Source organism: Saccopteryx bilineata, chromosome 2, assembly GCF_036850765.1.
Source record: "Saccopteryx bilineata isolate mSacBil1 chromosome 2, mSacBil1_pri_phased_curated, whole genome shotgun sequence".
Taxonomy (NCBI): Eukaryota; Metazoa; Chordata; class Mammalia; order Chiroptera; family Emballonuridae; genus Saccopteryx; species Saccopteryx bilineata.
Genome location: NC_089491.1, coordinates 313,035,022 through 313,143,573, shown reverse-complemented (window position 1 = coordinate 313,143,573; position 108,552 = coordinate 313,035,022). Strand labels below are relative to the sequence as shown.

Below are 108,552 nucleotides of genomic sequence, written 5' to 3'. Positions count from 1 at the left end.
TTTGAGGGATGTGATCCAACCCATAATACACTTTATTTACCACCAAAAATGTTTAAAATGCTGCCAATAAAACTATGACTCAATTCCAAAAGTTATTAAAAAATTCTTCTTACAGAAATGTTAAAATATGACAAAATCTGTTTTTTAGAATTAATGATACATGTTAATTCTTATTGACATTTTCTCTTGCTTATTCTATCAATTCAGAAAGGTGTATTCAAATCTGTGGTTGAGGGTTTTTCTAATTCTCTTTGTTGTACTTTGGATTTTTTCTTTTTATATATTCAAGCCATGCTATTAGATGCATAAATATTGAGGATTATTATATTTTCCTGGTGAATGTTACCTTTTATCATTATGAATGAGCCTTCTTTATTTTTTAATTTTTTTTTTTTTTTAGAGAGAGAGAAAGAGTAATTGGGGGGGGCGAGGCAGGAAGCATCAACTCGTCATAGTTGCTTCTCGTATGTGCCTTGACTGGGCAAGCCTAGGGTTTCAAACTGACAACCTCAGCGTTCCAGGATGACACTTTATCCACTGCGCCACCACAGGTCAGTCTATTTCTTAGTGTTACTTTCTGTCTGAAATTCTATCTGGTCTATTATTTATGTAACTATCCTAGTTTTCTTCTGGTTTGTGTTTGTATCTTTTATTCTAGATTTTACTTTAATCGTTCTGTTTTCTTATGTTCTATAAATGTCTTCTGGTCAGCATATAGTTAGATTACTGCTCTCACCCCCAGCCCAACCTATGAGAAATTCAGAATGTTTCATTTAAAAGAGAGTGATTGGCCCTGGCTGGGTAGCTCAGTGGGTAGAGTGTTGTCCTGGCACACCAAGGTCACAGGTTCAATCCCTGGTTAGGGCACATATGAAAAGCAACCAATGAATACATTAAAACAAACAAACAAATAAATAAATGGGAGTGATTAAAACCAGCCCTTTGAGAGGATTTCCTAAAATTTCTCAAAGGTTCACAAACCCCAAACAAGCAGCATCAGGCTTCAGTGTGCCTCATACTTCTTGTTAAGTGACCCTAGTTCTGAAACTAGTAGCTATGTCACTAGGCCCCATAGGACATCTACTACATTAGGCCACTCTGTCAAGATGGAAGATATAGCGGCTCTACATAATACATAGAAACAAACAGAGGGAGGCAGTCAAAATGAGAAGACAAAGAAACACATCCCAAATGTAAGAACAGCCTGACTGGTGGTGGCACAGTGGACAGAGCATCAATATAGAATGCTAAAGACCCAGGTTCAAAACCCCAAAGTCTTTGGCATGAGTGCAGGCTCATCCGGCTTAAGCATGGGCTCATCTGGCTTGAGCACAGGCTCAACAGTTTAAGTATGGGGCTGCTGGCTTGAGCTGGGATCATCAACATGATCCCAAGGTCACTGGCTAGAGCAAGGGGTTACTGGCTCGGCTGGAGACCTCGAGTCCAGGAACATATGAGAAGCAATCAATGAACCACTAAAAAGCAATGCAATTATGAGTTGATGCTTCTCATCTCTCTCTCTTTCTGTCTGTCTGTCTCTGTCTCTGTCTCTTTCTCTCAAGCTAAAAAAAAAAAAATCCAGCCTGAACTGTGGTGGTGCAGTGGATAAAGCATCGACCTGGAATGCTGAGGTCGCCGGTTCAAAACCCTGAGATTATCCAGTGAAGGCATATATGGAAGTTAATGCTTCGTGCTCCTCCCCTCTTCTCTCTCTCTCTCTCTCTCTCTCTCTCTCTCTCTCTCTCCTCTTTCTCTCCTCTCTAAAATGAATACATAAAGTCTTTAAAAAATTTTAAAAAAAACCTTAAAAAAATCAATCCAAATGAAAGAACAGAAGAAATCTCCATAAAAAGAACTAAATGAAATGGAGCCAAGCAAAGTACCAGATACAGACTTCAAAACAATGGCTATAAGGATGATCAAGAAACTTAGTGAGAACTTCAACAACATAAAAAAGAAACAAAAAACATGAAATAGAAACAGTCAACCTGACCAGGTGGTTGTGCAGTGGGTAGAGCCTCAGACTGGGACGTAGAGGACCCAGGTTCGAAACCCCAAGGTTGCCGGTTTGAGCATGGGCTCACCAGCTTGAGTGAGGAGATGCTGGCTTGAGCGTGGGATCATAGACATGACCCCATGGTCGCTGGCTTGAGCCCAAAGGTCACTGGTTTGAAGCCCAAGGTTACTGGCTTAATCCCTTGGTCGCTGGCTTGAGCAAGGGGTCACTGGCTCAGCTGGAGCCCCCCAGTCAAGGCATGTATGAGAAGCAATTAATGAACAACTAAAGTGCCTCAACAAGTTGATGCTTCTCATCTCTCTCCCTTCCTGTCTTTCTGTCTGTCTTTCTCTCTCTCTCTCATTTAAAACAAACAATCATTTAGAATCAAAGGTCAGATAAAGACCTTTCCAGAGAAGAAAAACTAAGGGAGATCATCATCACCAAACCAGTATTACAAAAAATGCTAAAAGGCCTTCTTTGAGAAGATAAAAAATTTTATGAACACCAAAATAGCAATAAATACATATCTATCAACAATTACTTTAGGCCCGACCAGGCGGCGGCGCAGTGGATAGAGCATCAGACTGGGATGCAAAGGATTCAGGTTCAAGACCCTGAGGTTGCCAGCTTGAGCGCGGACTCATCTGGTTTGAGCAAAGCTCACCAGCTTGGACCCAAGATCGCTGGCTTGAGCAAGGGGTTACGCAGTCTGCTGAAGGCCCTCGGTCAAGGCACATATGAGAAAGCAATCAATGAACAACTAACTAAGGTGTTGCAATGAAAAAAACTAATGATTGATGCTTCTCATCTCTCTCTATTCCTGTCTGTCCCTATCTATCCCTCTCTCTCTGTCTCTGTAAAAAAAAAAAAAAGTGTTGCATATATATTAGCCATAAAAATGAAATATTAAGATAAACTCACTAAATAAATAATCCTTTTAAAAGTTTTTATTGTGGGAGGTGGGGAGGCAGAGAGACAGACTTCCACTAGCACACCAACTGTGATCATCCCGGCGAGCCCTCTATGGCAGTGGTCCCCAAACCCCGGGCCATGGACCAGTACTGGTCCCTGGGCCATTTGGTACTGGTCTGCAGAGAAAGAATAAATAACTTACATTATTTTCGTTTTATTTATATTTAAGTCTGAACGATATTTTATTTTTTAAAAATTACCAGATTCCCTCTGTTACATCCGTCTAAGACAAGCTCTTGACGCTTGTCTCGGTCACGTGATATATTTATCCATCCCACCCTAAAGGCTGGTTCGTGAAAATATTTTCTGACATTAAACCGGTCCGTGGCCCAAAAAAGGTTGGGGACCACTGCTCTATGGGACAATGCTCTGCCCATTTGGAGCATGCTCTGTTGCTCAGCAACTGAGCTATTTTAGTACCTGAGATGAGGCCATGGAGCCATCCTCAGCACCCAGAGCCAACTTGCTCCAACTGAGCCATGACTGCAGGAGGAGAAGAGAGAGAGCAGGAGAGAGAGATAGAAGGGAGAGGGGAAGGGTGGAGAAGCAGATGGTCACTTCTCTTGTGTGCCCTGAGCAGGAAGTGAACTCAGGACTTCCACACACCAGGCCAACACTCTACCACTGAGCAAACTGGCCAGGGCCATAATGTAAAATTTTTTAAATGAAATATTGCCACCTGCAACAACATGGCTGGACCTAGAGGGTATTGTGCTGAATGAAATAAGTCAGAGAAAGACAAATGCCATATGATTTCACTTATGTGGACTCTAAGAAACAAAATAAACAAGCAGAACAGAAACAGATTCACAGATGCAGAGAACATTTTGACGGTTTCTTCTAGATGGCAGTGGAGCTGGGGAGACTGGGTGAAAATATGAAAAGGTTAAGAAGTACAAATTGGGGCCCTGGACAGTTAGCTCAGTTGGTTAAGTGTTGTTCCAAAACACCAAGGTTGTGGGTTTGATCCCTGCTCAGGGCATGTGTGGGAAGAGACCAATGGATGCACCACTAAGTGGAACAACAAATGAATGCTTCTCTCTCTCCCTCCTTTCCTCTGTCTCTCTAAAATCAATCAATAAAAATTAAAAAAAAAAAGAAATACAAATTGGTAGTTACAGAATAGTCATGAGGATGTAAAATGCAGCATAGAGAATGTAGTCAATAATATTATAGTAACTAACTATATAGGTTATCGAATGGGTACTAGATTTATTGGAGTATTCACTTCATAAGTTATATAAATGTCTAATCACCATATTGTACACCTGACACTAATATAATATTGGACATTTAATGTAATTAAAAATTTTAAAGTTGACCCTGGCCGGTTTGCTCAGTGGTAGAGCATTGGCCCGGTGTGTGGAAGTCTCGGGTTTGATTCTGGGTCAGGGCACACAGGAGAAGCAACCATCTGCCTCTTCACCCCTCGCCCTTCTCTCTTTTTCTCTCTCTCTCCTGCAGCCATGGTTCAGTTGGAGCAAGTTGGCCCCAGGAACTGAGGGTGGCTCCATGGCCTCATCTCAGGTGCTTAAATAGCTTAGTTGCCAAGCAACAGAGCAATAGCCTCAGATGGGTAGAGCATCAGCTGGTAGGGAGCTTGCTGAGTGGATCCCAGTCAGGGCACATGTGGGAGTCTGTCTCTCTGCCTCCCTGCTTCTCAGTTAATAAAAAATTTTTAAATAGCCTGACTGGTGGTGGTGCAGTAGATAGAGCATCAATCTGGGACACTGAGGTCCCAGGTTCAAACCCCTGAGGTCACCGGCTTCAGTGTGAGATCATCGACATAATCCCAAGGTCACTGACTTGAGCCCAAAGGTCACTGGCTGGAGCCCAAGAACGCTGGCTTGAGCAATGGGTCACTGGCTCAGCTGGAGCCCCCCCCCCCCCCCGTCAAGGCACATACGAGAAGCAACCAATGAACAACTAAAAGTGACGCAACTACGAATGGATGCTTCTCATCTCTCTCCCTTCCTGTCTGTCTGTCTCAAAAATAAAAAATAAAATTAGCCTGACCTGTGGTGGTGCAGTGGATAAAGCATCGACATGGAAATGCTGAGGTCACCGGTTCGAAACCCTGGGCTTGCCTGGTCAAGGCACATATGGGAGTTGATGCTTCCAGCTCCTCCCCCCCTTCTCTCTCTCTGTCTCTCCTCTCTCTCTCTCTCTCTCTCTCTCTCTCTCTCTCCCTCCCTCCCCTCTCTAAAATGAATAAATAAATAAAAAAAATAAAATAAAATAAAATTAGCCCCTTGGAATGCCTCTCTGGGACATCAGCTTCTTTTCTAGGCAGGTACATATCCCTACACCCCTATCGCTGTGCTGAGACTTGGGTTGTGGTAATGTCTCTTCTCCATCTGACACAGGCCTTGTGAGTGCTGCTCCCAGCCTTTGGAGGTTCCTGGCCTCTGCGTAGCTTCAGGGCAGGCTCAATGCCCTCACGTCCTCTCAGAGGAGACAGCTAGTGGACCCCAGGCCTCCTGGGCTTGGCTTTGAGGTCCCCATTTGATGTGCTGAGGGACCCAAGGCTGGAATACAGATTGGGCTGTCCTGTGGGCCCACATCACAACCTGCACATCCAGGATCCTCAGGTCCTTGTAGTAGATTTTCATTTTATTGATCTAGCTTGGCATTGTTTGACTTTTAATTGAAGCATTTACATTTGCATTTAATAAAATTACTTATACCCTGGCCAGGTAGCTCAGTTGGTTACCGTTAGAGCATCGCCACAATATGCCAAGATTGTAAGTTCGATCCCTGGTCAGTGCACATACAAGAATAAAAAAATGAATGCATAAGTGAGTGGAACAACAAATAGATGTTCCTCTCTCTCTTTCGCTCTCTTCCTTCTTTCTTTCTCGAAAATCAATAAATCTTTAAAAATTAATTATATTTGGGTTTAAATATGCCATATTATGTGCAATTTGTATTTGTTTTATCTATTCAATTTTCTCTCATTTTGTCTGAACTAAAAACTTTATTCTGAACAATTTTAGATTTATAGAAAATTGTGGAGATAGTAGAGTTCCCATTTATTCCATATCCAGTTAACCTCTTACGTTAGTACATTTGTTGCAACTAATGAACCACTACTGATACATTATTATTCTCTAAGGTCCATACTTTATTCAGATTTCTTTAGTTTTTACTTAATATCCATATTTTGTAACCTTTATCCTATCTAGGATGCTACATTACATTTGATTGTAATGTTTCCTTAGGCTCCTCTTGACTGTGACGGTTTTCAGACTTTCCTTGTTTTTGATGACCTTGACAATTTTGAGGAATACTGACAAAAAAGAATTTTGTAGAATTTGCCCCTCAGTTGGGATTTGTCTGGTGCTTTCTCATGATTAGACGGGGGTTAAGGATTTTGGAAAGGAAGAGAACAGAGTTAAAATGCCATTTTCATCACTTCATCTAAAGAGTACATATTATCAACATGATTTAACTTTGACCTTGATCACCTGGCTGAGGTAGTGTCCACTCTCAAGTCACTCCTGCCCTGCCCACTTGTCACACTGTACTCTTTGGAAGGAAGACATGTGCAGCCCACATTTGAGAAATGGGGTGTTATTATCCACCCTCTGGAGGGCAGAATATTTACATAGGTCGTTTGGAAATTTCTGCACAAATTTGTCTTGTCATTTATTTATTTATTTTATTTTATTTATTTATTTTTTCACAGAGACAGAGAGAGGGATAGACAGGGACAGACAGACAGGAACAGAGTGATGAGAAGCATCAATCATTGGTTTTTTGTTGTGCGTTGCGACACCTTAGTTGTTCATTGATTGCTTCCTCATATGTGCCTTGACTGCAGGCCTTCAGCAGACTGAGTAACCCCTTGCTCGAGCCAGCGACCTTGGGTCCAAGCTGGTGAGCTTTTGCTAAAACCAGATGAGCCCGCGCTCAAGCTGGCGACCTCAGGGTCTCGAACCTGGGTCCTCGGCATCCCAGTCCGAAACTCTATCCACTGCGCCACCGCCTGGTCAGGCCATTTACTTATTTAATGAATATTTTATACTTTGTGTTATAATCATATATTACTCTATTTTGCTGCTCAACTTGTCCCAGCTTTGGCCATTGTGAGCCTTGGTGACTCATGGTCCCTCTGAGATGCCCCCATCATTATAATTTTTTAAATCACTTCCTTTCTGGCACTACAAGATGCTCCAACCACATCTTGTACATGTCCTTCCCCAGTCCTAGAATCAGCCATTTCTCTCAGGAGCCCTGATTCTTTTTATAGAAGAATGGTATTAGAAACCAAGATTTGGATAGTGGGTTTGCATGCTTCCATTACATGTTGTTACTCCTGGGCTGTATCAGCTGACAGAACAAGAAAATATATGTGTACTAACACCTATCTATTAATAGTTCTATTTGTAAATATCTGTATCTGTATTAAGCTAAACGTGAATTCATATGCTTGTTTCCACCTCTAACCCATTATGGCATAAATCACTCTAGCCTCACCCCCTTGCTTCTCTGTAAACTCCCACTCCAGTGAGAAACCTAGCACCCACCATCTACTTAATTGTTTAATTCTAATATACATGTACAGTGGTATCACAGTCCACCCATGGGACATGCATAAACTAGATACATGAGCAACTGTATGAAGTCGAGTAGTGTTTATGTACAGCTTTTTTTGTCTTTAGTCTTACAGTTTCCACTAATTTGCAAGTTACTTAGGTCAGCATCATCTACCCCACCCATTTTCAGTGATGTTTTTTCATACATTTGTAATAGATTCTCTGGTTAACTTTTTTCTTTCTTTCTTTTTTTTTTTTTAATTTATTTTTTATTCATTTTAGAGAGGAGAGGGAGAGAGAAAGGAGAGACAGAGAGAGAGAAGGAGGGAGGAGCTGGAAGCATCAACTCCCATATGTGCCTTGACCAGGCAAGCCCAGGGTTTCGAACTGGCGACCTCAGCATTTCCAGGTAGACGCTTTTATCCACTGCGCCACCACAGGTCAGGCAATCTTTCTTTCTTTTTTTAAGAGAGAGAGAAAGGGTTGGGGGAAAGGAGCAGGAAGCATCAACTTGTAGTAGTTGCTTCTCATATGTGCCTTGAAGAGAAGCAAGCCTGGGGTTTCAAACTGGCAACCTCAGCATTCCAGGTAGACGCTTTTATCTACTGCGCCACCACTGGTCAGTCTCTGGTAACATTCTTTTTTTTTTTTGTATTTTTCTGAAGCTGGAAACGGGGAGAGACAGTCAGACAGACTCCCGCATGCGCTCGACCAGGATCCACCCGGCACGCCCACCAGGGGGCGACGCTCTGCCCACCAGGGGGCGATGCTCTGCCCCTCCGGGGCGTCGCTCTGCCGCGACCAGAGCCACTCTAGCGCCTGAGGCAGAGGCCAAGGAGCCATCCCCAGTGCCCGGGCCATCTTTGCTCCAATGGAGCCTTGGCTGCGGGAGGGGAAGAGAGAGACAGAGAGGAAGGAGGCGGGGGTGGAGAAGCAGATGGGCGCTTCTCCTTATGTGCCCTGGCCAGGAATTGAACCCAGGTCCCCCACACGCCAGGCCAACGCTCTACCGCTGAGACAACCAGCCAGGGCCTCTGGTAACATTCTTAATTATATCCTGGGATCTCCTGACTTCCTAAATGATACCTATTTTTTGTTTGCATATATTAGGGTTTTACTGTATGCTGTAAAATTCTATGGGTTTTGACAAGCACATACAGAAGTTTCACTACTCTAAAAAATACCTTGTACTTCTTAATTTTTTGTCCTTTTTTTTAATAGTTTTATTTTATTAACCTCCTTGATTAGTTTAGAGTTATACATTGTTTTTATTTTTTTAATTTTTAAATTTTATTGCTTTCACTGTTTAACAAAAAATGAACAACATAAAAATTCCTTGCATACCTTGTTTATAAAATCAAAAAATAAAATCATAAAAATAAGTAATTTTTAATTTTTATTTAGAAAATTAACTTTAACAGGGTGACGTTGATCAATGAGTGCAGAGGTTTCAGGTGAGCATCTTTATAGCATTTGAACTGTTGATTATGTTGTATTCCCATCACCCAAAGTCAAATTATTTTGTCACCTTATGTTTGTCCCTCTTCGCACCCTTCCCCTCATTCTCTCCCCCTCTCCATTCCCCACATCCCTTTCCCCTATGTTCTTCTAAGTAGTGGTTTAGCAAAACCTTCATTCTTGCCTTGCCAATGTCTAACATTAAGTGACATTTTGCTTTCTACCAGCATAATAGACTTTGGCACTTTAACTCCATTTCCCAGTCTGACTCCTGTATTGTGTCACAAATTTTATTTCCCTATGTATTTTAAATGTCATGAGAAATTGTCATTTTTGTTTTAGAGTCAAAGTTCATTTAGATTTACATACATATTTATCACTTTCATTGTTCTTCCTTGCTCTCCCCCCTCCTTTTTTTTTTTTTTTTTTTTTTTGTATTTTTCTGAAGTTGGAAACAGGGAGGCAGTCAGACAGACTCCCGCATGCGCCCGACCGGGATCCACCCAGCATGCCCACCAGGGGGTGATGCTCTGCCCATCCAGGGCGTCGCTCTGTTGTGACCAGGGCCATTCTAGCGCCTGAGGCAGAGGCCACAGAGCCATCCTCAGTGCCCGGGCCAACTTTGCTCTAATGGAGCCTCGGCTGCGGGAGAGGAAGAGAGAGACAGAGAGGAAGGAGAGGGGGAGGGGTGGAGAAGCAGATGGGCGCTTCTCCTGTGTGCCCTGGCCGGGAATCAAACCGGGGACTCCTGCACGCCAGGCCGACGCTCTACCACTGAGCCAACCGGCCAGGGCCCCCCTCCTTTTTTTTGACTGAAGATTCTCTTTAGAATTTCCTTTGAGTACGTTGGTGGTAGACTCAATTTTTATCTGAAAATATCTTTATTTTACCTTCATTTTTGGCAAATATTTTCACTGGGCTTTGTATTCTAGATTGCATTTATCTTCTTTACCTTTTATTCTTTTTCTGCTTCTTCTTTAAGCACAGGGAGGATAGAGTTCCATTCTTCTGGCTTTCCATATTGCTGTTGAGTTGTAAGCAGTGGTCTGTCGCTCCTCTGAACATAAGCTGTCTTTATTCTCTAATTGCTTTAAAACATTGTCTCTTTGCTTTTTGCCTTTTTGCAGAGTGCAAGTTTAATTTATTGGCTTTTTTTTTTCTTTTCTTTTTTTTTCAGAGAGAGACAGATAGGGACAGACAGACAGGAACGGAGAGAGATGAGAAGCATCAATCATCAGTTTTTCGTTGCGACACCTTAGTTGTTCACTGATTGCTTTCTCATATGTGCCTTGACCGTGGGGCTACAGCAGACCGAGTAACCCCTTGCTCGAGCCAGAGAGCTTGGGTCCAAGTTGGTGAGCTTTTTGCTCAAACCAGATGAGCCCGCGCTCAAGCTGGCAACCTCGGGGTCTCGAACCTGAGTCCTCTGCATCCCAGTCCGACGCTCTATTCACTGCACCACCACCTGGTCAGGCTGGATTTCTTGAATCTGTGAATCAATGATTTTCATCAAGTCTAGATAATCCTGACATTATTTCTTCACATTGCTTCTTCCCCTTTCTCCTCTCTAATTAAACATGTTAGCTCAACTTACTTTGTTTCTTCCGGATTTTCCATCCTCTTATTTTTAATTATTTATTATTATTTTTTTTTTAGTGAGAAAGAGAGACAGACAATGAGAGGGATAGATAGGGAGGGACAGACAGGGAGGGAGAGAGGTGAGAGCATCAGTTCTTCATCACGGCACCTCAGCTGTTCATTGATTGCTTTCTCATCTGTGCCATGACCAGAGGGCTCCAGCAGAGTAAGTGACCCCTTGCTCAAGCCAGCGACCTTGGGCTTCAAGCCAGCAATCATGGGGTCATGTCTATGATCCCACGCTCAAGCCAGCGACCCCACGCCCAAGCTAGTGAGCCTATGCTCAAGCCGGATGAGCCTGTGCTCAAGCTGGCAACCTCGGGGATTTGAACCTGGGTCCTCTGCATCCCAGTCCAAAACTCTATCACTGTGCCACTGCCTGGTCAGGCTGTATAGTTCTTTTAATCTGTTTCTTAATCCACCAGTTCTTTCCTTAGCTATGTCTAACCTGCCATTAAACTCATCTAGTGAGACCTTACTTCATTTATTATATATTTCTAGCCAAAATTGTTTTTTTTTAACAGAGACAGAGAGAGAGTCAGAGAGGGATAGGTATGGACAGACAGACAGGAACGGAGATGAGAAGCATCAATCATCAGTTTTTTGTTGCGACACCTTAGTTGTTCATTTATTGCTTTCTCATATGTGCCTTGACTGTGGGCCTTCAGCAGACCAAGTAACCCCTTGCTCAAGCCAGTGACCTTGGGTTCAAGCTGGTGAGCTTTGCTCAAACCAGATGAGCCCGTGCTCAAGCTGGCGACCTCAGGGTCTTCAACCTGGGTCCTCTGCATCCCAGTCCAACGCTCTATTATCCACTGCGCTACCGCCTGGTCAGGCTCTAGACAAAATTTCTCTTTGGTCCTTTTCCAATTGTGCTATGTCCTTTTTTGTAGTTTCAGGTCTCTGTTTAAATTTCCAAGCTTGGCTTTTATATTCTTGAAATACTAACTAAGCACAGTTGTTTTCATTTGTATATACAGGCAGCACCCTGGTTACAAATGAGATAGGTTCTGTAAGTTTGAAAATGTTTAAGTATTTATATGCACAGAAAGATAAAAATAAATACTATGTTAAACAAACATCTAAGTTGCATTTAATAGGCAAATGTACCTGTTTGAATTTACATACAAATTCAACTTAAGAACAAACCTACAGAACCTATCTTTTATAACTAGGGGACTGCCTGTAATTTCAGTACATGGAACTGCTGTGGGTCTGTTTATTGTCTGTCATTTGTTTGGTTTTACTTATATTACCTTGTCTTTTTTAGCGACCCCAGTGTTCCAGGTCGATGCTTTATCCACTGCGCCACCGCAAGTCAGGCACCTTATGTCTTCAACTGCTTAATTTTTACTGTGGTTGGTGGTATATTTGAAACATAATTTATTATAATGCTTTTGGAGTCTAGGTTGATGTTATATTCCTCAAGATTTCTGCTTGATTCTACCAAGCATCTAGATATGCTAGCAATCTGGGGTCATCTAATTCCTCAATTTGAGGCTTGAGAATTTCTGGACTACTCACACGGCAGGAGGCTAGGCTGCAGAATATGAGGACTGGCTTACTTCCTACTTATCCTTAAGGTTCTAGACCAAGTGATGGATCTTTACCAGCATGCTTATCTTTAGCTGTCCCCAGATTCCAAGTTTTTGTTCCTCTAGCTTCCTATCTTTCAAGGTCCTCAAATCTTCTTAGCAACCTTTCCCCAAGTAGCAAAAATCCCACAGGTCAAAGGCAGCCTTTAGGGCCTTTTTTCCTCTGGTTTCCCAGCCAATTTTGTTGGCCCTTTGATTTTTTACATTTTAAAAATAAATATTGCCTTCAACTTTTAAAATGTCTAGTGAGAATGTCAGTCTGAAACATCCAGACTACCGTTATCAGAAGATAAAACTACCCACAAAAAACCTCCCACCATGGTTTAGTTATATATCACAGAATTGCAGGCTGTAACCTCACTATACAAGATAAAACCTCACAGACATGAAAGACTTAAGTTTACACAATTAGTGGTAGAGCTGGGTCTAGTCTTGGGGCTCAAGATAAGAAATACAAAACTCCACCTGCATATTTTGTTTTGACCTTTTTACCTGAGGTAAGGAGAGCAGTCTTGCCAAAAGATCAAATGATGGAAGTAATGACCTAGCAACTTCCCAATACCTTCATACATTCCTCTCCCAGGCTGAACAATGGGGGTGGGGGTGAGGTGAGGAATCTGATATCTTATGGTCTGGCGAATGGAAAAACGTAATCCTTCCCATTCCTAAATCATGGACTATAGTTATCACTATGACCAGCTATCCCTTAACCTTCAATGTTTCTTAACATCTGTGGTAACTGAACCTAAATTCAGTTTAAATTCAGAACTTTAAATTCCTCTAGAGCTACTTTATAAAAACCCTCTAAAACCAAGAAGTTGTCTTCAGTCAGCCTCCTCTCCCCCAAAACAAACACCAAGGCACACTCACAACCAAGACCACACCATTTATTTACAAAGGCCAGTGTGGGAGTTGAGGGAAGGGTGGAGGGAAGCCACACAGACATCCTCTCTGGGTTGCTTGGGACCCTCTCCCACTTGGAGAAAATTCCGTTTCTCATGTCTCCCTATTCTCAGCCATGGACCCTTCAAGCAGGAAGGCTAAATAGCAGAGAGGAGGTGATCTGAGCCTCTTCTGTGCTCCAATAATCAATTCCAGATCAAAGGCAGAATTGCTACCCTCTGCTTTCCTTCCTCAGATAAGACTTTCTGGCCTGGAAGGAAATAGTGAAGAACTCAAAGGGCAGGGACTAGGGTGCCAAAGGCCCGAGGCGCTGGAGGAAAAGGCCCTCTACCATTCATTCCCTCAAAGCAATGAGGGGAGGGGTGTGAGGGTGCTGGTCATAGCCCTGGCAGCTCAGAAGGGGTATCCACAATACCCTTGGGTTACTCAGCATCCAGAGGCCTAAGACCTCACTCCCTGGGCTGTGTGTATTCCTGCCCAAGACTAGCCCTTTTGCCCACTTTTCTGGTGGGAAGAGCTCTGAACCAGAAATCAGCAAAGAATCCACGCTTCCACTCAACCCACATGCACCCACCCGCACACACACCCACTGCTGAGACAGACCCCAATTCACTTCATGTCTTCTGAGGGGTGCTCAAACCACTGATACCTGGGGACAGAGGCAGGTCCTGGTTCATGGAAATGTGTGAGTGTGTACATAAGCATGTGTATTTGAGGAAATGAAGCCAAGATGGCCCTTCGTGAGCCATATCACTTAGCTTCATCAAGGCCCTTTCAACTCACGTTCCATTGGTATCTCTCAAGTCTCTTCTGCCATGTCTGAGCCTGGATTGCCTGCCTAAAAGAGCAATTAGTGCTTCCATTCCCTAACTGTCCATTCCAGCATCCGAGCCTTTTTACTCAGGCTGTTTTCCCCTTTCCCTTCCTCCAGAAATCCCATGCCCCCTTCCTCTGCACCAATCTCTATTGGGCTAGTCCAGGGTTTGATAATTCCTTGTTCCGAGAGCTGTGTCTTATCCCCTCCTTCACACAGGGAGAACAGGCATCTTCCTCCCTAAGGAAATCCCAAGAGACCCCATTAAAAAGTGCTGGATGAAGTGCCCAGACTAGGGAGTGAGGAGCAAAGTCCCAGCCTGCTTCCTTCACCTTCCTCTTCTTCAGAGTATGAAGTTCTAGAATTGGTTAGGCTGGAGGTGACAGAGGATGCGGAAAAAAAGAAGGAAGAGAGTTACCAAAGGCAAATATATATGATAAGCAAAACCCTAGTGGTACAGATGAAAGACCCTGTTCCAGTAAACCAGAGAGCTGGTTTCTCCTTCCCTCTGCACTGCCGCTGAGCGGTCTGAAGATTGCGAAGGTGGTTGTAGGGCTAATCAACAAAACAGTGAAAACCGTTTAAATAGTTCTGCTCAAGCAGGACCAGGAGAGAAGAGTCGGTAAGAGAAGATTCGGTAAGAGATGGAGAAGTAGAACCAAAATTCTCAGAGCTGTACGGTTAGGGTCCACACCCCTAAAGCCACCTTGCAGTCTTGAGAGGACAGGGAGAAGACAGAAGGGACGACAAACTGCAGAGGGAAGGAGCTGGCAGGAACCAAAGGCTGGCATCCAGGGAAGGAGAAGCAGGAGGCATGGGCCACAGGATTAGGAGAGCTGAGAGCCCAGGAGTCTCTCAATAGCCGCATTGATGTCCCCTCCTGTGGCAATCAGGGCCTGCAGGTTAGCCTCGCGGTTGATGAAGCCCATGGCGTTGAGCTGCTCGAGCTGCTGCTGGAACCTCACTTCTGGCGTCTGCACCTACAGGGGACAGGCCTTGTGAAGTGGGCACAGGACCAGTGTCAGAAGCTGGGGTTTATAATGGAGAGGAGACAACTTGTAGGTCTTCTCAACCATCCTCCGAGTTCATCAGTGGAACATGGTGAGGTGAACTTCAAATGGGGACCAAGGAGCCTGAGCCCCAAGTCACTAAAAAACTGTATACTAGAAGGTGAGGGTGTCTTTCTTAAAATGTGAAAGTAACAGATAGGCTTTGGTCAGCCTATATTCCTGTTTTCCATCAACAGTCTGGAGACATTAACAGGTACAACAAACGACAAATGCTCTGTGGTCGATAAGATGCACGTTAAACACCACCTGTAAACTCCCTCCCAGCCTTCATCACACATACAGCCATATTATTAAAGGCCACAGAATGGCCCAGGAGAGAAATAATTTGTTTCATTTTAACCAATTATTTCCTAAAATGGAAATAATTTGTTTCCATTTTAATCAACAAACACAGTTATTTACAAAAGAGAAGGCGTTTCATATCTGACACTTCTATGAACATATCCTGGAAGTGTTTTCCCAGGGAATGTTTAAGAAGCACTAGCCTAGATCATGAACAAAAGACTCTCAGAGCTGGAAGGAGCCCGGCAGTCACAGGCCACCTGGCTGTGACAGGAGGACAGTATGATCCAGAGATGGAAAGGACCTGCCCAAGGGCCACAGAGGCCCCTTGCCATGCAGTACAAAAGCCCCACCTAGTGCTCCACACCATCTACAGAATTTCAGCTGGACTGAACCTTGGCGATCACTCATTCCGCTCTTGCACAGAGCTGGGCATACATACACTTCTGTTGAAAAGCTTTTACCAGATGAATCACAGAGGCTGGAGAAAAGTTAAGGGGCTCACCTGAGGTCATCCCCACGCCCCAAGGCCACTCTTACTCCTCCAAACCCCTAGCCTTGACTTTGTAGCCCAGGGCTTTAGTTACCTCACTTCCCATAATCCTCCTCTCAGGTCTCAGAGATGGAGGCTGCTTTGATTATCAAAAGAATCCCATGATATAAGCAGAAATGGTATAACATAGCAGTTAAAGTATAACTTTTAAAGTGGAGCCAGTATGGCTCAGTTTGAATCTTTGGGCTTCAGCTTTCTCCTTTTGTAACACAGAAATTATAGTAATAGCTTCTTCACAAGATTGTTGTAAGGAATAAAGTAAACGAAGCACTTAGAACAGTACCTAGCACATGGTGTTATTACTATTCTCATCTCCATTTTACAGCTGAAGAAACTGAACTTAGGGAAGATCAGCAACTTGCCCAAGGCTAGAAAGTGGCAGACCAGGGTCTAAACCAGTGGTAGTCAACCTGGTCCCTACCGCCCACTAGTGGGCGTTCCAGCTGTCATGGTGGGCGGTAGCGAAGCAACCAAAGTATAAATAAAAAGATAGATTTAACTATAGTAAGTTGTTTTATAAAGATTTATTCTGCCAAACTTAGCAAAAATCCAACATAAAGTACTTGGTAAGTAAGTAATTATTATTATATGCTTTAACTTGCTGTAACTCTGCTTTATAAATTTTATAAAGTAAAGTTACTTCCCTACCTTATAAATCACCATTACTGTGGAACCGGTGGGTGGTTAGAAAATTTTACTACTAACAGAGATACAAAAGTGAGCGGTAGGTATAAAAAGGTTGACTGCCCCTGCGCCTGGTTGGGCTGACTGCAAAGCCTGCTCTGCTGTCTCCATTCTACTGCGACCACTGACACCACCAGGATGGAAGTGGTGGTCCCAGTACCAGCCCTGCTGCCCATGTACCTGTGAGTTTCCACCTGCCAGAAGCTGGATCATCTGCTGCATGAGCTGCTGCTGAGCACTGGAAGCCCCAGTTGGAGAAGTGGCTGGTGGGGCTGGCGAGGAGGTGGGGACCTCAGGCACAGGCCCGGCATTGCTGCCTGCTGAAGGTATGGGGGTCCGGGACATCCCGAAGGAGCCAAGGCTACAGGCAGGAGAGAACAAAAGGCGGGAGATGGCCTCTAAGCAAAGGGATGAGAGTGTGAGATCCAGAAGGAAAAGCAGTTGGAGGGAAGAGAAAAACAGACCCTGAGAGATACAATGGCTGCTCAGAGCGGCAGAGGGAGGGATTTAGAGAAGTAAACAGAAACTTGCTGCCTGCCTACCTGCCCCCAACCCTCACCTGGGTATCAGCCCGGGGGCCTCGGTCTGCAAGGTCTGTAATCCTTGCTGGATCTGCAGCAGCGCCTGCATGGCACGGGGATTGGTAAGGATGGAGAGCGACTCCGGGTTCTGCATCTGGCGGGAAATGAGCAGAGAAAGGCAACAGGAGGTGGCAGCAGACAGGAAGCAGCCTAAACCCCAAGTCCAAGGCCAAGCTCTACCCCCCTCCCCGTAATTTCCACCCAGTGGGCTTCAGGTCCAACCCCTGGCCCCAATCTCCACCCCTCTAGGCTCCTCACTCACCTGCTGCAGGAAGACTGGGAGCTGCAGGCGGAGCTGCTCCTGAAGCTGTGGATTCCCCGCGAAGAGCGGCACATTCACCATCATCTGCCAGGGTCAAGGTAGTAGAGGGAGGCCTGGGCCTACCCACCCTAAGAATTCCCCCACAGCCTCAGTCTCCCTTGGCACCCCTACCACTGCAGGAAATCTGGCCAGCTTTTCCAAGGATCTCAAAGTATCCTGAAGGCCTAAGTGGGACAGTGAGAGGAAATGGAACTATATTCTGGGTAAAAATGAATATCAGGAGCCAGGCTGCTCAGCCCTGGGTCTGATGGTGACAAGGGCTAACATTCCCAAGTACACTGCCTACAATGTGCCATGCCAAGTTCAAAGCACTTTATATGCCATTAACTCATTTCACCCTCACAAGTCTACGAGGAACTATTGTTGTTACCAATTTACAGATGAGGAAACTGGGAGGTTAAACTACTTCTTACACCTGGCCGGTGGTGGTGCAGTGGATAGAGCATCGACCTGGGTGGGACACTGAGGTCCCAGATTCAAAACCTCAGGGTCGGATGTGAGGGCGATCTGGCTGCGACATCTGTCACCCCATTGATCGCCAGGGTTGATTCGGCTGATCTGGCTGGCTAGGCGGGTGTTCCCTTCCTCCCTCATCGCTCCATGTGCGTCCCTCCCGAAGCTGCATGCTCGGTAGAAGAGGACGACCTTCCCTGCTAGAGGAGAGGACCGTTCTTCGGTCAAGGGTATACGAGTAGCTGCGCTCCCCTGCTAGAACCTCCAAACAAGTCTCAAAACCTCAGGGTCACCAGCTTGAGCATGGGTCATCAACATGATCCCAAGGTCGCTGGCGTGAGCCCAAAGTCGCTGACTTGAGCAAGGGGTCACTGTCTGGCTAGACCCCCCCCCCCGTCAAGACGCATGTGAACAACTAAAGTGCCACAACTAGGAGTTGATGCTTCTCATCTCTCCCCCTTCCTGTTTCCTTCATTCCCACTCTCCCTCTCTCAAAAACAAAAACAAAAAACTACTTACATCACTCACCCAGCTAGGTAATGGTTATGCTTGATACAAACCCAGGGCATCTGGCTCCAGAGTGTTTTAACCACAAATAACTGCCCCCAGTGCACTCCTGTGGAACCAGTTCCATACCTGAGCAGCAAAGTCAGGGTTCTGGGCAAGTGTCTGCATCATGCTGCGCATGTAGGGGGCAGAGATCACATTCTGCATCAGCTGGGGGTTCTCTGAGATCTGCTGGAGCAGGGCTTGCATTTCCGGGCTGTTGAACATCCCTAAGGCAAGGAGGAAAAGCAAACCAAGGTCCAGATGGAAATCAGATGCCTCATGCAAATCCACCTTACTTTAGACACCGAGTAGTTACAAGACTCAGAAAGGCAACAGTAAAACGGCACCCAGGCATTGGAGCATGATCCAAGTCTCTCCTGACTTCTGCTTTGGCCTGTTCCCTTTACCATTTACTCTGATAAGGATAAGCCAGTTGTAAACTGGGTCTGATTCATGCTCCTCTGGACTGTTTCTTCCACAAGCTCAGATAATGTCCGAGTTGGAAAGGATGTGACTCAAGATCACCCTTTCCTCAAACCAAATCTCACTCAGAAACCAAGCATGTAAATGGTCTGCTTGGAGCTGGAGCAGGAAGCCTGGAGCCTCTCCCTTTGCTCCTTCCTCATCCTAGAGATGGTCCAGACACCCCAGGATTCAGAAATATACTTTTAAAACCATGGATCAGGTCCAAGTCCCTTATTTTATAAATAAGGGAACGGAAGCATACAGATGGGAAGGGACTTGCCCAATCAAGATGTCCTCCACAGTAGAGAAATCAGGGCTTCTACCAAAGACATCCCAGGGTTGTATATGTGCAGTCAGAGTCCAGATAAATGGGGCATCCCCAGAACCTGAACTTCTGTTCATGGCAGCTCTGCACATCCTCCCCCCAGACTCATAGCTGCTTGTCCCAGGTCTTCCCTGATTCCTGTCCCACACCCCATCCCCTGTCTGACCCATTTACCCTGGATAGTACCACCCATGCTGAAAGAGCGTAGAAGATGGGGCCTGCTTTATTCATGAGCCATTACTTAGATCACTCCCAGAGATATCAGAGCATGGTCAGAACCAGCCATCACCCTCTGAGGGGTGGAGCCACTATGCCAGGCTGCAGAGCCCCCTCTTTGGCTTCAACAGTCTCACCTCCGTCTTCAATATTCTGGAACAATAGGAACCCCATTCAGTCCTGGGCCAGAGGGACTGCCCTGGTGACCCCACTAAGCTCTATCCACCCTAGGACATACCTGACCCCAGGCTAGCCGCATTGATCCCAAAGGGGTTCGAGACTGTCGGGTGCACCTGGCTGGTCCCCGATCCTCCGGTGCCCTCCCCACCGGACCCGGGGGCCTGGGAGGTGGGGGGCGAGGGGCTCCAGGGGTTAGGGAGGGGCTCTCGATTCTCAGTCCGCAGAGGCTGGGAAGATGAGCTGTCGGAGTTCCCGGTCAGGGAAGAGAAGGGATTGTTGCCAAACTGGGAGGAGGGAAAGGTTTTGGGTTAAGGACTGAAACAGATCAGGGACAAGGGCTGCGCCCTTTCTTTCCTCTCACCTAGTAGCCTCCCCTTCCCCGGGAAAGGGAAAGACAGCTAAGACCTTAGAAGTCCTCGGCTCAGTTTTTAGCTCCACAATGAGCAGCCCCTCCCCTATCCTGCAGCGTGGGAGCTGGATGATGCTAATGACTGGATAACTGAACCCCTGAGATAACTGGAAACTTCCCATCTCTCCTGGTGGCTCTAAATGTTTGGTCTCTAGCCTCCTCTGTGACCCACAGTACTTGACACAATTCGGTCCCAGTGTGCAGTGCGATACTGTTTCCTTAGCTCTTCAGGCACAGAGACATCAGACTCACCTTCGCAAGTTGTTCCTGACACTCGTAGGTGCTCAATAAGTAACTGCTGGCTTTTACTTCAACGCTGATTTGCCTCCAGCTTCCCCTTTTCCAATCACCTTGGCCCAATACTAACTCCCCAGAGCCCTCTGCCTGGGTCCCTTAAGTGGGTTCTGTTCCTTCAGGCGCACCACAATGAAGCACATTTCTGGCAGAGCAGTCCTCCCTACGTCTTCCATCTCCTCCTTACCCCCCTCCCCAGCCTGCCTCCTCAGCCAGGCTCCGTCAGCTAAACAGTTCTCCCTCACCAGGCTCCCACTGTGTCACTTAGGATTATCTCAGAATCCATACCCCCATACGGTGTGCTGCCCAAGACAGCACTCAAACCTCCTCCCTCTGGACCTGCCCACACCCAGGAAAGAGCTCTGTCGGAGGAGTGTGCTTGCTGAGAAAGCCCTAGGCCCTGTTTCCCTTGCTCAGTCTCTATTTCCTGAGTTCCTAGGCAGTCCTGACCTAAGCAGTTCTCTAAGCAGCCTCAGCCCCTCCCCACTGTGGGGTTTCACATCCAGTCACTTTTTCTGTTTATTCAAAGTGGGTCAGGGGACCAGGGCTGACCAAGGACTCTCCTGCTCTCTGAGCTGTGTGGTTCCTTCACCTACCAGATGCTTGTTCAGATAACAGGGCTTGCAGGCCAGGGTTTGTGCACCATGGTTTCAGTCTCTGTCCCTGTTTCAGATTTCCTGTTCTGTTAACTTGCCTAGCACCCAACCTCACCTAGTTTTGAGCCCTGCTTTGTTCCTCGTGGCTCACCCTAAGGTCTGAATCTCTTTTTCTGAACTCCCTATAGTGATAACAGCTGCCATTCATTGAGCACCGACAACGTGCCTGCTACACTTATTGTAATGTTTACACTATCCCTCCAATACGCCAGTTCTCAAAGTGTGTTCAAAGGACCCTTGCAAGGTTCAAAACTTTTTTTTTTTATAAAATTCTAAGATGTTGTTTGCTTTTTTCACTTCCATTCTCATGAGTACTGAGTGGAGTTTTCCAAAGGCTACGTACATAACACGTGACATTGCAGCAGACGGAAAGCAGAAGCAGATCTGAGAATCCAGCTGTCTTGTAACGAGACATTAAAGAGATCCGCAAAAATGTAAAACAAAGCCATTCTTTCCTCTCTGGTTTCATTTTGGAAAATAAAGTTATTTTCAAAAGAATATGCTATTCATGTTAATGCATCATTAATTTATTGTTATTTTTAAATGAATTAAATACATTTTTTAAATTTTTTAGTTTTAATTTCAGATACAGTGAATACCAATAGATCCAACCCATGAAAGCAATAGCTTTTTAGATCCTCAATAATTTTTAAGAGTATAATGGGATCCTAAGACCAAAATGACTGAAAACCACTGTTATAATGTATTGCCTCCATTTTGAAAATGAGGAGGCTAAGGTTTAGAGAGGTTAGGAAAGTCACTTAAAATCATATTACTAGCCCTGGCCGGTTGGCTCTGTGGTAGATTAGATCATTGGCCTGGCGTGCAGGAGTCCCAGGTTCGATTCCCGGCCAGGGCACACAGGAGAAGCGCCCATCTGCTTCTCCACCCTTCCCCCTCTCCTTCCTCTCTGTCTCTCTCTTTCCCTCCCGCAGCCAAGGCTCCAGTGGGGCAAAGCTGACCCGGGCAATGGGGATGGCTCTGTGGCCTCTGCCTCAGGTGCTAGAATGGCCCTGGTTGCAACAGAGCAACGCCCCGGATGGGCAGAGCATCGCCCCCTGGTGGGCATGCCGGGTGGATCCCGGTCGGGCGCATGCGGGAGTCTGTCTGACTGCCTCCCTATTTCCAACTTCAGAAAAATACCAAAAAAAAAATCTTATTACTAGAAAATGGTGGAGTAGGTATTTGAACCCAGCTTTGTTGATGCCAAATGCTACGTTCTTTTCACTAAACCAGTGGCTCTCACGCCTGAGTATGCATCAGAATCAGCTAGAGTGACTGTTACAAGCCTCTCTCAACAATACCATTTTTTAACTAGATGAATGTGTTACTTTGATATACATTTTAAATACTTAAATAAAATTTAAAATAAACAAATAAATTCCTTTAAAAATTCATAATTGATCCCTACAAGCAGTTTCTTAAATTTGAAAGAGCAATCTCCAAAATAACCAAGATGATGTTGAAGAATAAGGTCAGGATTCACTCCACTAGATGCTCAGACTTAAATGAAACAAGATTATCACTGCAGGGACAGTCAACCAGACCAGTGGGATTGCGTAGTCAGAAAGACACACACTCATTTGTGGAGACCTGATGTGGGACAGAGGCATTGGAATATCACAGGCCACCCGGGATATCGTGCTTTTTCCTTTCCACAAGGAAAAAATAACATGAGATCCCACCCTCCCACCTGAGCACTGGTGTGTGTTTGTATGTGTGGGTGTTCAGTTTGTGAAAATCCTTCAAGCTATACACTTATGTGCACCTTTCTGTCACTTCAATAAAACATTTTTTAAAAATTTAAAAGCAAGTTAAAAATTACATGAACAGCATGCTACCACTTCTATAAGGTTGAAAAACAAAACTACAGCTTGTCCATGGATATATATGTAGGTAATAGAATCAAAATGACTAACACCAACTTCAGAGTGGTAATTATTAGCTCTGGAGGAGGAAAGAAAGCCCTAAGGTGGGGGAAGACCAGATGAAGTCTGCTATTCTATCTATAATGTCTTATTTGCAAATATTAAATATGTCTAGGAAAATATACAAAATATTAACATTTGTTAACTTGGGATAGGAAAGTGGTAGTTGGAAGAAGAAAATAGGATTCTTTTTGCATAATTTATTAAGCTTGTATTCCTTTCCATACTCTTAAAATATCATTTTATTTACCTTGTATACCTTTTAATTTAAAACATGTAAATGTGTAACATATTGAATGCAAATTAACTTTGAAAAAAGAACCAAAAAAGGCACTGAAACTATATATGGCAACATGTTAGGGCAACATGGATACAACAGAATGCTCTATTTTTTAAATCTATATTTGTTATATATTTGAAAAGAATTCATAAAGCATTTTTAAAAGTACATATTCCCAGAAGCTGATTCCAGAGATTGAGTCAATAAGTAGCTCAAAGTTGGGGACCAGGAATCCCATCATTAACAAGCTTCCCAGGTGATTTTGACACAGGTGATCTATGGACTACGCTTGAGACATTGTTCTGGGATTGGCTGTTTGACCCCAGGCCTGCCCCACAACCTCTGAGCCCCTGGTGCCATAAGTGTGTGAGAACAACATCAAATCCCTTGGACTCGATGCTCCACCCACTTCCCTGGGGAATTCTGCTACCTTCTGCCCCAGTGCCTATTCCCATGGCAAGTTGGACCATCCCTGGCTAGGCATTGTGAGAACTGTTTTCAAGCCAAGATCCACCCTCAGGGTGGGGGTGGGGTGACTGGGGAAGGAAAGAGAAGCGGACAGTACCCCAGGCTCACCTGGGTCTGCAGGTAGGGAATCTTGGGCCCAGACAGCCATCCCACTGCCCCTGCCCCTGGGCCCACCTGTTCCCGGGCAGCACTGAACATGGGCTCCTGGATGTCCGTGTACATGCGGCGAAGAGCATTATACCCTCCAGGGATGCTCTCCAGATTACTGAGGGCCCGGTCCTGGTTCCGCATCATCTCCTGCATCATGGCTGGATTCCGAGCAAGCTCCATCGTCTGGTGGAGAAGGCAGAGACACAGAATGGGCCCTGGAACCAGGGAAGCACCAAATGTGGCAAAGGGTAGGCCCTAAGGAGAAGGCGTGCATCAGGACCGGGATCCAGAGCCCAGGATCTGCCCTACAGTGACAGAGAGTAGGGTTAACTACACCTCCTTCCTAAGTACTGTCATCTTGCCTCCAACTCTGTTTTCCTGTGGCTTTCCCCATTCTGGTTGGCTTTTCTAGTGAGGTACAATGATATCAGAAGCGGTGAGGGCAGTAGCTTCCCTCCCGCAGGTTCAGGGGGTCCAAAGAAGTATCAGGGATCAGGGAACACAAGGAAATCAAGAATGGACATGAGAAAGGGAAGGAGGCAGAAGAGAAAATTAACATCTATTGAGCACCTATGACATAGGCACTAGACTAAATAATTTACAGAATTCAGGTCATTTAATCTCCAAAATAATAGTCCCATATAGGCATTTCTTGTCACTATTTTGCAGATGAGAAAATAGGCTCAGAGACTCACTGCCTGGGAATGCAGAGCCAGTTAGTGGTGAAGCCAGCTTTCAAAGCTAGGCTGGCCTCTCTGATCAATGCCCTACTGTGCTTCCCAGTCAATGACAAGTTGAGGAGGGAGCCAGCTTTCAAAGCTAGGCTGGTCTCTCTGATCAATGCCCTACTGTGCTTCCTGGTCGACGACATGTTGAAGAGGGAAAAGATTCAACTGGGACAATGCTACCAACACCCTCTCTGGCCTGACTGCATTTGAGACACAGGATAGGGGCTTTTTCTTTACAGCCAACGGCTCACTCTCAATAAGGGGTGGACTGTGTCATCTCCAGGGGACAGCAGTACATGATAAAGAAAATGAGCATGACTACTTCTTGTTCCCATCCAATGCCTTTCCTGTCTTTCTTCCAAAATTTGCTCCACACTTTCCCCTTCTAGGACACCTTATGTCTAAGACACAACTATGAGCTCTTATCCCATAATTTAGTCATTCAATAAGTATTTTTTTTTAATTTTATTTATTCATTTTTAGAGAGGAGAGAGAGAGGGAGAGAGAAGGGGGAGGAGCTGGAAGCATCAACTCCCATATGTGCCTTGACCAGGCAAGCCCAGGGTTTCGAACCGGCGACCTCAGCATTTCCAGGTCGACGCTTTATCCACTGCGCCACCACAGGTCAGGCTCAATAAGTGTTTATTGAGTGACTACTATACATCGGCATTATTCTAGACAGTGAACAAAACGCTTGCAAATCTTTGCCATAATTGAACTTATCTTCTGGTGAGTCCAGTACTGGTGTCCACAACTCTGCTGAGGTCATCTTTCCTTGTGCCCTAGTGGACTGAGCCATGAAATAAAGCTTCCACAGACCAACACAAAACTGCCTCCCCTGGACCCACCTGCCCCTGTCCAGACACAATGCTCCCCAAACATCCTTTACTCCCAGGCCTCTGTACTTGCTGCCCCTCATCCCTGAACATTCTTCTCTTTTTCTTCTTCTGGTTCATTCCCAGGAACTCCCTTGGGTCTCAGATTGGGTGACAGTTCCTCTCGGGAGCCTCCTTGGAGCCCCAGCGTAAAGTCAAGACCTACTCTCTGTGGAAATCCTCTGACTCTCTCTATGATAGTACTGATCACACTATATTATAATTGCCTGCTTATCTGTCCCACTTCCCTTTAGGAAACCAGGAGTTTCTGGAAAGTTAGGCCTACGTCTTTTCATCATGGTACTCCGAGTGTACAAAACATGGCTACTGAACAAATCAAGGTAGGACAGGGTGGGGACAGGCCAGGCAGGCATGTCTGGGTGCCAAGTGTCTCCCACACCCCAACCCCAACCTCTCTCACACCCACCTGCCTCATGAGCTCAGGGTTGTTGAGCATGTGGCTGATCTCGGGATTCCGTTCCATCAGTTGCTGCATCTGGGGGTTGGCCATGATCATGTGGCGCATCAGGTCAGGGTTAGACATCATATCCTGGACCAGGGGGTTCTCCATGATCTGTGACAGCATCTCAGGATTGGACATCAGCTGCCTCTGCATCTGTTGCTGTAGCTCCATGAAGTTGGCAGAGCCCAGACCCAGGCTGCCCAGGCCTAGGATGCCCCCAAAGCCAGCTGCAGGGAGGGGGCAGAGTCACAGTCTGCTGCAGGAGCCCTTCCCCAACCTGGTCAGAGCCACTGAGCTCAGGTCTCCAGGATGGGCCCCCACTGCTTCTCGCATCTCCCTTTTTCAGTCACTCCCGCAGCCCCAGCCCTGATCCACTGCTGGCAGAGAAGTCAGCCTGCTAGACTAACCCTCTTTGGTGGCAGAAGTTGGGGGCCAGGCACAGTCCTGAGCACAGAGAGAGCAACCACTGATGGCTGTTTGAATGACTAAATCAATATTTCCAACTTGCTACTGTTGGACCCACTTTTGCCTTTAACTACAATATCCTTGCCTAGGGTTCCCCATGTCTCCAGCCCCATTTCTCCCCTCACTCTAACATTTGCCCATCCTTCCTTTATCTGGGAAGCCCTATGTCCAGGGGTCCTCTATCTCCATGAGTGGGAACCATGTTTATCCCTTCTTTTGGCTTTCCCCCAACCCCGAGTCCCAAACTGGACAGTGTCCTTCTCCCTAAGGGCTTACAGAGTATGGATGCGGTAGCATTGGGAGGGCCCTCCCCAGCCCCTGGGGAGGGCCCTCCCCCACTGCTCCTCCGGCTTCCACTGCCAGCTTCTGAAGTAGCACTGCCAGAGGTGGAGGGCTGGGCAGGGGTGGCAGGTGAAGCAGGCGTGGTGGAGGGTGCTGAAGCAGGATCCGGAGTGGAGGGGGAAGAAGCAGTGGCAGCAGCTGGATCTGGAGCCCTGAGAACAGAAAAAGACGATCCTAGTTTACATGAACACAAGAAGAAGGAAGATAACCGTCTCTGTTTTTGCTGGGCAGCCTCTGCCCCAGCCCAGGCCATATCCTAAGCAACACCGAGGCTAGGGTGGGTGATCTAGGGGATAGTCAGTAAATCAGATAGAGGGAAGGAGGAGCTAGTATCATCTATCTTTAGGGCATTCTGGGAGATGTAAGTCAGGATCCCTTCCCCTGCAGTGAGACTATAAGCCTGCTTGACAACCCATCCAGGAGCTACTTTCCTAGGCTTTGGCATACACCCTCTAGGCATACTGAGTGATGGGTGAGAAAGTATCAGATGAGGAAAAGTGGTCCAATCAGTAACTGGACCTGCTACTCTCCTGAACTTACTTCTGAGGGGTCTTGATGACCAGATGGACAGTGAGCCCATCCTTGATCCCATGCTGGTTCAGTGTGTCCCCATCCTTGAGGATCTTGCCTGCGAAGATCAGGACCAGCTGATCCTGCTGAGCCTTAAACCTCCGGGAGATTTCCTCTTTGAACTGTGATCAAGAGGCAGAGGTCACTGCAAAGGTTGCCTGGACTCCATCACTAGGGACCCTTCTTCAAGAGCCTCAGCATTCTTTTGCTCCCACCTCTAGTTGTGAGAAGTCCTTTCTGCAATCTTGACCCCATCCCTCCAGCTGTAATAAGTAGCTCCTTTCTTAACCAAGGAGATGGACCAGTCAGAGGCTCCTCTCTCAACTCTCTCCCAGGATCTCCCACTCCAGAAAGCCCTTGCTGCTATCTGCTCCTCCCTCCTCAGTCCCTCTGACTGGTTCCCTGTGAGGGTACTGCCTGGGCAGCACTCTCCATCTCAGCTCCTGCAACAGACTCGGACCCAGGACCTGTCTCCTTCAGCCTTCTCTTCTCAGATCCCAAGTTTCTCTTCCCTCTTTATTCCCAGCATGCTTGTAACAACTACAACACATAGATCCCAGTTATTTATAATGGCACTAATTATTCATGAGTTAAGAGGCTAAGTCCCATGAGATACACATTATTATCTTCATTTTAAAGATGAGAAAAAACGGGGATCAGAATGGTTAGGTACTTTCCAGGGCAGACTGGACTCAGGTGTTAACACCAAAGCCCCCAGCCTCTTAACAAAAACACTGCCTCTCAATTGGAGCTCATTTCAAATCCAGCTTTGCAGAGAAAAGGATTTAAATTCTGGGATGTAGTCATTTTATAAGGTTGGAGGGAGCAGTGATGATATTAAAGGCTGGCTTGCGAAGTCAGACTCCCAAATCTATCACCCTCCCCCAAAATCAAACCAAACATACACTCTAAATAAAAATAGTGCACTTGCTATAAGCAAAGGCAGCTTCCAGGTCCTCCCTCCCACCCAGAAGGCCTATCTTAAGCCCCTCCTATGTGAAATTCTGGAGCAGCCACCCGGGGGTGAGGGGTGGGGTGGCGAACACAGGCAATGTTCATTCCCTCATTCAATACGGTTTTCTTGAACACCTACTACACACTGTGTAAATCCCGGAGGGGCTGAGAACCAAATGTAACCGCCTAGATTTGAAAGAGCAAGGAGAGTCTGGGCAGAGGAAAATCCTGCCCCCAATGCCCAGGCGGCAGAACACGCTGGGCATTCTTCCAGGAGCAAAGCAGGCACCGCGACCCCTCTCTCCGGACCCAGGACCTTGCCCGGCCCCCACTCCTGCCTCGGCGCCTCCAACCCTGACCAGTTTCCGGAGTGCACACTCCCTTCAAACCCAGGGTCCTTCCCCCTTCCCTGCGCAAGGTGTCCCCACCCCACTCTCCACCACGCCCCCAGTCCAGGCCACAAGACTAACCCTGGCCTTCCTTGCCCACCACGCGCCACGCTCGCCCACCTTACCCTCGCAGGACGCCCCCTACCCGCCTTTCCTTCCCTCCCGCTCTTCCAAGTGACCGCTGGGCCCCCGCCCTTCTCTCCGAGGCCCTCCCGTGCGCCGGACCGTCCAGAACCACCCCCTCTCTTCGCGTACCTCTCTCCCCGCCTCCCCTCAACCTGTACTACCTCCTTGACCGAGGCTCGATCGCAGATCACAATTTCTTCCTTGTCCTTGGGGGTCTTGACGGTGACTCGAATGGGGGGCCTCGTCTCGGCCCCGCTTAGCTCCGCCATGCCGCCGCCACCACCCGGCCGCCCGCCAGCCCGTCCCGGCTCCTCCTCCTCCCCGCCCTCCCGGCTGACCCGGCTCGGCTCCGGCGCCTCCAGCACACTCCCCTCTTCCCTTCCCACCTTTCCCCTCCCCAAGGCTTCGACACCCCCTCCGGACCAGCCGCAGCCACAGCGCCCCGGGCGGACTGGGGGGGCCACTGCAGTGGAGTCCACCCCGGGCCGAACCCGGGGTCCCTCAGCGTGGACGGGGCCTCGCTGGACCGCGGTCCCTGGGGGTCTCAAGGCGGGGGCAGGGCGTGTCCTTCCCTGGTGGGGGCGGGGGCCGAGCTCCCCGCCAGAGACCAGGGGCCCATCCGAGAAGGCCCGAGCGGACCTGAGGTCCCCTCCGGGGCCCAAAGCTGCCCTGCCCCCTCCACGGGTCACTCCTGCTGCGGGACAAAGGCCTCTCTGTGTCGCCACTTTCTCTCGGTTCCCTGCGATAGCTGTGTTTCTCGGGAAGTCCAAATCCTTTCCAGCCTGGAGTCTCTGTCGACTGGGGAGGTTAAACTTTCTCACTTCTGGACGTCCACCTAAAACTTCATCCCTAGGATTGACTTCATGTCCCCTCGGGTGTGGTCTGAACGAACTCCATGACGCACGGTTCCAGAGACCTGCGTTTTGCCTGCGTGGTCTTTCCAAGCCGTGCTTTCCTCAATAGTATCTATTCTACCCCATCTCACAGAATTGTGCAGACAGTTGCTTTGAAAACAACCCAAGTTGTATATGACAAATACAGGGATTCTTTTTTTTTTTTTTTTTAATTACTGAATCGTGGCTTGTTAAGCGAACCATGATAACTTTTCTCTCCCCGAAGGAGTTAAACGTTCTTCCAATACCACCACTGGCGTTTCACTCCCGCTCTTTTTCCGCCTAAGCATTTGGTCTCAGCGTAAAGGCGAACTATAGTTCCCAAGGTGCCTCGCGAAGCCTAAGGAACTACAATTCCTAGTGGCCCCCGCGGTGGGGCGGGGTTGAGTCAGAGCGGCAAGGCCAGGCGGAGGAAACTACAACTCCCAGCGCGCTCCGGAACCGGACTGGTGGAATACCGGAATCGGCCGGCGGAGCCCGCTGGAGGCAATTCGTGGGTCTGGGTGTAAGAGCCTAGGATTAGGAGCCGCAGGAATGCTGCGTCCCAAGGCTTTGACCCAAGTGCTAAGTCAAGCCAACACTGGAGGTGTCCAGAGCACCTTGTGAGTGCGGACCGAGGACCCGAGCGGCGAGCACAGGAGTGGGGCAGCGCGCGGCTCTCTGAGGGAGGGGTGGGGAAAGGATGGGGCAGCAGCTAGGGCAACCGGTTTGGAGTCGTCCTCTGGAAAAAGGGAAAGTGACGTGCTGGGTGTTCGGATCATGTTCCAGGACGCACTCAGCCCAGACCCTTGCTTTATAGAAGCGTCAGTGACGGGGGGTTGTGATGCGAACCCAAGCCTTTTACTCCCCATACTGAGTACGTCGCTATGCTTCCCTGTCCCTCGCCAGGCTGCTGAATAACGAAGGATCTCTACTGGCCTACTCTGGTTATGGGGATACGGACGCCCGGGTCACCGCAGCCATCGCCAGTAATATCTGGGCCGCTTACGACCGGAACGGGAACCAAGCATTTAATGAAGACAATCTCAAATTCATCCTCATGGACTGCATGGTATGGAGAGAAGAGCCACTTCCTATGTCCCCCCAGGGGATCCCCAGGGGTGGCCTATACTCCATCCTGGATGGTTGGGATCTATGGAAGATTGCTAAGAGTTGGCCCGCAGCAGCATTTATAACAGGCAGGACCTAATGCATCGAGTGGTGGTGAGGAAGGAGCCATGGACCCGGGGCTGGGGCTGGAGCCCGGGGGTGGGGGGTGGGGGGTGAGGGGGTCCTGCCTTGGGTTCTGGTCTCAGCCAGCCACTTAACCATCTGTGGAACCTTGCATAAGCTACTTAACCTCTCTGAGCTTCCTTACTTCAGTTCTAAAGTGGAAACAATAATCTCCCCCCACCCCCCTCCACACACACATATCTCAGAGTTGATGGAAGATCAAATAAAAAGAGTGGATAGAAACTGTAGAGTGAGGTGCACACAAAGTGTTGGCATCCCAGATTCATTTACTTAGAGAACTGTGACAGAGTCTCCAAACTCTTGTTTAATCCCTTCATTTTATTTTATTTTGATTTTTTTGTATTTTTTCTGAAGCTGGAAATGGGGAGAGACAGACTCCCGCATGCGCCCGACCGGGATCCACCCGGCACGCCCACCAGGGGGCGACGCTCTGCCCCTCCGGGGCGTCGCTCTGCTGCAACCAGAGCCAGTCTAGCGCCTGGGGCAGAGGCCAAGGAGCCATCCCCAGCGCCCGGGCCATCTTTGCTCCAATGGAGCCTTGGCTGCGGGAGGGGAAGAGAGAAACAGAGAGGAAGGAGAGGGGGAGGGGTGGAGAAACAGATGGGCGCCTCTCCTGTGTGCCCTGGCCGGGAATTGAACCTGGGACTTCTGCACGCCAGGCCGATGCTCCACCACTGAGCCAACCGGCTAGGGCCTAATCCCTTCATTTTACAGAGAAAGAAGATGAAGTCCAGAAAGGGGAAGTGGCCTTTAGGTTGTGAACTACCCGGAAACAAAAACCCAATCAGCTTTGTTCAGTCAACAGATATTTAGGTCCCTGCAGTGTTCTCAGAACTGAGGATAAAGTAGCAAACAGGAAAGAAAAACATTTCAGCCCTAATGAAATTTAGTTTTACATGTCTTAAAATTAGTAAACTATGTATGTTTTATAAAATAAGTCTGTAAATATGTTTTGTAAAATACATAAGTTAAAAAAATAGTATATTAGGCCTGACCAGGCAGTGGCGCAGTGGGTAGAGTATTGGCCAGGGATGCTTAGGATCCAGGTTGAAAACCCCAAGGTCACCAGCTTGAGCGTAGGCTCATTTGGCTTGAGTGTGGGATTATAGACATGATCATGCTCACTGACTTGAGCAAGGGGCACTGGCTTGGCTGGAGCCCCCGATCAAGGCACATGAGAAAGCAATCAATGAACAACTAAGGTGTTGCAACAAAGAATTGATGCTTTTCATCTCCTTTCCTGTCTCCCTGTCTGTCCCTCAGTCTCTTTCCCTCTCTTTCACTTAAAAAAAAAATAGTACGCCTGACCTGTGGTGGCGCAGTGGATAAAGCGTTGACCTGGAAATGCTGAGGTCACCGGTTCGAAACCCTGGGCTTGCCTGGTCAAGGCACATATGGGAGTGGATGCTTCCTGCTTCTCCCCCTTCTCTCTCTCTCTCTCTGTTTCTCTCTCTCTCTCTCCTTTCTAAAATGAATAAATAAAATTTAAAAAAAAAATAGTACATTAGATAATAAAAACACCATGGAGAAAAATGAAATGAAGTGAGATAGAGGGGGGCATGTGCCAGGGACAATCTCACTGAAAAGGTGACATTTCATCACAGATTTGAAGGAAGTTGGCAAGCCATGTGGCTGTCTGAGGGGAAAATATTTCTGCTATAGCAAAAAGCAGGTGCAAAGGCCCCGAGGTGAAATGGTACCTGGTCAGGGATCAACAAGATTGACGTGGGTGGATGGGCATGAGAATGGAAGGGGTTAGTTAGTAGGAGATGAAGCCAGAAAGGCAAGGAGTTCAGCACCTGGTTCCCGGAACAATAATGACCTAGTGAAAATTTGCTGAACCAAATTGAAAAGGCCCCAAGAATGAAGGATTTCCACTGTAACTCAGCTGCCTATCTCTTTCTCACCCCCTGCCCAACCAAGGATGCATTTTAGTTCAACTAATGACTCCTAGCCAGTACCTAGTGTAGAGTTGCTGCCATAGGGCAACAATAGTTTTCAAATATTTGACCACAGTCCAGCCACAAGAAACACACTTTAAGTCAAAGGCAAGTATACAGATACACCAACAAAAACAAAAGTTCCATGAAACAGTACTTCCCTTACTACAGTGCAATGTACTTTATTTCTCTTCTTTCCTTTTTCTTTTTTTTTTTAATATCGATCAACCTTCCTAATTGATCTAACCCTGGGGTCAAACCTGCTGTTTGAAAAACATTACCATGGGAAAAGGGAAGAAATATAAGTTGGGTTACTGCTCAACCCAAGCCCCTTACAGGTGAACCCATAATCACATCACCTGTTTAGATCGCTCTTTGCAGATATAAAACTCCTTCCTGTATACTAACACCCTCACCAAATAGGGAGAGATAAAGGTTGCAGGAAGAGAAACTCGGTTTCTGGGAAATTGAGGTTCCCAGGGTAACCTGGTTAGTAGGTAGCTGTGCTGAGGCTGGAATCTGGGCATAGGACATCATGTCCAGGGCTGTGGCTGGAATCCCCCAGCTTAAGCTGCCATGCCCTGGTCAGGGAAGGATGATATAAGCTTTCTCAAGAGGACTCCTTGAGGAAGGAGGGGGCTAAGAGTGCCAAACAAAACATCACATCCTATGATATCACCCCACCAGGAGGGCCGTGTAGCCATCACCCGAGTGGCCAACCTTCTGCTATGTATGTATGCCAAGGAGACTGTTGGCTTCGGAATGCTCAAAGCCAAGGTGTGTATGTACTCATCCCTCTACAACCCTAAGCCCAGCCTATGTTCTTCATTACTGTCACTCCCATCCCCACCATCTTCCTGGAGTCCTCATGCCATCCAGTTCCTGTCTGGTAGGGCTAGGAGCTGGGTGCTCAGCACTGGGAGTCTATCTGGATTCAGGATCCCTCTCATGGCAAGCCATGTGTGGCACTGATTTTTTCTCCCTCTCTCGCAGGCTCAGGCTTTGGTACAGTACCTGGAGGAGCCCCTCACCCAAGTAGCAGCATCGTAATGTGCATTGGTGGAAGTAGGGGTCAGACAAGAGAGATGACCATTTGGAGGGCCAAGGCCCCCTGGGGAAACCTTCCTGGATTGTTGTGGGAGGGTGGGACTTTGTTTTTTCCAAGAATAAATTTTACTCCTGTCTTGTGTCTTGGCTATTATTTTCTTGGCTGGGAGGAGTCAGAGGAGATGGGAAGGAACAGGGATGGCTTATAGAATTCTGATCCTGCAAGAACAGATTTCCACCTGCCCCGGCACCAGAACCTCCAGCAGCGAAATGGTTTTGGGCAGCCTGACCCGGCGGTGGCGCAGTGGATAGAGTGTGGCCTGGGGCACTAAGGACCCAGGTTTGAAAACCCAGAAGTTGCCAACTTGAGCAGGGGCTCACCAGCTTAAGCGCAGGGTCACTGGCTTGAGCCCCAGGTCACTGGCTTGAGCAAGGGGTTACTGGCTCTGCTGTAGCCCCCCAAGCAAGGCACATATGAGAAAGCAATTGATGAACAACTAAGGTGCTGCAACTATGAGTTGATATTTCTCATCTCTCTTCCTGTTTGTCCCTGTCTCTTTCTCTCTCTCTCCCTCTCTTGCTAAAATAATGATAATAATATAAATGGTTTTGGGCAGTAGTGCCTCAGCTCCCTTGGCCTCTCTGGTGATGTGACCTCACTTGGCCCCCACTACTCAGAGTAGAATTTTACCCACCTGGCTGGCAAAACCTTGGAAGTGAGCTCCAAGGAGCAGGGAGTCAGTGGGGGTCATGTTGGGCAAAAATAATATGGGACCTGGGAGGCCCTGGCTGGTTGGCTCAGCGGTAGAGCGTCGGCCTGGCGTGCGGGGGACCCGGGTTCTATTCCCGGCCAGGGCACATAGGAGAAGCACCCATTTGCTTCTCCACCCCCCCCCCTTCCTCTCTCTCTCTTCCCCTCCTGCAGCCAAGGCTCCATTGGAGCAAAGATGGCCCTGGCGCTGGGGATGGCTCCTTGGCCTCTGCCCCAGGCGCTAGAGTGGCTCTGGTCGCGGCAGAGCGACGCCCTCTGGTGGGCAGAGCGTCACCCCTGGCGGGCGTGCCGGGTGGATCCCGGTCCGGCGCATGCGGGAGTCTGTCTGACTGTCTCTCCCCGTTTCCAGCTTCAGAAAAATACAAAAAAATAAAAATAAAAATAAAATAATAATGTGGGGCCTGGGAGTTCAGTGTCCTTCAGTCTCAACTTTGGTGGGGTGCCTCTTCTACTCTTTGGGTTGGGAAGAGCCACCCTTTTCCTCTTCTTCCAGGCAGTCACAAGCTTACCCAAACCCGCAGATCCTGAAGCCCTTTGCTGTGAGGCCTCAGGTCCTGGGCAGTGATCTGAAGAAACCCGGAAAACCTCTCAGAGGCTTTCACCTCCAGATCCTTCCCCTATACTCAGGCCCCTCACCCCATCTGGCTGTTTCTGCCCCAGGTCTCCCCCTACCCAGTATCCTTAGAGCCGGTCTAGGCGGGGAGCTCCCAGCCCTTTTCCCAGTGCTCTAGGAAGGGACCTATCCTAGGGAAGTAGGCAATTGCAAGTTCTAGCCCCACCCAGGTTAAGAAACGCTGCCCTTCCCAGGCTCTGGGCTGTTAGGGAGGAGCAGAAGTTGCTGTACCTAAGATGCAACTCCCAGAGCTCTGCACTGAGCAGGGTGACAGCCATCCTGTCAGCCTTCCCTCTGGTTCCCGGAGTTGCCCCCGACCAGAGGCTCTAAAGGAAAGCAAAAGGCCAAGTAGATTTCTGCTCCCTGAGGGACTGATTCTCAGTGGCACTTAGGCCCGTCTTCACCACAGGTCCCAGGAGCCTAGCGACGTGCACTCAGTCCTCAGCTGGCTCTCTGAAGGCCCTGTCCCAGCTTCCCCTACTATCACTCTCCGGAGCCTGCTCACCTAATTGTGGGAGCCCAGGCTGAGAGCAGACACACAACCTGTCTAACCTGTCTGACGTCATCGTCTCCACCCACCTGGGCCCCAGGTCTCCAGCTGCCCTGCTCTTCCTGTTCTCAGCTTCCGTCCTCAGCTTCCTTGCAGCACCCCCAGAGCTGAGCCTCCCCAGGCCTGGCCTAGCCTTAAGTTGTCCCTCAATCCCTCTGGCTGCAGAAATTTCTTTACCTCCAATGAGAGAAGGGGTGGATCCAGGTCTCTTAAGAGCTGAGGGTTGAGGGCATTAAGCCAACGCAGAGACCCAGCACCTGTCTGTCCCTGAAGGCACTTGCACCCTCCATGCGGAGCCAAGATGGGGAATGGAACTGAGGAAGATTATAACTTTGTCTTCAAGGGTAAGTTGGGGTTCATAATGAAAGAGGAAGCCTGGGTGAGACCCAGAAAGAGATCAATAGAGGCAGCCCCTCTTTTTTTTTTTTAATTTCAAATCTCCCCCCAGGGTTCATCTAAAAAAGAAAGCAGCAAAAAAAAAAAGAAAGAAAGAAAGAAAAAGAAAAAAAAAGCAGCAAAGATCGGGAAGGGTCTGGTTACTGGAGTTGAAATTCTTGCGGCTGCCAAATGCTCTGCTCTTGTAAACAATGAATGGTGTTGCTCTCTAATAGTGCCGAGTTAGGCTCCTCTGCTTTGTTCCTAATGAAAGGATAAATCCCTAGTAATAGTCAAGCCGCTGTAGCAGGAGAGATAGAAGTCACACTTCTTGGGAGACAGCTTCCCTCCTAAGAGGAGGGGAAAACTGGCAGACTTAAGAAGAAGAAAGTCATCTTTCTGGGCAGAGGTACAGAAAAGTAGAGAGGAGAGATCTATCCTGTTAAAATGCTTGATAGAAGATATAGGGAAGATGTAATGAATTGGGAACAGGGTCTAATAGGACTCAGAGGACTCCTAGGCACATTGCCTTCTTTCTGTCCCTTGGCAGGCAGACCCCTTGGGCCCAAGTACCAGGAACTGGGTTCAACTTGGCTGTCCCTAGAGGTGTGCATGTATATCTCCCACTCTTTATTCTAAGCCCCTAAATTCAGCTCCCTTTTTGTTCCCCACCCCCCACATCACCGTCACCTCCATACCTCCTTTAAGGCAGGGTGGACTGGCAAAGCTATGATTTCCTGTCCAGCCACCCCACTCCACTGCCTCTCCCAGCTGCGGCCCCGCCTTCATTGGGATTCAGGCAATCAGGGGTTGGAGAACCTGTACTCCCAGCATCTTTCCCAGGAAGAAAAGATCAGGTATGAGCTAGCAGTTGTCTGGGCCAATAACACTACTAGTAACAACCATGTACTGAGCTCTTACTATATGCCAGACACTAGCTTATTAATCACCATAATAACCCCAAAATGTTATCTTTCATTTTGAAAGCATAGTGGTCAGTGTAGCATAATGGTTGGAAGCCAGACAAAATTCAGATCTCAGGCCCTGGTCAGTTTGCTCAGTCTTAAGAGTGTCTGCCTGGTGTGTGGATGTCTCAGGTTTGATTTCCAGTCAGGGCACACAGGAGAAACGACCATCTGCTTCTCTACCCCACCCATCCCCCTTCTCTCTCTCTCTTCTCCCACAGCCATGGCTCAGTTGGTTCAAGTGCATCGGCCCTGGAAGCTGAGGATGCTTAAAATAGTTGGGTTGCAAGCATGGCCCCAGATAGGCAGAGCATTGGCCCCAGAAAGGAGTTGCTGGGTGGATCCCCGTCAGGGCACATACAGGAGTCTCTCTATCTCCCTGCCTCTCACTTGGAAAAGAAGGAGAAAAAAATAATAATAAATATATAATAATAAATAGAATTCAGATCTCAGCCCTGCCACTTACTACTTATTGCAGGTTGGGGTCTCCAGAAGCAGACACGGAGAAGTTTGGGGTACAAAATATTATGAATCAACAACAGTGAAAGGAAGGGGGAGGCGACAGGATTGGGCAGAGAGAGAAGTTAAACTGGAAGACAGGACCATCAAGCCTTGACCAAGGGTGGGGAGCTTTGTGATACCCTTACCCGGCTTGGGCACTAGATGTGAACTGCCCAGGAGAGGCACGACCTCAGGTGAGGCTGCTCTCTGAAGGAGCAGACAGCTGGAGGCTGTCTACTGATTGCGCTCTCTGTGGCTGGGGCGAGTCCTTTCAGGACGGCATATCTGGGCAGCACACCTGTGTTTACCACACTAGCTGTGTTATCTTGCTCAAGTTGTTTAACCCCCTCTTTATCTGTAAAAATGCAATAATAATAATAATAATAATAATAATGGCATTTGCTTCACGGCACTGTTGTGAGGATTAAATAAGTTAATATGTGTAAAGACTGTAGCACAGTGTGTGATATTTAGTAGGCACTCCATAAAGTAATTTTATTTAAATTTTTTAAATTTATTAATTTTAGAGAGAGAGGAACGGAAGACGAGAGAGAACATTTATTTGTTGTTCCACTTACTCATACATTCATTGGTTGATTTTTGTATGTGCTCTGACCGGGGATTGAACCTGCAACCTTGGCATATCAGGATGACATTCTAACCAACTGAACTACCTGGCCAGGGGAGTACTCCATAAACGTTAACAATATCTCCATTTCACAGATGAGGATGAAAAACAAAGTGGCTTACAAAAGGTCACAAAGTCAGCACAAACTCAGATCTGTCTGACTCCAAAGCCCTCACCCTGAGCACCTTTGGGGCCTAAGGATAGAGCTGGGTGCCCACTCTCTGGGAAGATGAGTGCAGACTGGGTCCTCAGTGGGAAAACACACACACACACACACACACACACACACACACGCATCCTCTTACCACACACACCATATTGCTCCCAGCTCTTTCTTTCCTGCCCTACACAAATAAGGGTGTTTTTTTTTAAGGTGGAAGAAGAATCTTTCTAGATTTTATAAACAAGGAAACTGAGATTCAGTAAAGGTGAGTCACAGCCCTCACTGATAGTGCAGTGAATAGAGTGTTGTCCTGGAGCACTGGGGTTGCTGGCTTGATCCTAGGGTCACCAGCTTGATCTTGAGGTTGCCAGTTTGACCGTAGGGTCACTGGTTCCAGTCCTGGTCAGGGGACTTATGAGAAGCAATCGATGAGTGCACAACTAAGAGGAACAACAAGTTGATGTTTCTCTCTCTTCCTACCTCTCTTACTTCTTCTCTCTGGGGACCAGGGCCCCAGAATATGTGGCTCACAATCCTTGGGTACTAGCCTGTCTGTCTGAAGCCACCCAAAGCATTGGTCTGGCCTACCAACAACAGTCATAGGAGTAACAGTTTTGCACACTCACTATATCCCAGGCAATATCTCGTTTACCTCTTATAACAACCCTCTTATAATAACATAAAACAAGTATTATTGTTATTCCCATTTTTCGTACGAAAAAGGTAAGAGAGGTTAATAACTTGCTGAAGGACACATACAGGCCCCAATGCAAGACTGATCTTTCCGCCTAACCAGGCAGTGGCGCAGTGGATAGAGCATCAGACTGGGATGCTGAGGACCCAGGTTCGAGACCCCAAGGTCACCAGATTGAGCACGGGATCATCTGGTTTGAGCAAAAGCTCACCAGCTTGGACTCAAGGTCACTGGCTCAAGCAAGGGGTTACTCAGTCTGCTGAAGGCTCGCGGTCAAGGCACATATGAGAAAGCAATCAATGAACAACTAAGGTGTCACAATGCGCAACGAAAAACTAATGATTGCCTGACCAGGTGGTGGCGCAGTGGGTAGAGAGTTGGACTGGGATGCCGAGGACCCAGGTTTGAGACCTCGAGGTCGCCAGCTTGGGCACAGGCTCATCTGGTTTGAGCAAAGCTCATTAGCTTGGACTCAAGGTCGCTGGCTCAAGCAAGGGGTTACTCAGTCTGCTAAAGGCCCGCGGTCAAGGCACATATGAGAAAGCAATCAATGAACAACTAAGGTGTTGCAATGAAAAACTGATGATTGATGCTTCTCATCTCTCTGCATTCCTGTCTGTCTATCCCTCTCTCTGACTCTCTCTCTGTCTCTGTAAAAAAAAAAAAAGAAAAAGAAAAGAAAAGAAAAGAAAGAAAGAAAAACTAATGATTGATGTTTCTCATCTCTCCATTCCTGTCTGTCTGTCCCTGTCTATCCCTCTCTGTGTCTCTGTAAAAAAAAAAAAAAAAAAAAAAAATGACTGATCTTCCCTGGGGACAACTTAGGTAAGAATCCTAAGTTCTTACCACACACCTCCATTCCTTTCCATACCTTAGACATGCTATCTGCCAACTTTCTCCTCATCCACACTTCTAGTCATACCTCTGCTTTCATGCAAACACACACACCACTCCTCCCAGTTATTTTCCCAACTCATACACACAGTAACATGCACAATGTGCTCATACTCCTTATTCCAGTAATGTGCTCTCTCCCCCACACCTCCTCCCATCTCTGTTCACATTCACACCCCTGCTAACCTCTCCTTTCAGCCCCTGAACACCAACACCCACAAACAGCCCATAGACGTTACCCATTACCAGAACCACAGGCTGACTCTGCAGCCTTGTCTCAACCGACCAGGCCTGGAACCACTAAAGCCCCTTAGCAAGTCCAGCTTTTGGCCCTTCTGCCCTGGATGGACGCAGGATGTGGAGATGCATCCAGTCTCTGCCAGGAGCCCCGGCTGCCTCCTTGGTTTTCTGAGCTCAGCTCCCCTTCGCTGATGGAGCTTCTCTGACCAGCTCAGCCCATATCTCTCCACTCCTTCAGTGGTGCTGATCGGTGAGTCAGGCGTGGGGAAGACCAATCTGCTGTCCCGATTCACACGCAATGAATTCAGCCACGACAGCCGCACCACCATCGGGGTTGAGTTCTCCACCCGCACTGTCATGCTGGGCACCGCTGCTGTCAAGGCTCAGATCTGGGACACGGCTGGCCTGGAGCGGTACCGAGCCATCACCTCAGCGTGAGCCTGGAGCTGGGGGATTGTGTGGGGGTGCTGGGGAAGTCAGGGAACACCTCTGGAGGAGAGATGTAGGATACGGAAGGGGCAAGGCATTCAGCAGTGTTCTCCCTAGTGATCACAGGATGCCCATTGAGGAGACACAAGTACTAAGAGCCATAGGAGACAAGATATAGTGATACTGACTACTGGAACTAAACACAGGAGTTATTGCCACCACGTCCTTAGCCTTCGCTGTGTGCCCAGGAAGGTACAGGCACTTCATATTGGGCATTTTAGGCAATCCCCCAGGTACCATGGGAGTAAGGTACTGTCATTAACCCCTGCTTAGATACAAGCTGGAGGCTCAAGCATGTGAAATCCAAGCAGAGCTGGGATGGGGGCAGGCTCTGGGGACTGAGAGCACCCCTCCCTTCTGCACGGTGCTTTACACTTGGCAACCTTCACCATCTAACCACAAAGGTGAAGGGCTGGATACTTCAACTGCATTTTGCAAAGATTTCAAGGACACACAAGAAGTTAGGCCTCCTGACACCACACAGTGTCTCCCAGTCAGTGTCAGGCCAAATGTGAGAGAGGTGGTCTATGTGTGTGGTGGGGGCCAGCATCTTCCAGGGGCAGGAAGTAGGAGTGGGGCTTTGGTAGCACACAATTATCACTCTTGGACTGGTCACCTGACCACTTGTGAGCCTCAGTTGACTCATCAATAAAATGGGAGTAGTTATATATCACCAGTGTGAAGAAGCTCCATCTAACTCGAGGAGTGAGGCTAGACGCTTGCAAGGAGGCATCATATGATCAACTCAGGGACTGCTGAATAGAGGGGGGGGGGCATTTAGCTGGTCCTAGAAAGATGGTCATAAGGGAGCAAAGGGTGCTGTGGGTCAAGGAGCCACTGAGGAATCTTGGAGCTGGGCATCCAGGAAACAGAATTGACCAGAGTTGACCAGACCCCAGGTGTGCGCTGGTGGATAGCAGGTGCTAAAATCAGAACAAAGGACCTGAGGAAGCAGATGGGCTAGGAAGGAAGGAGGGAGCCAGAAGCTTTAGAGCAGGGAGGGGAGTATTCGGAGGCTCCAAGAGCAGTATTCCTGAAGGCTCTTACTGTCAGTCACCAGGGTCTTGAGCTACTACTCGGTTTGGGTTTGGGTCCCTAGATTCCAGTTTTCATATTTCCCAGTCTCATCTCTGGGTTTTTGGCTTGAAGAACTGTTCTCTGAGGCTGGACCCAACCACCATGACCTTGTCTCTGTCCACTCCTTTCCCCCCACCCAGGTACTATCGTGGTGCAGTGGGGGCCCTCCTAGTGTTTGACCTAACCAAGCACCAGACCTATGCCGTAGTGGAGCGCTGGCTGAAGGAGCTCTATGACCACGCTGAGGCTACTATCGTCGTCATGCTTGTGGGCAACAAGAGTGACCTCAGCCAGGCCCGGGAGGTGCCCAGTGATGAGGCCCGCATGTTCGCTGGTAAGAGCCTGCTAAGACCTGGTCTGACCCCTCCACCAAACCATGCAGTCCCAGACCAGCTCCCATCCCAGGGCTCTGGACTTCCTCCACAGGGCCCCCTACTTCCATCTCTTTTCCTCAGGACCAGCCCTTCCCCCTATGACCCTGTGTTTCTCATGATGTCCCACCACTTGCCCTGAGATTGTCTTTATGGGCAATTGTTGATAATTGATTTTAAGACAGCCCCACCCTACAGTGCTCAAAGATCCTAAGTGTAGCAGGTGGGCTCCCCTTGACCTTTAAACTCAGTATCATAAGGGTGCAGGCTCAGGATTCCCACAGCCCAGCCTGACATTTCTTGGCCAGTTGCCTCATGTGGGACACTGAGCAAGTTCTTCCTCATGCTTTCTGTGTTTCTGGGCTTCAGTTTCTTTGTCTGTAAAATGAGATCGTATTCAAACTTACCTCACAGGTAGTCTTAAGAATTAAATGAAGTACAGGCCCTGGCCAGTTGACTCAGCGGTAGAGCGTCGGCCTGGCGTGTGGGGGACCCGGGTTCGATTCCCAGCCAGGGCACATAGGAGAAACGCCCATTTGCTTCTCCACCCCCACCCCCTCCTTCCTCTCTGTCTCTCTCTTCCCCTCCCGCAGTCAAGGCTCCATTGGAGCAAAGATGGCCCAGGCGCTGGGGATGGCTCCTTGGCCTCTGCCCCAGGCGCTAGAGTGGCTCTGGTCGCGGCAGAGCGACGCCCCGGAGGGGCAGAGCATCGCCCCCTGGTGGGCAGACGTCGCCCCTGGTGGGCGTGCCGGGTGGATCCCGGTCGGGCGCATGCGGGAGTCTGTCTGACTGTCTCTCCCTGTTTCCAGCTTCAGAAAAAAAAATAAAATAAAATAAAAATAAAATAAAAAAGAATTAAATGAAGTACACATACCAAGGGTTTAGTGCATAGTAAACATTAAGTAAATACTATTACTATTGCCTTTGACCCCACAATTAATGGTGTTTCTTTTTTTGTCAGAAACCAATGGGCTGCTATTCCTGGAGACCTCAGCCCTGGATTCAACCAACGTGGAGCTGGCCTTTGAGACTGTCCTCAAAGGTTAGAATCCCTACCTCTATTTGGCACCCATTTCATTTCTGAGGCTCCTGTGACAGTGGCAGCAACGCCCTCTCCACCCTACTGGCTCCCCAGTTCCTGTGTGGGCCCCCAGCCTCCTCAAAGCTCCCACCATCCACCTCCATGTTCCTAGTTTCACCCCTTCCCAACTCAAACTGGAGCTTAGGGAGGGAACCAGAAGGCCACATTTGCCAGGGAGCTAAGTCTTAGTTCTTCTCCATCCAGGTAAGTACAAGGGACACAAACTCCACTTCCCTCCAGCAAAACCTCCTATAAGTGTGACCACACCCAGTGTTCAGAAAGAGGCAGGTGGTATGAGTATGGGGAGTGTGAGCTTCTTCTGACCTGACCACTACCCTCTGCTACCTTCTGCCCTCTCAGAGATTTTCGCAAAGGTGTCCAAGCAAAGGCAGAACAGCACCCGGACCAGTGCCATCACCTTGGGCAGTGCCCAGGCTGGGCAGGAGCCTAGCTCTGGTCAGAAGAGGGCCTGTTGCATCAGCCTTTGACCTTAGCTAGCACCAATTCTGCCTCCACTAGCTTTCTGGAGCTCCCCCCCGCCACTCCAGGACCTTTACCTGCCCCGTGGCTCCGGATGTCAGAGTGGCCTGTTCCCTGTTCACAGTCCAGCAGAGCTCTAAGGTCTTCATGCCACACACACCCATATCTCTATTATCTGCCACCCCCCTTACAGACCAGAGCCTTCAAATAAAGCCGTTTTGTATCAATGCCTGGCCATCCTGCTGCCTCCCATCTGTGCCTCCCCTTCAACTCTGGCTCCTCCTCTGAGTCCCTGTTCCCCTTCCCTTCCCCCTCCCTCCATCCTCCCCACTCAGGGCCAGCGGCATCTGGAGTCCTGTGGCCTGCGGACAGTACCAAGGGGATGAGAGGTGCCTGCCCTTCTCTCTGCCAACCCCCAGGGCAGGAGGGGGAGAGAGGACAGCACAGCGGAGAAGGGGTTATCTGGAAGGCAAGACAAAGGAGACCATCGGCGGTACCATCTGGTGCCCTAGACCCTAGTGCCAAGAACTGAGGTCATGCCAATGTTTGGGGTGAAGGGAGGAGGCAGGGGAGATGGTAGAGAAGGGGGAGTCAGGGCCAGCCTGTTGATGTGTGCTGGGGAAAGGGGTTTAAGATTGTGAGGGGGAAAGTCCAGGTCTTTCATTAGTTTTTTGCCTGACCCCAGAGAAGAGGGGGTGTGGTGTATAAGGACAGACTGAATCTGGTGGGGAGGAGTGGGAGGGTCTGTCTCTCCACTCTCTGCCCCATCTCCATCAGCCCAGGAGTTGGCTGTCCAAGCAGGGTCTATGTTTTTCCTCTGTTCTACAGGGCAGAGTAGGAGTTGTGACTGCACCCCCAAGGAATACAAGGGTAAAATGGATAAAAGAGGGGATTGGGCACATGGACACTCAAGTAAGGAGCTGTAGAAAGCAGACAGAAGACATCTACTTCCCAAAGGTGAGCGGAGCACCCAGAATTTCACTAGAGAAAACCCTCAGCTACAATCCCCACAGGGCCCCTCACACTCACCCCGAGGTGGTTCGGACCCACATGCAAAGAAAGAAGTCAGAGTCTTAAGTAATAATACTTTTAATAAAATTAACTTCTTAATAGCACATTTAATACATTAACCTTCTCCATTCTTGGTTTATCTGCATTTTGTGCAACATCACTTTGACTCGATTATTCATGGGTTTGTTTTGTTTCTGAACTATTTTTTCTTGGTGGATTTGTATGTGTCCTCACTAGATGCCTCAAATCAAGTCTGACCACAATCCTACTCTACTTTCTACAGTGGAGAGACCATCCCCCCTGCCCCAGGGCTGTCTCCACCCACCCACCCTACCCTACCCGCACCCTTGGGTGGGGAAGGGGAAGCCCTCCCCACCCCAGACGCTACCTTCCCAAACTATGGGGATTTCTAGGACAAAAAGAGCAGGGGGTAATCTGTCCCTAGGTGGGGCGAGAAGAGTAAATTGGGGAGAGGGAGATGTGTTTGGGGTCTAGGGCCAGGAGGGACATGACAGTCATTGGTGTAATGGAGCAGGCTCTTCTTGCCAAATGGAGAGCCAAGGGGGCCCACACACCCTCTCGGATAGCCTGAGGAAGGCGTCTGACCTGATTGCAAGGTGGGGTTGATAGAAGGCAAGTGCTTAAAAATTTAATTTCTCACATGCAAAGAGCAAGTTTCCCACTTTTCGATGGGGAGGGCGATGTGCCCCAGGCCAGAGCACAGTGGATGACCCCTACCTGAACACTTACAGATGGAGGTGGACTGGAACAAAGGGTTAGGGTCAGAGTCACCCAAAGTCCCTGCTGCCCTCCCCCTGCCTCTATACCCTTGGGAGCCCCTTTTCCAAGACCTTCAAGGACAATTTCTCCACTCCAGTGGGTGGGAAGTCCTTCTTGGACTCTAACTTCTATGAGACAATAAAGCACTTTGCAAACCTGTAAAGCACAGTACAGCTTTAAATGAGAACTGAGACTTACTTCCACTGCTGTCAAAAGCTAAGGTCCCCCTCAATCCCCTGAAGCTGAGGTGAGAAGTGTGCACATGGGCATGTTTGTGGAATCACCTACCAGGCTCTTGAATCAATCTGTACCACTTGACGTTACACTTCAAGAACTTCCTCAGTTAGGCCTGGGAGCCTAATTGAGAGCCCCAAGAATGGATATAATCACTTTGGAGTCAGGGCTGCCCAACAGACAGAGGAATGGCCAGGATGGCAGGCCCCAGGTACTGTAATGCAGAGCGCAGGGGTGCAGGCAAATGTGCTCACCCTCCTCTGCTGCCCCCACCTGGTGGAAATGATTAGTGACCATCCTTTCAAAGACCCTAGGAACTGAGCCCCTTATCAATTTGTCCTACAAATTAAAAATCCAAGGATTCTCAGAATCAACCCCAGCAGACTAGAAGCTCCCAACCTTAACTAGCAATCTGCCTCCACCCTGATATCTGCAGATGGGTGACTCAGCCACTTCCCTCCTCTATTTTCCTTTTTATACATTCTACTGGACCCAGGGGCCCGCAATGCTACTAAACTTTAAACTATCTTGAATACCATCTACTAAGTAACTAGTAATTCTCTTTTTCTCTAGGATTATATGAAATAAATTTGAATTATTATTAATAATTATTATTTTGTAGTATTTTCTTTTAAACCCCTCGGTTTCTTTTTTCTTCTCTCTCATTTTTGGTTAAAAACAAAAACAAAAACTATTTCTCTTAAATCTCACACCTCTCTGAGGGTCCCTTATGCCTGCTAGGCCTGTTCTGGACTTTTCCTCTTCACTTGCCCCTGGGACAGGGCAGGGGAAGGGGGGGCACCCCAGGATCCTCAGTCCTCCAGCTTCTTCCTTTCTTGTTAATTCTTTTCTTTGTTTGGCTCAGCCAGCTCCCCCAAGGGGGAGGAGGAGAGGAGAAGGGAGCCCATGGAATGAAATCCAATCCACTTGCAGGGCCCCAGAGGGACCAGGTTCCCCTTAGCCTGTCTCCACTATCCATCCCAGGATGCTTCCCCCTCCCCAAAAGCAAGTGACATTCCTCCCCAAAAAAAAGTGGGGGAAAAAGGAACGTAAACCTCAACATATATTAAAAACACTTTTTTAAGATTTAACTCTGAATACAAATTTATTTTCTTCTTCTTTCCCTACATATATTCTAAACCTTCTAAAGTTTTTTTATTTTTTTTTAAGGATCACTTTATCATAAAATAAAATATCCTTTTCATATAATAAATTACCTAATAAAAAGTCTTTTTTTTTTTCATATTAGCCCAGGTTCTTTGCTACATTTATACGGTAATAAACGCCTTTATTAAAATAGAATATTAAATTATAAAGAACTGCTTTTTTTATTTTTTTTTTTGCTATTTTTGTTCTCTCTGTGTTGGTCGCCTATCTCGCTCCCTCTCACGCTCTCTTTCTCACCTCTATTTTGTCTCTCACTATGTGTGTTTTGCGTTTGTTCTAGGTTTGGCTCAATTAGTAAAGGGTGGGATGAATTTTCTGAGCCTCCTAGTGTAACAGTCTTCTGCCTTTGTGGGTAAGGAGTGGAGAGGGGGAGAAGGATCGACAGACAGACATCTCATCTACCCCCCACCTCCCTCGAGCAACCGAGGGTGCCCATTTGGTTTGGTTTCTATTGTACAGACATGTTAGGATGGCTCACATTGGTGGGAAGGAGGGAAGTTGTCACAGGCCAGTTTTCCTGGCTGTGACCTCCTTCCTCTCCCCTCCCTGGCTGGTGGTCTGGAGGGGAAGGTTAAGGAGAGGTGAGTTAATTCACAACAGGAGGGAGAGGGAGAAACCCCCTCTGTACCCCCATCCCTGTACCCTCTCTCCATCCGGGAATGGGACTCCAGAGCTTAAGTGCTCAGAGATTACTTACAATAGTCCCACCCCATTATATACAAGAATCTCCTGGAACCCCCAGGGTCTCCAATCCTCCATCCTCTCCTGGCCCGGCCAGCGGAACCAGGAGGGTGGGAGACTGGTGGCAGCCCCAAGTGAGCAGTAGGGAAGCAGCAAAGGGGGTGTGAGGCCTGTAATATGATTCTCAAAACAGCCGCTCCCCAGTCCTGCTTAGCCCTGGACTGACCCCTCTGAATACCTGGACTCTCTCTACAAACACAATGGGTAGGACAGAGGCTTCATAATTTGCTCTCTAATAAGGGTTGGTGTCAGGTCCAGCGAGGGGTGCAGGGAATGGGGCGCTGTAGGGCAGGAGCAGCCTCTACTGCTCCTTGAAACAGCAGACCTCACTACTTAGCTTTGCTCCTCCCACTGCCATCAAATCCAGCCCAAGAACTGCTCTCTAATTGTAATGCCCAAAGATAATAAAGGTGAAGGGTTGGCTCTTTATGTACCCCAGTATTAGTCCTCTCCTCAAATATTCACTGAGAACGGGGATACATTCCATCAAGAATTTGAGGTGTTTCTTTGGAGGAGTGGGGAAAGAGGGCCTCTAGATGCCAGAAGAGGAATTAGGGAGGACCACCAAAATATCCTCCCCACTACTTATCCCCAGGAGGATGGTGTCCCTAAAGCTGGGCTAGAAGGGGCAGGAAGGAGAGGAGAGAAGGGGAGAAACAGAAAGAGCAAGACAGGATGGGAGTGACAGCCACCAAGAGGAAGTAAAGAGGGGCGCTTGGGAAAGAGCAGAAGGGAGTCCAAAGGGAGGAAACATGGGAGGAGAGTAGAGGGGAAAGCTAAAGGGGGCAGAGGGAGCCCCATCCAGATTCTTCTAGCCCAGCTTCGTGGTAAGACAGCTCTGAGCCCTTAATTGATTGACATGCTTTCCCCCCAACACACACACAATCTATACAGGCTTCTGAAAGGACCCCAAGCCCCTCCCACTGTTGGAAACCCAGAAACAGATTCCCAGACAGGATATGGCAGCGGAGGGTCCAAAGGGTCATGTCAGGAGGTTGGAGGTCAGGACCAGAGGACTTGGGGATCAAAGAGAGAACCTCTATATACAGATGGTAATTCTCCCTCTCCCTTCTCCTCCCCTCCATAGAGGAAGGGATAGTGTGACACACACGGGGAGGTGGACAAAGGGGGTCAGGATGCCTTAGCTGCCACTTCTAGCAAAACAAAAGTTTCTCTTAGCTGCTTCCAGATTGAAGGGTGTGTTGAGGTATCAGAGTTGTAACTCTAGTAAAATTTCTGCTCTGGCCCCCTCCCAACCTTTCAAGGATAGGGTGACCAGAGGGTCTGAAAATGGCCCACCCTCCAGCCACCATCACCTCCCTTCCCCTCTCCCCAGCCAGTGAGTATCTCTAAGCACCTTGCCCCTCCAATTACTGATTTCCAAAAGGCTCTGGTGGAAAACAGCTCCAGGAGCAGGTTCCTGGGGAGCAGCCCCAGGAGGTTTAGGAGAATATTCTGATGGCTTGCGTGGCTGTGATGTGGCAGACAGGACACTCAGGGTCTGTCCTCTCGCAGATGCGCACTGCACACTCCATGCAGAACAGGTTGTGTCCGCAGGGCACCAGGGCGGCAGTCACCTCACTCTCGAAGCACACCATGCAATCCCGCCCACCACCAGGGCTCCGCAGGCCTCCCCCCCCAAGTTTGGAGAAGCCCTGAAGAGGCTCTCCAGGTGGGCGTCTTGGGAGTCCTGCCAGCTCCGAGGAGGTGGCAAGAGAGCGGTGCACTCCAGGGGGCCCAGCTCGTGTTTTGGCGGAAGAGGAGGAGGAGGAGGAGGCAGAAGAGAAGAGCACTGAGGTGGGCGTGGCATTCTCCTGGCCTGCCCAGAGTGGGGGGCTGGTCTCTGCCACCCCATAGTACACATCCTGCTTGCCCACACCATAGCCAGGAAACAGGTACCCGCCATAGCCAAAGTCCCCACCCTGCTCACCCAGGCGTGGGGTCTCAAAGCCAGAGTCCACTGCACACTCGCCAATGCAGCCCAGACTGTTCTGCCGGAAGGTAGAAAGGGGCTTGCAGGTGGGAGGGTGCACCCGCCAAGCCTCAGAATAGCGGCTGTCCAGTGCGGCATCGGGGCTCCCTGCCAGGAAGTCATTTTCATTGTTGTACTCAAGGATCTTGCCGGTGCGCACTGCGATGTGCGTCTCTATCTCCTCCCGTGCACGCTCCACGTTGCCTGGGGCACCCGTAATCTCGAACACCGGGTCACGGTCACGGCTTGGCGTGATAATATACGTGTTGGTCTGCTGCTGGATACGCTTGATGGTTGCCCCCTTAGGGCCCACCACCAGCCCCACCACTCGGTAGGGCACCCGCACGCGAATAGTCACCTGGCCAGGCAGGGCAGACGCCACGCCAAAGGCGGCACCCGACTTGTTGCGTGATGCTCGGATCATGGAGAAGTGTTCGGCTGCTGAGATGATTTCCCTTCGGGCTGTGGCCACGTCCTCCCGCCGCCCAGTCACCATGAACACTGGCTCTTCTCCCCTCACTGGAGTCTTGATGTAGGTGTTGGTCTTGGCCCTCAGAGCCTTAATCTTGCAGCCTGGGATAGATACGTAAAGAGAGAAGAAAGAAACTCAACGGACAAGGTTTGTGCATGAACCAATAAGCTCCAATCCTTATTCAAATACCTCACCCCCAGGAACCTCTCAATTGACGCTTTGAACCCCACTCCCTAAACCACCCTGACTGGAACAATCCACTCATCTCAGATCTGCCCAATGTCTCTGTCAACCACATTTTTTAAAATGTAAGAACTTTCCATTAAATTCCATTCAGGACCCTCCAAATTCATTTACTAGTTGAAACCCTAAATTAATCACTGACCCTCCCACAGAAGCTGCTAACCTCAAATCTACATACGAATTCTTCCCCAACCATGTGCTATTCCCTCAATTTCTCTACTGACTCCTGGCTACTCACAAACTTTCAAATCACTCCATCACATCCCTCCCCAAAAATCTGTCACTCACTCTGATCTTTGCACAGAACCCCAGTGCATTCAGTAGCCCCATAATCTACTCCTCACTTGACTTCCATTAATTAAAAGTGTCCTCCAACCTACTCAGGGACCACTGATCCCCATCTGTTCTATGATCCCCTCCCCCATACCTTCCACCCATTAGTGTCTCTGTGTCTCCAATTCTTAACAAGTTTGCAGCAACTAGTGGAGTGTGGGAGACTGGGAAGGACCTGAGAATCAGTTTCAAGGAGGAAAAGAGGAGTATGAAGATAAATATAATGACCTTTGAGGGACAGCACTGAACCCCATGGACACATGCCTGTCACTCTGTCTCTTGGGAGCAGAACTGTGATGGGCTAGGGGCTGAGTAGGGTGAGGGAAAAGGTATTCTAGACCCCTACTCCCACTTTGAAGTAGGAGTGCGTTAAAGCTGGGAGGTTGAGGAGAAAGGCAGGGAAGAGAAAGAAGAAAGCTAAGACAAAGAGACAAAGAGGGAGAAGGGAAAAGAGAAAAAAGAAGGAAGGATAGGATGGCAACACCATCTCTAAAGGCAGTTAAACCTCAATGGCTGACGAGACAAGCTTCTCTCTCCTCTCCCACATTCCCTCTCTCTGCCCTGAGTTTCACAGAGGCTCACATCCTTTCCTGAAGCACATATGTCACATGTGCGTGAGTCTGCACACACTGGGACCTGAGAGCCATGATATACTATGCGCCTTTCCCTAAATAATACTTGTGGGGCACTTTCATACACCCCGCAAACTCACATGGGTTCCCTGTCCCAACCTTTCCTCCACCCCACTCCTCCAACCCTGTCATCCCAGCACACAAACAGCACATTCCTATACATGCCCACAACTTTTACCCTATCCACATATGGACACACTCACACTATGCCCTTTCTCACTCCCCACCACACTACCTATCCCCCCCAAAAAACCCAACACTAGTAGTTCTAGTTTTCTGACTCTGCCCCAAATCTCCAACCACAGACCTGAGGTGAGCTGTTTATTATTATTATTAATTTTATTTTATTTTATCTCCTTCCTCCACTCCATATGGCTTCTTCTCCAACTCCAGCAGATTGGCACATGAGAGGATAGAATGTGTTGTGGGCAGCTCTTCTCACCTTCAAGAGACCTTAGAAGGGGGAATTTGGCCCTCTCTTTTTGTCTTTAGACCTCTTGGCAGTTGAGAGTACTACCTGTTGTCAGACTCACATTCTTGCTGCTTTAATGCCAGTAAATTGATTATTCCATTTGTGAGGCATGGAGTGAGGAGGAACAGAGACATCCCTATGGTGTTTGATAGGCACCTGGGTTCTGGCTCTAACTTTTGGGTCCATAAACTTAAGTGAGAGCTAAGTACCTCTGGGGGTTGAGGATGGGGTGAGGAGGACAGGCTATGGTATAAGAATAAGGAAAAAAGCTCATGGTCTGGAGGTACAGAACTGATAGTGGACTTGACTCTAGGTTTTGCAAGCCTGAAGGAACAACTCTTGAAAGGAAGAGCCACTGGGCTTCACCTTCCTAGAGGTCAAGTATAGGAGCAGGAGAAAGAAGGTTAGACAAGAGGGAGGACTTCCATATACTTAAGAAATAAGAGGAAAGAAAGAAATTCCCCCTACTTTTATGAAAGACAGCATCATTCGATGCGGAGGCAGAAGAGGAAAGAATGACTCTGTGAAATTCCAGAGCCTCCCAAGACCACCCCCACACCCAAGAAAAGATAGTAATGTCCCATTCCAATTCCAGGGCTCTGGGTCCCTAGTTTCTAGCAAGAGTAAACCCAACTTTTTAAGCTAGAAATCTCAAGAGATGGAGTGTGGGGGTGAGAGGGGATGAGGGCTGTGCAGGCCAGTGGCATCTTCCCCTCCTCCATTCTGAATCTCTCAGCAAAATCCCCCCAACCCCCAACACTAAAGGGGGATGATGTGGGATAAAAAGTAGGGACCCCTGGTTTAGCGTCCGCTCTTCCTGGGCCAACCGCGGGCCTCCTCCTTCACTCCCCAGCCGGAATGCAGCTCCTCTATTGTTCCCTACTGTGGGACAGCTCCTCCCCTGCTCCTTCCCCACCCCCACCTCCCCAGCCCAGCCCCCTTGCAATTTCCAAATCCCACCCCCCAACTCCCCTTTGGGAAACCAGGAGAGGAAAGGGTCCCCAATATCCCGTCTGCTCAATCTGGATATTCACCAACACTCCCACCCCCACTCTCCCAGGGATGCTGGAGCAGAGGAGGGTGTGGTATCAGACAGACTATACTGGATTAATCATCCCTCCCCTCCAACACACCCAGACATAAACCCTGCACCAAATTTCCAGGTGAAGGTTTCTCACCACCCTCAACATGCCCCCCACCCCCGTCTTACTCTCTCACTACCAGAGACCCCTGTCCAGGCCTCTGGCCCCTGGCCTTGGCCAGCCCAGAACAAAAGCCTGAGAGGGAGGAGGAGTGGTCCACATCGGGATGTGGCACTTCCTTGGAGGACCCTCTTCCAAAACCCTACAGACCTTTCAACTTTGGTGTGTGGGTAACCACAGGCTTCCCTTCTCCCAGGAGCCCCCCCCCTCCCCATCTCTCCCCAGGCTGGGACCCTCCCATGAGCCACACCCCCTTCCATTCCAACACTCAGCCCAACAAAGAGACAGATACTCAGACTGGCTCCCCAGGCCAGGTCTCCCCCAAAGTCTGTAATTCCAGGCAGTTGGGGGTCCCAGGGGTAACCCCTCCCCAATCCACTAGAAGATACCAGAGAAGGGGCTTCTAAGTAACTCTTTGCACATTCTGCCAGTTTTTCTGGTTTAGAGTGGACACCCCCCTCAGGACAGCCTCTCTAGACTGGGAAACCGATCCCCCTCCCTTTTCCCTCTCTCTAAGACAGGATATTTCTTTGTGTAAGGGAAGGGCCGCGGGGGAGGAAGGATCTGGAGAACAGTCCGGACTGGGGGTAGCAGGGAACTTTGTGGCACTTGGAAATCAGGGGAGGAGGAGGGCCCCCCTTTGTGGGGAAAGGACAGAGCCAGAGGTGGACGACAGAGAAAATGAACTTTCCGCGCTAGGGATGGGGTGCCCCCATCTAGTCTCAGCGATCCGGGCACCCGCTTACCTTGCCTGCCCACGATCTCGGCCACGTGCTCGGAGGTGGGCACGGGTACACACTCGGTAGTGTTGCTGCTGCCCTTCAGGCGCAGCTCGGCCTCTTTGTAGAGAGCGCAGAGCTTGGCGTCGCTGGCCCCTTTGGGGGCGGTGGGGGGCTGAGGCGTCTGCGCCGCGGGGGCCGCCGTCGGGGCGGCCGGGGGAGCCGCGGTTGGCGGCGGCTGGGCCGGCTGCGGGGGAGCGGACGGCTGCGCAGGGGCACCGCCCCCCCCACCTCCCCCGTCCTCGCCCGCCGTGGGGGCGGGGGGCTCCCCCAAACCCAGGAGGCAGAGTTGATCGAGAGCCAGCTGAAGGGCGCGCTCGTCTTCCAGCAGCCCTCGGTCCTTAGCGCTTCCCCCGAAACATCCTAGTTCTCCAAAGCCCCCATTTCTTTCCATTATTCCAGATACCACTAGACTAGGCATGGCGAAACAAAAGCTGGGGGAGAGAGAGAGGGAGAGAGAGAGAGAGAGGTGGTGGAAGGGAAAAAAGGAGAGAGGAGGGGAGGGGAGAGGAGAGGAGGGGGTGTGTGGGGAGGGGGGAACAAAGAACTGGGGAGGGGGAAAGACGGCGAGATAGAAAGATAGACCCTCCCCCTAAGCCCCCCTCCCCAAACACCCTGTAACCCGACTCCCCTTGCCCCAGCCCCCGGGGTGGGGGTGGGGAAAAAGAGAAACAAAACCAAGAAAGCAGCTCTTCTCTCCTCTCCGGGGATAATGAGGGGCGGGGGGCTGCGGGATCTCTGCCCCCACCCCTCCCTCCTCGGACCGGGAGTCTCTAGACTCCGCGGTCCAGACGCCCCCCTTAGGCTCCTGCACCAAGCCCCAGTCCAAGAGTAGAGCTCAGTGGCCCCCAATAGAGCCCAACCCCTTCCAGCGCTCAAACTCTTTTGTTTTAAATGAACTGGATGGAGCAGCATGGAACTGACGGGAGGGGGGCGCGCCGGGGGCGCCCGGGGCATGCCGGGAGTTGTAGTTTCCCGCCCTTGGGGGCGCGGGGACAAATTCTTTGACCCCGGGAGGATCGGGATTTTTCTTCGGTCTTTACCCGCGGCTCAGAGGCAAAGCTGGGGGTGGGATGAAAGTCGAGGTCCCTAATTTTTCGGGGCAAAGGAAGAGGAGGCAGTATACAGAAACGGAACGTTTGAAAAAAGGCTAATGGAGCGCCGCCCCCTCTTCCCAAGACTGGCTCCCACGCGGTCGCGGCGGGTCTCAGGTCCCTCTTTCTTATGGTAATAAGGAGGGACGTGAAGGCGGGGAGCGGTCCCGGCTGGGTCACTGCGGCTCCCTCTCTCTCTCTTTCTCCCCCCCCCCCCCCGCCCTCTCCTCCTCCTCTCTACTCCTCCCTGCCGCTCTCCCTCTCCGCTCCCCCTCCCGTTCTTCCAGAGTCGATCCGGCTCTGGGCCGCGGGGAGAGGTTCTCCGCAGAGCAGACAAAGCCCGCAGCCGGGATGCGGGGAGAACCCGGCTCTACGCGCAGTGGGGGCCAGGATGGGATGCCGGGCTGGAGTGTGGGACTCCCAGACAAAAGATGGGGTCCCTCATACCCAAGCAGCATGCCATCACCCCGTATCCCCAACCGCCCCCCAGTTACGGAGATCTGAGAGACACCGACTGGGAGGTGAGTTTTTCACATTAATAGAATAGCAAACAGTGCATAGAACTTATTGTCTGGTCATTGGAGGGGAGCCTGCAGGGATGTGGAGTGAGGGGGTGGGGAGGAGAAGAGATGCGCGGGGCAGAGTGGGGAGGCAGGGGTCTAATCTAAAAGCATGATGTGACTGAATAGTTTCTGGTGAGGGCCATGAGCTTTGGGTGCCACAGAAGGGAAACAGAGATGCAATCGACTGGGGACCCAGACTTCCTTCAGGTCTGGGCTACGCATACAGCTTGGAGACGATCTGTTCCATATCCTCTACCATCATTCCACTCACCCACCTCTCCTCCATTGAAAACCCATTAATTCAGTTACTTTGACTCTGGAAATTTGGTGAAAGTAAAAATAAGTTTTTACCTGGGTACTTTTAGAGTTTGTGGAAGTTGAAGTATAACGCAATCTTTTCTTCTCCCCTACCCTCTTCAGCATTTCTTTTGTCACCTATTTGTGCTTGGGTTGTTCCCGAGAAAGGATAGTGCTGCAGCATGAAGGCTTGAGGTCAGACTTTAATTAGAACTTCCCCAAAGAGTTTTATAAGAATGGGTGGGTGAGCTACAGCAGTAAGATGTCCTTTTCTGGAGTGCCTTGAAAACCAAAAACTCCAAACTAGTTTGTGAGGTAAAGTCCTGTTTTTAGGCAGAGGGACAGATCAGATGACTTCATAGACCTGGCATGGTGAGGACATGAGGGGGGGCTGATCTGCCAAGCCCAGTTCTCTAAATTGATTCTTGGAAAGAGTGAATTTGTACACCAGTGGAGGTTGGGAGCCAGTGGAGAATCTCAGGAGAGGTTAGGGATTGGAACTCTGCAGCACTCTTGCTCCTTTGTTAGGCAAAAGATTTAGGGAAGGGGAGAAATAACAGAGGGACCCCTGGAAAACCCTGCATTTGAGGAGGAGTGCCCCCTGGACCGGGGACTTAACATAAGATTAACAACAATCTTATTGTGGGATTGGGTGCTACGGCCTCTAAGCAAGAGTGGGAGAGGAAGAAATGCAGAGACAAGGCCCTGTGGTAGTGGGCTATTCTCTACTCTTATCCCCTCTCTTTCTGCTCTAGGATCCTGGATTTGGGGGAGCTGTGGTACTGGGGACCATGCGGCTTTCATTGGCAGGAAGGTTCCTGCTCTGTGGACCAGGTGACTGTTTTTCACATTAATAGAATAGCAAACAGTGCATAGGACTTACTGTGTGCCAGGCATTTTTGTCACCAGCTGGTCTGACCCCTCCTGTCCCCACCCAAATGAGATTTCCCCCTTGATACCCACCACTGAATTGGCTCTGCTTCCACTTTCCTCCCCACTAAGCTAATTAAAGCAGGAGGTTAATGACCAAAGAAGCCTTGGGGATTTGGCCAGGAAGGAAAACAGAGGACAGAAACTTGTGTGTATGAGTGAGGAGGGAGACAGCTGCTGGATGGGAAAGGGTAGACAAAGGGGTGGGGCCGGGAAGGCAGTGGTCCCTGTTGGACCCACCTCCTTGGTCCAATAGAACCAGTCAGCCCCCTGGGTTAGTTAATGCTCCATACATTCACCCTCAGGTGTCCTGCAGAGGCTCCAGACAGATATCCAAGGTGGGAGAGGCAACTATGGACCCGGCCCCTGGAGGGCAGGACATGTATGAGTGCATTTAGGTCTGAGGCATGGGTGTACACTCAGGAACATGGGCCTGCAGATTGTGTGAGGCATGTCTATCCACACTGAGGACCACCAGATTGACAATACAGCCAAGAAGCCCGAGGGTGGGCACCTTGAGAAGCCAAGTTCTAGGGTGGGGTTTTGATTAGTCCTTCTCTTGCTCCCAGAGGCTAGTGGCCTGCTTTGTTCAGGGGACTCCCCTCCTCCACTGACACTTGTGTTGGCCCTCCTTTTCCTCCCTCCTCCTGCCTGCCCAATCTAGAATTATAACAAAAGGGCCCAAGGCCTTACTTAATTTTCCTTGGAAATAGATGGCTTTGCCCATCCTAGCCCACCCCTCACTCTGCCTTATGAACAGAAAGTTGTGTAGGGGGCATAGCTCTCCCTGTCAGTACCTAGGAGAACATGACTGTGGTTCTCATCTTTGTTACCATCCCTCACCCTCACCCCCCACCAACAGTGCCCAGCCAGCACATGGTCCTGCCCAGACCGGAAGCTCAGTAGGGACGACTTGAGTATAACTATAGATTTGAAGCTTCATGGTGTAAGAGGAAGGAGCAGGCCTCTGGAGCCAAACTGCTGCCTGTTAGTTCTGCCCCTTGGCCATTTATTTGCTGCTGAACTTCAATTTTCTTATTACTAAAATGAAAATAATAAGCCAAGTTTAGCACAGTGCCTGGTTCCTCTTAGGTGTTCAGTCAATGTTAGTTTCCTGGCCCTGGTTGTTCTACCCTTGCAGTTGACTTTGGCTAGACTGTGGTCTTCATTAAATAATTTTAATTAATTTATTCAGCTAACTACTTCCTATCAAACTCTTAGAATGTGCCAGGCACTGGAGGAGATCCTAACCCACTGTAAGTCACTTGAAGTCAGTTGTAGATCTAGAAATAAGATCATCCCAAACAAAGAGCATATAATTCCAAAAATAATTCCTGTTAAGCACTGGAATGCAGGCAAACTATCTAACACACACACACACACACACACACTCACACACACACACACACACACACACACCCCAAGCTCCTGGCCTCAAGCCTGAGGAACAAAGGGCCCTGTGGAGTTGTTGAGTTGGTTGTATGTGCAGTGTGTGTTCATGTGCAAGTGTGTGTGTGTGTGTGTGTGTGTGTAGACAGGCCTGGCTGCAGGGCAGGAAAGGTGACCCAATTGAGAGTGAGTGGCCTAGGGTTCATGTGGAAGCTGGAGGACAGGAGTTGGGTGGGCAATCCAGACTGTTTTTCTGCTTGTGGATCTGTGTGTGGATTTCTTTTCTGAATAAACCTGGGCACCTGTTATCACTGTCTACACATGAATTCCCAAAGGAAGGGGCACACACCTAACACCTGCCCCTCCCTGCCCTATTCTTAGAGCCCCTAGGGAGGGAGGGAGACACCCACCAAGGCTGCCTTATCTGTCTGGCTGGCCCTTCTAGAGGTTATCTCACCATCTCCCTATTCCGCTCAGGATGCCTTCTCCATCTGTCCTAGTCAGGTGGCCCTCTTCTCCTATGCTTTATGGGGCTTCTATTTTTTTAAATACCCCTCCCTTATGGGAAGTACACCTTGCTATCTGAACACCATCCTTCCTGCTGAGAGTGCAGCCAGTTTTCTCTCTGTTGTCGGAATACACGTTCAACTCATTGATTTCAATCAATGAGAATGTATTTGGGAAAATTCTTAAGTACACACAAAAGAAACATCAAACTTGATCTCTGCCCTCAGCAGGACACAGAAACAAGTCTACATGACCCAGTTAACATGTACAAATAGGAGTAAATGTGAGGGCAAAACAGTCTGTGGGACTTTGAGGGCTATAGATTGGAAGAGAGATGAGATCACTTTGGGCCCTTCTGTTGTTATGGACCTGATCTCCAAGGACTTTGAAGCCCAGCCTAAGGTTTGGACTTGGACAAACACCTCTGCTCCTCCTCTGGGACCACCACTCCAACACTCCCCTTACCAGGTCTTCTGCACTCTCTGATTTCTCCAGGGAGATCAGCTCAGGGGTTGGGGCAGAGCTGGGGTCCCCCAGGACAGCTGGCTAACAGAGCCCCTCTGGGACCCAGAGCTAGACCCAGGCATCCGGGAGGCAGGTGATACTGGAGCTGTGACAGTTGGTCCCCAGATTCCTCACCCAGTGGCGCCAGCTCTGGTTTCGGGCTGAGGTGGGGGAGGGGGAGGAGTTCCAGCCTGGGCTGGGTGCTCTCTTGGGGCAGGGAGGGGGAGGCAATAAACATCATGTTGGTAGGTTGTTGTGGAGCCTTTCTGGGCCGGGCACTGTGCTAGATACTAACAGGGGATACTAAAGCAAGAGATATGGCACAATCTGCACAGATGAATTAAGTATAGAATGTTATAGGTGGAATTGAAGTTGAATGAATGAATGAATGAATGAATGAATGGGTTCATCAATTATCTAATGGTCTTGTTTTACAGAGAGTGAAGCCCAGAGAACTATGTCCCCTGACTCTCTTGTGCCTTTTGTTCCATATTGCTTACTTTTTCAGGAAAAGAGAGAGAAAGTCAGAGAGAAGAATGGGAAGGGACTTACCACTTCCTGAATGCCTGTTTATTGGCAGGCTCTCTTGGGCTTTACAGACTTGATTTCATTTGATCCTCTTCACAACTCTGTGAGGCTGGCATTGCCATCTCTGCTTAACATCAGAGACTTACAGCTCAAAAGATTAAGTAACTTGCTCAGGTCACACAGCTGGTAAGTGGACACTCCAGTGTTCAAAGCCAGATCTGTCTGACCCTAGAGCCTAGGACTCCAGAGGTAAACAGTGACACCTAGTGAGTTTCTGGAGGCTGAGAAGAGAGTGATCACTAAAGCTGGAGTGGTTTGGAGAGGCTTGCTGGGTGAAGTAGATCTGGAGTCCCTGAGGATGAATGAACTTTATTCAAAGGGAAAGGATTGGAGGGATGACTAGAGGTTGGTGTCCGAGGTTTCTAGGGAAACTTGCTTGGTTGGGCAGGTAGCCAGCTTGCCTGGAGCCTGAGGGGCAGAGGACAGTTGGAGGAAAAGCACCTTTGAACCTTGGCCACGAGGTGGCATTGCAGACCAACTACTGGAGGTGGCTCCAGTCTGGGCTCCTATATGAGGGACCACAGTTTCTTTCCTGATCAGGTAGGTCTCCATGCCCAGCCTTTCATCCTCAGGTGTCATTTCAAGCTCCCACCTTCCCCTCTTCTAGCAGGGCATCCAACACATGGGAGACAACAAGAGACTACCAGTCTATTCCAACTCAGGACCACAAACCAGATGGCTGAGATCTGGATGTCCCCATGGTCTGAGCCACTCCCCAGATTATCGTTAGTGCCCTCCAACTGCTTAAGACTGACTGGCTTTGTTTCCAGGGGAGACACTGTTTAGGGGACAGGCTAAGGAAACAAGCACTGAGTCTAACTGACCTGGGTCTGAGGGGAATGATAATAATACCTACCTAATAAGCAATTAAAATAAATATGTATTGATCACTTACTGCATCAGGCACTGTTCTAAGCACTGGAGATAACACCACTGAGCAAGACAGACAAAGTCTTTACTCTCCCAGAATCGATAGTCTGCAGGAGATGGGAGATAGATAGTAAAGAAGTAGGACATGTAATTTCTGGAAGTGATCATTGCTGTTAAGAAAAATAAGAACAGGAGTCTGACCAGGCAGTGGTGCAGTGGATAGAGTGTTGGACTGGGATGCCAAGGACCCAGGTTCGAGACCCTGAGGTCGCGAGCTTGAGCACAGGCTCACCAGCTTGAACATGGGGTTGCTGGGTTGAGCGGGGGGTCGTTGGCTTGAGCGTGAGATCATAGACATGACCCCATGGTTGCTGGCTTGAAGCCCAAGGTTGCTGGCTTGAGTCCGAAGTTGCTGGTTTCAGCAAGGGTCACTGGCTCTGCTAGAGCCCCCCAGTCAAGGTGCATATGAGAAAGCAATCAATGAACAACTAAAATGCCACAATGAAAAATTGATGCTTCTTTTCTCTCTCCCAGCCTCTCTGTCTCTGTCTGTCCCACCCTTCTGCTAAAAAGAAAGAAAGAAGGAAGGAAGGAAGGAAGGAAGGAAGGAAGGAAGGAAGGAAGGAAAAGAAAAAGAGAGAGAGGAAGGAAGGGAGGGAGGGAGGGAGGGAGGGAGGGAGGGGAGAGGAGAAGAGGGAGGGAGAGAGGAAGGGAGGAAGGAAGGAAGGAAAAAAGAAAGAAAAGCAGGATACAGGGGTAGAAAGGTATGAAGTGGTGGATTTAGAAAGGATGGTCATGTTCTGAGATTTAACTAGACATATATAAAGCACAGTGCTTGGCACTGTGTTGGCTCTTATCACTATAATTTTGTACCCTTGGCTTCTTTTTTTTCATTGATCTTATTGGGGTACAGGTTTCAGGTATGCAATTCAATGAAGCATCATCTGCACACTGCATCATGCACCCATTGCCCCATGCAGAGTCTCTTTAGTCCCCATTGTCCCCGCTTTTTCCCACCTCCACCTCCCCCACACCCTCCTTTCCTCTGGCTGCCACCACACTGTTGTCTGTGCCTATGTGTTATATATTTTGTTTGTTTGTTTTGTTTTGTTTAATCCCCTCACCTTTAGTCATCTAGTCCTCTAACCCAGTGATCCCCAACTTTTTTTGGGCCACAGACCGGTTTAATGTCAGAAAATATTTTCATGGACCGGCCTTTAGGGTGGGATGGATAAATGCACAAAATAAAATTATGCGACCAGTGTAAAAACTGTGGTATTATTATTTTTTTTTTATTTATTTATTTATTTATTTATTTTTTGTATTTTTCCAAAGCTGGAAACGGGGAGAGACAGTCAGACAGACTTCCGCATGTGCTCGACCGGGATCCACCCGGCATGCCCACCAGGGGCGATGCTCTGCCCCTCTGGGGCGTCGCTCTGCTGCGACCAGAGCCACTCTAGCGTCTGGGGCAGAGGCCAAGGAGCCATCCCCAGCGCCCGGGCCACCTTTGCTCCAATGGAGCCTTGGCTGTGGGAGGGGAAGAGAGAGACAGAGAGGAAGGAGGGGGTGGGGGTGGAGAAGCAAATGGGCGCTTCTCCTATGTGCCCTGGCCGGGAATCGAACCCGGGTCCCCCGCACGCCAGGCCGACGCTCTACCACTGAGCCAACCGGCCAGGGCTGCTGTGGTATTTTTAAATATAATTGTCGAACTTACGAGACAAGTGTCAAGAGTGAGTCTTAGACGGATGTAACAGAGGGAATCTGGTCATTTTTTAAAAATAAAACATCGTTCAGACTTAAATATAAATAAAATGAAAATAATGTAAGTTATTTACTCTTTCTCTGCAGACCGGTACCAAATGGCCCACGGACCAGTACTGGTCCGCGGCCCAGGGGTTGGAGACCACTGCTCTAACCCCCTCTCCACTGACAGCTGTCAGTCTGTTCACATATCCATGTCTGTTTCTATTTTGTTTGTCAGTTTAATTTGTTCATTAGATTCCACATATAAGTGATGTCATATGGTTCTTGTCTTTTTCTGACTAGCTTATTTCACTTAGCATGATAATCTCCAAGTCCATCCATGCCATCACAAAAGGTAAGATTATCTTCTTTTTTATTGTCATGTAGTATTCCATTGTGTAAATGTACCACAGCTTTTTTATCCACTCATCTACTGATGGCTACTTGGGCTGTTTAAAGATCTTGGCAATTGAAAATGATACTGCAGCGAACATTGGGAGGCATATATTCTTTCTTATTTTTTTTCCCTTCTTTTCCAAGTGAGAGGAGGGGAGTTAGAGAGATAGACTTCTGCATGCACACCAACCATGGGATCCACTGCAACCCATCTGGGGCCTATGCTCTGCCCATCTGGGGCCATGCTCACAATCGTGGAGCCAAAATATTTTAGCACCTGAAGTAGAGGCTCCTCAGAGCCATCCTCAGTGCCCAGGGCTGATGCGCTCGAATCATTAGAGCCATGGCTGTGGGAGACATAGAGAGAGAAAAAGAAAAGAAGGAGGAGGGATGGAGAAGCAGATGGTCACTTCTCCTGTGTACCCTGACTGGGAATGGAACCTGGGACATCCACACACCGGGCTGACACTCCACACTGAGCCAACCAGCCAGGGCCACATATATTCTTTTAAATTAATGTTTCAGGATTCTTAGGATAGATTCCCAGAAGAGGGATTGCTGGATTAAAAGGCAGTTTCTTTTCGTTTTAAAAAATTATTAAATGAGAGGTAGGGAGGTAGAGAGACAGATTCCGGCATGCATCCTGACAGAGATCCACCCGGCAAGCTCACTAGGGGGTAGTGCTCTGCCTCTAGGGCCATTCCTCTGTTGTTCAGCAACTGAGCTTTTATAGTGCCAGGGGCAAGGCCATGGTGCCATCCCCAGCCCCCAGGGCCAACTTGCTTGAATGAACCATAACTGGGGGGGGGGGAGGGGGAGGGATGGAGAAGCAGATGGTCACCTCTCCTATGTGTCCTGACCAGGAAACGAACTGAACCTGGGACTTCCACATGGTGGGCTGACACTCTACCATTGAGCCAATTGGCCAGGGCCAAAAGGCAGTTTCATTTTTAATTTTTTGAGAAAACTCCATACTGTTTTCCACAGTGGCTGCACCAGTCCGCATTCTAACAGTGCACAAAGGTTCCCTTTTCTCCATATCCTCTCCATCACTTGATGTTTATGGATTTATCAATGAAAGCCATTCTGACAGGTGAGAGGTGATATCTCATTGTGGTTTTAATTTGCATCTCTCTGATGATTAGTGACATTGAACTTTTTTTTTTTTTTTTTTTTTTGTATATTGGCCATCTGTATGTCCTCTCTGGAGAAGTGTCTGTTCAGGTCCTTTGCCCATTTTTTAATTGGATTTCTTGTCTTCCTGGTGTTGAGCTGTATAAGTTCCTTTCACATATGTTCTCCTATTCAGTAGATTTCCTCTTCATTTTGTTGATGGTTTCTTTTGCTGTGCAAAAGCTTTTTAGTTTGATGTAGTCCCATTTGTTTATCTTTTCCTTTGCTTCACTTGTTCGAGGAGATATATTGACAAAAACATTGCTGTGAGAGATGTCTGAGATTTCACTGCATACCCTTGGCTTCTGCCCCTCTCTAGTGCCACGTTCCCCTTCCTCTGTCCCAATTTTCTTCGTGTTTTGTCTCATTGGCTCCCATGGGGAAAGCAGGTGCTTCCATTTTCCTGGCTTGGAACGAGGAGCCTTGAGTTTTTAGTCCTGGCACTGCCAAAACAGTCCAGACCTGCTCCTCTCCCCAGTTTCTGGTAAAGGACCACCATCCACATGGCTGCTCAAGTCAGAAATTCAGAGTGATCTAGGATTCCTGCTTTTTACCTACTTCCCATCCAGCCCATCAATCAGTCCTCACAACTACACCTCAAAACACTTCTCAAATCCACCAACTTCTCGCCTCCACTGCTGCCCTCCTGATCCAAGCTCCCACCATCTCCTGCTTGCAGTAGCTTCTACCTGGTCTTCCACTTTGGCTCTTTTTTTTTTTTAATTTATTTATTTCTTTATTCAGTTTAGAGAAGAGAGACAGAGAGAGAGAGAAGAGGGGCGAGAAGCAGGAAGCATCAACTCCCACACATGCCTTGACCAGGCAAGCCCAGGGTTTTGAACCGGTGACCTCAGCATTCCAGGTCGATGCTTGATCCACTGCGCCACCACGGGTCAGGCTCCACTTCGGCTCTTGTCTCTCCTGCCCTTTCCGATCAATTCTCCACACAGTAGCAAGAGAGATCACCTTTTTTTAAAAAAAATGATCACGAGCCTGACCTGTGGTGGTGCAGTGGATAAAGTGTCAATCTGGAATGCTAAGGTTGCCAGTTTGGAACCCTGGACTTGCTCAGTCAAGGCACATATGAGAAGCAACTACTATGAGTGGATACTTCGCACTTCTCCCCCCTATTATTCTCTCTCTCTAAAAATAAAAATAAAAAAATAAATATATATATGATCATGAAACTCTTTTTAAAACTTGGTATTAGCTCCCATTGCCATTAGATTAAAAACCAAACTCCTTCATGTGATTTAGAATGTCCTTCACATTCTGGCCCCTGCACATCTGTCCGTCTGACCCTGCCCTCCCTCCCATTCTCTACTCCAGCCACATGGATCTTCTTTCAGGGCTTTGAGCACAGCATGGGAATAAAAGGCACCAGGTCCTGGAACTAGATACAAGAGATCATTGGAGGGGCTAGTGAGGTAATGAGAGTAGGGAGCAGCCTAACCTCTGATCCTAAGGCCTCTGGGAGGGGGCCTTGTGTAAGACTATTGGAGCTAGAAAGTGCCCTGGAGGCCCTCTGCCCCAGGCCACCTCATATGCAATGGTGAGCTGAATGTGACTTGCACCTGCTGATGAGAACCCATTGTTCAACTTGAAATCAACCACGGCAAGAGAATTTACACCATGGAAATTGCCAAAAATCAGGACTCTCCCTTTCCCCTGGTTATTAAATATGCACAAGTATGTGTATCACTGTTCCACACTTTTCAGAAAAGGAACTGAGGCCCAAAGTTGGGGAGTGACTTGTTCAGTATCACATGGTAAATTTTTTCCTTTTACTCATTCAATTAATAATTCACTCAAAAATTTTTATTGAGTGCCTCTCCTATGATGGGTCTTAGAGAGACACTTCCCCTGTCCTGGGGAAGCTTCCAGTTTGGTGTAGCATGCAGAACATATAAAATGGCTTTGACAGCACTGTGGGCTAAAGACTTGCAAAAGGTAAGTACTGGGTGTCACAGCAGACTCAGGAGGAGCACCCAAGGCCATCAGCATGGTCAGGATGGCCTCTCCGAGGACGTGACTCTAAGCTCAGCTCTGAAGGATGTGTAGGAGATAGCCAAGATGAGTGGAGCAGAGAGGGTTCTTGGCAAAGGAACTAGCACCTGCAAAGGCTAGGGGGCCTGGCAGGAGCAATTGACCTGTGTATATATGCTCTCTGCCCTCTCAATGGCATACTATGTGCAAGATTCCTTATACCAGTGGTGATTAAAGGAAGGGGTTCACATGCTTAGAGATCCCTTCTGAGCCATCAGTTAAGAAGTCCTGTCAGTAAGTTCACACCATTACTGAGTCCCTGCTGTGTATGGTGAGTTGAGACTAGGTGCTAGAGAGAGGAGGAACACTATATATGCCAGGCTGCCCAGTGCCTCTTATTGCCAGTTTTCTAGAAGTACTTCCAGGCGCCCCAGGGGGCTAACTCTACATGCCTGTTCCAGGCAGCCTTCACAGATTACTCAAGGCCTGTTGGATGGCCCAGGCCCTGACATCAGACCTGTTTCTGTGTCCCATGCCGACCAGGGCTCTTCAGAGCAGGGGTTCTGTCCAGTCTCAGTTTTTATTTTACTTGACCTCAGACCCTGCTGATCTCTCCTTCCTTCTCCAAACTATTCCTTCCCTGGCATTTCTTCCACCTCTTCAGGGGCTCCTTTTTTGTCTCCTTGGTCCTTCCGTATTCTGTCCATATGGCCAGTGGTTTCCACGCCTGTAGTTTGCCTGAAACATACTTTCTTTCCCCTGTCTGCAGCAGTGTGGATGTCCTCCAAACCTGGGCTACCGGTGGGAGGGTGGTGCTGCTGCCTGCTCCCTATGCAAATTACTTAATGTCTCCAAACCTGTTTTCCCATTAATAACACAAAGATCATAGTAGCAATTACCTCATGGGATTGTTGTGTGATTAGTGGAAAGAGGCATGTAAAGTACTGGTATAGCATCTAGCACACAGAAAGCTTAATAAATGTTGTTATTATTGTTCAGGACTTAGTCATCCCTTCCTCAGGGAGGCCTGCTCCAAAATTACAGCCTGGTCTCTGCCCCCTGCTACCCTGAGCTGCCCTTTTTGAGGCACTCATTGTAATTTAATTGCTTGTTCCACAAGGACGAGAACAATTTTGGGCACACAGATGGTAAATATCTGTGAGGGGATGGATGAACAAATGGTGTGGATGACTGTCTCCCCTGAGAGGATACAGAGCCAGGACCTTCTGCCCAGGCACGGGATTCAGCCAGTTCGCACGGGTTCGGCAGAACAAATACCTGATTTTTTGTTGAGTTCGGCAAACGGGTTGTTAAAATGGCACTTGTAATCAGGGTTCTCTCTAAGGTGGGCGCCTGGGCTGCTGCCCAGTGTGGAAATCACAAATTTACATTCCTTACTCTTTTTTAATTTTCATCTGCACAACAGCGTATTCTAAGTGCCCGTAGTAATGTTCATTCTGTCCATAGGTGAAAAAAAAATTGCAAGTGAGGATGCAAATCAAGAAGCAATATGGAAATATCTTAAATAACAGTTTTATTGTTTTTTGTCAGGTATTAATATTTTTTCATTAATATTTTAAAACTCTTATAATTAGTTTTGTGTACCTCTTTTACTGTTCTTATTTAAGTATTAAATGCACAAAATAATAAACTACTTTTCAGTATATCTTTTTTTATACTTAAAACAGTCATTAGGTCAGAGAATTAGCTGTTAAATTATTTGAATCCCAACTCTACTTCTGCCACTCAGGATGAGCCTGGGCACACCCATAAGAAAGTGGGGTTGGTCCCACCAGACCAGCAGATGGCGCCAGCGCCTGTCAATCTCAGCTGGTGGCCACCTCCCTTGCTCTTTCTGGTCTCACATCCCTGAGCTGAGTAGTCAACTGGGCTGGAGTGCAGAGGTTCTGTGGCCTGATGGGGCTCCCTGCCCCAGGCAGCAGGGGCTGATGCGTGCTTCTGAGTAAGGGACAGATCTTTTCTTGGAGAGTGCCCAGGCTAACTTAGCAAGGAAGGGAGGGGAGTGCTTCTGAGGAAAAGTACCTGGCTGAGGGGCTGGGGACACAGACTGTGGAGTGGGGGTGAGGTTGACAGTAAACTGGGGACATGAAATGAGAGGTGGTTCAGTTAGTGAGTCAAAAGCTGAGATCTAGGAACCAGACTCAGCGTGGGGGACAATGTGGTGAAATCAATCAGTGGGAAAGGAAGGGGAGACCCAGTTTCTATGACAAAAGTAGTGTTTGTGGCAAGCTGGGGACTCCCAAGTCCCCAGGGCCTCTGAACCGTGATTCACCACAGGAAAGAGAAGGCTGTGGAGGAACTGGGTGCTGGGGACCGGATGCTCTGTGGCTCCTTCTCGATGCTCAGCACACACTCCTCCAACCTCAGCCGCTGGGCTGGGCTGGCACTCTGCCAGATACCAGGAGGGAAACTGAGCTCTCTGCTCTCACTGTGTGTGCACACTTCACTTATTGCTCAGAACAGTCTGTAGAATTACTGTTACCCCATTTTACAGGAAACTGTCACCCTGGCTCAGGATAAGGTATGTAGGACAGGACATGAGCCAGGATTAGAACCCAGGCTAGTCTGACTATGCGTGTTAGTGAAAACCCAGAAAGCTGAAAAGAACTTAAAGTATGGCTAAGAGTCTGGAGATGGGTAGTGGTGGAAAGAAGGTACGCAGTTCATGTTCCACCTATCTACCACGTGACATCAGGAATAATGGAGGTGAGACCAGTGGACAGACTTATTACCTATGTACATCAGGGTACAAAATCTGGGGTCAAAGTGTACTGTGTGATTTTGGCAAACCATTTATCCTCTCTGAGCCCCAGTGATAATGAGGGGTACCCTATCTCCAGGGTTATGGGTGGGGAAGAGCGATGGGATGATGGGCAAGTACTTGGATTGACCTGAATGTCCTTGTCTAGTGAGACTGGGAGATAGTGCTGACTGTGCAGAGTGGGAGCCTTGATCCCTGGGAGAACAAGGAATGTGAACATTTTTTCTTTTTTTCTTTTTTTTTTACTTATTCAATTTAGAGAGGAGAGAGAGAGAGGAGAGAGAGAGAAGGGGGGAGGAGCTGGAAGCATCAACTCCCATATGTGCCTTGACCAGGCAAGCCCAGGGTTTTGAACCGGCAACCTCAGCATTTCCAGGTCGACGCTTTATCCACTGTGCCACCACAGGTCAGGCCTGTGAACATTTTTTTTAAGACTACTTATTAGAGAGAGGCAGGGGGGAGGACAGAGCGATGGAGCAGGAAGCATCAGTTCATATTTGCTTCTCATATGTGTCTTGACTTGGCAAGCCCCGGGTTTCGAGCCAGTGACTTCAGCATTCCAGGTGGAAGCTTTATTCACTGCCCACCACAGGTTAAGCAAGAATGTGAACTTCTAACATGCTCAATACAAGCAGCAATTCTCTTCCTTGGGGGTGGGGTTAGGTGGGCAGCAGTTTCCTGCAGACCCTGGGGTGGGGGAAGGGGGGAGTGCCCAGAGGCCAGGGAAGCTGAATACTAATTAGCTCTCACTCCCTAATTGGACTTAATTGCCTCTTTGTGATCAGCAATTAGGAGGCTGCATCAATTAGCACAGGGAGGGTGACAGCTCAGCTGAGGCTGGTCAGGGCTCCCCTTCAGGAGGGAGAGAGACAGGCAGGTAAAGGGCAGTCCTATGGAAAAGCTGCCTTGCTGGCCAGCCCCTCACCACTCAGCCCCTTCAGGAGCCTCCAGGCCTCCCACTGGGACTGTGGCTTCGCTGACCTCAGTTTACCCACTTTCACCAACCTCCGGATTTTCCTGCCCAGACTTGTGGGTCCTGGGCCTGGCTCCTCCAAGGGCTTCTTCGCCACTTTGGAGTTGACAGCTGTAGGGTCAAGGCTGAATGTGTGGGCTTCAAAGCCAGCTCCACTACTTATTGGTTGTGTGACCTTGGATCCATTGTGCATTGTTTTCTCACCACAAAAAGGAGCTGGTAATAACAGTTCCTTCTCTTCAGGGTTATGGTGAAGATCAGGTGGATAACACGCCTGCACTATTTAGCACAGTGTCTAAAGCTTCTAAGCACTCAGTAAGTATTAGCTGCTATTATAGTTCTCACTTCAGACCTCAACTTCTTCAACTGGAAAATGACAAATTGAAGTGGTGTTTGCTAAAAAATGCCCAGGGCCCACCCCAGGCCAATTAATAAATCAAGATATCTAAGACTATGGGCATTGGCAATTTTGCAAACCTCCTCTCCCAAGCCATTTTGATGGCCGTTGAGGGTTTAGGCCTCTGGGGGTGTGTTCCAAAGTTTCCCCCAGTCCTGACCCCTGAACACTCTCTATTAACCTATTCCTGGCACAGTGACTCCCTGTCCTGTTCCACATGGGACTCTACACAGCTCTGGAGGTGCTACAGTTTGAGCGCCCATTATTAAAAAAAAGAGAGAGAGAGCCCATTACTACCATTCACCTATAAAATGAGATTAATGACCTCGCTGTGCTCACCTCCCAAGGCTTCTTGGAGATGATGTTTCAGTAGTGATAGGGCCTGCTATAAAGCTAGGCAATTATATTGTTCCTTCCCTCAATAAACACTTATTAAGGGCCTAGCATATACCCTATCTCCTTTACACTCAGTGACTACTGAATTATTAGTTCCTGTAGAAATCCACCCTGAACCATGAGACAAGTCAAGGTCTCAGGCCAACCCGCCTTTTTTTTTTTTTTTTTTAGCTCCTGGGTACCAAGTGAGCCAATGAATGGAAAGAACCTAGAACAGGCCCTGACACATAGTGAGTGCTCTATAAACAGTAGCTGTTGTTACTATAGGTAGTATTGTGACTATGCCCGGGGGTTGGTGTGGATAGAGGCCTAGATCAGCGTTTCTCAACCTGTGGGTTGCGACCCCGGCGGGGGTCTAACGACCAAAACACAGGGGTCGCCTAAAGCCATCGGAAAATACATATTTATTATACAATACATTTTTAAATAAAATATGTATTTCTGATGGCTTTAGGGGACCCCTGTGTTTTGGTCGTTCGACCCCCACCGGGGTCGCGACCCACAGGTTGAGAACCGCTGGCCTAGATGAAAGGCACACATGGAGCTCCGAGGAAAGAAGGCAGGGAGGGAGGTGATGTTAGAATTAGGTACTGAGGAGTGAGGGGTGTGGGAAAAGTAGAGGAAGAAGTTGAGCACTTTGAGAGTGCTGGTTTATGATGGAGGTATGGTGAAATTGTCAGCTCAAGCATGAAAAGAGCCCCTTCCATGTCCCAGGCACTGTGCTGGGGACTGGGAATACAGGAGGGCCAGATTCCCCCAGCTTCTACCCTCAAGGATAGCCCCTAATGGACGAAGACAGGTGTGCAGACAACATCACTGGAGTATGACAAGAGATGTTGGGGGCTTAGCAATGACACTTAGCCCAGTCTTAATGGCACTTGTAGCTGGAGGATGAGTAGGAGTTGGTCAGAGGGCAGAGCATGTGCCAAGTTCAAACAGGTTACCTTAGTTGTAAAGGAAAGGTCAGGACTTCCAGAATCAAGAGGGCAAACAATGAGGCTGGAGATAAACCAGAGCTGGGTCATGGAGGGCTTTATAAGCCTGCTCAAGGAATTTGTACTTCACTCTAAATACAATGGGATGCACAGTGTGAAGTCTTGTAGAAACATGCCAAGGTTGACATTTTGGAAGGTTGGCTGTGGTTCAGGAAGGAGAAAGGATCAGAGCAGAGGCAAGGGTAGAGGCAGGAAGGCTGGGTGTGCCGCACTGCAGTTACCCAGGCCAGGGGTGGTGGTGATCAGAACAGGGAGCTGGAGGCAGTCCACAGAGTGGAGACAGACTCCGGAGATAGGATCCACAGGATCTGGGGATCACTGGCCAAGGGAAATGTAGGGCAATGCTGAGGAAGGAAGAGCAGAGTGGGGCTGGGGGTTTTGGGGACACATGGAGAACTCCACCTGGGACATCCAAAGAGGGATGGCGAGTGTGAGAGCTCGGGGATCACCTCTAACCTGGGAATGCTTGGAGATTTCTTTCAGGAACCTCTGGAGTGGAAGGGCCACTCACCCCTGGTACAGTGCCAGGCTCCCCATCTTCAGGACAGTTGGAAATTTCTGGCTCAGAAACACCTAGCGGCCCTGGCCGGTTGGCTCAGTGGTAGAACGTCGGCCTGGTGTGCGGAAGTCCCGGGTTCGATTCCTGGCCAGGGCACACAGGAGAGGCGCCCATCTGCTTCTCCACCCCTCCCCCTCTCCTTCCTCTCTGTCTCTCTCTTCCCCTCCTGCAGCCAGCTGAGGCTCCATTGGAGCAAAAGATGGCCCGAGTGCTGGGGATGGCTCCTTGGCCTCTGCCCCAGGCGCTAGAGTGGCTCTGGTCACAACAGAGCGACGCCCCCTGGTGGGCATGCCGGGTGGATCCCGGTCGGGCGCATGCAGGAGTCTGTCTGACTGCCTACCCGTTTCCAGCTTCAGAAAAAATACAAAAAAAAAAAAGAAAGAAAGAAACACCTAGCAGGGGTGGGACCAGGGACCCTCCCCAGGCCAAAGGGGGGGATGTACTCTTGCCTGCTCCAGGACACATATTTCAGGGGGAAGGAGCAATGGAGACAGGTGAGTTCAGGGAGCTCCCTGCACCGCCCCCCCCCCCAGCCTCTGGTCTCAGGTGTGGCCCTGGGGAAGGTTCCAAAGAGGCCAGAAGACAAGCTCCCTAGTCCGGGGTACACAGGGCAACAGAGTGTGGTGGCCATACTGCCATCTCAGAGATGTGGTGTGAATGATCCCCTCCTCCAAGGTGACCACAATGGAGGATCTCCGCAGCCCGGCTGCCCAGCCAGCACACTTTCCCATCTCCAGCCCCTCCTTCGGCGCCTCCCTGGCTCCTTCAGCTGCTCTTTGCCCTCCCTCATTAAGCTTGGTTTCTGTGAGAATGTGATTTGAATTAACTCTTGGGAGAAAAATCACAGAAACCAGGAAAGGGGGGCTGTGGGGAGGGGGCAGTGAGTCATTTTTCCATGTGTATTTTTCAGACTTTCCAATGGAAGTTTGGAAAACAATATTCCTTTGGTTGCCAGCTTGGGCCTGGCTCTCCAGGGGTCCCTTGTTCTGTTCCTGAAGGCCTTACCTTAGCTGCTGCATCCTGGCACACCCTTCAGGTTGGCTTTGTTTTCTGGGAGGGGTAAGGGTGCCCTCTGGACCTGCTCATGCTATTGTACAGTCCTGCAGAGGTCCCTCCTGGGGTGGAGCTGCAGTCTTCCTTCTGGTGTCATTTCACAGTGACAGCCCTCCATCTACCCCCAGTTCAGGGTGGACACGTTGGGCCTGCAGCCACTCTGGCCAACCCTTCAAACTTGAAGAACCTCCATCAGCACCAGGGAGCCTGGGCTCTGGGAACCACCTCTCAGCCCTAGCCTCTTCTCTGTTCCCTTCCCTCCCATTTCTTTTTTTTTTTTTTTTTTTTTTTTTTTTTTTTATTTATTTTAGAGAGGAGAGAGAGAGAGGAGAGAGAGATGGGGGGAGGAGCTGGAAGCATCAACTCCCATATGTGCCTTGACCAGGCAAACCCAGGGTTTCGAACCGGCGACCTCAGCATTTCCAGGTCGACGCTTTATCCACTGCGCCACCACAGGTCAGGCGTCTTCCCTCCCATTTCTGTACCCCAATACCAGAGTGCCTGTGGCAGAGGTTGAGAACCTATCAACCAACCCCCAGGGAGAATCCCTGCAGACCAAAGACCTCAGCCTGAGGAGGTAGATAAGAAAGAGAACTACTGTCTGTTTCCCCTGTGTGCTTGGACACATCTTGGGCCCTGGAAAGGGGTGTCATTCTGCATATGGAAACCGAGTTGCAGCCAGGGGAATGGGTAGGAACATTGAGGATGCTGGAGGGGCTGGGGAGGGCAGCCCTTGCCCCTCGCTGGCTCCTCCCTGCAGGCTGTGAGCCTTCTGCTTCCTTGGAGGTCCTGGACTAGCTGGCCTTCTCTCCTGCCCCCTCCCAGCTCCTGACTAATCCTTCCTGGCAACAGCTACATGTCCTACCACCACTGTGCCCCTGCCAGCGACAGCCCACATAACATGGGCCACATCTGGCTCTATTTGAACACACCCTCTCTTCCTTTGTCCTCCCCCCTCCTCTGCCCAGAGGCCAGGGCAGGGACGTGTCCCTGAGGACCCCTCTTCTTTGGGCCCATCAACAATCCCCCACTTGCCGCTCCACAACCTCTAACAGAGTTACTCCTTTCTCCCCTTTCAGCCTCCTCATCCTCTTTTCTAGTCTCCATCTTCTGGACACATTGTCTCCATCCTTTAGCATCTCTTTTCTCACTGTATCCTGACTCCTTGGATCCCCCCCTTTCCAGCCCCCACTGAACAACCATTTGGGAAGGGGCATTTTGTAAGGTTTGAGTTCCTAGGGATGTCCCAGGATGGGAAAAAAGACGGGCAGCCCAGGGATTAAATTCCCCTTAGCCTGGCCCTCTGGCCTGTTGCTAGGTTGGGGTTGGGGGGTGGGTAGAGGTGACCCCAAGATATGTGTGCATAGAGGGTTATAGCCAAGCCTTCAGGGTAGGGGCACAGTGTGGTTCATTCTCTAAGCTGTCTTTTGTGAGGAATGGGGTGGAGCCTCACAAGCCCTCTGGCTACTGGCCTCCCTCCTCCTCCTTCCCTGCTTAGCAACAGTTGCTGGATAAATATTTGCCCCACCAGGAACTGGGGCTGGAGCTGTGCGTCAGCCTGGGCAGCTGCCCCTCTCCTCAAAACCTGGGCCTCTCCTCTGCCCTGCTCCCCCTGCCCTGGCCTCCTGGCCTGGACTCCAGATGTGATTCCCAACCCCCTCACTTTAAAACTCAGTTCTTTCTCCCTCATGGTAGACTCTCCCCAACCTCCTTCCTTTACCTACTCGTCACTCCCTTCATCCCCATTTACTCTCTTTGCTCAACTTTTTCTGGTCCATCCTCCACCCCTAATCCACTAAGGTGCCTGAGTGAGACCCCACCCCTTAGCCAGACAGGTCCCCGCCTCTCCCGGACCACATCCCACTGGGAGCCCAGCCTGGCTTTCAATTTTATTAATCATTGGGACTCATTGGGGCTCACTGAGCCCCAAGAACTCACCCCTCTGTTCCAAGAGGAAATATGTCCCCACATAAGCCTAAAGCTCCAGGGGGAGAGAGGTGGGGGATACGGGATGTTTTGATGGACACCCTATCCATCCTCCATCCCCAGGCCAGGAAGCTCCGCTTCAGGAAGCCAGCACCATGTTCACCTCTGGGGGTAGGGATTGAGGGAAACATGGCCAAGAGGAAACAGATGCCCCCTTGGCCCCTCCCTGGGCAGCCTGAGAGTAGCCAGCCTCAGCCTGTACATCCTGTCCCTTCCAGCCAGGCCCCTGATGCCCTGCCTTTCTCCAGTTATTTCCCCATTACCTGTCACTGTGATGATGAGCCACTCAGGGGTCAAGGACCAAAGTAAGGTGGACTCTGGGTGCCCTGTAAGTTTTGGACTTATTGGGCAAAATGGGTAATGTGGTACCGCTCTAGGGCAGGCCTTCGGGCTGGCTTAGGGATAGTGGGATGGAGGAATCTGGGGAGCTGGACAGAGGCAAGGTCTAGAAATGAAGGGGTTGGCCTGCGTGATGCCCTAAGACTCCTCCTAGCTCTGAAGTTCTGGCTTCTAACCTAGGCAATTAATGATGAAGCGCTGGCCCAAGGCAGTCCTTCTACATCCCACAGGCCCTCCCTTCAGGGGCTCCTGATCTGGCAGAGACTCTGCACATCCAGCTGCCCCACCTGGCATTCCCGCCACTTCTCCAGAAAGTACTCCTTGCTCCGACCCATTCATCAGGACGCCAGATGATTAACCACCATCCCTGTGAGATTTGTCCCAGTTGACTTCAATGGCTTGAGTGTCAGGGGCACTCTGAGGAGCTTGGTGGCTGCAGGAGCTGGGAACAGGGCTAGATTTGTCATGAAGCTAATGAAAGTGAAGCTTTCAGAGCCCCTTTTTTGCACAGGCCCTTCCAAGACTGTGAGAGGAGCCTGCCTATGTTTCCACATGGTCATATATCCATGTAAAATTTGTAAAAAGATATTCTCATATTTTTAAAAGAGGACCTCCCCACAAAAATTGGATGAACATGTAGGGAGATGTAAGGCCGGTGGCCATGGCAGTGCAGATTCACATTGGATTCAGGCAGATGGGAAAAGCACTGTGGAGCCAGAGGATGGTGGGCCATTCCGTTTATTATTAGAGTCTCGCAAGGACGGAGGAGCAAGCAGGCAGGACAAACTGCTTCTTTCTCTCCATCTCTCTCTCTCTCTCTCTCTCTCTCTCTCTCTCAGGGCTGATGAGCAAAACAGGTTGGGGGCATCCCTTCTCCCTCAAACAATAGCAAAAAACGGCCCCTCCCAACGTCAGCAGGCAATCTGCAGTCTACAATCTGCCACCCTGAGGGCAAGCACCTGCAGCCTTACATAGGCTATGCACAGATGGTGCTGCCCTGTGCTTATGCACCAATCAGGCAAAGTGCAAGTGAGCAAGCGTAACACACCTGTTTGCCCAATAGGATCAACTGTTCGTCAGGGATTGTCCCAGTTTTAGCATGAAACCTAGGGAACTCCTAAGTACTTTGCAAACCAGGACAATTGACCGCTCTAGTTTCAGGCCCCACGAACGGTGGACGCACCTGGACGAGGAGAGGATAAGGGGAATCCCTTTCTGCCTCACTTCCTGGAAGTGTGTAGGGGCATGCGACTTGGGGGCCCTTTCCTCCAGCCCCTTTCCAAGAGTTGTGGCGGTTGTTTGTTTCCGTGGCAACAGAGAGAGGAAATCCCTATTTAGGAGGCCGGGGAGGCCCCAGCAACCACACACACAGACACACACACTCGCTGTCAGCCGCCCACACACAGGCGCCTGCGTCAGCACCCTCGCATAGCTCCGCCCGCCTCGGGCTGGGGCGGGACAACCCCGCCAGAGCCAAGTCCGGCGAGTGCCCCAAATGCTGTGCCCTGGGACCTGCCAGTCCACATGGCCCCACCCACCTCCCACCTCTCCTTTGTACCCCTACCACCCTTCCCTACGCCCAAAGACTGAGGAGGGGCTGAAGCTGGGAGAGGGAAAGGGAAGAAAAAGGCGATGTCACTGCTGAATTTCTGTTTGGCTCTAGCCTGGTGTGTATCCTGTATCATGACAATTCTGAGCCCCGACTCATGGCGGGGTTGCAGGGGTACTGTCTTGACCCAACATCATAATCCGGATACCTAGTGCCTAATAACAGCGGGTGGGGGCCGGTGGGAGCAGGTGGTTTGGAATGTTGGGAAGAGCTCCAGAGCAGACTCCAGGATTTTACTGTTGGATTGGTTGCCTTGGTGTCTAGGCAGAAGAGAGGTTGGGTGTAGTTAATCTGGAGGCACACATGGAATTTGGGGTCCTGCTTCTCTCACTATGTCAGCTGTGTGGCTTTGAGCAAATCAGTTAACCTGCCCAAATCTCAATCTCCTCATCTATATAATGGGGATAATGGTGCTTGCTCTGTGTACCTCAAAGAGACTTCACAGAATTAAGATAGTAATCTTGATTGTGAAAGGGTTATCGCCAGGGAGACTTGCCCAGGTGTGAAGTGTTACCCAGCCATTTCAGCCTGGCTGGAACAGTGAGGGAAGAAGCCAGCTCTGGCTGAGCAGCCACCCTCCCCACATTATAGTAACATTAATGCGCTCTCTTAAGGTGGATTAGCCCTTCCAGATCTGTCCAGGGTGATGTCCTGTCTCTTGTGGTAGCATGAGATGGGGTTCTATTTGGGGGGTTCTGGGCAGGCCTGGCTGTGTGACCTTAGGCAAATCTTACTTTCTCTGGCCTTAGAAGCCCACTTATAAAGAGAAGCAGGGGCTTATTTCTCAGAGTCCTGGGAGCCTCTTGGGTGAGGGATAAAAGATCACCATGCAGGGGCCCCAAACTTCCCTAGTAGATTTTGCCTCCTGTCATTTAGTATATTGGGCTTTATGAGTGAGATTTCATTTGAATGAGGGGGTTCTCTGGCTTTACAAATGGCTGTCCATTATTCCTTCTAGCCTGACCAGGTGGTGGTGCAGTGAATAGAGCATTGGCCTGGGAGGCTGAGGACCCAGGTTTGAAACCCCAAGGTTGCTGGCTGGAGTGTGGGCTCATCCAGTTTGAATGTGGGCTGGCCAGCTTGAGCCCAAAGGTTGCTGGCTTGAAGGCCAAGGTCTCTGGCTTGAGCAAGGGGTCACTGGCTTGGCTAAAGTCCCCCATTCAAGGCACGTATGAGAAAGCAATCAATGAACAACTGAAGTGCCACAACTACAAGTTGATGCTTCTCATCTCTCTCCCTTCCTGTCTGTCTGTCTCTGTCTGTCTGTCTCTCTCTCTCTCTAAAATAATAAATAAAATCACTCCTTCTAGGAGCCTCTAGGAGCCTTTCCCACCAAACCAAACTGAGCTAATCCACTCAGAGCCTGCATCAGTTTCTCCTTGCTGAGTCTAGGTGGAAAGAAGGTAGTCTACTCAGCTGTGCTACCTCAGGCCAATTACTCAACCTCTTGAAGTTTTGGCTTCTTGGCATATATAATGTGGATAATAATACCTACCTCATAAGGCTGAGATGAAGATTAAACAGGATCACCTCCAGACAGCCCCTTGCCAGTACAGGGGTCCCCAAACTTTTTATACAGGGGGCCAGTTCACTGTCCCTCAGACCGTTGGAGGGCTGCCACATACAGTGTTCCTCTCAATGACCACCACTGAAAGAGGTGCCCCTTCCAGAAGTGCGGCGGGGGGTGGGGGGGAGCCGGATAAATGGCCTCAGGGGGCCGCATGCGGGCCATAGTTTGGGGACACCTCGTAGTACATGGCAACCAACTAAAGAATAGACAAGTCCTCTCAAGGTTATGACAATCACTGTGCATGAGGCATGAGCGACTCAGCAGTTTAACAGTTGTTTAGTACCAGAGCCTGTGATCAATGGATGAGGAAGACAGGGACCCTCCTTCAAGAACTGACTGGAGCCTGACCAGGTGGTGGCGCAGTGGATAGAGCGTCGGACTGGGATGTGGAAGGACCCAGGTTCGAGACCCCGAGGTCGCCAGCTTGAGCGCGGGCTCATCTGGCTTGAGCAAAGAGCTCACCAGCTTAGACCCAAGGTCGCTGGCTCCAGCAGGGGGTTACTCGGTCTGCTGAAGGCCCGCGGTCAAGGCACATGTGAGAAAGCAGTCAATGAACAACTAAGAAGTCGCAACGCGCAACGAGAAACTGATGATTGATGCTTCTCATCTCTCTCCGTTCCTGTCTGTCTGTCCCTGTCTATCTCTGCCTCTGTAAAAAAAAAAAAAAAAAAAAAAGAACTGACTGGAGCTTGACCAGGCGGTGGCACAGTGGATAGAGCGTCGGACTGGGATGCGGAGAACCCAGGTTCGAGACCCCGAGGTCACCAGCTTGAGCACGGGCTCATCTGGCTTGAGCAAAAAGCTCACCAGCTTGGACCCAAGGTCGCTGGCTTGAGCAAGGGGTTACTCAGTCTGCTGAAGGCCCGTGGTCAAGGCTCATATGAGAAAGCAATCAATGAACAACTAAAGTGTCGTGACGAAAAACTAATGATTGATGCTTCTCATCTCTCTCCGCTCCTGTCTGTTCCTGTCTAACTCTCTCTCTGTCTCTGTAAAAAAAAAAAAAAAAAAAAAAAAAGAACTGACTGGAAAGGGAGAACAGACCCTGACCTTGACTCTCCAAATCACCTCTACTCCCTAGACCCTCCTCTGAAGAGTCAACCCTTCCCACCGTGATGAAGGAGTACTACTGTCTCCCCAATGGCCTAGCATGCATTTGAATTCTCTCTCCCATTCCCACCTGTCCAGGATTATAGCATTCAGTGAGGCCAGCCTGTATTAAAATTCCTGTTCTGTTACTAACCCTGTGACCTTAGACAAGTAGTTCCTAACTGGGGGAGATTTTGCCTCACAGGGGACACTTGCAAATGTCTGAAGACTTTTTTGATTGTCACAACCTAGGCTCAAAGGTGCTACTGGCATTTAGTGGGTAAAGGCCAGGGATGCTGCAAAACATCCCACAATGCATAGGCCCTCCCCACAACAAAGAATTATCTGGTCCAAATGTCAATAGTGCCAACATGGAAACATTCTGCCTTAATGTCTTAATTTTCCTGGGCTTTGTTTTACCTTGTAGAGCTAGTATCTACTAATACTAGTATCTACCTTGTAGAGCTAGTATCTACTAATACTAGTATCTACCTTGTGTAGGTTCAATAAGGTAATGCAGATACCTAGTGTCTAATAACAGCAGGTCCTCATAAATACTCCCTACACAAGTCATTATTAATCTGCCTCTAGAATCCCTCCTGGCTTATCTTTCTGCTAAGCCCACTGTTTGGCTTGCCTCCTGCCAGGCCAGTGTCTCTTGACTTTTTCCTTGCTGGTCTCCATGCCTCCCTTCTCTCCTGTTTGATCCGAGCCTTATCAAACAGCCGAACCCTCTCCCTCAGACCCCATCCCAGCACCAGCTCCTGCCTCCTCTCTCACTTCTCCCTGCCACCCCCTCCTCTTACACTTTCCTACCTCACCTCTGGTGGTTCCTTCTGCAGACTTCCTCCAGGCCCCAGTCCATCCCAATGCCACCCACACCTCTGGGCAAAGTGGCATAAGATAGTGAAGCACATCTTGGATTTGGACCAGGATAGGATGCCTGGCCCAAGTCAGCTTTGCTTAACGACTTACTACTCAGTTTTGGGAATGTCATTCTCACTTGTAAAATAGGGAAATGATCTCCACCCAGGAGGTGGTTTTGTGGGCCAAGTTGAACATGTAAGTGAAAGTATACAACTGTAAAGAGTGTAAAAGTATAAGTTATTCAGTTTGTTGTGTGTTGTCCCGCTTTGTATTTTTATTTTCATAGTGTTTACCACCTTCTAACAAACTATAATTTTGTCTTTTATTTATTGACTGTCTCCTTCCATTAGAATGTCAGCTCCATGAGGGTAGAGGTTTTTGTCTTTTATTCACTGCTGTATCCCTAGTGTCTAGAGCAGTACCTGGCACATAGTAGGTATTTAATAAATAGTTGTTGAATGAATGAATTCACTATCTATTGTAAGTGACTTCTGTAAAGCCCCTAACTCTACCTCCTCCAAGAAGCCTCCCTTCAAAGGCTTGTAACTTAATCATTGCAGCATCCCCATTTTGTAGATAAAGAAATTTGCCCAGGATCACTCACCTGAAAGTGGCAGGGCCAGATGCATTTGTTCATTTTAAAATGCTGAGCACTTCCTGTGTGCCAGGTATTAGGGACATAGATAACCAAGACTTAGTCCTTGCTGTCCCTCACAGCACTTTTGGCAGGAAGGGTCATAGAGGGAGGCCCAGGATGCTATGGGAACAGAAGAGGGCCCTCTCCAAGGTTATTGGTTGTCAAGACAAGTGTCCCTTCACTGCCCAAACTACCTCTTGGACTCAACCACTATATATATATATATATATTTTAACAGAACATGATTATATTCCAATACAACCAGAAAATAAAACAAGAGAGAGAGAGTCAGACAGAGGGACAGATAGTGACAGACAGACAGGAAGGGAGAGAGATGAGAAGCATCAATTCTTCGTTGTGACACCTTAGTTGTTCATTGATTGATTTCTTTCTCATATGTGCCTTGACCAGGGAGCTATAGCAGACCGAGTGACCCCTTGCTCAAGCCAGAGACCTTGGGCTGAAGCTGGTGAGCCTTGCTCAAACCAGATGAGCCTGCTCTCAAACTGACGACCTCGGGGTCTCAAACCTGGGTCTTCCATGCCCCAGTCTGATGCTCTATCCATTGCGCCACCGCCTGGTCAGGCCACAACCATTATATTTTGATAGTACTCCTTTATGCTCTAGTCCCCAGGCTTCTGGAATCCACTAGGAATTCATCCAGTCCAGGGTCCTATGCTGCTCTTTAACCACTATGCTTGCTTTTGCTCCGTTTTCTCTACTAGTGGGCAACTCCCTTGAGAGAAAGCATAGTAGCTCAACCTCCATGTCTTGATAACCACTCTGCCTGGATGAGGAAACTGAGGCCCAGATAATTCATTAGATCTATCATCACACAGCAAGTAAGAGACAGGACTGAGACCTGATTTCCACCCAGCCCCAATGCCCACCACCCTCATCCCCAGCTGGCTCTGCTCCTCTGGACCTGGCTGGCCTCCCCTGCTTTCTCCTGCTTCTGCTGAGACTGGGAATCTATGCTGTGGTAGGAGGAGAGTGGACTGAAGGCACTTGGGGTCTGGAGTTAGGATTGAATATTTAGGATAAAGACCCACTTTGAAGTTCAGATTTAGAATTGAGGCTATTTTGGTGGTGGTGAGGAGGGGACTCTTTGTAAAGAGCCTAGAGCAGGGGTCAGGAAACTTTTTGGCTGAGAGAGCCATGAACACCACATATTTTAAAATGTAATTCCATGAGAGCCATATAATGACCCGTGTACGTTAGGTATTATCCAATAAAAATTTGGTGGTGTCCCGGAGGACAGCTGTGATTGGCTCCAGCCACCCGCAACCATGAACATGAGCAGTAGGAAATGAATGGATTGTAATACATGAAAATGTTTTATAAATATATATATTCTCTTATATATTTTATAAAAATATATATATATAATTTTTTTCTTTTACAGAGACAGAGAGAGAGTCAGAGAGGGATAGACAGGGACACACAGGAACGGAGAGATGAGAAGCATCAATCATTAGTTTTTCGTTGCACATTGCAACACCTTAGTTGTTCATTGATTGCTTTCTCATATATGCTTTGACTGCGGGCCTTCAGCAGACCGAGTAACCCCTTGCTCGAGCCAGTGACCTTGGGTCCAAGCTGGTGAGCTTTGCTCAAACCAGATGAGCCCGCGCTCAAGCTGGAGACTTCAGGGTCTCAAACCTGGGTCCTCGGCATCCCAGTCCAATGCTCTATCCACTGCGCCACTGCCTGGTCAGGCATGTTTTATATTTTTAACATTTTTTTTTTTTGTATTTTTCCGAAGCTGGAAACGGGGAGAGACAGACAGATTCCCACATGCGCCTGACCAGGATCCACCCGGCATGGCCACCAGGGGGCGACGCTCTGCCCACCAGGGGGCAATGCTCTGCCCCTCTGGGGGGGGGAGTCGCTCTGTTGCGACCAGAGCCACTTTAGCGCCTGGGGCAGAGGTCAAGGAGCCATCCCCAGCGCCCAGGCCATCTTTGCTCCAATGGAGCCTCGGCTGGGGGAGGGGACGAGAGAGACAGAGAGGAAGGAGAGGGGGAGGGGTGGAGAAGCAGATGGGCGCCTCTCCTGTATGCCCTGGCTGGGAATCGAACCCGGGACTTCTGCACGCCAGGCCGACGCTCTACCACTGAGCCAACCAGCCAGGGCACATTATTTTTTTTATTAAAGATTTGTCCGCAAGCCAGATGCAGGCATCAAAAGAGCCACATCTGGCTCGCAAGCCATAGGTTCCCGACCCCTGGCCTAGAGTGAAATTTGGGGTGAGGTTCCCCCCTCCTTTCTTCTGCCTCTTTTCCCCAAAGATAGGGAGGTCTGGGATAGGAAGACTTAAGTATGATTTTGCTTCCCCAGCCAAGAGGGGAAGCCAGACCAGGCAGGCCCTGGCAGAGGTATGGGGTGGGGGAGCTGGTGTCAGGGGTGCTAAGGCAGTGGGAACAGCAGGAGCCCTGTCCCTCACTGGCTCACCCACTCTTCCTCCACTCCTGGTTTGGGGAACAGAAGAGAGAGAAGCAGAACAAAAGTGTTTGTTTTGTCTGAGAAGCCAAAGGTGGGTGCTGCGTCCCAAGGGGAGAGGACTGCAGGGAGGGGAAGTCATATCCTGGGTCCCTTACTTGGATGCGTCCTGGTTGCTCACCACACTGCCCAGTACCCTCCTAGAGATGGGAACCAGAGCAGCCCCTCCCTCCTAGGTGCTCCTCTCTGAGTACCTAGAGTCCCTGCCATAGTCCCACTCCTGTCTTAGTCACACTCCAGCCCCTTGTCCATCTGAGGCCAGCTCCAGAATCCAGAACAGAGGCCCTGTCCAGCTCTGCTTCCCTTGCATATTACAGAAACCCTGATGTCCCAGAGCTGTAGGAGTTAGGAACATGATTTTATTTCCCAGGTTCCCCATCAGAATAAGCCGTGGGCGGCATAGGGGCAGGGCATGCATGGGTTCCGAAGCCTCAGCTTTACCACCTCTTAGAGAGGATGAGGTGGCTGGTGGGGCAAGGTCTAGAATTAGGGGACAGGAGTGGAAGGACTGATCAAAGGTCCTTGGTGAGGCCTGAGGATAGAGGCTCTAGAGCCTGGGGTAGGAAGCCTGGGGACCTGGATAATCCTGTTTTGTGAGGGACTGGCCCCTCCCCAGAGCCAGCTAGCTGCAAAGGAGACCTGGGCAAAAGGAATGTAGAGATAAATGCAATGCGAAGGTTGTGGGGGCTTTGCTGTCTCTGTTCCCTGCTACCTTTTCCTGGATGAGAACTACCATTGGCTATCCAGCCCTCTGCCCTGCTTCCCCTGTTAGGCCCCTTTAGGAACCACAAAAATCTGGGACCTGGTGTCCTGGCAACATGATGAGTGCACACACAGCTTTGATATGTTTTAAATTAGCTATTAAAATAAGTACAATACTGGGGAAGGAGAGTTAGTACAGTCCTGCATTTGGCGGGGTGGGGTAAGCAGTAAGAAGGGACTGAAGGGGGAGGAACGGAGGCAGCCTTTTCTTCCAGTTGCTTGGATCCAAAGGATGTGGTCAGGGGATGGAGGGGCAGTGCCTGGGTCCTGTTCTTGGCCCTCTCTGGGCGTCTATGTCTTGTTGCTTGGGTCTAAGACCTAACGGTTGGATTTGAAGGGAGATTAGTGGGGCAGAAGATAGAAAAGGGGGGACCCCAAACTCTTGGCTTTCACCCCAAAACTGAGGGTATAAAAGGAATTCAGAATCTAGAACTTTTTTGCACTCCCCCAACTCCCCCCAGGCATTCCTTCCCCATTCCGTCCTGGCATACTTAGATGCAGCTTTGAATGGGCTGCCCACGTGTGGAGGGGGGTAAGGGTGACTCACTATTACTATGGGAGGAAAGGGGGAGCCAGTGGTGGAAGAAGTGTGAGTCACCCTGATGGGCACCAGCCTCCGGTCCCCTCCCCCGTTTCTGGATCTATCTGCCTGCCTGGCGCCTTCCCTTGCTTTACACCCACTTTCCCTCTTCCCCCTGCCCTTCACCCACCCACTCCCACCCCTAGACTCTGCTCTTTACCCCTGAGGCCTGAGACAGAAGGAGGGTTGAGCACCAGAAACTAAGATGGGAACTTCAGCGAAGCTCCAGGAGGAGTGGGGTGTGAGGGAGAGGGTGGGGTCTGACTCCGCCAAAGCTGGGCTGTCTTCTCTCTACTCACCACTCCCCCCGCCCCCATCCCTGTGAGCATGCGACGGCTCCTTTAAAAGCAGTGGCTCCTCCTCCCATTCCCAGGACCTATTAGAGCCATTGCCGGGACTCCGGTGACTCAGTGTTCACTGGAGCGCCGCAGCCGCACTAGCCAACCGGGATTCCAGGTCCGACAGTGCACGGCCCAGATCTCCCAAGTCTACCAGGAGCCAGCCGAGAGCCAGCCAGCCGGCGCACTCCAACCCGGAGCCGTCTCTATCCTTCGTTTAGAGCCCCGTGCCCTTCCCGGGACCCCTGCCCTGAGGGCAGCGCTGCCACCCTGCCGGCCATGGAGACCCCGTCCCAGCGGCGCGCCACCCGCAGCGGGGCGCAGGCCAGCACCACTCCGCTGTCACCTACCCGAATCACCCGGCTGCAGGAGAAAGAGGATCTGCAGGAACTCAATGACCGCTTGGCGGTCTATATCGACCGTGTGCGTTCGCTGGAGACGGAGAACGCAGGTCTGCGCCTTCGCATCACCGAGTCTGAGGAAGTTGTCAGCCGCGAGGTGTCCGGCCTCAAGGCCGCCTATGAGGCCGAGCTCGGTGATGCCCGCAAAACCCTCGACTCGGTGGCCAAGGAGCGCGCCCGCCTACAGCTGGAGCTGAGCAAAGTGCGCGAGGAGTTTAAGGAGCTCAAAGCGCGGTGAGTGCGTCCAGGTGGCGGAGTGCCCAGGTGGTGGCGTGCGGGCGGACTGGTCACCCCTGCCCGGCCCCAGGGGGGTGATAACTTTGCCATATTGTCTCCTCCCTCCCCGGAACTGCCCCCAGCGGGTGACTTGGCAGTGCCAAGGGAAATCGTCTGGATAGGAGAGATAAGGGTGGGGTCTCTGGGAGAGTGTGGGGTATATAAGGAATGATGAGGGCATCAGGGCCAAGTAGAGGCTGGTTGGCAGGCCCACATGCAGTCAGGGTAAGGTTTATCAGCCATTTGGAGCCTGGGAGAGGGGTTGAGTTAAGCAGACCTAACACTGCCTGATCTAAGAAAACGGCACCCAGGACACAGAATGAGTGAAAGGGCCCTGTTTGAACTTTCTTGGTAGGTTTGGCACAGTGCCAGTTTTGCCCAGACAGGCTCTGAACACATGATGTTAAGACAACCCTCCCAAGCTGGCAGATGTCCAGCGGTGCTGGAGAGAGGTCACCAAGGCCTTGACCCCCTTTAGCCCCTACAGGAGGATGTAGGTGGCCCTCTTGGCACGACCCTTTTTGAGGTTCTAAGAGCTGGGAAGCTGTCCTTCACTTCCTGCATGTCTGGGACCTTCTCTGGGCCCTGACAGTCCACCAAACAGCTCCAGTAGAGCGGCTCCCCCGCGGCTCCCACAGCCCTTGGCCTGCTTGGCCCAGGAATGCAAAGGAGGGAGGGAGACAGAGGCAGAGGCTCCACCTCAGGAAGCTGTGTTATGCCCAGGTCTGGTGGCTCTCCCAGCCTCCCAGACGCTCTGTCCGGTGTCTTAGAGGGTTTAAGGCTGTGTCCTTCTCTCCCTCCCTTCTTGGAGTGAGCCACTTTTCTTTTCCCAGCCAAGCCAACCCATTTTTGCTCTGGCCAATCCACTCAGCCACTGCCTTTTTTCAATCTTTGCCTTAATAAATTGCTGGAATACAGTGACATTTTTGAAATCCAGCCGTTGGAAGCTTCAGGCCACTCCTACCTCACCCATCCCTGCCCCACCCTACCCCACCCTACTTAACTCCACCTCCTTTTCTAAAAAGGCCTTTGGAGCCTGGAAGTTTAGGCCCTCTTTCAGTCCTCCAAGAATTTGGTTTCCTTCTCTATTACCCCTTTCTCTGTGAAGACCCCTGAGCATGGGAGGGGTGAGAGGGGAGCTATGGTTTGAGTTCACCTCTTTCCCTTTGTATCATCTCCAAACTCTCGCTCTCAGAATTTGTACGTATTTTTCATCCCCCCCTTCACTAGCCCCAGCCCCAGGTGGGGTGAGTATGACAGATCCATCCCCATGTGGAGAGTGGGCTGAAGTTGTGTGGGGAGATAGGCTGACTTTTATTTCTGTTGATAAGGATTACTCTGTCTTTTTCACTAGAGATTTGAACAATTTAGTTAGCAGGACAGACAGGAGGCAAGCTAGAGGAGTCCCAGAGAATGTTAGTGTTCTAAACTCGTCCAGTCAATCACCACAATCACCTTTGCAGATCCCTCTGAAGGGCATTCTTGGCAGATCTTTTTCTGGGGTAGACACTGATCAGGAAACAAGAAAACTGGAGTCTGTGGTCTCATGCTAACCCCGTCATACCAGTCTGTCTCCTCTTCCTCCTGGTGCAGCTGTCCATGCCTTGGACACAGCGGAGGGGGGGTGCACACGTGAGGCAGGGGCGGGGGTGGTGTGTGTACTTGTTATATTTAGCCACCTGACTCTCCTCCTCCACTGATCCTGGCTGGTCAGGCCAGGCTTCCGGAAAAGGGGGGTGGGTTTGCACATCTGGATCTCAGGTTGATGGACAGCAAGGTGGAAACAAAAGGGGGCTCAGAGTGGGATGACAGTCCTCTTCTATGTCCCCAGTGGAAGGGGCTAGGATTTGTTGTTCCCTTTTGCATCTGCTCTACTTAGTGTGAAGTGAAGAAGTGTAGAAGGAAGAATTTGGAAGAGAAAGAAAGGCATTGTCCTAACTCCTCTCACTAAAACCTAAAGAGAAGGTGTTGTTTGGTTTAATGTTTAATTAGAGCTCAGAGTTCAGGGCCAGGCTTTGGGTTGGGATGCAGAGCTGACTGTACCCTGTGGCCCAGCCTGGGTACCTTGACCACACCCAGGGGTTTGGGCGCTCTCTTGGTGAGCTGGGTTATAGGCTACAAACAGAAACACTCTCCCACCCACCCACCCTACACACATACACATTCTTTCTATTCTGGAGTCTAAATGCAGGAGAATGAGGAGATTGAAAGCACCAGGGAAGGCCTGCCTGCGGTGCAGACTTGGAGCTGGGTCCTACCCCAGGCAGAACACTGGGTAGATGACTCAGATGCTGCCCCCCTCCTTCCCACCCTGGTAGCTTTATAAGAGACAGCAGACAGGGTGGAGACAGCAGATGTCCTAAAGGGAAGGATGGGGGCCTGAATGTCTGCATCTGTATCCCAACCTCCTGTTTGCTACTCCTCACATCCTGGGATCCTTTCCTGCCTTCTTCCTTAGGACCTCTGGTGGTGGTCTGGAACTAGAACTATGGATAGGCATTGTGCACAAGTGGTTCTAGAGTTGAGGCCAGAGTTATGGGCTTGGCATGCAGGACAGTGCAGGATCTGTGGCTTCCCATGAGGAACTGGTAGAAGAAGAAGACTGAGTCAGAAGTGGGGAGATCCCAGGCCCACAAAAGCAGAAGCGCCTCTTTCCTCCAGACGAGACCTGTATGGTCTACAACTTCCTGGATTGCCCGGCTTATGCAGCCTCAGTGGGGCAGACAGGGAGGTGCAGACCTGAGTTTACTCAAGCTCTCATCAGAATAAGAACAGCAAAGACCAGAGAAATTCCATGTCACAGAGGGAGTGACACGTCAGAGCTTGAGCAGAGGTCCAGTTCTGACTTCCAGTTGAGTGGTCATACCATTAAACCTTACTCCTGTAGCTTAGGGAACAGGTTAGAGGATCCAGAGTATAGGCTAGGGTAGCCAAGGCTCACTCCTGCAGACTGGAGATTCTGCTCTGGGACCAATGATACCTTACTGCTCTGCTATTCTGCCAGGGCCTGTTAACACGTAATAAGCTTTTGGGCCCTGGCTGGTTGGCTCAGTGGTAGATCATTGGCCTGGCGTGCAGGAGTCCCGGGTTCGATTCCTGGCCAGGGCACACAGGAGAAGCGCCCATCTGCTTCTCCATCCCTCCCCCTCTCCTTCCTCTATCTCTCTCTTCCCCTCCCGCAGCCAAGGCTCCATTGGAGCAAAGTTTGCCTGGGCGCTGAGGATGGCTCTGTGGCCTCTGCCATTGTGGCAGAGCGACGCCCCAGATGGGCAGAGCATCGCCCCCTGGTGGGCATGCCGGGTGGATCCTGGTCGGGTGCATGCGGGAGTCTGTCTGCCTCCCCGTTTCCAGCTTCGGAAAAATACAAACAAACAAACAAACAAATAACAGTTTTTGCCTCAGCCTGAAAGACACAGGACCCTGCAAGGCCGTGAATCTGGAGGCTGGTGATTCCTGTCTTGGGACTTAGAGGAATTGAAGGAGGCTGTGCCCTTTGCATGGAAGCCTTTGAGGATGCCTGGCCCCCAGTCGTCACTCGAGGAGGCCTCCTGATGTTATCTCTGCCCCTACCCACCCCCAAAGTTCACATTCTGATTCAAAGGGAAATAAGAAGGTGTAGCTAAACCTTGGGGCTGAGCAGTTTTTAAGGATCACAAGAGAGTAATTCCGACAAGGGCCCCCAATTGTCTTCCCACAATTGATGCCTCTAGTTGGCACTTCCCCTGGCCTTCCAGAGTTTTGAGATTTATTCTTGTTTGGGATGTGTCTATTGTTCCTACTCCCAGTCCCACCCCCCATATTTCAGTAGCTCAGTGTCAGGGCTGAAGCCAGGGACAGCTGGAGGGACAACTGGTAGGAGATGCTTTCATTTACCAACTGTGCCCTCTGCTCTCCTCCCCCTGACCCCTCTAACAGCTGTAGCAGCTAAGACAAGGACCGGCTCAGAGGCCCAGATACAAGGGCAGTTCATCCAACTCCTACCTTCTTGGGCCCCCAGGTACTGAAGGCGCCATAAGCTAAGCTCTAATATTCTTCAAGCTATCTTTGGGGAGGTTGTAGAGTCTCATCTCTTAACAAGGGGCATGGTGGTCCATCGACAAAATGACAGGTTGTGAGAGGGAGTTGAAACAGCCCTGGTCCTTGGAGCCCTTAGTTCTAGGCTTGGCCCTGCTACTATATTGCTGTGTGACCTGGAGCAAATCAACTTCCCTTCTCTGTATTTCCTTAGCTATAAAAGAAAGGGGTTAGAACAGGTCTCCCTCAGTTTCCAAAGTAATACAATGACCCACAAAGGCTGAAAAAACAGCCTTCTAAATACCAAGCTATAAATATTAAAATAAAATATAATTAATTGTGAATATACTTAATAGCCAATGCTATTCTTAATAGAAATATTTCCCACAAGCTGTGGAATTTTAAAGTACTAACACCCTGTTTCTTTCTCAAAGAAAGTTTGTTAGAAATGGTTAATTATGACATTACATTCTTGGCTTATGCTTTGTTTTTATTTCTAGTAGGAAAGGACACTTTATTTTCAGTGCCTTTCCTTCAGGGCAGTAGAAAGGGCTGTACAATGCAGGAGGAGAGGGAGAGTCCCGGTGACCTGTGTTAGGGTAGGAGAGAGGCCCTGGGAAAGGCAGGTCTGTTACCTTAGAGCTGGCCAGGATTAGACCAGCAGTGCCTGGAGTCAGACAAAGGTGCAGGGTGACCTTGAGATCCCCGCCGTCTACACTTCCTGCACCCATTTTGGCTCCCCCAACCTGAGGCTGGACTGTGAGGAGGTCTTGGCCCTAAATCATCCTTCAAGAGAGGTGACAGAGAGGAGGGTCTGGGGGTGGAATCCTTGCTGTGAAAACCAGGAATAATTCTGGCTAGGATCCCACACCCAACAGAAGAGCTGAGACACAGGAGAAAGTAGAGTGGAGAGAGTGGACGGGAGACCCTGAGCTTGTCCAGTCAAAGAAAAGGCTGAGGGGTAGCCTTTTATGAGAACTACCATGGGTATTGGGTGTTCTTGCTGAGCAGCAAGAGCGATGAGTCTGAATCAGATGCAAGACCTATGGAAGGGGACAGGACCTCTGAGTTCTTTGCAGGCTGACTCAGAGGAGCTAGATACTCTTCATTTTGAGGGTCCCAGTTCTGGACAGTTGAGAGGAAGCAGCTTGGGATTGTCAAGTCCCCCCTTCCTCCCAAAGCACTGACGCTACCACCCTCTGCTGGCTGGGAGAGAGACCTGCATCTTCCTAGCTGGAGCTGGAATGTAGTGTGACCAGAGCTCTTAGGTCCTCCCCCACCTCCTTTCTTGATCTTGGGGTGCGGCTTCCACCCCCTCCCGCTGTGTCAGGGTTAATAACCATGAGCCACCAGATGGAGGGTTAATATGTCCTAAGAAGGGATGGCTGAGTCACCTTCTTGTGAAGATCTTCTAACAGTCCCTTCCTTTGCCACTGGCCTCTCCCTCCCACTCCCCAAGATGTTCTGTCTCCTCCTAGGCCATCCACCCCTCCTCCCTCCATGCCCCCATTTTCTCTGGTCTGTCCCCAGGCCTCACCCATGCATTTCTGTAACAATACAGGAATGATTTCTGTAGAAAAAGGCCAGGAAGAAGGAAAGTGGAGTTTGGCGGGGACTTTGAGGGAGCGGTTGGTCAGGAAGTTGGCCTCCTGTTGTCCAGGACCCCAGTATCCTAGCCTGTGGCCACAGGCTTCTCTTGCCTCCGTACAATGCCACGTTGATATACTCAGCAGCTGTGACTCAGCCGGGCCCCCTGCCAGGCCCAGTGTCTGAAATGTCAGCAGGCCTCCTATCCCCCTTCTCAACTCCAATTCCCCCATCCCAGTCCTCTCTCTGGAATTAAGACCCAGCTTTGTTTGAGGGGAGGACAGCTGAGAGCCTGGTGGCTCTCAAAGGAGATCTGATGGGCCTCAGGCACCAGGCATGTGTGGCCAGTGTCACACCCAAGAGAGGCGTGTGGAAGCAGAGCTGTGTCTGCTGTATGTGCACGCGCTTGTGTGGGAGGTCAGGAGTGGCGGTCCGCCCTGGAGGGCCGACCACATACTTTCTGGGTGTAAGACATCTGGAACTCAGGGGAGAGTTTCAGGAAGCCTCAAGGGGCTTCTACATCCCTGGAACACCTTCCCCCTCGGATCCTCTCTTTAAGGTCTCCTCTCCAGAGAGAGAAGGTGCCTTGAATGCCAGGGTGGGGAAGCCAGATGTCCCATTCTTCCCACACCCTGCCATTACCCAGAAGTGAGGCCAGACCCACAGACCAGCCAAGAAACCACACAGTGGTTCCTTTTGGAGGCAGACATGTCAAACCTCGTGGCTCTGCACACAGTAGTACGAGTGTGTGACACCTGAGGCTGTTTTACTAAGCCTCTGTGTCTGGCTGGGGCGTCTCCCGGTGGGGCAGAGGTCACACGTCTCCCAGGCTCTCCTCCTGGGTGTCTCTGTGGCACTTGCTGCACCCCTGGCATGCATTATGCCATTTTCTGTGGTCTGTCCTGTATTCTGTTAGTGTCCTCAGGTAACCGGGTAGACAGGTTTCTAGTGTCAGAGCCTGCCCTTCTCCAGGCCTTAGTTTCCCCGTATGTAAAAGTTCAGGAGTTAGTCCAGGAGGAGGTCCCTCTAGAAGCCTTGGGCATACGAACCTCCTAGTGTCAGGGCATCAGGGGACATACAGAAAAAGTCCCCGAGATACAGTGCAAGTGGAAAGAGAGTAAACCGTAAACCGGCAGGTAAAACGATAAATGAATGTATTTTGGAAGAGGACGGGAGACAGGGAGCTGGGCAGAGCTAAGGCCAGGCTCACGGTTGGGGGTGGATTTGGACCGACAGAGAGAGGGAAGGAAGGGGGATATATTGCCGTGGAGGGGTTGCTGAAACAAAGGGAGGACTAGTAGGAACAGGCACGCGGGCTTGGGGTGGCTCTCAGAGCTGTCCCATCACCAGGCAGGAAGTCGGCCTGACCACCTGGGAGGACAGAACTGTTCTTAAGCCAGGAGGGCCAGGACTCCCTGCCCAGCCTTGCCCAGCCACAGGGGGTGCCCTTTCCTGTGAGGCAGGAAGCCCCAGAGGCTCAGAGAACTTTGTTTTTCTACCCTTCTCCCCCCCCCCCCCCAATTCCTCCCAAGTCTCTCTTCAACCATGGAGAGCTCCATCGGCTGGTGAGGCTGAGGGGCTGAGGCGGGGCTGAGGCAGCCCTCTTCACCATCTTCCCTTCCCACTTCTTATTTTAGCCCCAGCCCACGTCTCTGCCCCCCAGTCTCTTCCTCAGCACAGAGGAGGAAATGGGGGCCTCCCTCAGGGCCTAGCCGGTTGCTCCCAGCAGCCAGGTCCAAACAGGCTTTTGGCAGGCCCTGGCTTCCATAGCTGGCATCGAAGCTGGGCTAAGGAGGGTGACTCAGTGGGTGGGTCAGCACTGGGCCTGGTGCCCACCCAGCCCTTCTGCTTTGCTGGGTACCTTTCTTCCCCAAAATGTGTCTCAGGGTCCTTACCTGCAGAGGCCTGCAGCTGGGCTTCCCCATCTGGCCTTACGCCGGGCCAGCCAGCTCCCTGCTAGTCTTTCTATCTTATTTTCCTCACTGCCCTTCTCTACCCAACTCTCTTCCCTCCTTCCGAGATGGGGTTTGCCAGCTGTGGGAAGAGTTAACAACAGGATGCCCAGCCCTCTTGCCACATGAGGCGGCTGGGATGAAGCCACTTCTGTGCTTGAGGAACCTGGTGGCTGAGAGAGAGAGACAGGCCCCTCCACTGGCATGGCCTCGGACCTGGGGCAGGACGCAGGCAAAGCCAGGGTCTCCCCTGTGAGCACTAGAGGATTTCCCAACCCCTGCCCGGGTATTGTCTGCCTGAGGATGAGTCACCTCGGAGCCCCTGGTTCCCACCCTTCCCAGCTCCCCTTGCCTGCCCCACCCTACCCCCCTGCCACCCTAGCGTGGGACAGCAGTCAGTCAGCACGTGCCCAGCCCTCCCACCGCCAACCCGCAACAGACTCGGGCACAGGCAGCGTGACTGTGTCTGTTTGGGTCCGGACTAGGTCTGAAGACCCCAGCTAGCTAGGACATGGCTTTTGAAGCTGGTAGGGTAGGCCAGCCAGGGAAGGAGGTAGGAGAGTCATCTCAGAGGGTGTGTGTGTGTGGCTCCCTGGCCACAGAGGTCCGAGGTCTGAGTCATGAGTGATAGTGGCTTCTTCCCCACAGATGGGAGCTCCCCGAGCCTGTCTGAGAAAACCACAAAGCCTCTTCCTCACTTCTGCTCATGGTTTTCCTCATCTGCAGGAAATGTCTTAGTTCTTCTTCTTATTTCTTTATTTATTGGTGAGAGAGAGAGAGAGAGAGAGAGAGAGAGAGAGAGAGAGAGAGAGAACACACATAGGAACAGGGAGACAGGAAGGGAGAGAGATGATAGGCATCAATTCTTTGTTGCGGCACCTTGGTTGTTCATTGATTGCTTTCTCATATGTGCCTTGACTGGGGGGCTCCAGCTGAGCCAGTGACCCCTTGCTCAAGCCAGCAACCTTGGGGACATGTCCATGATCCCACACTCAAGCCAGTGAGCCCGTACTCAAGCCGGATGAGCCTGCGCTCAAGGTGGCAACTTTAGGATTTCAAACCTGGGCCTCTGTGTCCCAGTCCGACGCTCTACCTACTGTGCCACAGCGTGGTCAGGCAGCATCTCAGTCCTTTAATGTCATCTCTTTTAGGTGATAAGCTAAGCCTCCAGGAGGATATTCTTCGGAGCTATTATGCCATGGCAGGTGCTGAAACAGCACTGCAGGACGCTGAACCCAGCTCTCTGTGCCTCAGTTTCCTCAATCACACAATAATAGCATCTGTCTTGTAGGGAAGCTGTAAAGATTGAGTTAACAGTGTAATATTTAGAGCAGCACCTGGTACATAATCAGCTCTATATAAGTATTTGCTGTTATTATATTTTTGTTTCTATTACTGCCCCACCTTTGGGAGCAGTAGGAAATCAAGAGGTTAGACTGAGGGGAAATTCTGTAGTTGTTCACCTGTAAGTTGCCAGAGGGCAGGGACTATGCACCTCTGTTTTCCTGGGTCAGTGTCTGCCACAGAAAGGGTACTTCTAATGAGACCTTTGGCTTTCTGTCATCCCCTGGCGTTCCTTTTCTGGGGTATGAGGAGGCCAGGGAGCAGGACTAGGGAAGAGATGCCCTTAAGATGTCATCTGAAAGCATCACTCTTTCCTGCTTCTCTCAGCTCAGCTGTCTGGGTCAGTGGAGCCCTCCTCCTCCCGCTGGTTCTCCACTCTCTCTAGACCTATGACTTAGAAAGCAGTGAGGCAGAGCAATCGGAGTCTTGTGACCCTGTCTTTGCTGCAGCTTCCATTGCTTGACATTAGGCCCTTTACCGTCCTCCTCTGTGCCTCAGTGAGAGGAGGGGAGAGAGTGAGGCAGACTCCTGCATGCACCCTGACTAGGATGCTCAAATCAACCGACCTATTTTTAGTGCCTGAGGCAGACACTCAGACCAATCAAACCACTGGCTGCAGGAGGGGAAGAGAGGGGAGAAGGAGGAGAGAAGAGAGAAGCAGATTGTTGCTTCTCCTGTATTCCCTGACCGGAATCGAACCTGGGACGTCAATATGCTGGGCCAATGCTCTATCCACTGAGCCACTGGCCAGGGCCATGTGCCTCAGTTTCTTTATCTGTAAAAGGAAGTGACTGAGCTGAACCCACTCTAAGCTCCTTCTAGTTCTCTAAATTCTGAGAGCATCCGAGTACAGCCAGCTGTGGCTGTTAGCCTGCAGGGTAGAGAGGCCACTTCTGGGAAGCCCTTGCCAGCCTTGGAGCCAACTCAGGGCCCTTGGAATCTGTGTCTGCCGCGTCACTTCGCTTTACCAGCGGTTTTTCTGCTTTCTCCCTCCTCCCCCTTCAGCTGCCGCAGCTTCGGAAAAGTTCTGAAGTCATGGAAAGTTGGGGTTGTGCAGCCAAAACCTGAGCTGGGTTTTGACTTTATTTTTAGCTTTCCAGGCTGAGACGGAGGAGGGGAGACCATCTTCCAGTTTGGGAAGGCTTCTTTTCTCAGCAGACAGACACTGTTGCATTAAACAGCTTGTTTTGAGGTGTTGCCAGAGGCCTGGACAGGAGCAAGCATGCAGGCCGGGGGTGCTCCCTCCAGGTATTCACATCCTCCCTGGGCCTGTCTGGATGTCACTCTGCCCCCCTCCCAGCAGAGCCCAGTTGAAGGGGAGGTGACTCCTGTTTGAAATCTGCTAAGATGACAGAACACCCCCTCCACTGCGCCCTCGGTTCTGGCCTTTCCCTGCTGCTGCGCGGTGAATTGTTGGGTTCTTGGAGCTTAGTGCTTTTGTAGCAAAAGAAAAATATTGGCAAAGCCACTTTTTCCCTTTCCAGGATAGAATATTTTTCTCCTGCCTATGTTTGGTTTCCCTTTTTTCCATCTGCTGTGGGGGGCTCTTGCTGAAGGACTGATGCGTTACAGATGGCAGCTGGGACCAGGACCTTTGGCTTTCTGTCACCCCCTGGGTTTAATCCTTTCTCTCACCAGACATCGGTAAAGGGATCATAACATCTGGAGAGTTCTTAGATTCCCTAGAGGTTTTTAAGAAAATAGGACCCCCTATTTTTCCAGTTCACTATCCAGCAAAAACAATGAGGGGCCCAGAAACTGGAGGGAGTGGCAAGGGCAACCCCCATGTGCCTGGTTCTAGCTAAAGCTTTACCCACTTTGAGGACTGCGGAAGTTCATACCATGCCTGGCTGTCCTCATTCCAGATCTCCCTGAGCTCTAACCAGACCTGCTCTTCCCGACAGTCTTCAGAGTATAAAAGGGACTAAGGGAGGTGACCAACATTTTTGGGGATGCATAGACCTGGGGGCTGGCAGTCTAGATGTCTGGGTCCCTGCTGAGGGGGGGGGAGCTTGGCTGAATGAAAGGTGGGTGGCATCAGGGAGGAGAAGGTTAAGGCCTCATGTGAGAAGGGGTGGGAGACAAAGGTGGCCCTGTTTCTTTGGGACGGAATGGGAGGGGAGAAAGTGAAAAGCATTCATCTCATGGGATCAAGCTTTGCCCTTGGCCCCAGGCACGTTCCTGAGCACTGAGTCATGGGAAGGGTGGAGAAGCAGGAAAGGGGTTTCGGGGACTCTGGGGGAAGTGGGAGTCCAGTCCCAGAGACAGGCAGATGCCAACAAACCGAAGCCCACGATGCCCTCTCCTGGCAGTTGGAGGTACAGCAGATTCAGGCCCCACAGCTGACCATTGGGGAAGTGACTTCTTTCTTCCTGGGGAATGTGGCTCTCTCTAGAGACACAGACTTCTACCCTTAAACCCATTCATACCTTGCTTCTTTAGCAATACCAAGAAGGAGGGAGACTTGATGTCCGCCCAGGCCCGGCTCAAGGACCTGGAGGCTCTACTCAACTCCAAGGAGGCCGCACTGAGCACCGCTCTCAGCGAGAAGCGCACGCTGGAGGGGGAGCTGCATGACCTGCGGGGGCAAGTAGCCAAGGTGAGCCCCTCCTCCAGGCCTGCCCATGACCCCCACCCTACCCTACACCTGCCCTTCCCCCACCCCTAAACAAAAGCCCACTCATTCTCCTACCCCATTTGTTGCTCTCAGGAGGTACTTGTCCTCTAGCCTCAGAGCCATTCACCTGTCTCACCTCTCCAGACCGTATTTCATCGTTCCTTGCTGCCCATGGCATCTAACACAGTGAATTTAAAGTAATCCACAAGCTATTTCCATTTAACGTTGCAATGAACTATGTTTGGCCCTCCTATGGGGAGCTACAACCACTCTGGGAGACGGAGAGGAGTGTAGACCATCCACAGAGCCTATAGTTGGGAGCTGATGATAATCACACATGGGACACCGATTCTTTTGTTTTTTGTGGGGGTTTTTTTTGTATTTTTCTGAAGCTGGAAACGGGGAGAGACAGTCAGACAGACTCCCGCATGCGCCCGACCTGGATCCACCCAGCACGCCCACCAGGGGGCGACGCTCTGCCCACCAGGGGGCGATGCTCTGCCCCTCCGGGATCGTCGCTCTGCTGCGACCAGAGCCACTCTAGCGCCTGGGGCAGAGGCCAAGGAGCCATCCCCAGTGCCCAGGCCATCTTTGCTCCAATGGAGCCTTGGCTGCGGGAGGGGAAGAGAGACAGAGAGGAAGGAGAGGGTGGGGGGTGGAGAAGCAAATGGGCGCTTCTCCTATGTGCCCTGGCCGGGAATTGAACTCGGGTCCCCCGCACGCCAGGCCGACGCTCTACCGCTGAGCCAACCGGCCAGGGCCTGGACACTAATTCTTAATGATTGGCATATTGGTCCTTACTTTCAAAACACTCAGCTGTCTATGTTAGAATAATAGGAGATGCTATCTCCTATTTCTTAGCAAGTACTTACTCTGAGGACATATTTTTTCTTCTTCTTTTCCAAGTAAGAGGAAGGGAGATAGAGAGAAAGACTTCGCATGCACCCCAACCAGGATCCACCCAGCAACCCCCGTCTGGGGTCGATGCTCTGCCTATCTTGGGCCATGATCAGAACCGAGCTGTTTGACTCCATGAGCAGTCCTCAGTGCCTGGTGGCTGATACGCTTGAACCAATCGAGCCATGGCTGCGGGAGGGGAAGAGAGAGAGAGAAGGGGGATGGGTGGGGTGGGGAAGCAGCAGATGGTTACTTCTCTTGTATGCCCTGACTGGGAATCGAACCTGAGACATCCATATACGGGGCTGACGCTCTACCACTGAGCAAACCAGCCAGGGCTCAGGACATACTTTCATGTTACAAGCTAGGAAACAGACTTTTAAAAGCTGGCTTGTTCCTATTCAAGGGATGAAAAAGAGAAGGGAAAAAAAAGCTGGCATCTTCCCAATTTCACAGCCTCATCTGCTCACAGCAGGGCCAGTACTAGTCAGTTGCCAAGATTCTGTCCTGGACTCTCTCCCCTCCCAGGCCCCGACACCACAGGTCACCATGGAGAGACCGAGAGATGATAACAGGTTGATTACAAAACCAAGCCTGGGCCATTCTCCTCCCAGGTCTCCTGCCTCCAGCTCTTTCCTGCCTCCCAGCCTTTCCCAACTGCATTGGCCAGCCTGTGCTTTCTAAGACTGCTTTCCTACTCAAATTTCAGAGGGTCTTTTTGTGGCAGATAAGGGTACATGTTTTCGTTATCCAGCCTCTGCCTTCTAGTCCAGCCACCCCTCCCATCGTTCCCCCGTGACCCCCAGCCATCAGTAGTGCTGACCCCCCTGTAGATCCTGAAGTTCCGTGCCTCATCCCTCTGCGCCTTCGCACGCGCACGCTCCCCTCTGCCCTCCAGCCACAGCAGTGCCCCTCCCAGGCCCACTAACCTGTCCTTCAGGTCTCAGCCTCTAGGAGCCCTTCCCACCCTCCTTGACCACCCCAGGCACACTTTGGTTTCTTTTCTCATGGTCCCTTTAGACTTTGGACATACCTCTTTTATAGCAATTGCTGTATTATGCCAGAGACGGGAATTGTTATCTCTTATTTCTTAGCAAGTGTCTACCCAGAGTAGTTACTCTAAGGAGATACCATTATCTCTGTGGCCCTCCGTGGCTCTCAGTCCCCAGACCTATTTCACATGTGTAAGGGATGCACTGGGAACAGCCCATTTCTCAGCCTCCTTCCAGCTCTGATGTTCTCTGACCCCCTCCTGAACCTCTACCCCCTTCTTCTCAGCTCGAGGCAGCCCTAGGTGAGGCCAAGAAGCAACTTCAGGATGAGATGCTGCGGCGGGTTGATGCTGAAAACAGGCTGCAGACCCTGAAGGAGGAACTGGACTTCCAGAAGAACATCTACAGTGAGGTGAGTACTGTGCTCTATAGGCCAGAGGACATGGGGTGGGCAATGACAGGCACCATTGTTGGGGCTGTAGGATCAGCTCTGTGCAGAGCTCACCTGCTTGACTCCCTTGCACGGTAGATGGGGGTGGGGAGTGGCTAGCACCCCGCTCCCAGGTTAAAGTAGGGCTAACAGTGGCTCATGAGGCTTGGATTGGGCAGGGAGCTTGGCCACCTGGGTCGTAGCCTCTAAGTACCTAGTTCTGATATTGGTTTTTGTGTCCAACCCTTCCAGGAGCTTCGTGAGACCAAGCGCCGCCATGAGACCCGGCTGGTGGAGATTGATAACGGGAAGCAGCGCGAGTTTGAGAGCCGGCTGGCAGATGCCCTGCAGGAGCTGCGGTCCCAACATGAGGAGCAGGTGGAACAGTACAAGAAGGAGCTGGAGAAGACCTATTCTGCTAAGGTGCTGCCTTTGCCCCGGCAGCCCTGGGCTGTTCCACAGGGGATCAGATGGATGGTGGTCGGGGCTCAGGGTGTCCAGGACCTGTGGCTGCAGCAGCAGTGCCCTTCTCAGGTCCTCCCTCCCTCCCACTCCCTGCAGCCCTAATCCTGTGTCCTCCCTTCCAGCTGGATAATGCCAGGCAGTCCGCTGAGAGGAACAGCAACCTGGTGGGGGCTGCGCACGAGGAGCTGCAGCAGTCCCGAATTCGGATCGACAGCCTCTCAGCCCAGCTCAGCCAGCTGCAGAAGCAGGTGATGCCCCCTTACCTCTTCCCTCATCGTCCAAGAGTCTGGGCAGGATGTCTGGGAGAAGTCTGGTTGGGAGTTTCCTGAGGAGGAGAAGGCAGAAGGAAGGGACAGAACATGTTCCCACAGACTAGGAAAGGGCCCAGGATTTGGAGTCAGCTGACCTGTTTGCTATTCCAGGACTACTTGTGTGACCGCCACTTCTCAGAGCCTTGGTTTCCCATTTGAAAATGGAGATCATCCTTATCCTCCCAAACTTGTAGATCTGCTAGGTGACTCAGTGCGAGGTGTTGAAAGCATCAATGTTATTCTGGTCGGCCATGCCATTTGTGACAGGAGGAAATAGCTTCTAGCCTCAGAATGATAGATTTCAGTTAGATATTGGGAAGGGCTTCTGAGTCACCAGCCCAGGGAATGTTAGAGCTCATGATAAAAGTCTCTCTCTCTCTCTCTCTCTCTCTCTCTCTCTCCCTCCCTTTCAACTTTATTTATTTGTTTGTTTTAGAAAGAGAGGAAGGGAGAGAGAAAAAAAACATCAATTTGTTGTTTCATTTTTTATGCATTCATTAGTTGACTTTTGTATTTGCCTGGACCAGGGATAGAACCTGCAACCTTGGCATATCCAAATGATGCTCTAACCAACTGAGCTACCCAGCCAGGGCCCCATGATCGTCTCTATTAGGAGCCTGGAGATCCTGGGGAGTGTGGCGGGGTGTCCCCTACCAGCTCACCAGCCCCCCACCTTCCTTACCCAGCTGGCAGCCAAGGAAGCGAAGCTGCGGGACCTGGAGGACTCACTGTCCCGTGAGAGGGACAGCAGCCGGCGGCTGCTGGCCGAGAAGGAGCGGGAGATGGCGGAAATGCGGGCAAGGATGCAGCAGCAGCTGGACGAGTACCAGGAACTGCTGGACATCAAGCTGGCACTGGACATGGAGATCCATGCCTACCGCAAGCTCCTGGAGGGCGAGGAGGAGAGGTGGGTTTGAGGAGGATTGGGAAGATGCTCCTAGCAGCTTTGGCCTGTGACTGGCCTTGACGAGGTCCCTCACTGTGTCTTCCCTCCCTAGGCTCCGCCTGTCCCCCAGCCCCACCTCCCAGCGCAGCCGTGGCCGTGCCTCCTCCCACTCATCCCAGACACAGGGTGGGGGCAGCATCACCAAGAAGCGCAAGCTGGAATCGGCGGAGAGCCGCAGCAGCTTCTCACAGCACGCTCGCACCAGCGGGCGCGTGGCTGTGGAGGAGGTGGATGAAGAAGGCAAGTTCGTGCGGCTGCGCAACAAGTCCAATGAGGTAGGCGCCCAGGACAGGTGTGAGGGAATACAGCTGGATGAGGGAAACACCAGAAAGCAAAGGGATGAAGTTGGAGAGAGGCAGATCGGTGAGTGTGTGTATCTGTCCCACACTTTAGACCTGGTCCTGGTTCCAGGACTCATCCCCAGCTGTAAGGCCTTAGGCAAGTTATCTACCCTCTCAGAGCATCAGTCTCATCTATAAAAAGGGGATGAATAATAATCCCTAACTTTGAGTTGTAGAGAAGGTGAAAGTATCTGGGGTGGCAGAGCATAAGTGCCCACAGGTCGCACCTGTTACTCCTGATGGGAAGAGCAATGTTGGGGAATGGAAGGAGAGCCTCCAGTTGTGCCTGTCTGGGCCCTTGAGCAAGATAAATCCAGGAGTCGGGATGAGCATCCCCCACCTTCCCCTCCACTCCCTGGCAGGACCAGTCCATGGGCAACTGGCAAATCAAGCGCCAGAATGGAGATGATCCCTTGCTGACCTACCGCTTCCCACCAAAGTTCACCCTGAAGGCTGGGCAGGTGGTGACGGTGAGTGGCAGGGTGTTTGGACTCGGGGCTGGGGAGTGGTTGGCCTGAGGACAGGTGCGCTGGAGTGAGTCCCTTTCTCTAATCTCCCTCTTCAGATCTGGGCCGCAGGAGCGGGAGCCACCCATAGCCCTCCTACCGACTTGGTGTGGAAAGCACAGAACACCTGGGGCTGTGGAAATAGCCTGCGCACGGCTCTCATCAACTCTACTGGGGAGGTGAGTGTGCTGCAGGCTAGCCTCTTCCTGGGCAGGACGCCCCTGGTGGCCACAATGCAGGGGATTCCCGGGGGCAGTTGGGAGCCAGCTGCTCCTAACCCAAGGAAGCCAATTCAGGGCCACTTTCTTCTCTCTCTGGTGCAGTCCTGGGCCCTAAACTCTCCACCTAGGTGGCAAGTCAAAAGCTGCCTCCTCCAGCAGCCTGAATGGCAGAAGTTAGATAGCGAGGGTTGTTAAATACAGAACCACACTCCTACCCAGACAGTTGGACAGTGTTCCTCTGGGGTTGACCAGTTCCTTAGCTCCAGCACCACGGAGGACAAATAAGCAACAGCCTACCAGGGGTCCCCAAACTTTTTACACAGGGGTCCAGTTCACTGTCCCTCAGACCGTTGGGGGGCCGCCATATACAGTGCTCCTCTCACTGACCACCAATGAAAGAGGTGCTCCTTCCGGAAGTGCTGCAGGGGGCCGGATAAATGGCCTCAGGGGGCTACATGCAGCCCGCGGGCCCTAGTTTGGGGATGCCTGGAGACAAAAGGCAGGCCGCAAAAAAGATTCTTAGGTGATCAGTATGGGTGGATACACTGCACATCCCTGCTCTAATGTTGACCTTTAACCTTGGGCCTGGGCCTGTGTCCCCAACAGGAGGTAGCCATGCGCAAGCTGGTACGCTCAGTGACTGTGGTTGAGGATGACGATGATGAGGATGGAGATGACCTGATCCATCACCACCATGTGAGTGGCAGCCGCCGCTGAGGCCGAGCCCACACTGGGGCACCCAGCCAAACCTGGGGGGCAGCTTCTCCGTGGCCTCCCCATGCCAAAAATCTTTTCATTAAAGAATGTTTTGGAACTTCACTTGCTGCCCTGGCTTTTCTTCTCTCCTCCTTATACTCTGAACAAAGAACCCAGGTGTCTGGGTGTTCTACTCTGGTAAAGAACGGAGTGGGAACTCTCTGATGTCATGGAGTATTCTGAATTTGTCTCCGGGGAAGGGGATGGGAGGACAGATGCGGGGCTCCCAGCCCTGCCTCTCTCCCCTCATTTCTGTGGCATGCATTTCCTTTCTTGTCCCTCCAATTCCTGTTGCATGCCTGTCCTCTCTTCCCCATTTTCCTGCAAGAACATTCTCTCTCATTCCCACCCTCTCCAATTTATTTTGCATGCCTACTGCCCTACAAGCTTACTTGCTCTCTCCTTTCCCTCTTAGAGTAGCGTGGACAGTGAAAGCCATAATTCCAGTTACCTGTCCCCAAATATTCCTGACACATCTCCCTTTTCATGTCTTCCCTCCCCCTCTTCCCAGCCCAGTCTCCTAAGCCCTATTGCCTGCCCTCTAGTCCCTTGAGGACAGAACCTCACCTTCCTGCCTGGTGGCTGGGAGCCTGCAGGAGCGTGGAGCTGAGTGTTAGGCCTAAACAGAGAATCCCTGACTCGCCGTCCGCCTGAGCCTTGTCTCCCTCCTCAGGGATCCCACTGCAGCAGCTCGGGGGACCCAGCTGAATACAACCTGCGCTCTCGCACTGTGCTGTGCGGGACCTGCGGGCAGCCTGCCGATAAGGCGCCTGCCAGCAGCTCGGGAGCCCAGGTGGGCGGATCCATCTCCTCTGGCTCTTCTGCCTCCAGTGTCACAGTCACTCGCAGCTACCGCAGTGTGGGGGGCAGTGGGGGTGGCAGCTTCGGGGACAACCTGGTCACCCGCTCCTACCTCCTGGGCAACTCCAATCCCCGAACCCAGGTGAGTTATCCCTTTGCCTCCACAACCCACAGGCAGAGGACCCTGGTCCTTGAGGGCTAGGACAGGTGGCCCTGTGAGGGGGAGAGCCTTCTCTTCCGCGGCCCGGGGGAGTGGGAGCCTTCCCCCACCCCTGCCACCCAAGATCCTAGACAGTCCACTCCTGCACCCTACCCCTCCTGTCTGAGCCCCAGACTGGAGGACAGGGGCAAGGCTGAGGGTCGGGAGGGCAGGGGAGGGAGGGTACAGGGGCAAGAACTGCCACTCACACCTCTCTCCTCCTCTCTTTTCTCTTAGAACCCCCAGAACTGCAGCATCATGTAATCTGGGACCTGCCAGGCAGAGGTGGGGACACGGGCCTCCTGCTTCCTCCTCACCTCATGCCCACCCCCTCCCTGCGCCTCATGGGAGGGGGCTTGACGCCAAAGAAAAATACCCCTTTGGTTATTTTCTTCAATGTTTTGGTTTTTTTTCTAAGAGAAGTTATTTTCTACAGTGATTTTATACTGAAGGAAAAACGCAAGCAAAAAAAAAAAAGCATCTATCTCAATTTGCTCTTTATTTTTCCTGCTTCCAAGAAATTCTATATCTGCCTTAAAACCAAAGAGGGCTCCTCCAGGAGCCAAGGGATAGGGGTGCTTTTACAGAACCGAGTTTCTGCTTTTCTGCCCTGCCTGCAGCCCCCATCCAGAGACCCCATGAACATGGTGCCTGAGAGGCAGGTGTGGAGTCCTCTCCGCCGCCTTCCGAGGGAGGAGGGCTGAACCAGGCGCCTGGGCTGGTCCCCGTTGTTCCGGCACACCTGGCTGAGGCTCCTCTGCCTGCCTGCCCCCAGTCCCACTCCTGCCTCCAGCCTCGGGGTGACGATTCTCCCAGGAACCAGCTGCGCTTGCTTTTTCTATATTTTATGTAGACAAGAGATGGGAATGAGGTGAGGGGTAAAGGAGGGGGGAGAAAGGTTGGTTTGAGCCTGCTTTTACCTAGCTTTAGAGGCATGGTGGGGTCTGCCTGGTCACTGGAGATCAAGGTCAAGTGGATGCAGGATAGAAGGGAGGGGGAAGGGAGGCTTACTAGAAAGGGTAAGAACCTATGGGGCCCCACCCCAGAGGAGGAAGGTCAGAAGGGGTGGAGGATGGGTGTCAGTGGTTTTTGGCAAACACTAAGGATCCCCTAGTCTCCCCATTCCTCATCTGCACCTCTTTTCTCCTCCCTGAGTCAATACACAGATTGTTTCTATCCCAGTCTGCTGTGTCTTTGTTGGTGGGCATCACCATGTGTTCTGAGGGGTAGACAAATGTCACATGATCACCAGCATCCTCCTGCTCACTGCTGCCCAGCCTCAACCCTGCTGGGGGGGGGGGGTGCAAGATGCAGCCTTCAGAGTACTCTTTTTTTTTATTTATTTAGTTTTTACAGAGATAGTGAGTCAGAGAGAGGGATAGACAGGGACAGACAGACAGGAATGGAGAGAGATGAGAAGCATCAATCATTAGTTCTTCACTGCGCATTGCAACACCTTAGTTGTTCATTGATTGCCTTCTCATATGTGCCTTGACCGCGGGCCTTCAGCAGACCGAGTAACCCCTTGCTTGAGCCAGCAACCTTGGGTCCAAGCTGGTGAGCTTTGCTCAAACCAGATGAGTCCGCACTCAAGCTGGCGACCTCGGGGTCTCAAACCTGGGTCCTTCCGCATCCCAGTCCGACACTCTATCCACTGCGCCACCTCCTGGTCAGGCACCTTCAGAGTACTCTTGATATACATTTGGGTGACAGTGATGGCTGGTGGGCAGATGCTGTGACATAAGAAGCACTGAACTAAAAAAAAAAAAAAAAAAAAAAAGAAGCACTGAACTACTTGGAGGGAGTCTCTTTCCCTTCATCCTACCAGCACTTACCAGCACCGTGTACATACTGGGCACTTTCTTTCTTTTTTTTTTTTTACAGTGACAGAGAGTCAAAGAGAGGGATAGATAGGGACAGACAGGAACGGAGATGAGAAGCATCAATCATCAGTTTTTCGTTGCAACACCTTAGTTGTTCATTGATTGCTTTCTCATATGTGCCTTGACCGCGGGCCTTCAGCAGACCGAGTAACCCCCCGCTCGAGCCAGTGACCTTGGGTCCAAGCTGGAGTTTTTACTCAAACCAGATGATCCTGCGCTCAAGCTGGCGACCTCAGGGTCTCGAACCTGGGTCCTTCCACATCCCAGTCTGATGCTCTTTCCACTGCGCAACCACCTGGTCAGGCAGGGGCACTTTCTATATATGGACCCAGTCTGAGGGTGGTGACATCTCGGGGAGTAGAAGCTAGTGACAGGAAAGGAGTGGGACTGACTGCAAACTTGCAGATAATGTCCCTCTGCGCCAAACTCTGCTCAGCTTGCAGATAGGAAATGAACAAGACAAACCCTTCAGGGTCTCAGGGAACTTACACTCCAGTGAGAATCGAAAAAACATGGGCTGCTGTGAACCAAAGGGTGTGTCAGGTAGAGTAGGAGCCTCAGAGAGGGAGGTGATTTATAACCTGGGTGAATGAGGAGCCTGGACTGAGGAAAAGGACCCCAAAAGGGGAAATGAGCTGTGGAAACCAACCTTTCTGTGGCCCTTTGTAGATTCCAAAGCATCTCTGCACTATCTCATTTGGTGCTCATACTGTCCTGAGAGGTGCTGTTTGGCCTTGGAAACAGAACTCAGAGTGAACTTGCCTAAGGCCATACAGCTAGTAGGTGGGGGAGATCCCCAGGGTTGTGGCTGCAGACCCCTGCTCCTGTGACATACTCTCCTTCTGAACAAAAAAATACTAATGATAAAATATAAGTCTACATTCCCTGGGGCAGAGGAGTTGAACTTGTTTACAAGTCAGGAAAAAGTATATCTGGGATTGTGGGAAAACATTGGAAAAAGCAAAATAAATGAGAGGAAAAGAGCCTCTGATTTCATGTTGGACACCTGGTTTCCCACATGCTTGGAAAGGGATTCTGAGAGAGGAAAGTTTCCCTGCCTAAAGTGGGCAGCTGCAAAGAAGTAAACCCTAGCCCTGGCTGGTTTGCTCAGTGGTAGAGCATCGGCCTGGCGTACAGAAGTCCCGGGTTCGATTCCCGGCCAGGGCACACAGGAGAAGGGCCCATCTGCTTCTCCACCCCTCCCCCTCTCCTTCCTCTCTGTCTCTCTCTTCCCCTCCCGCAGCCAAGGCCCCATTGGAGCAAAGATGGCCCTGGCGCTGGGGATGGCTCCTTGGCCTCTGCCCCAGGCGCTGGATGGCTCCTTGGCCTCTGCCCCAGGCGCTAGAGTGGCTCTGGTCGTGACAGAGCGACACCCCGGAGGGGCAGAGCATCGCCCTCTGGTGGGCAGAGCATCGCCCCCTGGTGGGCATGCCGGGTGGATTCCTGGCGAGTGCATGCGGGAGTCTGTCTGTCTCTCCCCGTTTCCAGCTTCGGAAAAATACAAACAAACAAAAAATTAAACCCTTCTCCCAGTCCTAGGCAAAGACCCCAGGGTCCCCAGTGGGTCTTGGACATCAATGAAGGAGTCCCATCTCTGAGGGTGTCCAAGTGCACTTCCAGGTTTCGGCACCTGGGGGCGCCTGAGCCAAACCAATGACCCGCTAGGGGACTGCTCACCTTAGGCTCAGTTGAGCCTGATGGATGGATCAGACTCTGAATTATAGGGGTTTGTGGGGACACTGTGGGCTGGGGAACACCGGAACCAGCAGGTGAGGTCCCTGTTCTTTTCTTTTTAAGATTTTATTTTATTTTATTTTATTTTATTTTGTATTTTTTCTGAAGCTAGAAACGGGGAGAGACAGTCAGACAGACTCCCGCCCGCGCCCGACCGGGATCCACCCGGTACAATGCTCTGCCCACCAGGGCGTCGCTCTGTTGCGAGCAGAGCCACTCTAGCGCCTGGGGCAGAGGCCAAGGAGCCATCCCCAGCGCCCGGGCCATCTTTGCTCCAATGGAGCCTTGGCTGCGGGAGGGGAAGAGAGAGACAGAGAGGAAGGAGGGAGGTGAGGGTGGAGAAGCAAATGAGAGCTTCTCCCATGTGCCCTGGCCGGGAATCGAACCCGGGTCCCCCGCACGCCAGGCCGACGCTCTACCGCTGAGCCATTTATTTACTCATTTTAGAGAGGGGGGAGAGAGAGAGAGAAGGAGAAGGGGGAGGAGCAGGAAGCATCAACTCTCATATGTGCCTTGACCAGGCAAGCCCAGGGTTTCAAAGAGGTGACCTCAGTGTTCCAGGCTGACACTTTATCCACTGCACCACCACAGGTCAGGTGAGGTCCCTGTTCTTGAAGAGGATTTGAAGTGATAAGACAAGTCCGCAAAAATTGCTGCAAGCCAT

The 108,552-nt window shown here is 50.3% G+C and overlaps 5 protein-coding genes and 1 long non-coding RNA gene across 7 annotated transcripts; 4 read left to right on the top strand and 2 right to left on the bottom strand.

The window, feature by feature from the left end:
- Positions 1-13,071: 13,071 nt before the first annotated feature.
- On the bottom strand, positions 13,072-28,988 carry UBQLN4 (ubiquilin 4). 2 transcript variants are annotated; one of them, XM_066261855.1, is made up of 11 exons: positions 28,856-28,988; positions 27,196-27,347; positions 26,590-26,807; positions 25,813-26,075; positions 23,807-23,965; positions 19,656-19,881; positions 18,499-18,638; positions 17,350-17,433; positions 17,066-17,181; positions 16,687-16,867; positions 13,072-14,897 (listed from the first exon to the last, which is right to left on the bottom strand). In XM_066261855.1, the coding sequence occupies exons 1-11, from the start codon at positions 28,961-28,963 to the stop codon at positions 14,745-14,747; spliced, it is 1,800 nt and encodes a 599-aa protein (XP_066117952.1). In that variant the 5' UTR covers positions 28,964-28,988; the 3' UTR covers positions 13,072-14,744. The 2 variants fall into 2 exon arrangements, with proteins under 2 accessions (XP_066117952.1, XP_066117953.1); XM_066261856.1 differs by having other exon boundaries at positions 17,066-17,130.
- A 1,038-nt stretch (positions 28,989-30,026) lies between these two features.
- Positions 30,027-33,949, top strand: LAMTOR2 (late endosomal/lysosomal adaptor, MAPK and MTOR activator 2). Its single transcript, XM_066255197.1, has 4 exons — positions 30,027-30,189; positions 30,476-30,638; positions 33,448-33,537; positions 33,754-33,949. The coding sequence occupies exons 1-4, from the start codon at positions 30,122-30,124 to the stop codon at positions 33,808-33,810; spliced, it is 378 nt and encodes a 125-aa protein (XP_066111294.1). The 5' UTR covers positions 30,027-30,121; the 3' UTR covers positions 33,811-33,949.
- A 1,855-nt stretch (positions 33,950-35,804) lies between these two features.
- Positions 35,805-43,927, top strand: RAB25 (RAB25, member RAS oncogene family). Its single transcript, XM_066261853.1, has 5 exons — positions 35,805-36,086; positions 40,441-40,636; positions 41,909-42,102; positions 43,101-43,181; positions 43,581-43,927. The coding sequence occupies exons 1-5, from the start codon at positions 36,044-36,046 to the stop codon at positions 43,706-43,708; spliced, it is 642 nt and encodes a 213-aa protein (XP_066117950.1). The 5' UTR covers positions 35,805-36,043; the 3' UTR covers positions 43,709-43,927.
- A 1,172-nt stretch (positions 43,928-45,099) lies between these two features.
- Positions 45,100-54,220, bottom strand: MEX3A (mex-3 RNA binding family member A). The gene is made up of 2 exons (XM_066261852.1): positions 53,706-54,220; positions 45,100-50,178 (listed from the first exon to the last, which is right to left on the bottom strand). The coding sequence occupies exons 1-2, from the start codon at positions 54,157-54,159 to the stop codon at positions 49,076-49,078; spliced, it is 1,557 nt and encodes a 518-aa protein (XP_066117949.1). The 5' UTR covers positions 54,160-54,220; the 3' UTR covers positions 45,100-49,075.
- A 928-nt stretch (positions 54,221-55,148) lies between these two features.
- LOC136326227 (uncharacterized) lies at positions 55,149-62,640 on the top strand. The gene is made up of 3 exons (XR_010729415.1): positions 55,149-55,353; positions 56,448-56,526; positions 62,530-62,640. It is a non-coding gene; the product is annotated as an uncharacterized lncRNA (long non-coding RNA).
- Positions 62,641-85,269: 22,629 nt separating this feature from the next.
- On the top strand, positions 85,270-105,447 carry LMNA (lamin A/C). The gene is made up of 12 exons (XM_066261851.1): positions 85,270-85,850; positions 97,232-97,388; positions 99,582-99,707; positions 99,978-100,148; positions 100,313-100,438; positions 101,188-101,408; positions 101,500-101,722; positions 102,151-102,258; positions 102,354-102,473; positions 103,122-103,211; positions 103,945-104,214; positions 104,509-105,447. The coding sequence occupies exons 1-12, from the start codon at positions 85,495-85,497 to the stop codon at positions 104,533-104,535; spliced, it is 1,995 nt and encodes a 664-aa protein (XP_066117948.1). The 5' UTR covers positions 85,270-85,494; the 3' UTR covers positions 104,536-105,447.
- Positions 105,448-108,552: the final 3,105 nt, after the last annotated feature.

Coding starts and splice junctions, on each gene's coding strand:
- UBQLN4 (XM_066261855.1), bottom strand. CDS start 28,963: ATGGCGGAGCTAAGCGGGGCCGAGACGAGGCCCCCCATTCGAGTCACC. Junction 18,639..19,655: donor TGCGGCTAGCCTGGGGTCAG/GTATGTCCTAGG, acceptor TCCTTGCCTTAG/GGATGTTCAACAGCCCGGAA. Junction 17,434..18,498: donor ACCCTGACTTTGCTGCTCAG/GTATGGAACTGG, acceptor TGACCCTGGCAG/ATGATGGTGAATGTGCCGCT.
- LAMTOR2 (XM_066255197.1), top strand. CDS start 30,122: ATGCTGCGTCCCAAGGCTTTGACCCAAGTGCTAAGTCAAGCCAACACT. Junction 30,639..33,447: donor TCATCCTCATGGACTGCATG/GTATGGAGAGAA, acceptor TCACCCCACCAG/GAGGGCCGTGTAGCCATCAC. Junction 33,538..33,753: donor TCGGAATGCTCAAAGCCAAG/GTGTGTATGTAC, acceptor CCTCTCTCGCAG/GCTCAGGCTTTGGTACAGTA.
- RAB25 (XM_066261853.1), top strand. CDS start 36,044: ATGGGGAATGGAACTGAGGAAGATTATAACTTTGTCTTCAAGG. Junction 42,103..43,100: donor TGAGGCCCGCATGTTCGCTG/GTAAGAGCCTGC, acceptor TTTTTTTGTCAG/AAACCAATGGGCTGCTATTC. Junction 43,182..43,580: donor CTTTGAGACTGTCCTCAAAG/GTTAGAATCCCT, acceptor CTGCCCTCTCAG/AGATTTTCGCAAAGGTGTCC.
- MEX3A (XM_066261852.1), bottom strand. CDS start 54,159: ATGCCTAGTCTAGTGGTATCTGGAATAATGGAAAGAAATGGGGGCTTT. Junction 50,179..53,705: donor CGAGATCGTGGGCAGGCAAG/GTAAGCGGGTGC, acceptor TATCTATCCCAG/GCTGCAAGATTAAGGCTCTG.
- LMNA (XM_066261851.1), top strand. CDS start 85,495: ATGGAGACCCCGTCCCAGCGGCGCGCCACCCGCAGCGGGGCGCAGGCC. Junction 85,851..97,231: donor TTTAAGGAGCTCAAAGCGCG/GTGAGTGCGTCC, acceptor TTGCTTCTTTAG/CAATACCAAGAAGGAGGGAG. Junction 103,212..103,944: donor ACCTGATCCATCACCACCAT/GTGAGTGGCAGC, acceptor CTCCCTCCTCAG/GGATCCCACTGCAGCAGCTC.